Below are 108,162 nucleotides of genomic sequence, written 5' to 3'. Positions count from 1 at the left end.
TAGAAACAAGGGGACCAATGTAGAGCTATGACACGCAGGTGATATAAAAACCCCAAGCTTGGAAAACCCAGCTCACTACTGAGCTGATGCCAAGAGGTGATCAGCCCCTTCTGAGTTCTCCTTTAACGAGAATAACCAGCACTTGAGTACTTGCCGTGTACCGGGCACTGTCTCATGGAACCCGTGTGATAATCTTGTAAGTGTGTACTTTTCCCTCGTTGTAAATGAGGAGACTGAGGCTCTGGAGGCAAAGGAATTCTCCAGGGGGATCAAGTCCAGGCAGCCACTAAAAACATTCCATTAGCTTAAAGCAGTGGTTCTAAACACTTCCGTGTGCATCAGGATCCCCTGGAGAACGTGAAAATGGATTGCTGGGCCTCCACCCCTCCCCCCTGCCCACAGTTTCTGAGTTGGTAGGTCTGAGATGGAGCCTGATAATTTGCATTTTAGCAAATTCCCAGCTGCTGCTGCTCATGAGACCGCACTTTTGAGAATCACGGCCTTAGAACCTTTCCTGTAAATTGGGAAACGCATGTTTTCGTTCCCTCTTATTGGGCGTGCCCACATTACACAGAAGTGTAATTTGAGACCTATTACTCATTCACTCAAGCACATAAATCCTTTATCCATATTCAGATATTTGTCAAAGCCAAGGGGACCCAGACGCCAACCCGCTGTCTCTGCCTGGGCAGGTCTGAGGCCGTCCAGGCAGGTGTCTCCTCCGGGGGTGAGGCTTGGAAGAGGCCCAGACCAGCCTTGGCCCCCAGTGCATTTGCTGGGGACAGTGCACGTGTCATCCCTTCAGGGCTGAGTCTGGGCTGGTGGGTCACACCGGAGTCCCGGTGGAAGCTTTTGCACAAATCCTGCCTGGCCCACTTCCTTCCAGCTTGTCTCCCAGGTCCTCGATGCCACCTGCCCCCGAGGCCCTGACCAGGCCTCTCCTGCCACCTCTCCCTTGGTGCCTCTTTTCAGGTCCCTCCCGCAGGGCTCAGGTGCCTTGTTCCCCTTCCTCTGTCTTCTCCCTTCAGCACACGCTCCCTGGGGGCCAGCTGTGGGCCTGTCCCCGGAGCAGACACTGCCCACCCTCCTTGCTGCCTAGGAAACAAACCCTGACGCATTGCTGGGGTGAGTGACCTGCTGGGGGCAGCCTAGGTGGACCCGAGGTTCATGGACTCCTGATCGCAGTCTTGCCCCAGAACATGCCCACTGTCTGTTCCCTCAAAGTACCATTTCTTCACAGTCCCAACACGCACAGGCTGCGCCCTCCCCTCCCCTCCCCTCCCCCAAGTGGACCAGGACTCCACATCAGCATCGCCCATAACTGCCCACTGCTGGACCAGCCCTGCCATGTCCTCACTCCACATCCTCCGTTACTGCCTGGGGAGGCTGTCCTCTTCTTAACCCAGATCGGGTCCACTCGCCCGTGCTCAGCATGGTCAAGCCACTGACACAGGATGACGGAAAGTGCAGCATTTATTGTAGAACCCCAAGCAAAGAGAACTGGCAGCTCTTGCTCTAAAGACCCAGGGCTTTCAAGGAAGGGTTTTAAAGACAGGGTGGGGGAAAGGGTTAAGGAGTGTGTGATAGGCTTGTGCACAATTCTCTGATTGGCTGGAGGTGAGGTAACAGTGTGGTGGTTCAAGAATCTCAGTCATCAGCCTTCTGGTTCCAACCTGTCTGGGGTCTATGTGCTGGTGGTCAGCATGCAGTTAACTTCTTCCACCCGGTAGGGGTTTCAGTATCTGCAAAACAGCTCAAGGATATGGCTCAGGATGTTATCTATAGCCCTTGAGGAACTAAAGGTCTTTTGGCTTTGTTCTATGGCTAAGCTATTATTATTTTGTTCTGTTTGACTGTTTCCCTTTGTTTTTGCATTTTCTCACTTCTCTGATTAAATCTGCTCTTTGGACCTCGGGGAAGCCCTAGGAGGCTAAAGCTTTTCATCACACAAGAGGTGGGGGACACGGGGGTGGGTCTGTCCCCGGGGGCCCACTCTGGCTCTTTCTTCGGAGCTTTCATCCCTTTCTCACTCCTGCCCCAGCAAACTGCACTGTCCATAATGGCGACCCCGCCTGGGGCTCTCCAGTCACACCCATGGCCAGACTGTCATCTCCTGCAACTGCTCTGCCTCTGGTTTCCCCTCACATTTCAGCCCCCAGCAACCTCAAGCCATGCAAGCTTTGCAGGGTTACAGATGCCTCCTATTGGAATGGGTTAAAAGGGGTGAGAAGAAGCTTGGGAGTGATCCCAGGGGTTTTCCCCTCACTGTTACTAGAGTTGGGCTTTGTAAACCAGCGTCAAAGAGCAAGTTCAAAAGCAATAAGTGAGTAGTTTTGTTATAAGGATGACAGGCGGGGGCTGGGGAGGACCGTGCTGACGTGGGACTTGGGTCGGTCTTCCCAGTACCAGTGTGGGACACGTGTCTCATGCTGCATCGCAAACAACTCAGACACAAGGAGAAGCACTTCGAGAAACTGTAGCTCTATCATGATGAAGACTTTGGTATCCCAGGTGCACATATAGTGTGAATAACATTGTTACTTGAAATGTGAGATGGGGAAAAAAGCAATATTTTGTACTGATGTATTCTTGTATATAATGTTATTTTAAATATGCATGTGTAACTAAATAAATTAGATATTATAACTAGACATCTGACTATTTTGTCAACATTCCAAAAACTTTAAACTCAGATTGATACCTTACTTTTTTTTTTTTTTTTTTTTTTTGCGGTATGCGGGCCTCTCACTGTTGTGGCCTCTCCCGTTGCGGAGCACAGGCTCCGGACGCGCAGGCTCAGCGGCCATGGCTCACGGGCCCAGCCGCTCCGCGGCATGTGGGATCTTCACGGGCCAGGGCACGAACCCGTGTCCCCTGCATCGACAGGCGGACTCTCAACCACTGCACCACCAGGGAAGCCCGATACCTTACTTTTATTTTTTTTCAATTTTTTCTTTAGGAAGATTGGGGCTTGCCTTAAATATAGAATCATATCATTCATTACCTCCCTGTGGTCTGCTGAATAAAATCCAAATTCCTTATTTAGCACTGAACGCCCTGCCTGACCCAGCCTCCAAGACCTTGGAACCCTAGACCCTTAACTCCGCCTCCCCACACTCTTCCCCCGTGGGGTTCTGCAGACTTCTCCCCTACACTCTGCCTCAGGAAGCCCTTCCCCTTCGAAGACTCACTCCTCCCCCTCCTCCCAGACCCTCCCTGATGTCCGGTCCCCCTGAGTCCCCCAGGCACATCCTCACACAGCATCCAACTCGGCCTTATCGTGGCTGAGTCCTGGCCCTGTCTGCCCCACCCGATGTGTGCGAGCTTTTCCCAGGGAAGGGTCCCAACCAGGGAGCGTGGCCCAGGAGATGCTGGGGAAGAAAAGAGAAAGTTCGCTTTAAATGAGCCAGGCCCAGCTCATGGTCTTCCTGGGCTCATCTGCCCAGAATCGCAACCAAGGCCTCCCATGCCTTAGGGGCTGAAGGGGTCCCTACCTGCTGGTGGCAAGAGGCTGATGTTGAGGTAGATATCTCAACCCAGGTCCAGCAGCTCACAGGTTGCCCAAGTGTCCTGAGACCCTTTCAGAAGGTCTGCAAGGTCAAAACTATTTTCGTGATAACACTAAGACGTGAATTGTCTTTTTCACTATGTGAATATTTGCACTGATGATGCAAAAGCGATGGTGACCCCTTAGCAGGAATCTGGACCCACTGTGCCAGTGGTCACTGTACTCTTCCCCACCAGGCACTTGCCATTTAAAAAAAAGAGAGCCAGTTTCCCATAAGAGTGTCTTGATGAAGCAGTAACAGTTATTAATTTTATTAAATCTCGACCCTCAAGTGCCTGTTTTTAATGTTACATGGGACAACATGGGAAGGACACAGGAAGCCCTTCTGCACAGCAAGAGGTAATGGTTGTCTCCCGGAGAAGCTCTGGCCACCCGCCATGGACCCCCATGAGGGCACACCCGACAAGCCGGTTATTCAGGCTTGGGTTTTGCGAAGACATTTTCGTGAAAATGAAGGAAGCGAGCCTATCACTTTCAGAAGAAAACACTGCCGGTATTTATTATATTATTGCCCGGGATGCAATTTGAGTTTTCAAGGAAAAACTAAAATTGTGGAAAACTGATATTCACCACGGCGGCCTTGATAGCTTCCCTTCCTGAAAGATGTTTCTGATGAGATCTAATATATGTGTGGTTTTTAAAAATATTGTATGATGAAATGTGTCGTATTTGGAAAAGCAGCGTAACCCAATGAACCAATATTTTCCAAATGACCGATGCATGATGCACAAAACAACAAGTAGGTGAAAGATTGGTTCAATGTGTGAGACCCACCCATAGGGTATGAAGGGTTCCGAGATGAGAAAACTTGAGAACTGCCCCGCTGGTCCAACCTCAGGCCGGTGGAAGAAGCCACACCCAGGAGGCCAGACCTTATTTGCACTGTACTTGTTTGCATGAAAGTAGGTTTGATTCCACATGGTGCTCTATCCTTGCTGTGGGGTCTTCGGCCTTTCCCTCACCTCTCTGGGCCTCTGTGCCTTCTGTAGAAACGGAGATAATGATTCTTCAGAAACAGGTGGTGGCAGAGAGGGTTCGCTGGCACGGGAAACATTTGGTAGTGCAATCGGAAGGTCTGGATGATGTACGATGAAGAGGCTGGAGAGCTAGTTTTCTTTGGTTTAATTACAAAGACAGACCCGCCCTAATTATCTCCCAACTAAGGCTGCCCTCAGGGTGCAAATCAGCGGCTTTGTGTGCAGGCCCTGGGCTTGTGTGCGGGCTCCTCCTTAGAGGCGAGAGGCTTTGTTTATAGTCGTGCTGTAATCACCAGGTGTGGGGAGAACTGCTGATCCGAGGTCTTCGCCCAGCACAGGAGGAAGTGAGCATTCTGTCCTGAGCGCAGGGCACCAGGCCACCTCCTCCGCCTCTGGGAGCCCCCGTCTGAGGTCAGCGGCACAGCTGGCGGGCCAGCCTCTCAGGAAGGAAGCTCGAGGAGGCTGGGGGCCTCCCTCAAAGGAAGCAAGAAGCAGAGCCACAGGCAACAAGGACCAAGACTGTGCACGGGGTCTGGGAGCAGAAAAGCAGTGGTCAGCGGAACCAGATGGAAAGCCTGAGACACAGGCGAGGTCAGCCCAGCATGGGGGGTGTCGGCAGGAAGTGGGTGGGGGAGCAAGCGGCCCGCTGTCATCCCCCAGGGGACTCACCACACCTGATCTCATGAGGCCGGGGGGCCAGGGTGTCAGATTCAGGGACAGTTCACGTTAATCAAGCTCCCACAGGCTGTGACACACAAATACAGGTCAGAAGCCCTCTTACTGATTTCTGAGGAAAAGTTCAACTGTCAAAAAGTAAACCAAGGACTTCCCTGGTGGCGCAGTGGTTAAGAATCCGCCTGCCAATGCAGGGGACATGGGTTCAGGCCCTGGTCTGGGAAGATCCCACATGCCGCGGAGCAACCAAGCCAGTGTCCCACAACTCCTGAGCCCGCGAGCCACAGCTACTGAGCCCGCGTGCCACAACTACTGAAGCCCGCACGCCTAGAGCCTGTGCTCCGCAGCAAGAGAGGCCACTGCAATGAGAAGCCCGCGCACCACAATGAAGAATAGCCCCTGCTCGCCGCAACTAGAGAAAGACCGCGCACAGCAACGAAGACGCAATGCAGCCAAAATTTAATTAATTAATTTTAAAAAAAAGTAAGCCAAAAAGAGCATTTGACACAATCCAACATGCCTTCACGATAAAAACTCTCAGCAAAATAAGCTACGAGGACATACTGTACAGCACACGGAATATAGCCAATATTTTATAATAACTATAAATGGAGGATAACCTTTAAAAATTGTGAATCACCATATCATGCACCTGTAACTTATATAATATTGTACATCAACTAGACTTCAATTAAAAAAAAAAAACGCTCAGCAAAGTAGGAAGAGAGGGAAACTTCTCTCAACTCTGATGTTTTTCCAACCCCACAGAATATACAAGACCAGGGGTGGGGTGAGCCTCGTGTAAACTCTGGGCTCTGGGTGGTGATGAGGTGTCCACACAGCTTCATCAGTGGTAACAGATGTACCCTGTGGTGGGGTGTTGATGGTAGGGGAAGCTGTGCGTGTGTAGGGGCAGGGGTATGTGGGGAATCTCTGCTTTCTGCCCAATTCTTTAACTGAGAGTTGACGTTTAGCATTGTGTAAGTTCAAGGGGCATGACACGGTGATTTGATGCATTTATATTGCAACATGATTGCCACCGTAGCGTTGGCTAGTTGGCTAACACCGCGGTTGCATCATACAATCATCGTTTCTTCTAGGGGTGGGAACAACTTTCTGCTCAGTTTTGCTGCAATGATGTTGTTCTTTCCTTAAAAACCTTACAAAGGCTTCTCATCTGACCCAGGGACCTGTGGGACCCTACAGCCTCCGGCCAGTTTTCCCTGTGACATCATCTCCAATCACTGTCCCCGGTCCACTCAGCCGCAGCCATGCTGGGCAACAGGCACACCCCTCCCTCAGGGCTTTTGTACCTGGAATTCCTCCACTCTGCATGGATCACAGCCTCACTTCCTTCAGGTCTTGGGTCCAATGTCACCTCAGTGAAGTCATTCCGGGTCACCTTTTCTTAGATTGGGCCCCTCCCCCCATACTTCCTCCCTCCCTCCAAGATTTAGTTCTCTCCTTGGTCCCTGTCACTAGCTAACCTCCTAGCTATTTTATTTATCCTATTTATGGTCTATTTCCCCCACTAGAGAATAAGCTCCTCAAGGGTAGGCACTTTTTCCATGTCGTCTTCTCACAAACACTTGTTGGATGAATGAAGAAGTGACGTGTACAGTGGATGAGAATGCTTGTATCAGGAGATCCTGCAAAGCCACCAGAGAGCCAAAGACCCAGCGGTACTGAGTGAGCTGGACCAAAGCCAGGGTTACTCTCTGACCTTGGGTAACAGCGTTGGAGGCCCTCACCCATCGAGGCAACTGAAAATCCTAACCCTCTGTCTCCTTGACTCCGCTTTTTTACTCTTCCTAGGTTCCAAGCCCCTCTTTGGTTGGCATAGGCTTTCTTTTCTTCCTTCCTTCCTTCTTTCCTTCCTTCCTTTCTCTTTCTTTCTTTCTTTCTTTCTTTCTCTTTCTCTCTCTTTCCATCCCTCCCTCCCTCCCTCCTTTCCTTGCTTTTCTTCTCTTTCTTTCTTTCCTTCTTTCCTTCTTTCTCTCTCTCTCTCCCCCCACCTCTCTCTCTCTCTCCCTTCCTCCCTCCCTCCCTTCCCTCTTTCTTTCTTTCTTTCTTTCTTCCTTCCTTTCTTTCTCTTTCTTTCCTTCCTTCCTTCTTTCCTTCCTTCTTTCCTTCTTTCTTCCTTTCTTTCTTTCTTTCTCTCTCCCCCCACCTCTCTCTCTCTCTCTCCCCCCACCTCTCTCTCTCTCTCTCCCTTCCTTCCTCCCTCCCTCCCTAACTATATAACATGTGCTAAGAAGAATGCACACTTTAGAATATAAAACATGTCCACGCGTAGTAGTTAGCTGCAAAAAGCCATCCGGCTTCTCTTAGCTTGTAGAAAGGGTGCTCCAGATTTCAGTGTAAATGAGCAACACTCAACTCTTCTGTGCAGCAGGGGTCTTGTCTTCACCATCCAGCTCTTCCACCCCAGCTTCTATCATGAGGTCTGCGATGTTTTTCTCCGGGTCATCAATGTGACTGCTCATGTCCTCAATTCTTCCAATGGTCTGGTTGGACGCGGTCTGCCATCTACCTTGCGTCTGTTGCAGGAGTGTCTGCACCACTGAGGTGAGATCCTGCACAGTCTTGGGGTCAGTCTCGGCCACCTCCCTGGTTCCTGGCTTGGTGGTGCTGTCTCAGACCGTCACCTCCACTTCCGTTTGTCCCCACAGACTGGCATAGGCCTTCTTAAGAGATGTTCGACTTTACTGCCTCACTGACCTGGAGTCACATTTTTTCTCTACATCTTGCATGATCTCTGCCGTGAGCCACTGTGCTGACTTTGAACTCCAACTCTCAGGGCCAGTCCTCCAGTAAAACGTCTACTACGCCTGCGTCCATCACAGAAGTCCCTGGGCCCAACGCAGCAGACGGGAATAAAAGGAATGCCAGAGACATCGCAGAACAGAGATGCTTCACTTAATCCATTATCCTGGGAAAATGAAAGAGCAATTTTTAAAAGTAGAGTTTTATTTTTATACCTTAGGAAAAGCTAAATTTCAGATGGATTTAAAAAATTAAATGCAAAAAAAAAAAAAAAAAGAACTTCCCAACTAGCACAGGAAACCCAGAAGATGGGGGAGGGGGGGAAAGAAATACATGTTTGCAAATTAAAAACGTGAAATGAGGGATAGTGTAAAAAAGCAAAGGGTAAATTACGGATTTGGAAAAACACTAGTCTCAAGGCAAATGACAAAAGTGTGTGTATTATATAATTCCATAAAGAACTCTGATACGTTCCATTAAAAGAGACAAATCACAAAAGAGCAAATCCAAATGGCCTACAGATACATGAAAAAAATGTGCGTACTCCTTAGTTTCCAGGGGAAAAAATACTAAAGAAGAATAAAACATCATTTTATTGCCCACAGACTGGGAAAATTAAAGAGGTAGAAATGGAACTGTGGCAGCACTTTAGGAAAGCAATCTGGAAAAATTCATTACATTTAAAAATCCATATACTTAGACCAAGCAATCCCACTCCTGGGAATCTATTCCAAGAAATAAAAGCACCAATACATAAAGGATTAATGTCATATAGCAGTGTTCATAGTGGCCAACACACGCACACACACACACACACACACACACACACACCAGGGAGCAGTGAATGTCCAACAACAGAGAATGAGTGAATATATTCTGGTGCATCCACACCATGAAATGTTACGTAACCCATTAAAAAGGGTTAACCAGCTTTGCTCCAGTTAACTTAAAGGAATTCCACCAGTCAATACCTGAGAATAGCAAAATTCAGGAAAGTGTGTCATATGATCCCACGTTTGTCAAACTGACATACAGGAAGGATGTTTTCCACATACATGTTTATAAGTAACGGTCTATATATATTTGTATATGACAGTCATTGCATGGGGAAAATCTGTAATAGGTTGCTGACATGGGTCTCATGGGAGGAGAGGAAGGGAGAGGTGAATGCAAATAAAAGGGAAACAAACAAGAAAGAGGGGAGGAAAGCGGGGGCCCCAATAGCATAGCACCATTTATACTTTTCTGAAATCTACATACATGAACACACAACTAAACTTCAACATAGTTTAAAATAGACACACTATCAGTATCCCTCTCACTCTCTAAAATTGTAAACAGATCGAGCAAGAGACCATGAGTATCTCTGCCAAGACTGGATGTCCCTTGTATTTTCAAATTTGTCTACACTAATATGCTGTAGCTTTTGTTACAAGTAAAGGTAACATTAGAGGGGGGCTTCCCTGGTGGCGCAGTGGTTAAGAATCCACCTGCCAACACAAGGGACACAGGTTTGAGCCCTGGTCTGGGAAGATCCCACATGCCATGGAGCAATGAAGCCTGTGCACCACAACTACTGAGCCCTCATGCCACAACTATTGAAGCCCACGTGCCTAGAGCCTGTGCTCCACAACAAAGAGAATCACCTGCTCGCTGCAACTAGAGAAAGCCCACGCGCAGCAACAAAGACCCAAAGCAGCCAAAAATAAATAAATAAATGTATTTTTTTTTTAAAAAAAGGAAGTTTAAAGATAATATTAGAAACAAGAAAATCAGGGGAGGTTCCCTAATACCCACCAACTCCCTGTCGTGGCCTGTGTAGCTGTACCAAGTCCAGCCTCCTCTCCCGTCTGGCCTCAGCCCCTCTCCCTGCTTTACCTCCTGCATGCTCCCCGACAGCTCCCAAACCTCTCTCCCGTCCAGGTGCTAAACAAACGCTTGTTGAATGAAGACCTGCTGTGTGCCCCCTTCACTCTCACGGCTCCACCTCCGTCATCCCCTGCCCACTCCCTGCACCAGCTGCCCCGGCTTAGTCACCGTAGCTGGACCTGCACGCGGGGAACTCTTCCTTCCTCACGTGCACCCGACTCACTTTCCTGATTCACCTGAAACACCGCAGCCTCACCTGACTCCAGATTCGAGGAGCTGCTTCTCGTGCCATCTAGTTCTGCTCTCAACAGATCGCCCGGCTTGTGGGAAGCCCCGGCCGGCAAAGGACAGGTAAATCGAGAGACAAGATGTATTCATTCAACAAATTGAGACTTTACTGTGTGTCAGGCCCTTTTCTAGGCCTGGAGGCTAGAGCAATAAATCTTTACATCCGGACTCCCGGGTAAGATGGCGGAAGAGTAAGACGCGGAGATCACCTTCCTCCCCACGGATACACCAGAAATACAGCTACACGTGGAACAACTCCTACAGAACACCTACTGAACGCTGGCAGAAGACCCCAGACCTCCCAAAAGGCAAGAAACTCCCCACATACCTGGGTAGGGCAAAGCGGAGAGATTCCCGCACAGAGGATCGGAGCCGAGCGGCACTCACCAGCCCGAGAGGCTTGTCTGCTCGCCTGCTGGGGCGGGCGGCGCTGGAAGCTGAGGCTCGGGCTTCGGTCAGAGCGCAGGGAGAGGACTGGGGCTGGCGGCGGGAACTCAGCCTGAAGGGGGCTAATGTGCCACAGCTAGCCGGGAGGGAGTCCGGGAAAACTCTGGAGCTGCCGAAGAGGCAAGAGACTTTTTCTTCCCTCTTGGTTTCCTGGTGCGCGAGGAGAGGGGATTAAGAGCACTGCTTAAAGGGGCTCCACAGACGGGCGCGAGTCACGACTGAAAGCGCGGAGCCCAGTGACGGGCGTGGGACGCTGGGGCTGCTGCTGCCGCCGCCAAGAAGCCTGTGTGCGAGCGCAGGTCACTGTCCACACCGCCCTTCCGGGAGCCTGTGCAGCCCGCCACTGCCGGGGTCCCGGGATCCAGGGGCGGCTTCCCTGGGAGAACGCACGGCGCGCCTCGGGCTGGTGCAACGTCACGCCGACCTCTGCCGCTGCAGGCTCGCCCCGCACTCCGTGCCCCTCCCTGCCGCCCGGCCTGAGTGAGCCAGAGTCCCCGAAGAGGCTGCTTCTTTAACCCTGTCCTGTCTGAGCGAAGAACAGACGCCCTCCGGCGACCTACACGCAGAGGCGGGGCCAAATCCAAAGCTGAGACCCAGGAGCTGTGAGAACAAAGAAGAGAAAGGGAAACCTCTCCCAGCAGCCTCAGAAGCAGCGGATTAAAGCTCCATAATCAACTTGATGTACCCTGCATCTGTGGAATACATGAATAGACAACAAATCATCCCAAATTGAGGAGCCAGGAGTCAGTGCTGTGCCTCTGAGGTGGGAGAGCCAACCTCAGGACACTGGTCCACAAGAGACCTCCCAACTCCACATAATATCAAACGGCGAAAATCTTCCAGAGATCTCCATCTCAACACCAGCACCCAGCTTCACTCAACGACCAGCAAGCTACAGTGCTGGACACCCTATGCCAAACAACTAGCAAGACAGGAACACAACGCCACCCATTAGCAGAGAGGTGGCCTAAAATCATAAAAAGTCCGCAGACACCCCAAAACACACCACCAGACGTGGACCTGCCCACCAGAAAGACAAGATCCAGCCTCATCCACCAGAACACAGGCACTAGTCCCCTCCACCAGGAAGCCTACACAACCCACTAAACCAACCTTAGCCACTGGGGACAGACACCAAAAACAACGGGAACCACGAACCTGCAGCCTGCAAAAAGGAGACCCCAAACACAGTAACATAAGCAAAATGAGAAGACAGAAAAACACACCGCAGGAGAAGCAGCAAGATAAAAACCCACCAGACCTAACAAATGAAGAGGTAATAGGCAGTCTACCTGAAAAAGAATTCAGAATAATGATGGTAAAAATGATCCAAGATTCTATTTCCCAGATCCAAAATCTTGGAAATAGAATAGACAAAATGCAAGAAACAGTTAACAAGGACCTAGAAGAACTAAAGATGAATCAAGCATCGATTAAAAACACAATAAATGAAATAAAAAATACTCTAGACGGGATCAATAGCAGAATAACTGAGGCAGAAGAACGGATAAGTGAGGTGGAAGATAAAATAGTGGCAATAACTGCTGCAGAGCAAAATAAAGAAAAAAGAATGAAAAGAACAGAGGACAGTCTCAGAGACCTCTGGGACAACATTAAACACACCAACATTCGAATTATAGGGGTTCCAGAAGAAGAAGAGAAAAAGAAAGGGACTGAGAAAATATTTGAAGAGATTATAGTTGAAAACTTCCCTAATATGGGAAAGGAAATAGTTAATCAAGTCCAGGAGGCACAGAGAGTCCCATACAGAATAAATCCAAGGAGAAATACACCAAGACACATATTAATCAAACTGTCAAAAATTAAACACAAAGAAATCATATTAAAAGCAGCAAGGCAAAAACAACAAGTAACACACAAGGGAATCCCCATCAGGATAACAGCTGATCTCTCAGCAGAAACTCTACAAGCCAGAAGGGAGTGGCAGGACATAATTAAAGTGATGAAGGAGAAAAACCTGCAACCAAGACTACTCTACCCAGCAAGGATCTCATTCAGATTTGATGGAGAAATTAAAACGTTTACAGACAAGCAAAAGCTGAGAGAGTTCAGCACCACCAAACCAGCTTTACAACAAATGCTAAAGGAACTTCTCTAGGCAAGAAACACAACAGAAGGAAAAGACCTACAATAACGAACCCAAAACAATTAAGAAAATGGGAATAGGAACATACATATCGATAATTACCTTAAATGTAAATGGACTAAATGCTCCCACCAAAAGACACAGATTGGCTGAATGGATACAAAAACAAGACCCATATATATGCTGTCTACAAGAGACCCACTTCAGACCTAGAGACACATACAGACTGAAAGTAAGGGGATGGAAAAAGATATTCCATGCAAATGGAAACCAAAAGAAAGCTGGAGTAGCAATTCTCATATCAGACAAAATAGGCTTTAAAATAAAGACTACTAGAAGAGACAAAGAAGGACACTACATAATGATCAAGGGGTCGATCCAAGAAGAAGATATAACAATTGTAAATATTTATGCACCCAACATAGGAGCACCTCAATACATAAGGCAAATACTAACAGCCATAAAAGGAGAAATCGACAGTAACACAATCATAGTAGGGGACTTTAACACCCCACTTTCACCAATGGACAGATCATCCAAAATGAAAATAAATAAGGAAACACAAGCTTTAAATGATACATTAAACAAGATGGACTTAATTGATATTTATAGGACATTCCATCCTAAAACAACAGAATACACATTTTTCTCAAGTGCTCATGGAACGTTCTCCAGGATAGATCATATCTTAGGTCACAAATCAAGCCTTGGTAAATTTAAGAAAATTGAAATTGTATCAAGTATCTTTTCCGACCACAATGCTATGAGACTAGATATCAATTACAGGAAAAGAGCTGTAAAAAATACAAACACATGGAGGCTAAACAATACACTACTTAATAACGAAGTGATCGCTGAAGAAATCAAAGAGGAAATTAAAAAATACCTAGAAACAAATGACAATGGAGACACGACGACCCAAAACCTATGGGATGCAGCAAAAGCAGTTCTAAGAGGGAAGTTTATAGCAATACAATCCCACCTTAAGAAACAGGAAACATCTCGAATAAACAACCTAACCTTGCACCTAAAGCAATTAGAGAAAGAAGAACAAAAACATCCCAAAGTTAGCAGAAGGAAAGAAATCATAAAAATCAGATCAGGGCTTCCCTGGTGGCGCAGTGGTTGAGAGTCCGCCTGCCGATGCAGGGGACGTGGGTTCATGCCCCGGTCCGGGAAGATCCCACATGCCGCGGAGCGGCTGGGTCCGTGAGCCATGGCCGCTGAGCCTGCGCGTCCGGAGCCTGTGCTCCACAACGGGAGAGGCCACAACAGTGAGAGGCCCGCGTACTGCAAAAAAAAAAAAAAAGAAAAAAAAGAAAAAATCAGATCAGAAATAAATGAAAAAGAAATGAAGGAAATGATAGCAAAGATCAATAAAACTAAAAGCTGGTTCTTTGAGAAGATAAACAAAATTGATAAACCATTAGCCAGACTCATCAAGAAAAAAAGGGAGAAGACTCAAACCAATAGAATTAGAAATGAAAAAGGAGAAGTAACAACTGACACTGCAGAAATACAAAAGATCATGAGAGATTACTATAAGCAACTCTATGCCAATAAAATGGACAACCTGGAAGAAATGGACAAATTCTTAGAAATGCACAACCTGCCAAGACTGAATCAGGAAGAAATAGAAAATATGAACAGACCAATCACAAGCACTGAAATTGAAACTGTGATAAAAAATCTTCCAACAAACAAAAGCCCAGGACCAGATGGCTTCACAGGCGAATTCTATCAAGCATTTAGAGAAGAGCTAACACCTATCCTTCTCAAACTCTTCCAAAATATAGCAGAGGGAGGAACACTCCCAAACTCATTCTACGAGGCCACCATCACCTTGATGCCAAAACCAGACAAGGATGTCACAAAGAAAGAAAACTACAGGCCAATATCACTGATGAACATAGATGCAAAAATCCTCAACAAAATACTAGCAAACAGAATCCAACAGCACATTAAAAGGATCATACACCATGATCAAGTGGGGTTTATTCCAGGAATGCAAGGATTCTTCAATATACGCAAATCAATCAACGTGATACACCATATTAACAAATTGAAGGAGAAAAACCATATGATCATCTCAATAGATGCAGAGAAAGCTTTCGACAAAATTCAACACCCATTTATGATAAAAACCCTGCAGAAAGTAGGCATAGAGGGAACTTTCCTCAACATAATAAAGGCCATATATGACAAACCCACGGCCAGCATCGTCCTCAATGGTGAAAAACTGAAACCATTTCCACTAAGATCAGGAACAAGACAAGGTTGCCCACTCTCACCACTCTTATTCAACATAGTTTTGGAAGTTTTAGCCGCAGCAATCAGAGAAGAAAAGGAAATAAAAGGAATCCAAATCGGAAAAGAAGAAGTAAAGCTGTCGCTGTTTGCAGATGACATGATACTATACATAGAGAATCCTAAAGATGCTACCAGAAAACTACTAGAGCTAATCAATGAATTTGGTAAAGTTGCAGGATACAAAATTAATGCACAGAAATCTCTGGCATTCCTATATACTAATGATGAAAAATCTGAAAGAGAAATCAAGGAAACACTCCCATTTACCATAGCAACAAAAAGAATAAAATATCTAGGAATAAACCTACCTAAGGAGACAAAAGACCTGTATGCAGAAAATTATAAGACACTGATGAAAGAAATTAAAGATGATACAAATAGATGGAGAGATGTACCATGTTCTTGGATTGGAAGAATCAACATTGTGAAAATGACTCTACTACCCAAAGCAATCTACAGATTCAATGCAATCCCTATCAAACTACCACTGGCATTTTTCACAGAACTAGAGCAAAAAATTGCACAATTTGTATGGAAACACAAAAGACCCCGAATAGCCAAAGCAATCTTGAGAACGAAAAATGGAGCTGGAGGAATCAGGCTCCCTGACTTCAGACTATACTACAAAGCTACAGTAATCAAGACAGTATGGTACTGGCACAAAAACAGAAAGATAGATCAATGGAACAGGATAGAAAGCCCAGAGATAAACCCACGGACATATGGTCACCTTATCTTTGATAAAGGAGGCAGGAATGTACAGTGGAGAAAGGACAGTCTCTTCAATAAGTGGTGCTGGGAAAACTGGACAGGGACATGTAAAAGTATGAGATTAGATCACTCCCTAACACCATACACAAAAATAAGCTCAAAATGGATTAAAGACCTAAATGTAAGGCCAGACACTATCAAACTCTTAGAGGAAAACGTAGGCAGAACACTCTATGACATAAATCACAGCAAGATCTTTTTTGACCCACCTCCTAGAGAAATGGAAATAAAGACAAAAATAAACACATGGGACCTAATGAAACTTAAAAGCTTTTTCACAGCAAAGGAAACCATGAACAAGACCAAAAGACAACCCTCAGAATGGGAGAAAATATTTGCCAATGAAGCAACTGACAAAGGATTAATCTCCAAAATTTATAAGCAGCTCATGCAGCTCAATAACAAAAAAACAAACAGCCCAATCCAAAAATGGGCAGAAGACCGAAATAGACATTTCTCCACAGAAGATATACAGACTGCCAACAAACACATGAAAGGATGCTCAACATCTTTACTCATTAGAGAAATGCAAATCAAAACTACAATGAGATATCATCTCACACCAGTCAGAATGGCCATCATCAAAAAATCTAGAAACAGGGCCTCCCTGGTGGCGCAGTGGTTGAGAGTCCGCCTGCCGATGCAGGGGATACGGGTTCGTGCCCCGGTCTGGGAGGATCCCATATGCCGCGGAGCGGCTGGGCCCGTGAGCCATGGCTGCTGAGCCTGCGCATCCGGAGCCTGTGCTCCGCAACGGGAGAGGCCACAACAGTGAGAGGCCCGCATACCACAAAAAAAAAAAAAAAAAAAATCTAGAAACAATAAATGCTGGAGAGGGTGTGGAAAAAAGGGAACACTCTTGCACTGCTGGTGGGAATGTGAATTGGTACAGCCACTATGGAGAACGGTATGGAGGTTCCTTAAAAAAGTACAAATAGAACTACCATATGACCCAGCAATCCCACTACTAGGCATATACCCTGAGAAAACCATAATTCAAAAAGAGACATGTACCAAAATGTTCATAGCAGCCCTATTTACAATAGCCCAGAGATGGAAACAACCTAAGTGTCCATCATCGGATGAATGGGTAAAGAAGATGTGGCACATATATATAATGGAATATTACTCAGCCATAAAAAGAAATGAAATTGAGCTATTTGTAATGAGGTGGATGGACCTAGAGTCTGTCATACAGAGTGAAGTAAGTCAGAAAGAGAAAGACAAATACTGTATGCTGACACATATATACGGAATTTAAGAAAAAAAAATGTCATGAAGAACATAGGGGTAAGACAGGAATAAAGACACAGACCTACTAGAGAATGGACTTGAGGATATGGGGAGGGGGAAGGGTAAGCTGTGACAAAGTGAAAGAGTGGCATGGACATATATACACTACCAAACGTAAGGTAGATAGCTAGTGGGAAGCAGCCGCATAGCACAGGGAGATCAGCTCGGTGCTTTGTGACCGCCTGGAGGGGTGGGATAGGGAGGGTGGGAGGGAGACGCAAAAGGGAGGGGATATGGGAACATATGTATATGTATAACTGATTAAATTTGTTATAAAGCAAAATAAAAAAAAAATCTTTACATCCCAGTGGGGAACACAAATGGGGAACACGGGCTAGAAGGAGGTGAGGGGCCACACGGACGGAAGAGGGCTCCCGGCTGAGGGAACAGCAGAGGCATCCCTCTTTGATGGGAGACATGGGAGACATCCAGGAGGGACTGGAGAACACCAGAGAGCCTTCCTGGAGGGGGCGTCTGAGCTGGGCCTTTGAGAGGGAACAGAGTCATGCCAGGCAGGATTAGGACAGCAGTGTGAAGGGGCGGGTGGGCCTGGGAAATGACTGGTCCATGGCACATCTGGAGCTGGTTTGTGGCGGGTAATGATGAGAAATAGGGACCTCCCTGGGCGTCCAGTGTTTAAGACTCCGCAATCCCAATGCAGAGGGCATGGGTTTGATCCCTGGTCAGGGAACTAAGATCCCGCATGCCCCACGGCGCAGCCAATAAAATAAAACAGAATAGAATAAAATACAATATAAAATAAACAAAGCAGGAATGCGTCAGGATCCAGGTCTCCTGACTCAGGGTCTGGGGCTGCCACAGCCTCTGAGGGAACCCAGAGAACAAAACCACTACCCACGTCCCCAAATTAACTTCCACCGATTTTCAAATCACCATCTGTCCAACCAATTGCCAGGAAGCTGTGGTCCCTGAGGGCTGCTCCTCGTGGCTTCAGAGGTGAGGCAACTGGTCCTCCTCCAGTGACACCAGCCCCAGAGGATGTCCCTGCGCTGTAGAATGCAGCTCATGACCTGCCAGGAGGAGGTTAAGACCGTCCTATTACACTCACCAAATGGATAAAAAGACTGACACCACCAAGTACTGGTGAGAATGCAAAGCAACAAACTCATACTCAGCTGGTGAGTGCAAGTTGTCCAGCCACCCTGGAGTCCACTTCATTACTGTCAGTGCTGAGATGTGCCCTGCGGCCCAGCGACTCCACTGCTGGGTGTGAACCAGATAGAAACGTACGCACACGGTCACCAAAGTCCACATACACCGGGCATGGCCTGGGTGCTTATCAAGAGCAGAACGGAGAGGTAACTCGAGGTTTCTTCACATTGTGGGACCTTGAGTAGCAGCCAGAAGGAGCGGATGACTGCAGATAACAAACTGAATGATTCTCATGCCCGTAATGCCAAGGAAGGAAGCCAGACACAAACCAGACAGAACTCAACCCACAACTGAGGTAGTATTACTCTCTTGGGGTCAGTGACTAGATGGGGCATGAGAGGGTCTCTAAGTGAATCCAGCTCACCCCAGCTGGTCAAGCCATGACCCGGGAGAGGCACCAGACATTCATTCCAGTCGGGCTGTGCCGGATCCTCCAGCCCCACCTGAGCCTTTCCTGAGGCGCCCCACCAGAACTCCTGACCCACAGAAGCCTCAACAACTGAGAAACACAAGCAAACAAAAAAAGAGCCTTGTTTGAAGTCACTATGTTTTTCAAGACAGCAATTGATTATTGAAACAGTTTTCATCCTTGATGGGCTGCTGAGGATAGGGACCAAATCTTTCTTGTATTCAAAGTGATGTTAAGAACATTTAATAATATTTAATACAAACAATGGTGTATGTTAATATACAAATAAATAATTTTAATCATTCTTTTTTATTCTCTAAGTAAACTAAACAACATATAACATTAAAGCCTCTTACCAACGCATGTAAGATGCAGCATGCATTACTTATTTAATTACTTTGATAATTCCTGAATAATTTAATATTTTGAAATTGTTGGGTGATTATTTCTCTGATGTGGCTGTCACTAGTTAGATGAGGGCTCGGTTGAAACATGATTTAACAGTAGGGAACTACGGCAAACTCTTCTTGAGACTTCTCCATGAAATTTGAAGTCGTAAGGTGTTTCAGCATTCTTAATTTCAGAATAATTTCAGTATTCTTAATAAGTAGTGAATGTCTCTTGATATTAACTATGCTGTTCTTGGCTCTGAATCTTTCTTAATCCTTGTAATAATCTCAGAGATTTTAAAATATAGTCAACATCTTTATCATCAAGTATATATAAAATAAGTCATTAGTGTGTCTAATTAGTTGGCACAATTTTGTTAGTTTTTGTTCATCTTCAATCCACGAGGCTAAAACATCATGTGGATGAGTTTCCATTTAATAAATGGAAAGATTTAAAAGTTTACTCTAATTTTCACTTTTGTCATTAGATAATAAGTTCATTATCATAGAATTAAACAATCTAAAATTCTCTCTTGGAATTGATACTTTGTTTTATTTCTGATAGTATGGCATATCTATTTCTCTGTCTTCCACTCACTTTTCAGAGTTTCCCTTACTTAGTTTTTTTTTTTAATTTATTTATTTATTTATTTTATTTATTTTTGGCTACGTTGGGTCTTTGTTCCTGCGTGCGGGCTTTCTCTAGCTGCGGCAAGTGGGGGCTACTCTTTGTTGCGGTGCACGGGCTTCTCATTGCGGTGGCTTCTCTTGTTGTGAAGCACGGGCTCTAGGCACGCGGGCTTCAGTAGTTGTGTCTTGCGGGCTCTAGAGCGCAGGCTCAGTAGCTGTGGTGCATGGGCTTAGTTGCTCCGCAGCATGAGGGATCTTCCTGGACCAGGGCTCGAACCCGTGTTCCCCGCATTGGCAGGCGGATTCTTAACCACTGCACCACCAGGGAAGCCCCCCTTACTTAGTTTTATGTGTTCAGTCACTTTTTATCATTGGCTCAATTAATCCAGCAGTTCTCAAACTTTTGTCTCAAGAGACGAGCCCCCTGACATGTTTAGTGTATTAAAAATTAAAACTAAGAAGTTAAAAATATGTTTATTCTTAGTTTATTTAAAAAACACAATAATAAGCCCATTATAAATGAACACAAATAACATATTATTATGAAAAATAACTATTTTCAAAAACAAATTTAGTGAGAAAATGATTCTGCATCATCAGTGCCAACATTGACACAATAAAAAAGGCAATTCATATCTCTGTTTTTATGAAGAGTTGTGAACTCACCGGAACCTCTGAAAGTGTCTCAGAAGATTTCAGGATACCACACTTTGAGGACCAGTGAAATGATCTACAAGCTTCAACAATATCTTGTAAAGATATTGCCTTTTCTATTATAACACATAATAGATAATGTATAATATCATTTATTAAATCCAAACTCTTAAAAATTTTCATTTATTTATTATTTATCTAGCCACTCCCATTTTACAATTTTTATTAAACTCTATAGAGCAGGATTGATAGAATTTTTAAACTGCTTTGTCATCCTAGGATAACAGGCTGCCTATCAAGTTTTAAGTCTTTATCCAAGTTCCATTATTTCAATCCCAGCTTTCAGATATTTTATTTCATTCTCCCTACTGTTTATTTGACATGTGGTAGTAAATATAAAATCTATGAAGGAAAGACTTAAAGCAAGTTAACTGATTTGCAAATTTGTTGCATCTTCCAGAGATGCAACAAATTTGCAAATTTGTTTCTATATTTGGCTATTTGGCTGAAATGCTAGACTTTCTCCGTAGCATAACACTGGGCACCGTCTGTACAAAATCCATTAAAATTTTCACATAAATATTTATGATTGAAACCATTTTTCTTGAGCACTGACCATCAAATTTAATGTATGATTTTAGATGTTGTTCTACTAGCTCCACATAACCCGCAAGGCCCACTAAACGATCTTCCAAGTATTCAGTTTTGCAGTTTAAGTACAGTACAGTCAGCCCTCTATATCAGCGAATGCGCAGTTGGTTGAATCCGAGAACGCGGAATCCGTGGATGCGGAATCCGTGGATACGGAGTGCCCGCTGAACTACCCATTTTATGTAATGACTTGAGCATCTGTGGATGGGTCCTGGAACCAATCTGCCATGGATACGGAGGGACGACTGCGTTACTTGTTTGTGAGGCCTACAGCCAGATGGGGAAAATTTGCGAGCACTCTGGGAACTAGTGACTGCATGGGGCTGGAAGCCTGGGGGGCCTTGCAGATCGGGGTGGAGAATGCCTTGGGGGCCTGCAGAGCCAGGGGAAGGCCACGTGGTGGGGGTGTGCAGCGGAGGAGTGCTTCTTCCGCAGTGAGCACCTCGGCGAATAAAAGGCTCACTGTTTGGACCTTTACCCACCAACGTTGTGGACCCAGCAACTGACTTGGAGCTAGATGAGACAGAAAACTCCCTCGGGAACTCACGACCAAGGAGTGTGGTGTGGTTGTGGAGGATAGTGAGCCAGCATCTGCAGACCAGTCCCACCACCTCCAGAGGGTGCTGGGGCTGCTCAGAGGAAAGTGGGCTCCTCATCTCCCAAAGGAAGTGCAGGGTCAGAGCCTCAGCGCGTAGGCCCGCCAGAGAGACTGACCAGGATGAGGGTGATGTGGACCCCAGCGGAGATGGAGTCACAGCTACAGGTGGGGTCTGACCCCAGGCTGAACCCTCGGGTCCCCACTCCCAGACTATTAAGGAAGAGGAGATAATGGAGGATGGCCGGTTCACTGTCCAGAGAGAAAAATGATGGGGATGGAAATGGTTGGGGCCCTTGTTTGCTGGTTGTCTGAGACTCCTTCGTAGGAGTTTTCTGGAGGATTGTGGGCCTCTGGACTGGTTACCCACCCCCCCCCAACCCTTTCCCCATCCCCTGTCCAGCCTCTCTTCCAGGGGAGGAAGGGCCTGGTCTTGGCGTGGTGGGACCCCACTCACATCACCCCCTTGGGCCTTAAGTTACTGAGTGATGCGGCCTGGTTTCCCAGCGCAGCCCTCTTGGGTGCAGTCAGTGTGATGGGCGAGGCATGGGGTGTGGGCGGGGCCGGAGGGGGAGCTAATCCTGGCTGACAACAGTGGGCAGGTGGATTGTGAGGGGAGGGGACCAGCAGAGGACCAGTTCTCAGTGCCAGGGAACCAAACTCGGGCTGGGTTGGGAATGGTGAGAGGAGCATGCAAACAGAAGGGAGACGCAGTAGGTCCCCTACTTCGAAGGGGCTCTGTTCTGAGAGCACGTCTGTAAATCCAATTTGTTCGTAAGTCCAACAAAGTTAGCCTAGGTACCTGACTAACACAATCGGCTCTGTGGTGCTGTATGTAATGGGTTTATAATACTTTTCACACCAGTATATTATGTCTGCTGAAATAAATATAGGTACTAGGGATCCAAAGAAATCATAAAGACCACACATAATATTGATCTCAGTTTTAACAAATGTGGTCACAGTGAAGTAATTGGATTAAAAAGATGATATCTGATTTTATCTATCAATCCAATATCTATAATATCTAAAGTACATTCCTATTCAAAATTCTTCAGAGTGAAAATGGTTCTGATGAACCCAGAGGCAGGACAGGAATAAAGACGCAGACGTAGAGAATGAACTTGAGGACACGGGGAGGGGGAAGGGTAAGCTGGGACGAAGTGAGAGAATGGCATGGACATATATACACTACCAAATGTAAAACAGATAGCTAGTGGGAAGCAGCCGCATAGTACAGGGAGATCAGCTCGGTGCTTTGTGACCACCTAGAGGGGTGGGATAGGAAGGGTGGGAGGGAGACGCAAGAGGGAGGGGAGATGGGGATATATGTATACTTAGAGCTGATTCACTTTGTTATACAGCAGAAACTAACAGAACATTGTAAAGCAAATATACTCCAGTAAAGATGTTAAAAAAATTATTCAGAGTGAAATTATTTTATGGGCTTTAAATATAATTTTTAAAGAAATATTTTATTCTAAGCTCTGCACTAGTACCAAAGAAATGATCACTTCTATTTTTTTACTAGTACTGTACTCTATACAGTAATGCACAGTAAAGTACACAAAAGCACAACCACTTGTAGAGGATGCATGCACGTGAAAATGTACACCAGACGTGAACTAACTTAATGTGATTGGACACACGAACACACGTTCGCATCTTTGAAAGTTGCAACTTTGAAAGTTCGTATGTAGGGGACTTACTGTAGTTGAAGACGCGAACCAAAGTAGCAGTGGAGCCCGCCCACCTTCCAGCCCTGCTCTCATAAACACACACACACACAGGGCAGCTCTCACCCTGCCCAGAACTCAGAACCTCCCAGGAACACATGCTTCCCGCAGCTTGGCCTCCAGCCCCGGGTTCCCTCAGGAAGTCTCAAACCTTGGCTACGTGGTGAGCTTGCGGGACCTGGGTTTGTTTTCTGTCTCCTCCAACCTCTCTCCAAATCTTCATCCCATCCAAGTTCAGGGATGAGGCTTAAAACCTTAATAAATTGTATCTTATTATTTAATCTGTGGCTGGACCTGTGAGCAGCCCTGGAATCAGCCTTCTGGGAGTTCAGCCGGGGGCCCGTTCCTGGGCCCATGCCAGCAGCCTGGGACGTGTGGGCAGACAGACAGACAGACGAACAGAGCACAGCGGTGCTCTGAACATTTCCAAGATAAACTGTATTTCTCTTTAAAAACAAAAAAACAAAGCAAAGCAAAAATACTTGTCCGTGAAACAATAGACTTGTCGTTGATAATGATAGAAACTTTACAGCCTGACTCATAAGTTTTCCAAAGTTGTAGTCTGTGGTCGCCTAGGAGATGTGCCACCCAGACGCCCCTGGGAGGAAGGACGTGCTGTCCAGCTGAGGAAGGACTGTCAGTCCCCAGTTGTCTGCTCCTCCAGGACCTCAGCCCGAGAGCAGCCTGGCCACCCGGGGTCACGCCCTCCAGGGCAGCCCTAGCAGGTGACGGGTGAGCTGGGCTTTTTTGCCTCAACTCCAGAGCTTTCTGCTGGGGTGGCCCAGGCATGGCCAAGCCTGCATCAGGGTTCTCCCTATGCCAGTCACTGATGTCCTTCCTGTCCCTGTCCCTCCTGTCACTGGTGTCAATCCCTAATGAGCATCTCCATTCCAACTCCAGGTCAACATCTGTTTCTGCAGAACCCAGCTGGGATGGCTGTTTTCTCATTTCAGTAGGTAAGTGATTTACAAGAGGGAGCAAAAACCTAGGCTGTGGGCTTCTCTGGTGGCGCAGTGGTTGAGAGTCCGCCTGCCAATGCAGGGGACACAGGTTTGAGCCCTGGTCTGGGAATATCCCATATGCCACGGAGCAACTGAGTCCGCGCGCCACAACTACTGAGCCTGTGCTCTAGAGCCCGCGAGCCACAACTACTGAAGCCCACGCACCTAGAGCCCGTGCTCCGCAACAAGAGAAGCCACCGCAATGAGAAGCCCGCGCACCGCAACGAAGAGTAGCCCCCACTCGCCGCAACTAGAGAAAGCCCACGCGCAGCAATGAAGACCCAATGCAGCCAAAAATAAATAAATTTATTAAAAAAAAAAGAAAATTCCTGGCTGAAGTCTATTTTTCATATCATTCCAGAAGATTTGTGTTTATGATTCAGAAGATTTGTGGTTATATTTTCTAAAAGCTTTAAGAAATATATCCAAACTTTGTTGTCTCTTCACTTTATGTGCTTATTTCCATATTTTACTATAAAATCGTACACGTATAAACATCAAAGCTCTGCACACTAACAGTCCCGAGAATTTCAAAGCATCAGCAGTATGATCAAAGTAGAGACAATAGAACCAAAATAGAAGCAAACAGCAATGATGCGATTTGAAGAGAATAATTAACTGGTGATTCTCCTGATCTCAGAATGCCTGCCTGCCTGGGAGATGGGGCCGTGAACACTTGTCACATTTACTTGTCACAGAAGGTCCTTTTACCATCATAGCATCCCGTGGCATTTGGCTGATCAACTAAGTTTATGTTAGAATTTTTATTAGTAAGTGATTTCACCTCTCACTGTGGTTACTATTACACAATTTACTAACTGAAACATTTCGATAGTTTGTCAACAGGCATGTTTACACACACACACACACACACACACACATACACACACAGTTACTAGAACAAAGAACAATGAAAGTGAATCAGATTGGCAACTTTGCACGCTTTCAGAAGTAAAGTAAAAATCCCCCTTGCTTGCATTCCTGATTAAAGCCTAAATTTGACCCCCAGTCACCCTTCCTGAGTTACCCACCCACCCCTGCTTCTCCACCCTCCCTGCAGCACCCACAGCCTTGGACAACTCGACCTGTCCCCATCAACTCCAGTCCCTGGCTTGAGATGATTGCTCAGTGCACCTCTCCTAAGCGGGGCTGATCAGAATCCCTTCCTGAAGAATTTGGGGTTGAGACTGCTGGCTGCTGGCTCTCTGCCCATCTGCCCTGTCCACGGAGCCCTGAGGGGAAGGAACAAAGAAGCAGACTCCTCCTCCAGTCCCAGGCTCTGCTGGGAACCCGAGAGCCACACTTGTATCTTTATCTACATTCCTCTTTTATTTTTTTGCTTTATCACATTTGACGTTGGTTATGTGCTTATTGACATAGTCCTAACTAAACACTAACTAAACATCTCCTTAGCAAAGCTCTCCCACCCCACATGCCCCCCCCCCACTTCTCCTCAGTAGTGAGCCCTGAGGTCAGAAATCCTTCTGTGCATGCTGCATGCTTTATTTTTTAAAGCAATTGTGTGTTCCTGGGGCCCCTGTTTAGCCTGTGTGTACGGGATGGGATGCAGGTCTGAATTAAGGGCTTCTAGTGGCTTCTTTAAAACATCTCCATAAGGTCCTACTGTGGGGGTGTAATTTTAATGATATTAAATATAAACAGCTCAAAATTGTATATTGATTATTAGCTTCAATTAACTTCAATTCCTAGTGGATGCAACCTTGTGAACAGGGCTGAGTTAGGAATGATATCTCATGCACCAGCTCAGCTGACAGAGGATACACCTGTCCTCACCTGGATGGTGAGGTGACCAGCAGGAAGGTTGAAGCACTGCTCCCGGAGGGTGCTGAGGCCCCACGAGGCACCTCAGTGACAGATCCTGAAACCAGCAGCTTCGGCACCTCAGGACAGCCTGGACAGCTCACCCTCTGCTCCCTGGGATGTTGGCTGTTGTCAGGTACCGCATGGGAAAAGCCTGCCAGCCTTGGTCCAGGTGTGTTAGCCCTCCCCATTGCTTCCCTGCTGTCCAAAAATTTTATACCCATTGATTCTTCACAGAAAGTTTATAGGAAGTGAATTCTCCAGGCGACAGTTAGATAAACAACTCTTACACAGGTGTAACGGTCCATCCCTAGAACTGCAGAGCTTGCATTCTGTTCACCTAAGCACCACCTGGGGACTGGACAGAGGAGGGAAGGGGGAGACCCCAGCACTGGGCCGGGGTCGGGGAAGGGTTGCCTATGGCCAGCTTTGATCTCACTTTACTTACCCAACACACACTGAAATAGCGCTTTGTAGAACCAGGCAATCTTCCAAGCTCTTTCCACATTTCAGTCCTTCAATCCTCTCAACAACCCAATGAAGGTATATGTTGATGTTATATCTTCATTTTACAGATGAGGAAACCTAGGCAGGGGAGGTGAAGTGGCTGGTCCAGGGTCCTACAGCCCATAAGATATTTATCCCAGAGAACTACTTTTCAGTGAATTTTGGCACATTGAATCCTATATCCTATTTAAATACTCATGTTTAAAGAGAAAGGAAGATAATCTTTCAAAGAGGTAAGGAATCATCTCTACATGAATTTTTGTGTGTATGTGCAAACTTGCTTCATTTGCTCTTAATTTTTGAAGGCTGCAGACTTTCACAGGGTCTAACACGCACCTGGGCCAGATTTTGAAGTAGGGAGGGAATTAGGTAGGTGTGCACAGTGGGAGTATAAACCCAAGACCCCATATTTTAAGGGTTTCAGGAAGGGGCCAGTTCCTCTCCGGAGATTTCCTCCACTGACTGCCTCAGGTTTGGAGGTTCTCAGGGTCCCTGTCTGGCCTTCAGAGGTCATTGTGCAGGGATGGGCCTGGGGTGGGAAATGTAGCTCTGGAGGTGAGGGATAACCTGAGAGCAAATACGTTAAACAAGTGAACATACAGTGCATGATAGGACCTGAGATTTCTCACATTCTCAAGCACGTGGTTTATAAAATGATTTCGTAAGACACCTCTGAGGGAAAGGTGACAAATAAGTTCCTTGTCGCTTGAACGTTAATAATCGGGTGGAAAAGAAAACTCCCTTATGTGATTTAAGGTAAGTCTTAGGTCACACCGGCAGGACACCGGAGGCGAGAATCAAGCGTTCTCACTAGAGCCTTGAAAGAATGCAAAACTGAGTCTGCGAGCATTGGCAATTCTCGGGGAGGACGATCCTGAGCTGTCATCAGCTTCTCACAGAAGCCAAGAGACCCCAAGAAGTGCAGGATCCCTGCCCTACACGACGTCGTGAGGGACCCTGAGCAGTAAACGCAGTAGGGCTGGGAATTGGCAGCGTGACCCCTGGCTTTGGAGGGCGCGGGAAAGGCCGGGCTCTGGGAGATGCTCCTTTGCCCTCACCGCAGGCCTGGGGTCCACTCTGCACAGGGATGACCCTGTCCCTCCCGCAGCAGGTGTTGGCGACCCGCTTCCCCGAAGCCCGCCTCCTAGCGGGTCCAGCCCGCGGCGCGCAGGCTCGCGCGCTCCCTCCCGCCTCCATCAGCAGCTGGGCACTCATTTTCCCGGCGGAGGGAGCGCGCCTGCCGCGCCGAGCGCTGCGTCAAAGAAGATGCGCTGACGTCGCGTAGGGCCGGCAGTCGGTGCGGAGCGGCCGACGCGCGCGTGTGGGCCCGCTGCGGGGCAGGGCGGTAGGGTATTGGGCCAGGCTGGAGAAGGGCGGCGGCCGGCGCTGAGCAGTGCCCGCGGGGAGACCGAGGCGCCGACGGGCGGGGATGAGGGGCGCCGGAGCCCGCACCTCTCCCGGGCGGGCGCGCGGCCCCGGGGGCGCCCAGTGACGGAGGCGGCGGCGCCCCTGCCCGGCAGCGCCGAGCCCGCTTCGCCAGGGAGCCCGCTTCGCCAGGGAGCCCGCGGCCGGCGGCGGCCGGCATGAGGAGCGGCCGGGGCCGGGCCAGGCCTCGCTGACCCCGGCCCTGCGCGGCGCCTCCCCGTTTCCGCTCGGCCTCTCGGCATGAGTGCCGGCTCGGGCCCGGGGCCTCGGCTGCCCCAGCTCGGCGGCCGGCGGGCACGCTCGGGGCCGGTGGGCCCGCGGTGCTGATAGCCGCCCGCCCGCCCGCGCCGACCCCGGGGCGCGGCCATGGAGGTGGTGGGCGACTTCGAATACAGCAAGCGGGACCTCGTGGGACACGGGGCCTTCGCCGTGGTCTTCCGGGGGCGGCACCGCCAGGTGAGCCCCGCCGGCCGGGCTGGGCGGGCGGCGGCGCCTGAGGCGCGGCCGCGGCGGGTGCGAGGGGGCGGCGGCGGGGCCGGGCCGGCAGCGCACGGACCCTCCCCGGTGGCCGATAATTGCAGACCCAGCGGAAAACCGGCCGGCGGTCTGGGAGCCCGGGGCTTCCCCGACTCGGTGTCGCCTTTCCCCGCGCGGGGCCGCGACGGCCCCACCGGCCTCAGTCCCAGGGGCTTGGCGGGGCGCGGGGAGACCTAAATCGACCCGAAAGCGGGCTTAGCTTTTTTTTTTTTTTTTTTTTTAAGCTTTTGCTGTTTCGCAAACAGGCCCCCAGCAGGTTTTAGGATCTAAAGAATTTGGAAAGGCACCTCGGGAGTGGAAATAATCCTAGAAGGCTTGGGGCAAGGGGCAGGTCCAAAGGGATGGCCTGGTTGCTTAGCCGATAAAGTAATAAATACTACTGACTTTATCATGAGAGTAACTTAAAACTCAAGGGAAAAAAAAATAGCGAAAACACGTTTAATCCTACCTAGCTGTCAAATCCTGTTTTCAGTTAACTATACCACCTCCCAGGTTATCCTCCATAACTTTTAAATAGTTGTAACTAAACTGGGTCCTTTTTTCACTTAATGCTTGTTACTACGTGGTCTTCATATTTATTTATTTTTACTGGCTATCTTGTAGGACATTAGCTTGCTACACCTTTAATTTATAAAATCATTTTCCTGTTAGAGATTCGGGTTCTTTTCTGTTTTTCTTCTCAGTGCTGTTACATGAATTTGCTAAAAACATCTTTATGTTTAGATTTTTTTTTTTTTTTTTTTTTTTTTTTTTTTTTTTTTTTTTTGCTGTTGCATTGTTTCTGTGGAATAATTTGCAGGAGTAACAGTGTTTTTTCTTTCCAGAAAACTGATTGGGAGGTAGCTATTAAAAGTATTAATAAAAAGAACTTGTCAAAATCACAAATACTGCTTGGGAAGGAAATTAAAATCTTAAAGGTATGTTTCTTTATGTGATATTTCGTACTAGGTTAAAACTTAAATGGACACGTGATGACATCCTTTGCAATTTTGGTAGTTGGCCCCAAGTTTGAGAATATTCACCTGTTGCTCTCATTTTTTGCGTGCTCAGTTTTTTGAAACATTGAGTACTGGGAAGCTATTTTTAAGAATAGATGTTTGTGGCTCTTGGCCAGTGCTTAGAGGGATTAGATGAAAACTGCTTTTAGCTTCTCATCATTTCTTTCCCTTAGTTATTGCCTTATTGTTTGAGAAGAGGCAGGTCCCTCTTACACATTATTTATCTCTTCTGCTGATTCCTTTCATGTTATAGTTAATTTTTTTTTTTTTGGAGAAATGAGGGCAGTTGGAATCTTTCTTCCTTATAAATTGAACAAAGTTACTTTCCTTGGAAGTCGTCTTTTTATTTTTATCTATCTATCTATTTATTTATTTATTTAAAGTGGTCTTTTTAGATCACTCACAAGCACTGTTATCCAAGTGGGATGCTTTGAGGGAGAAAAAGAGTCCGTGGTCAAATAAGTGTGGAAAATCCTGTTTACTAAATACTTCTTGGAGAGTGACAAAGCACTTGACTCATTAAAGAAAGTCAAAAAAAATTATGCAATGAAGAGACCAATTTAGGTGTGTTTAACCCAGTGTTTCCCAAAGTAATATAAACGTGGAACCTTCATCTAACATTCATCAGAACTACTATTCTCTGGACAGCTCTTTGGTAAGAATTATAGCTTGTTGAATTACACTTCGTTTTCTTTTAGGCAAATCGTGCTTTTTAAAAGCACTTTGGAATTTTATGCCTTTCTTGTTAGAAATTGTATATTAAATCTGAAAGACTAGCAGAAAGTATGTGGTCATACTAACTCTTACCTTTATTTTGTAAATGAGAGTACTCATCTTGTTAAGAGTCTAAAAAATTAGGACAGTAAAAAAATATTTAGGCCCCAAGTAAAGTTTGATCAGGCACATTTGTTTTTATTCTTCAGTAGACTGAATTGTTCTAATCTAGTAACAGAAGTATGGTATACTACAAGTAGTATAAATGGATGTATATGTGTGTGTATACTTTAATGTTATTTGTGTATTGAAATATTATAATTACTAGAATAAATAGAAATATTTTGAATTCTCGATTTTCTTAACAGGAACTTCAGCATGAAAACATTGTAGCACTCTATGATGTTCAGGTACCTTATTCTGGATTTTTAAAGAAATATTTGTATGTTAATAAAGAACTTAAATTTTTTTTCTATTTCATACAAATGTAAGTGAAATCTTGACAGAAATAGAAAATTGCCTTATTCTTGTTGAAAAGATATATAGCTTGAGCTGTGTGTTTATTAAGAATTTGTTTACAATAGTATAGGGCAGAAGGATAAAATAAATAACGGGCTGCATGAGTAAACTTACTGACAGATGATAATATACTATAGGAGTAGTGTTGTCTTAGGTCAAGTCCAGATCTAGCATCTCTGTGATAAATGTAGAAAGGACTATTTTGAGCTATTAAAAAAATCAGGTAGAGCTTTTTTCTTATTGCAAAAGCAACATTTGCTAATGGTGGAGATATTAGACAGTACGTGGAATAAAAACAAAGAAACTATGCATGTTCATCTAGATTTGTCTGGGATTATCGCCATGGCATACAGTAGAGTTGCATTGTATGTGGAGGTGGGAAGGCTGGGTTCTGAAGTTACTTTCTTTTTTTTTTTCCTTTTAATAAGTTTATTTATTTTATTTATTTTTATTTGTGGCTGTGTTGTGTCTCCGTTGCTGTGCTCGTGTTTTCTCTAGTTGCAGCGAGCAGGGGCTACTCTCCATCGTGGTGCGCGGGCTTCTCATTGCAGTGGCTTCTCTTGTTGTGGAGCACGGGCTCTAGGTGCACGGGCTTCAGTAGTTGTGGCTCACAGGCTCAGTAGTTGTGGCTCGCGGGCTCAGTTGCTCCGCGGCATGTGGGATCTTCCCTGACCAGGGCTCAAACCCGTGTCCCCCTGCACTGGCAGGCGGATTCCTAACCACTGCTCCACCAGGGAAGTCCTCAGAAGTTACCTTCTAAGGCAGCATTTCTATATAGTCAAAATTACCCTTGGAAATCCTTTTTTTTTTTTTTTTTTTAACGTTTTGCTTATTTTAAGTGAGGTTTTTTTTTTTTTAATTCTTATTTATTTATTTATTTATTTATTTATGGCTGCGTTGGGTCTTCGTTGCTGCACATGGGCTTTCTCTAGTTGCGGCGAGCGGGGGCTACTCTTTGTTGCAGTACGCAGGCTTCTCATTGCGGTGGCTGCTCTTGTTGCGGAGCACGGGCTCTAGGCGCACAGGCTTCAGAGGTTATGGCACACGGGCTCAGTAGTTGTGGCTCGCGGGTTCTAGAGCGCAGGCTCAGTAGTTGGGGCACACGGGCTTAGTTGCTCCGCGGTGTGTGGGATCTTCCCAGACCAGGGCTGGAACCCGTGTCCCCTGCATTGGCAGGCGGATTCTTAACCACTGTGCCACCAGGGAAGCCCTGGAAATCCTTTTAAAAAGGCCAACTTTGGAGAAAATTCCTGTTTTTTGGGTGGAGCACCAGAGCACGTAGTTGCCTTATATTTAGGGACCATATTGTGTTTTATAAATCCCTGAATACTGGAATCACACTTGGCCAGTGGTATTCACCCGCTGAGAGCCCCAGGGGTCTGATACTGTTGAGGGGCTACGGTGGCCAGGCGTTTGTAAGTGCAAGGAACAAAGGAGCAAAGCTGTGAGTAGAAGGAAATCCTTGCTCTTACTGTGCTTAATTTTAGTGGACTGCTCTCTGTATGTCCTTTTAAAAATATATATAGTCGTTTTTCATGTCATATCATACCACAGAGTATTTATTTAACTAAACCCATATTATAAGATGTTAAGGTTTTTCCCATTGTAAAAAAAAATGCTACGAGGAGAATACATACCTTCTGAAGATACCCAATTATTTCTTGTAAGTTGAATTTCTAGAATTGGAATTACTAGGACAAATAGCATGAACAGTTTTAAAGTTTTTGATGGCAGTGTGTGATTGTTCTCCAAAAATATTGCAGTTTAAACTCCACGCACAGAATATGTGCGTGCTGTGGGTATATTTTATTACCTATTTAAATAGGTGTAATTTATTCCTTCATTTGAGAAATTTCAAAGCAGCCTAGAAAGAAAGGGGAAAAAAGTTTAAAGTAAAACTGATCTGATGTCACAGTCCCTATTGAAATGTCAGTTCTCCTCAGAGCTGTTTGTGTAGTTGTCTTAGTCTCTGTAGCTAGAGGGCACCAAGTGGTACAAGTCAGCGCCTCGTACAAAAACTTAAATAATATTAACTCTTAATTTCCCATCTTCTGAGAAGTGCAGAAAACCCTGTCAATTTCAGAGTAGGTCTTGCTTTCAGGGTAGAGAGTGTAGTTGGATTTTTTCTATCAGAACGAGAAATATTTAAAGTACTGGTTTTGGCTGCAGAATGAGATGGCAGGCATCAGGGAGAACATATACTCAGAAACCAGAACTATGGAACAGTTGGGAATGTCAAGGTGACTGCATGAGAATGTTTGCTGTTTTGTGCATTGTGTACTCCTGGAACTAATTTGTAAAAGCAAACTTAAGAACTGTTAGTCAAATGAATCTAGTCTTGAGCATTTGGCTGTCAAGTAAACAGAGTTTGGATTTGCTTCCTGGATTCCGACTGTTCATCAAGGGGTACAGGGTGTTTGCACCATTCTCACTGGCCATCTCTTGTGGCAGTCCACCTCAAGTTTGTGTGCACTTTGATGAACTGAGAACTTTTGACATTGTTTGTAGTGATCAGGTTTCAGTTTGGATGACACTTAAAAAGAAACACGTTTTCCCTAATTACAAAAGTAATATATGCCCACAGTTAAAATATTCCAACATTGTCAACACAAATAAATTGGAAAAGACATGGCACTTCCCAGAGATAACCACTGTTTGTTATATTTATTTTAGAGTTTTCTAAATAGATATATGAATCTATAATCAAGTGGGAGGAGACCGGGCTCTAGTGGGGTTGGGGAGAACAGGTCAGCTTCCCATGCAGATGCGGCCTCTGGGAGGAGCGGACAGTAGGGACCTGGAAGAAGGGATGTGGTGGGAGTGCAGGCGGGAGGGAGGAGTAGTGCTGAGTGATGCAGGAGAGGGTGGAGGGGCCACGTGGGGCGGATCTCTAGTCTGAGGACAGTGCAGAGCCATTTGGAGGGTGATATCATGTCTGTTTTTCAGAAGATACATATCTTTGAGCATTCTGGGCATGAGATAAATATTGTCAGTTGGGAATACTTCCCTGCATGAATGTCAGTGATCTGGATAAACATCCACCTCTTGGTAATTTTTAGTATAGTGAGAAAAAGATGCATTTCATAGATGGTGCTGGCAAACTGAGACATCTGAGACAAAATAAAGATGGATGTCTATTTTCATCATTTTCCAAAATAACTTTTAGACAAATTAAAGGCTTAAATATGTAATCTAAGAGCTAGAAAGGTATTTTAAATCAAGATAAACTCAGAAGCCATACAAGTGGTAGGGACATACAAAATTTTTAAAAAATTATTTCGTAGCAAATAATATTGTGAACAAATTGACAGCCATAAAAAGGAACAAACTTGATACTTGCCATAACATATGAATCTCAAACATTATGTTGAGAAAAAGAAGCCAGCTATATACAGCTACTGTGTGATTCTGTTTTTGTGAGTTTCAAGAGGAGACGGCACTCAGCTAGGGTGATAGAAATTGGGGAAAGCAGATCAGAGGTTGCTACTTGGTATCAGGGATGGACAGAAAAGGGGTATGTGGGAACTTTCTGGGCTGATGGAAATGTTCTGTATTTTGACTGGAAGGGTAGTTACATGGGTGTATACATGTGTCACAAGTCTTTGACTGTACACTTAAATCTTTACCACAATAAAATGCAAAAACATGCAGTTGACGAATGGCAGTTTGAGAAAATATGTACAACCCGAAAGGTGATGGGGCTGACACCTAAAACGCATAAACCTTCTCACAAATTAAGGAAAAGACAACCCAAAGAGGAAGTGAGCAAAGGATACAAATTGTTGGTTCTCATGAGAAGAATAAAAATGGCTAAGAAATGGATGATATTCATGAACAAGTAGGGAAATGTAAATTAAGGTAACAGATGTCACTTCTCAGCCTTCCGGTGGGCAAAATTAAAAAGTGCAGTAATTCTTACTGGTGGACTGGGGGGAGGTGTAAGCTGTTCTCCTGTATCACTGGCACAAATGTGAACCGCTAGAATGTCTTGGGGATGCTGTCTGGCGACACCTTGCCCCCATGCCCTGAAGAATAGTACCAACACTGTGGTCAGAGCCCTACCCCCGTAGTGCAGGTAGGGCGTGTCCCTCCTCTGTGCGGACCCAATTCCTGTGAGTGAAAGCCCAACCCCGTTGCCCCTGGCTCTGGCTCCCCTGCTCTGTGCTTCCCTGCTTGTGTTCCGTCCGCTCGGGCTTCCTTGTGGTTCCTGGAGCACTGTGTCCCCTACAGGGAGACTGTGTGCACAGGACGGTCTTCGTGTCTGTAGCCTGCACAGGCATGCCCCAGCCTCCTTTAGGTCCTTCTTCAAGCGCTGTGCTTTCAGGGATGCTTTCTTTAGCCACCTAAATAAAACTGCAGTCCCTCCCCAGCACGGTCTCCCTTCCTCCCAAGCACCTATCACCTCTAACGTGCTCTGCATACGTATTTCTTCCGATTGTGGTCTTGCTCCTGACCCTCCCTTCTTAGAATTGAAGACTGGGGAGAACGGGGCATTTAACTCTGTTGGCTTTCTGCTGTATCCTCAGGACCTGGAATAGTGTCTTGTATATAATAGGTAGTTAAGAAATCTTTCAATGAGGAGAAATATCTGTCATCGTTAGAAATACACACCCTTTTATGAAGCAACCCAGATTCCTGGGCATCTATCCCAGAGCCATAAAAGCTTGAGAATTAGGATGTATGTCCAAGAACCAATATAGCTTTGCTTATAATGGCCCAAACTAGAAACAAGTGATGTTCCTTAGCAAGGGAATAGCTTAATAAATGGTGATATAGTCACACTATGACATATAACACACTTATGAAAAAGAGTTGTCTGTATGTAGCTGACCTGGAGGGATGTCTTTGGTGTATTATTGAGTGCGGAAAGCAAGGTTCAGACATCTGTATCTGATATCCTATTTTTTCAAAGTAAAGTATGTGTATGTTTAACTTATGATCGTATGAGTAGGAGAAAGATATGGAAGGATACATACCAGATGTAAACATTGGCTACTTGGAGAGGTGAAGATAATTAAGCAAAAAGGTAGAAATGAATTATATTAAAATTTTAAAAACCTAGCATGTACATGCTTCCTTTGGGTGTGAATATGTGTACAAGTATTATAGATGCCTGAAAGCAAGATCACTAAGATATTAATAGCGCTTCTTTCAGATGGTGAGATTAAGGTGATTTTTTAACTTTCTTCCTTCAGATTTTATGTATCTTAAGTTTTTGCAATAAGCACATACTTTTTTTTATAATCAACCAAAAAAGCAATTTTCTTCTTTTGGGGAAAGGGGAAAACCTACTTTTGCTTTCTTTCTTTCTGTAATCCTTGGGCAATCTTCTGATTATGAATTAGCATTCCAGGTATTTTTATGCCAGTTAGGGAGTATATATATAGAGAGAGTATTAGACCTAATCATTATGGTTAGAGAAAGACATATTCTCCATTATAAATTAATAGGCATACGAGTTTCTTAAAGCGTGTAAAACACTGGCTACTCTGTGGAGAGTGGGCACGGGTGGATATGGGGCCACCATGCTGCAGGTGTTTGGGTGGGTGAAGGCACCGTGGAAACGGGGAGGCCTGGACAGATTGATGGAATGTCTAGGAGGCCGGGTTGATAGGACTTGGGTACTGTAGGAGGTGAAGAAGAGGGAATCAGAGTTGGCAGCTCTTTGTCGTTAGTGTTGAAGTGGTTTTCCCAGCCCTCTGGTCTGCTCCCTGTCCCTTCCTTGGGCTCCATTAATTTGCTAGAGTGGCTCACAAAACTCAGAGAAAACTTACCAGATTACTGGTTTGTTACAAAAGGATGTAACACAGGAACAGCCAGATGGAAGAGATGCTTAGGGCAAGGTATCCACCCTGAGTGGGCCACTCTCACCAGATTTCATCATGTTCACCATCCTGGAAGCTCTTGGAAGCCTGTCTTTTTGGGATTTTACGGAGGCTTCATTATAGAAGAGGAATTTCTGGATCATAAGCTATGCATAGGCCTAGCTTATACTGCCAGCGTATTGGCTTACACTCCCACCACATTTTGTCAGTTCGTCACACCACATCCTTGCCAGCAGCACTCAGCAGTGTTAGCCATTCAGGTGATGAGGTGTCTTATTATGATTGTGATTAGCATTTTCCTGATGATTCCTGATTTGAGTACCTTTTGTAAGTTTATTAGTCATTTAAATATCTTTTTTTTTTTTTTTTTTTTTTTTTTTTTTTGCGGTACGCGGGCCTCTCACTGCTGTGGCCTCTTCCATTGCGGAGCACAGGCTCCGGACACGCAGGCTCAGCGGCCATGGCTCACGGGCCCAGCCGCTCCGCGGCATGTGGGATCCTCCCGGACCAGGGCACGAACCCGTGTCCCCTGCATCAGCAGGCGGACTCCCAACCACTGCGCCACCAGGGAAGCCCTAAATATCTTTTTGAAATTCCTATAGAAGCTTGTTTTTCTATTGGGTTGTCTTTTTGTTGTTAATTTGTTAGAGTTCTTTATATATTGTGGATATGAGTCGTTTGACAGATATGGGTGTTGTGAATGACTTACCCACTCTGACTTGCCTTTTTGCTATCTTAATCGTTTGTTTTGGTGAGTAGAAATTCTTAATTTTAATGTAGTCCAGTGTATTGTTTCTTCCTTTTGTATTTAGTGCTTTTCTTTTTTTATTTAGTGCTTTTGTGTCATATTTAAGAAAACTTTGCCTACCCTAGGATCATGAGGATGTTCTTTGTTTTTCCCCCAGAGTCTTTATTGTTTTATCTGGCACATTAAGCTCTATAATCTACCTGGAAATGATTTTGTATGTGGCGTGAGGTAGGGGTCACAATTCATTTATTTTTACAAAGGGGAGCCAGTTGATCTGTTGCTGAACCGACATCCTTCCCTTCTGTACTGTCATCTCTGCATTGCGAGCTCACATGTGGGGGCCTGTTTCTAGACTCTTTTCTGTCCCCTTAGCCTTTACCTCACTGTCTTTTTCAGTATAGTTTTTTTTTTTTTTTTTTCAGTACGCGGGCCTCTCACCACTGCGGCCTCTCCCGTTGCGGAGCACAGGCTCCGGACGCGCAGGCCCAGTGGCCATGGCTCACGGGCCCAGCCGCTCCGCGGCACGTGGGATCCTCCCGGACCGGGGCACAAACCCGTGTCCCCTGCATCGGCAGGCGGACCCTCAACCACTGTGCCACCAGGGAAGCCCTTCAGTATAGGTTTATGATATCTAGTATCATACTTGATATCTAGTAGTATAAATCCTCCAACTTTTATTTTTCTTTTTCTGCATGATATTTTGTTATTCTTGTCCTTTTGCATTTCCACATACATTTTGGAATCAACTTGTCAATTTCCACACATGCACAAAACCTTCGATTTTGATTGGGACTGTACTGAAACTTAAGGAGAATTTCTTTGTGGAAAGGTTTTAAATTATAATTCAGTTCTTTAACAGATACATACCTTTTCAAATTTTCTACTTCTTGTCAGTTTTAGTAAGTTGCATTTTTTTCTCAAATTGTTTTTCAGTGTATTCATTTCATGCAAATTTTGGCATACTGGCATTGAGTTGTTCATAATGATATCCTTTTTTTCCCTTTCTTTTTAGAGAATAGGGTTTTTTTTTTATCAAGTTAATAAGGACTTTGAGTAGGGAAATGATAAAATGAAATTCATTATGTTTAGTTTTGTTGGTGGAAGTTCTGGGGAGTAGTTGAGGATGTGGATGTCTTTTTTTTTTTTTTTTTTTTTTTTTTTTGCGGTACGCGGGCCTCTCACCGTTGTGGCCTCTCCCGTTGCGGAGCACAGGCTCCGGACGCGCAGGCTCAGCAGCCATGGCTCACGGGCCCAGCCGCTCCGCGGCATGTGGGATCTTCCCGGATTGGGGCACGAACCCGTGTCCCCTGCATCGGCAGGCGGACTCTCAACCACTGCGCCACCAGGGAAGCCCTGGATGTCTTAATATTAGAAGGGAGGATAAATACATATTCAGCTTTGGAAAACCCGTGGTGTGGTCTGGCTCACAGGTCTGTTGGCCTCACTTCTCAGCCCTTCTGACCCTACAAGCATTTCTTAGTTCTTCCCTGGGCTCCAGTACCGTTTCAGCTTTGATTTGTCTATAAATGTCTTGCTTGGTTCCTTTGCTGACTCTTCCTGCCTCTTGCAGCTCCTCCTGCTGCAGTTACGCTGGTGCTTTATGTAAAGGACGGGCCTTTACGCAAGGGGGGTGTTGGAGAGAATGATTGAATCTGTGGAGATTTTCATTGCTTCAAAGGTGGGCAAAAGAAGGTCTGCCCGAGAAGTCAAAGATGTTAAAGTATTTCTGTCTTATTTATTATTTATTGAATGAGTGAGTGAATGCTTGGGGAAACTAAGTGGTTATGTGTACCCCCCAAATTGTGAAAACCAAGACGGGAATGTGTCTTTGTCATATTGAAGAAACATAAAAGTTCTTTGTGTCTCCTTAGCTTCCCTTTAGGAGTTCCTCGCTCTCTTTCCTCTGCAGTAGCTAGGGTATGGCGCTCTTACATGATTAAACAACACTGGTTTGAGATTAGATTTTTGTATTTTATACTTGAGAAGAAGAAAATTTTGTTGAAAGTTATGTTTAATGATTTCTCATGTTTTAAAATGTCTTCCCTTTGCCAGCAATTCCCAAGTAATGTGATTGCCTTCAAATATACAGGAAAACCAGAAAAACAAAGAACTAAGCATCCTGGATCATGTATTCCAGAACTCAGATTGTGCATTTAGTGTTGCTAGGGAGGATTTATCAAGTCATTGCTCCAAATCGTAAACTTTTCAAAGTGGAAGTGCTTCCTTGAGGACCAGAGAATCCTTCCTTTTTTCCACAAGTGGTAAATTTACCATAACCATAACCAAAAGATGAATCTTTCTTCCAAAAGATGAATCTTTCTTTAGTTCTTTCCATGAATAGAATTGAACTTTCTGATGACTACATTAGTGTCATTGAAGCTGAGGTGCTATGTCATTGTTTTGGGGATTTTAAATTTCACTTACGAATGGATTTTGTGATTTCATTTTACTTGTTTAAAATGGACACATGTACTACTTTTATTAACTGTCATTATTTTTAAAATTTGTGCTTAATTTTTTCTCTAATCTAAACCATATTTAATATGTTTACTTTCAGGAATTACCCAACTCTGTCTTTCTGGTGATGGAGGTAGGTAGTATACAGGTTTCTGTTTAATTTATTTCACATTTCTTTTGATTAATATGTACTTTAAAATTGATGGTAGGTTATTTGAAAATTTGGATTAATAAAGTTGATTCAGTGATTTAGATTCTATTTTGTAAGGAATATAAAATTTTAAAATGTTGATTCTATAATTCATATAATTTGTGTGAGACTAGATTTATATTATATACAAATGTATTTTTAATTAAAGTTAACTGATAATGAATTGAATTAAGCTTGAAGCAGTGTCTTATTTTAATTACTTTTTCTTTTATATTATCAGTATTGCAATGGTGGAGACCTGGCAGATTATTTGCAAGGTAATTTTTTTACTTTGTCAGTGTTCAGTGTAGTAATGTAGTCTGTTTAGTCTTCATTTACTTCTGAAATATGCTACCCCTGTTTTCTGTACTTGTATAGAAACATTCAATAAATATTTGTGTATGTGTAATTGTGGTCACTTTGCTGACTGACTGTCGTTTATTGTGGTTTTGCTCCTAAACTTTGCTTGTGTATAAGTACTTGTTTATGTGTGCCTCTCTCGGACAGTTTGAGAGGTAGGGCCTCTCCCCAAGAGAGAAAAACCAACAGAATTTCTCTTCAAAAGACGCTAGTGGTCTGCTGTCAGTGAACCTTTAGTCCATTTCATTTACTTCACAGAAACAAAACAAAACAAAGCAAACCATAATGGAAGAATGTATCCAAGAATGTGTTTATTAATGTGAATGTTGCTCGTAAATTTTTTAAAATGTTATAAGGGATTAAGTGTAACCTTGAAATTATTTTGTGGCCCAGAGGTAAGATTTTAGTACTAGATGTTGCTAGTACCTAAAGTGTATTCATGTAGGACAGTAAGTGCTCAAATCAAATTGTGTCCCTCAAAAGTGCTTTTTAAAACGACGTTAGATGAGGCCACCACCTACTTTCTGTCCCCTTAAAGATACACGGGGAGTAGGCAAAAAGACAGGGAGAGGTTCGTCACTCAGCCTAGAAACAGGCCATGGCAGTTGATGGTAAAAACACTAAGATGTCAGTAAATACACCACAAAGGGTATGGATAGTTTACAGAAGAGAAATAACATATTTTAAATGTTCAAGTAAACGAGGAGTGCAATTAAAAATGAGATTTTAAAAATCTTTAAAATATAAAATATCGCTGAGATTTGGAAAGCCATGTAGAAATAATGTAAAGAACACAAGGATTACTCCTTCTAAATACAGCTGAAGCTCCTGTAGGCCCTTCTGTGATCCTACTCTGGTCCCTCCCGCTTAGAGACAGCCATTATCCTGAACTCAGGAGTTTAGTCCATGTGTGTTTTTGTCTTTGTATTTCCCTGAGATTCTTTTTTAAGAAATTCTCGGTTTGATGAAAAGATTTTTCAAAATGTCATTTCCTAGTGGATACAGTGCAGAGACAGGCACTTTCTTCACTGCTGGGGGAGAGAAGTTGGAGCTAGAAGACACCTTGCCTTTACCTTCTGGTCCGCCTCTGAATCTTGAACTCCTTGACTGCTTAGTGATCCTGATGAAAGCACCTTTCCCTGGGGTCAGGTTGAGGGGCACCTCAGCCATTTAGAGCCCTCACTGGAATATCAGTTTCCTTCTTTCACAGAAGTCCTGTTGGACTGACATAGGTGCTGATGCTGCTGTAGCAGATTTGTTAGCTTCGACAGCACTTTTGTCTGTGATGTTGAACTCTGCATTGGATATTCCAGAGCAATAGTGTTAGAACAGGAGACCCAAGAGTTAAGAGCTTACCAGAATGCTGCATGCAGTCAGGCAGGCAGGCTGGTTTCAGTAGTTCTGTTGTTCATATAACTTAATCACTATGCGATTTTGGTCATTATTTAACCTCTCCCTGGTCTCTAGCTGCCAATTGAAGAGACATGTAAACTAAATTTAGTCCTTAAGGAATTGTCTAGAGCTGCACTCTTCAGTATGGTACCATGGACCACATGGGACTGTTGAGCTCTTGAAATGCGGCTAGTCTGAATTGAGATGTGCTGTGATATAAAACACACGTTGGATTTTGAACACTTCATAGGAAAAAAGAATGATTATATCTTAAGTTTTTTATATTATAGGTTGAAATGATAATATTTTGGAAGTATTAGATTAAATATATGTTATTCCACCAGTTTCTTTTCATGTTTGAAAATGTGGCTACTAGAAAATTTGAAGGTACGTATGTGACTCACATTATATTTCTGTTGGAGAGCACTGGTCTGGAAGATCTGGCGGTCAGAGGTCTGGATGGTCTAATGCCACTAAATCACAAGACAGCTATTTAGTCCTTTTATTTGCTTTGATAAATAAAGTCCCTTTTCTATCAAATTGATAGAAAACAAATTCTATCAATTGTAAGTTTTAAATAAGACAAATTGTAGAGTAGTTGGTAAGTTGTACTTTAAATTAATTCTAGCAGATATCTTCAGTGTGGCAGCCACAGCTGAGCCTGCCCTGCTAGGGCAAACTGCTCAAGAGTTCATTCATCTGAGAGTTTTCATGATAGCTGTGCCTTTAAAATGTTAAGCTTTTAACGTGAGAATTTCAATTTATGGGATTGTGTTGAGAGTAGGCATCCTGTGTTCATAGAAATATGTGAATTTTTACTGTAGTTTGTGCCCAGAAGCAGCCTAAACTAGGTCATAAATTTTTCCCCACAGGAACAGTGTTGGAATTTGGACTCTGAATCAGATAAACTCTAAGTCTATTCAATAGTATGTCATGGGGCAGTGATACTAGTTCTAAGCAGCCTTAGTCATTTAAAGTAGCAAAATTTTTCTAAGCCCTAGAATGAAATGGAAGAAACTGTACCATCCTTTTTTTTTTTTTTTTTTTTTTTTTTTGCGGTACGCGGGCCTCTCACTGTTGCGGCCTCTCCCGTTGCGGAGCACAGGCTCCAGACACGCAGGCTCAACGGCCATGGCTCATGGGCCCAGCTGCTCCGCGGCATGTGGGATCTTCCCCGACCAGGGCACGAACCCGTGTCCCCTGCATTGGCAGACGGACTCTCAACCACTGCACCACCAGGGAAGCCCTGTACCATCCATTTTTAAATTTTTATTTATTTATTTATAATACATTTAATTAATTAATTAATTTATTTTTGGCTGTGTTGGGTCTTCGTTGCTGTGCGTGGGCTTTCTCTGGTTGCAGCGAGCGGGGGCTACTCTTTGTTGTGGTGCACGGGCTTCTCATTGTGGTGGCTTCTCTTTTTGGGAACACGGGCTCTAGGCACGTGGGCTTCAGTAGTTGTGGCTCACGGGCTCTACCGGGCAGGCTCAGTAGTTGTGGCTCACGGGCTTAGTTGTTCCACGGCATGTGAAATCTTCCCAGATCAGGGCTCGAACCTGTATCCCCTGCATTGGCGGACGGATTCTTAACCACTGCACCACCAGGGAAGCCCTACCGTCCATTTTAATAGTTTCAGTGTAATGTAAGTAAGACATTACAAAAATAAAGCTCTAGTTGTTGATTTGATGCTCCCACTAATGGGCAGTCATTTATGTGTTGCCACCTGCAGGAAAGTAGATCTCGAAGAATATACTCCAGAGGTAAACAGTGTTCATTCATCTCCAGGATGGAATTAGGGAAGATTTCACTTTTTATATGTTTTAGCGTATTTGGATTTTTATTTTTTAATAGCATCAGGAAAAGAACTCCAAAGAATTTAAAAAAGGGAATAGGTTAAGAACTGCCCTCACAGGAAAGAAGTATTAGCTAATTTTTTTTTTAAATACATTTATTTATTTATTTTTGGCTGTGTTGAGTCTTTTCTTTGCTGCTGCACGCGGGCTTTCTCTAGTTGCGGCGAGCAGGGGCTACTCTTCGTTGCGGTGCACGGGCTTCTCATTGCTGTGGCTTCTCTTGTTGGGAGCATGGGCTCTAGGTGTGCGGGCTCAGCAGTTGTGGCTCACGGGCTCTAGAGCACAGGTACAGTAGTAGTGGCGCACGGGCTTAGTTGCTCCATGGCATGTGGGATCTTTCCGGACCAGGGCTGGAACCCGTGTGTCCTGCATTGGCAGGCGGATTCTTAACCACTGCACCACCAGGGAAGCCCAATTTGATAATTTTTAAACCATGGGGATTTAGTTTATTTGAAGATGTTAAGGACATAAACTGTCAATGTGTCATTAAAATGATTTTTAAAGTAATATTTCACTTGTTCTGAGTGTTAATGTTATTTCTTCCTTAATCTTAAGTGCATATGGAAAGGTTATAAAGGACATATTCTAGAGTTGTATGGGCAGAAGTATGTTCACAAAGGCTTTAAAATGGGGCCATGGATATTAAATCCCTAATGTAGATTCAAGAAATGACTTCTATACCCACTGTCATGAAGTATATATTTGTGTACTGCCCACATTTGAGTACTTATGTGCCAGGCCTTTTTCTAAAGTTTCTATTATTAAATATGCTGTCTTGCTTGATTGTTACAACAGCCCCGTGTGGTTAGTCTGTTTTCAGCTTTTTATAGATGAGGATGGGCACAGAGGGGTCATCTTCCAGGGTCACGCAGTAAGTGGAGGAGCTGGGATTTGAACAAAGGCAGCCTGACTCCAAACCAAGCTCTGTTCCGTTACATGCTCCAGCATGCACATAGAAACACTGCTGTTTGCTGAACAGTGACTACCCTCAGACCATTCCTACCAACTCTTTATCGTACTGAAGACGTGGCTTCTTACGGGTGTCGTTAGTTAGGAGAGATGCTGCGGTGAGGTGGTGTGTTGGCAGCAGGGAGATGAGAGGAGACAGGTGTAGGGCCACCAACCCCGGCAGGCCCACATGGAGGGGATGCCCAAGTCTCGCCAGCCAAGCAGTTCACCTGTTTTTAATTTGTGCTCAGGTAATGGTTGGAATTAAATATGGACATTTATCCCAGGTATTTGATATGAAGGGGACTGACTTTTGGCTTGTGGAGGAGACTCACATTTGTTGGCACCTCTTGTTATGTTCATCCTTCCCAGTAAAAATGGGAGAGGAAAGCCAAAAAGGAGCACCAGTGAAAATGGAAGATGCAAGTGTAAATCAGGTCTCTTTACAACAGATTGATTAAAAATTTTGAGATATCCACTCTCTCTTCACAGACTTAAATTGTTAAAGTAAAAACAATGAGAAAATGCGAATCCCAGTTCCGTACTCCCTCAGTGTTCTCCTCAGGATATGCAGATGATACTTGAATGTTGATGGAGCGCCTTTTCTCTCAGCTAAAGGCACTCTCAGTGAAGACACCATCAGAGTCTTTCTGCATCAGATCGCAGCCGCCATGCGCATCCTGCACAGCAAGGGGATCATCCACAGGGATCTCAAGCCCCAGAACATCCTGCTGTCCTATGCCAATCGTAGGAAGTCCACTGTCAGTGGTATTCGCATCAAAATAGGTACCTGGCTATGTATTGTCTCATGCGAAGAACATTTTTGGGACTTGGTATTTTTAGATAATTTTAGTTCAGCTTTGTTAGAATGATGGATTTTGTTCAGACACTTGTAAAATTTTTACTGAGTTCAGTGAGGTACATTTGGATATGGGAACCCTTTACATTATTGGCAGCAGGTGCTAGACGGGGCCAAAGACCCCACGCTAGGAACTCTGAGTGTGACTCCCAGCAGGAAACCCTGCTTCTCCTTATCACAGGGAAGCTAATGTATCACGGTTGCTGGCAGCAAATTAATAACCCTGATTCTTTACAGCTCGTTGGATTTTAACATAAGGGATCTGAGAGATCATTTAGTTCAGGCTTCTTACTTGGAAGTTGTTTTAGCACTCTCAGGATTATTTGAAGTAGTTTATAATGCTAGATTTTTTTTAAAGCTTTTCTCTTCACTGGTGGAAAAATAATCATTTAGCAGTATTTTAAGAAATCTCTGATATTTTATGGGTTACATCTGGTATCTGGAGGACAAAAACAGCTCCAGTTCTATACCTGTTATTGATATTGGATGAGAGCTGTATTAATGAATCGTGTATTATAATTAGCATTTTCTCTTGCAAAGTGTGGCACTTCCTTCTTGGTTACAAAACTGGCAGAGCAGTGACTTGTGCAGTTGGTGATGACTGCTGTTTCTTAACTTGTTGAAAGTGAGGTAGCTCTTTTTTCTTTGGTGGACAGTCTTATTCAATAAGCTTTAATTTCTCACAGTTCTTTTTTACCCTCTTGTATCTTTAAAGAATCATATGATCTGCATTAACTGAGCAAAGGTATCATTTGATTTTCTCCTTTTTATTTTGTGAAATAGCGGATTTTGGTTTTGCTCGTTACCTACATAGTAACATGATGGCTGCAACGCTGTGTGGGTCTCCAATGTACATGGTGAGTGAGTGTTTGCATGCTTGTGTGTTTACAGCACAGCAGCATAAGCATTGGAATTTAAGTATAATGCTTGTTTCCACGTAAGATGTGATTTTATATATAGTCTGAGTTTTTATTATATATATATAATATATATTTTATTATATATATATAATTATTATATTACAGATGTTAATTCTCTTACTGATAATGATATAATGCAGACGTCTTTCGCTTTAGTATAGCGGACTGTGAAAGTCTGTCATCTTTGCCCATTGGCATTTATTTTTTAACATGATTAGTTATTTATTATGGTAGAAATCTCCTGTTAGGTTAAATTGAAAACAAAAGTTGATGAAATATGGTCATGCTATACATAATGTATAATTTTAGGAATACTTAAAAAGAAACCTTTTGGGGCACCTCTTCAGCTGTAGGGTGTAGTCATCTTTTTCATGTTGTTTCTTTAGACAGGATCCCTATATTGTAGAAGTGTTTTCCATCAGTGTTACACTTAACAGCTGAAAAAAATCTTAGTTTTCCTCTTTATCCTCTCCTGTGGTTACTGTCAGGTCTAATAGGGTGAAGCTGTGAAACTTCTGAACTAATGTGAGGTGTTAAGCCTGGAAATACCTTAATTCTGGAACTTCAGAATCCTGTGAAGTAAATAAATGTACCTATTTCAGTTTTAATTTAAAATGGTTTTATGTTCAATTAGGGTTTCTTCTAATGTAAAATCACTTTGAGTTAAGGGAACTAAGTAATCAAAGTTCAAAAAAATTTTTTGTATTAGACTTACTTTTTCTTGATCATAATCTTACTGCTTATATAGTAAATGTTATAATTTAATATAATTAAATACTATTTTGCACTTCTTGAGTGTGAAACTAGTTGAGCCTTGAACTAATAGCCTTGAGGATAGACAGAGTGCTTGGGCTGATTATTAAAGGGAGGTGGCTCAAGAAGAAATTTATTAGGGCCAATAAATAAAAATGTTATGCCTGGAAAATAAAATTTCACTATCTTTTAAGTGTATTTGACATTCCTATTTAATGCTATGCTTGCCTTGATAGATGGTATTTTTAAAAAGCAACATCTAATGAGAGGGTGGGAAAATAGCTGTGACAAAGCAGCAGAGAAAAAACATTTTTTTTTTTTTGGCTGCTCTGAGCAACATGTGAGATCTTAGTTCCCCGACCAGGGATCGAACTCACGCCCCCTGCATTGGAAGTGTGGAGTGTTAACCACTGGACTGCCAGGGAAGTCCCAAGATAGTTTTCATTATTGTATTTTGCGTAACAGATTTTCCATTATTTTAAAAGTTTTCAAATGACGGGAATAATATAGCAAACACTTGTGTACCTACCATCCGTATTTAACAAAGTTAACATTTTGTCATGTTTGCCTTGATCTTTTTTTAGAAAGAAAGAAAGTATTTCAGAAACAGTTCGTGTGCCCTCTGTAGCCCTCCTTTTTCCATTTCCCACTCTCCTACTCTCCTACCCCAGAAGTAACCTCTATCCTGTAATTGGGGTATATTTTTCTTTATTATTATTTTAATACTGTTTCTGTAGTTTATGTGTCCATAATATTATATAGAAATGTTTATTTCTGCAACTTGCTTCTTTTCGTGCACCGTTGTTTCTGAGATTTACCAGTAAGCCTCAGTGTAAGAATGTGGTTCTGTATTCGTTGCAGTATCATTTGATTAGGGCAATATCACAGAGTGTTGTTTTTATTTTTGTAGTTTTGTTAGGAGTGTGACCTTTTCCAGCTAATTAATCCATACATATTAATTATGTAAATGACCTAATGCATGTCTCTTGAATTGTTCTATCCCCAGGCTCCTGAGGTTATTATGTCTCAACATTATGATGCCAAGGCCGACCTGTGGAGCATAGGGACAGTGATATATCAGTGCCTCGTTGGAAAACCACCTTTTCAGGTACCTTGACTTTTTTTGGATGTGCTCAGTTTGGGGATCTTCTCATTTTGCAGTTGCCTTTGACTTATAAAATGGGGAATACAGTTGACCCTTGAACGATGTAGGGGTTAGGGGTGCTGACCCCTCGCCGTGGAAAATGTGCTGTAACTTTACAGTCGGCCCCTTGTACTTGCCGTTCTGCATCTGTGGGTTCAACCAACTGCAGATCGTGTAGTACTGTAGTAGGTATCGAAAAAAAGTCCCCGCACAGTTCAAACCCATGGTGTTCAAGGGTCACCTGTACTTTGAAAGCAGTGTTTCTGGTTCCTCTGTGACTTATTTTGATTTTGTTAACAGGCAAAACTGCTGTAGTGAGCCAGAACATCTTTCGCTTTTTCCTTTTTTATCTGCCTTCCCTAGTAGTTGGATTGGGCCCGGGGCCGGTTAGGTTCTCCAGGCTCATAAAAGCTGGTGCAGCTTAGCGTAACAACCTGGTGGGAAATAGGTGTGAACAGTGATGTCAGCGCTTCCTGCCTAGCCTGGTTTTGGGGTCCTGGAATCCACGTGAGGGCTAGGGCAGGTCTGGGAAGATCACTGGAAACTGTCTCCAGCTCTCTATTCCTGTCACTGCTGGGTGAGAGGTAATTATTTAGGCTTTATGGAAGTTACTTTGAGTAGGTCTTCCTCTCCCTTAACATCCTGTCAAAAAGAGGCCTCCTAGGATATAATCACAATGATTCCTCTTGAGTTCATACTGCCCAGTTACAAAGAGGAGTTTTGAATCTGAAAACTGGAACAGAGTGAAATTATTTGCCCAAAATGGTTTTTAAAAGTCGGTGACACAGCCAGATAGAACACTTAATTTCCCAACCTAGTTTGGACGTAGAGGCAACTTCACTAATTCAGCAGCACTTATTATGAGGGTGCTGCTCGTTACTATGGTAGAAGAGTAGCAGTCATCTGAGTTCTCTTCCTTGAATCCCTCGAAGGTAAAATACACCCTGATCTTAACACAGTAAAAATACACCTGTTGGGTAGGCCATGTAACCTCCAGAGTAGTGATTCTTTTCTAAGATTCAGGCCTCACTGAGAATCTGACCTCAGAAAAGGTACATTATTATGCCCAGATGTGCAGAATTCACGTACAATTTCAGAAGTTTTTTAAGTTCCTAGTGCCCATCTATGGCTCCTTCAGCATTCCATGGCTTTCAAGTTCAGAGTCTGTTCTATAGCAGAATGTGAGCTTCGATCATATGATTTGGAATTTTTGCCCTTAGTTGTTTAGGAAATTAAACCTTTTTCTCCCCCCCACCCTTTTTTTTAAACAGGCTAATAGTCCTCAAGACCTAAGGATGCTTTATGAGAAAAATAGAAACTTAATACCTAGGTATGTGTTTTGATTGCACTGGGTTTTACCATTTGTCAGTGCAGTGTTATCTCTTTGAATTCTATGTGTTTTACGTTTTTCCGTTATTGAATCTTTTTTCAATTAACAGTAAGGAGAGCTTTCATTTTAACAGGAAATTAGAAAATTACTAGTGTATCATAGGTGCCTGTGTGCTGTATCATTTTCTTTCTTTTTAAAAATGTTAAGTTTATTTAAAAGAAAAACCTACAGAAGTTATATGTGTTCTTTGAGGGGAGGGAGATGCAAACAGAATAGATGGGCATAAAGTAGAAAATAGCTAGGCTTTCCCCTAGAAAATAGCTAGCTCTAAAATAGCTAGAGAGTCCCCTAGTTAGATGTAATGTATTTTGTTTAATCAGATATCTGTTTTCATTTTTTTGGATACTACAAGCAGGCTTTAGTGAGGAGAAATTGTGTATGTGTGCGCATGCATGTGTACACACATCTGTGCATTTCTTTAGGATGGACTCCTAGAAATGGAATTGTTGGGCTTAGAGACACTCTCTCCAGCTCGGCTGGCCCTGTTTGCACTGCTGAACAAGCGGTGCGCTCCTTTCCTGCATTCTACCAGCAGGGGTTGTTACCGGTCTCAATGCCTCCCAAGCAGGGCCAATTAGCTCTTCATTTAACTTGCATTATTCTCTTTACTAGTGAGGTCGGCTCGCTATTTGTTTAACATCCTTTTGTAGTTTTTATTCTGTGAATTACATATTCCTATTACTCACTTTTTTTTTTATTGCCTTGTCCTTTCTTATTGGATTTCAGGAAGCTGTGTTATTTCTCACTTGTATTTATTTAAGCTCTGCCCTTTTGCAGATGGAATTGGAGGTGGCTGTCCGTCTAACAGAGAACTCTGTAGCAACTGTTAGTGCTAGGTCGACATTGTGTTAAAACTCAAGATGGTCTGTGCTTGTGAAGTGCTATGTTCTCGCAGATATTCCAACAACAGCAAAAAGAAGCACGATGCAAGAATCTTCCCAAATTGATGCTGCTTTTCAAAGGCAGTTGCTTAGTGTTTGTTTGTTTGTTTTTTCCTTTAAGGAGTGAGGGTCTGCCATGGTCCTCTTGGTATAAAATGTAGTATTTGTGAAACTGCATATACATTTTCATTTACCGTAATGAAGGCGAAAGTCGTGTAGTTAATATATAAACTCACCACTTAGGTGGTTTTTTTTCCTTTCTCCCTAGCATTCCCAGAGAAACATCACCTTATTTGGCTAATCTCCTTTTGGGTTTGCTTCAGAGAAACCAAAAAGATAGAATGGACTTTGGTAAGTAATATTTTCAAATTTTGTATGCATGCTAGTTTCTAATTTTAGTTTTGTGTATTCCAAAAAGTTTTTTTTAATTTATTTTTTATTGAAGTATGGTTGATTTACAATGTTGTGTTAGTTTCTGGTGTACAGCAAAGTGATTCACTTACACGTATGTATACATTCTTTTCATATTCTTTTCCATTATGGTTTATCACAGGATGTTGAATATAGTTCCCTGTGCTGTACAGTAGGGCCTTGTTGTTCACCCATCCTATATATACTAGTTTGCATCTGCTAATCCCAAACTCCCACTCCATCCCTACATCCCTACCCACCTTGGCAACCACATGAAAAGGTTTTTTTAAAAGATACTATAAAAAAATAAAATAAAAGATACTATAGATGCTTCAGAAGAAAATGAAAATCAGTTTTACTTTTCTTTCTATCTCTTTGTCTTTTTTCTTTCACGTATTTTGTAAATGTATGGAAGGTATATAAATAGTTAATATAATCGATAATTTAGAAACTATTATCCTATTTGTCGTTTCACTATTGGCCGATATTTCTCATGGTTACAGAGCAATCTCAGTTTAATTTCTCCCTCTGAAAGATACAAATATTTACCAAACTACATGACTAAAGTTTAATTCCAGTTTTTACCACACTTTAAGAAAAGATATGTTTAGACTATTTCATCTTTCCCCCATACAGAAACTATTAGAGCTACTGTCTACTGAGAACATTTACTGGGACAGTGAACTGAGTGCTTCTGAGTGTGAGGTAGTTTAGACTAAACCTAACTTCAGCTCATTCCTGATTTTGTATTACCTGGAGAACCTCTGTGCTGGGCTGTGCCATTCTCCTTGTCTGCTCTGTGCTATTTAGTAACATACAATTTGGAGACTTAATGATAAATGAGATGGTCTTCGTGAGGTTTTAAAGAAATAACGAAATAAATCATACATACAGGAAAAGAGTAAATTAATGAACTGCCATGTACTCACCTACTTATTTATCTTTATCTAATTAGCAGGCTTACTGTGTAGGTTTTGTCCTTGGTGAACAGCTGAAGAAACTAAAAATCAAATTAATAGCTTTTTAAAAAATGTGAAACCAGCTGTAGGAATATTTCTTCTCAGATAGAAGAGTAGAGTTTATTATACAAATCAGCCGTCTAAGATTTCCCGTTAGGACAGTTAAGAGCCATAGTTCACAGAGTGATTAGCAAGGGCCTGGTCACAGTTCTCCGTGCCCTTGTCTGTTTGAGGACAGCACACACTAGAGGACACATCTACTTTAGTCGCCTCAGGGATGCTGTGCTGGTAATAGACACTCTGAGAATTCACACCATTATTTTAAAATTTTCATTCATTAAGAATTACTTATTTTGATGGGTTTTATGGATGATTTATAAAATGTGCTTTTACATTTAAAGGAAATGGAGTCTATGTAAAGAAGTTAATAATAATAATGTATGATCTCAAGGATATTATGTTGACTACACTGACGAGGTTAACCTATCTGCAAAAATCAACATCAGTTTAATGGTTGCATTCTCATTTTCATTATAGAAGCATTTTTTAGCCATCCTTTTCTTGAGCAAGTTCCAGTAAAAAAATGTGAGTACCTACTTTTTACATTTCTACTTAAAGAGTGAATGCAAGCTTAAGGAAAAATTAGTATTTGGTATTACAAAATTAATTTTTTATGTGCTTCTCAAGATTTCATTGAGCTTTTCTTAAGTATTTGTAGTTGTGTTTATTTAATTACCATTCTGTTTTTCCTTCCAAGTCCAAATTGAAAGAGTTTAGTAATTACTGTATTTTTGGTTTCACCCATGGGAGCTGTAATAAGTAGGTGAATATAAATTTTTGGCCAACACAAAGCTGTAGTAGTTGCGACAGGTTTGCTAGTGGACAGCTCATGTAATCGCACTCCATTCGTCGGTGTTTCTCCCCTAGCCTCCCCGGTCCCGGTGCCCATGTACGCCGGCTCCGCCTCTGAAGGTCCCTGTAGCAGCTCTCCATCCTGTCGCTTCGCCTCTCCACCTGTAAGTCCTGGTTGTATTAAAGGTAACGTTAGAGCCTGTGTTATTTCATCTGCTCACAGAGCCTGCAGATATGTCGTGGGTATTCTCTTTATGTGTGGAGTTTCCTAGCGCACCTGAGGCCTGGGCAAAGAGCGCTGTTGTTGAGGCCCTCGGTCTGGACTCTGCCTTATATGGCTGTGCACACTTCAGCAAGACGTGTCCCCTCTGACTGGTGGACACAGTACTCTCACCCTTTCGTGACCAGTGAGGTGGGGAAAGATGTCACTGTGACACGTAGATAGGTAATTCGCATTTGTTTCATGAATGTCATAAACATCGGTCTGGACAGTTATCGTACATAGAACTTGCAGTGGTGGACGAGTGCCCTCTGAGTGGACTTCACTACCTTAGGCCCCGTAGTCATGGTGACTGGCCCTGTGAGCCGGCTCCACTGCAGCCTCTTCCCTCCCCAGGGCTGCCCGAGCCGTGCACCCCACGGCCATCTTCCCTGCAGTCTCAGTGCTTCTTCCTGATCCTGAGAACTTACAGCCACTTCTGGTCATTCCTTCCTTCTGCTCTGCTCTCCCAGGTCTTGCCTTTCCGACTTCTGTGCTTTTCTGGACTTTCCCCCACGTCTCTCTTGCTGCCTGAGAGGGCTGTGACCTTGAGACTTTTCACAAGCCAAGGTCCAGGGGCCGTTGTGTCAGCCACTGCAGGTATTTTCCAGACTGGCCTGGCAGACGTGCATTTCTTGAATTCTGCTGGCAGAGGGGTCGGGGAATCACAGAGGGAGCTGGTTGGGTGATTAGCAGCTTGAGGCTTAGGAGTCTGGGGCTTGGAGCTTCCATATCCCTAACTTGCCATGTTACCTACGACAGGTGACTCAATGTCTCTGAGCCTGTTTCTCATAAGTAAAGTGGGTATAATTTACCCACTTCATGGTGTTTTTTAAGGATAAATGAGCAAAAGCACCTGTTCCAGTGCCTGGCACACAGTAGTACTCAGGAAGTGGCAAGTGCTGTTATTCTTATTTTCCAGGGAAACCCAGAACTCCACAGTGAAAGCAGATGCTGCAGCAGCCTGTTGCAAACGGATGAGTCCTAAAGCTGGCAAAAAACCTTTCTGCACAGCCCTGCAGACTCAAACCAAATAGAAAAAGCAGATGGACTAATAAGACTTACATTACATTCCCATGAATTTAAAAAAAACTAAGAGGGGAAAAAAGTGTTGTATATTTCCAGTTTCAGTCTGGAATATAGGAAAACACTGGATTTGGAGCGACTGGGGAGAAATGCAGAGGAACTGCAGGGAAAGACCGAAGGCTCTGTTTGGAGCCGGGCAGGACCAGCCTCAGTGCTGGCCCTGCTGCTTGCTCACTATATCCTACGGGGCAGGTCAGTTCCCAGGCTGAGCTGAGCTTCCTTGTCTGTAACGTAGGTTACAGAGGCCTGGTTAACCTCTGGTTGAAGGGGAGTGGGTGGTAGTATGTAGTGAGTACTTGATAACTGTAGCTACCATGATGGAGCACGTATGTGATACAAGGTGACACGCGGTGTGAAAAGCAGAGATAGTGCTGGAGAAGGACAGCAGGGGAGAACCTGAGTGTGGGGAAGCCTGGGGGATGGTAGGACCCCAAGGGAGGAGAAAGAGAGGGGCCGCCAGGAGGGACGCAGCTGGGAAATGCTTTGACTGGACAGAGTGTGCTGGGCTTTTGTTGGATGGGGATGCTTTGAAAGGGAGCGCAAGACAGCAGCGTGTCTTGGGCTTCTGGGAAGAGCGGAACAGGTGCTCTCAGGAGGAGGGGCGAGGGGCGGGGGAGGGGAGACATGCTTAGATGCTCAGAACTTTGGTGGAAAAACCTTTTTTAGAAGGCCTTTATGAGAAGCTAATGCTTGAAGTGAAAATAACAAGGAAATCTGGAAATCAGAGGAGAGCAGGAATAATATAATGTAATGTAATGTAATGTAATGTAATGTAATGTAGTTTCCAGTTAGTGAGATTAGAAAATGGGATGGTTTGATAGGTCTTGCTTTCGACATAGTCTGCAAAAGTGAGAGGACCTCCTATAGGCACTGCCTTCCTTCCTAGGGCTGCAGCAGACTCTTGTACTGAGGGTGGATGCATGCAGGCATGCCCACGTAACATTCTCTTTTTTACATTCTCACACAAATATCCAGCTGCTACTTCATTCCAGAGAAATCTTTGAAAGGTGAAAAACAAAAACTCTGTAACAAAAAACTCAAATCACTCTTTTAGTTATGATACTAGCTATAGGCTAAATGCTATTTAGATAATATCTCTTGAATATCGCTTTAATCACATTTATTAAATGCCTACTTTATGTGAAGTTTCAGTTGATACCAGTGGAAGATATGACCAGATCCCTTCATTGAGGAGCTTTTAGTTTAATTGTGTGGAGAAGAGGCAGGTAAAGCATCGCTATAGAAGCATATGTATACACGCCTTTACTGCCTGTGGGAGTGTGGATGAGGGGCATGAAATCAGACTAAGAAGCCAGCAAAGATGCTCAGGAGAGGCACTGAGCTGAGTTTTTTGTTTTTGTTTGTTTATTTATTTATTTTCAGCTGCATTGGGTCTTCGTTGCTGCATGCAGGCTTTCTCTAGTTGTGGCGAGCGGGGGTTACTCTTCGTTGTGTTGCGCGGGCTTCTCATTGCGGTGGCTTCTCTTGTTGTGGAGCACGGGCTCTAGGCAGGCGGCCTTCAGTAGTTGTGGCACACGGGCTCAGTAGTTGTGGCTCGCAGGCTCTAGAGTGCAGGCTCAGTAGTTGTGGTGCACGGGCTTAGTTACTCCGTGGCATGTGGGATCTTCCCGGACCAGGGCTTGAACCCGTATCCCCTGCACTGGCAGGCAGATTCTCAACCACTGCGCCACCAGGGAAGCCCTTGAGCTGAGTTTTGAAGGAAGAGTAAGCACGGTGAATTTGTAGAAGAGTGGTGTTGTAAGCAGAGGAATCCCTGTGGAATGGTGACCCGCTGAAGGAATCTGTAGCCGTCCTTGGCCATAACGTTTATTAGAATTAAGTGAAATGTAAGTTCAGCTCCTTAGTCTCCCCGGCCACATTTCAACTGCTCATAGCCACATGTAGCTGGTGGCCACCACGCTGGATAGAACAGAACTCTCCCATCGTTGCAGGAAGCTCTGTTGGACAGGCTTCTCTGACAGTTCAGTCTGTAGGGTGCAGAGAGCATTGGTGATGTGCTGAGGGGAAAGCAGAGCCAGAAGGGTAGGGAGAGGCTGTGTCTTGGCAGAATTTGGGCACTGAGCAGAGGAGGCCAGACTTTGTGTGGTGAGCCATTTGAGAGATCTTAAGCGGAGGCGTCATCTGATCCACTGTGTTTTAGCAAATAAGTTCCTCTGTAAGCAGGTGGAGGATTGGATCGGACAAGGAGAGCAGCCTCTCTACTAGATCAAAGAGAACAACCTGTGACCATTGCAGATTTTTTGGTTTGGTTTTGGTTTTGCTTTATTTTTATTGAGAATGAGGGCTTGAAGTAAGTCAGCAGTAGGAAAGGGGAAGACGAGGGGCCAGGAAGCGCAAGGTGAAGAGTTTGTGGCGCTTGGAGATTGCTTGAACTTGGGACCTAAGGAAGAGGATGATCTTGATGGGAACCAAGTGGGTGGACTTAGATGGAGCCACTCAGCGAGGGAGCACAGATGCGATGCGCTGGTGGTGTGCAGGCGTGGGGGCAGCCTGGGAGAGGCAGGGCTGCAGTCGTCACTCTGGCAGTGGTAGCTGAGGCAGGATGGTGAGAGTGACCCCAGGTGAGGCTACGAAGAGCGCCGAGTGGAGGCCCAGGGTGGCCCTGGGGAATCCCGCAAGCCACTCCTCCCTGTCAAGGGGCAAAGGAGACTAAGAAGTAGCGGGGAAAGCAAAAGAGTAGGGTCACTGAATGGAGGCGGTGGGTCAGGAGAAGAGCAGCCCACAGTGTCGGAGTTGCAGAGTCAGGTAACTTAAGGCATAGAGGAGCCTCCGGAGAATGCGGCCAAAGGGGTCCCCAGTAAGCTTAATAAAGGTGGTTTTGGTGGAGGGTTGAAAGCAGGAAGTGGATTATGGTGGATTAGGCGACACACAGGGGGTGAGGAATTGGGGTCAGTGAAGACTGAAGCTTCAAGAAACATTGTTAAGTGAAGAAGGGAGAGAAGATGGTAATTGAGAGGGCTGCATTGATTTGAGATGTGGAAAAATTAAACATGCTTGTGTGCAGAGGGGAAAAAAGCCAGAATAAAGGGAGAGGGTGAAAGTGTCAGGGGCATAGGGGAGTGATCTGGGTCCTTGAGGAGGTGGGGAGAATTAGTGGAGAGGTTAGCTTTGAATGCAAGAAGCATCTCTTCCACCCAAGTGGTTGTGGATGAAGGTGATTTTATAAATAATAGCAAAGGAAGAAATTGAGAGAGTTCCTGCCTGGAAAGAAATGGCACTGGAAAGAAATCGTGGAGTTAGATACTTGGAATCCAGCCCAGCTTAACTGCTCCTCAGTTGGCAGATTTCCTAATCTTCTGAGTTTTGTTTATTTACATATGAAATGGATTTCAGAACAGGGCTGAAGTTAGATAATACATGGAAAGCCCTTAACAGTGCCTAGCCCATGGTAGGTGCTCCGTAGTGTTAGTCCCTCGATCTTCCTCTCTCTTTATAACCTTGAAGCATAAGTGCTCTTCAGAAAGTGATAAGGAGAATTTATATCATGTGTATGTCAAACACGCACACACACACACACACACAAGTGATAAGGAGATTTGAGACTGATTTCATTGCTCAGTGACATTCAGAGGAGCACTAGCAGTTTAAGACTGGGGTTTAAAGAGCATTATGTAGTATTTTTCTTTTTCTTAAATAGAAACAAAGGTTAAACATGGTAATGGGGACCTAACACAATAAATTATGAAGTTCATTGTTTTAGGAAACTATTGTATGTTGAAGACATTCAGTTAGAGTTGTCACTAGTGTCCTTGAAGTGGGCAAGTGTCAAGAGGTCTATAGCTACTTACACCCACGTATCTTTAAATATCTCTATATGCTTTTCTTCCCTTCCTGTCCTGTCTCCCACAAATCAACTCCTTCCCCTGACAAAAAAGAACACAAAAGGAACACACGCACGCCTGTAAGGTTTTCTAAATGTCTCCTCTGCAAGTGTAAATAATCTCTGTGCTTACGTGCCCTTATCCTTACTGTGAACATGGGTCTCTTGCTTTCCCTTTTATAATGTTTTCTTCATTGGAGATTTAAAACTTTGTGTGTGCAGGATGTCATTAACTTAAAGTCCCTGGACGTTTTGTTTTAGTCATTAAGTAAACGGGTATTGAGTATCTGTTTTGCTAGGCCATGTGCTGAAACGGGGATGTGGAGATGATAAAAACTCACCTCGACCATTTCAGGAGAGGCAGCGTGTACATGTGATAACTGGTATAATGGGTTTTTTGTTGTTGTTGTTGTTGTTTTGGTATGATGTATTTTTAAGTATCATTTTTGGAAAACATTGTAGAAGTCGTTATGCAAAGACACTTTAAACTGTGCTTTTCTAAGGGAAAGATTTTCCAAAGAGAGGTTTTTTTAAACCTTAAATGGAATTGAACTCTATGCCACTTTCATGAAAAAAATATTCCTTAGTCTGATGGCTATTCTGACTTGCATTTTATTGTGAGGGCACTTTTAATTTTATGTTGTTAATTTTAGTCCCTTCCAGATGTGCAGCATTTTCAGGAGGAAAGCTTACCCTCCCCACCGCTGGGCCCCCCCAGCTCCCTGCAGGTGCCCAGAGGGTCCGCCAGTGCTAGTAGCAAGAGCTCTTCTTGTGACACGGATGACTTTGTTTTGGTTCCACACAACACCTCGTCAGACCACTCATGTGAGAATCTTTTCTGCTTGTACACGTTATATTTCTGAATTTACTAGACTAGCATTTTTTAACCTTTATATCACGCTGTCTTGTGTAGGACACCTTTTCAAATGGACATTTTATTTAGTTGATGGAATTCCCAAAACTATCTACCTACCTTCCTGTAATCTGCTCAGTCATCTTCTATAAGACAGTAACCTTGGATTCTGAAGGTAGATGAAAACTTTGTAGGAAATGATCTCAAATTCTGTTTGTACCCAAACAGAAAGGAATAGAGAAGCCAACATAATGAGAGAAATTAAATTTAAGGAAAGGAATTAAAGGAAGACCTCTTGTGGAAAAAACCTGAGAGTCAAAGGGTCTTAAAAACAGTCTGGATGGTGCTTCAGGAGCTACTGGCCTGAGTTCAGGAATGAGCCTCATAAATTTACAGGAAGAGTTTTTATAAGGGAGGCAGAATCCAAGCTGACTAAATACAGTCAGGGTTCTGTGGAACAGTGAAGGGCATCAGAAAACCTACAAAAAGAGAAGTTAGACAAAACCATGAAAAAGGACGGAAACATGGTTTGGAAATGTGATTACTTTCAACAAGTGAATAGTACCCAGTTGACTGTGTGCAGATGTAGAAAGTTGGAGACGTTTGTATCAAGAGGTCTCTAGTTGTTTGTCAAATACGTATTTAGTAGCTGCTTACGTTCACCCCTGTGCTGGCTGTTGTGAAGGCTGTGGCCCTAGACCAAACATGCTTTGGGGCAGGGGAAACACACACGGCACATAAGGCAAGCGGCGGGCCCTGATCCGTGTGATGAGAGATGGGAGCTGACTTTAAAAATCATCCTGTGTGGTGGTTTTATTTCACTACAAAGGTAATTAAAACTTTTTAAATTGTGAAATATTTCAAAACAAAATAATGCAGCAGATACTCAAATCATCCACCACGCTAGTTTTATTTATGTCAGCATTTTGCCATATATGTTTGATGTCTTTTTAAAGGTATAAAATGCCGTAGGTACAGCCAGAGTACCTTGCATCATTCTTCTCTTGCCAGAGATATATTCTTCCCCTTGATTTGTAATTCTAATATGCCCCTGTATCCATAAAGAACATATAGTATTTTTATGATTTTAGTTTCAAGTAAATGTTATATAGAATATTGTTTTCTGTAGTTTGCTTTTTTATTCATATTTTTGCTGTGTATCTAGATCTATATCTAGGTGTGTATGTAGTTCATTTTAATATATAATATTTATAGTACAACTAAACCATAGTTTATCCATTTCCCTACTGATTATGACTTGGAACATTTCTATCTTTTTACTGTTCAAAATGTGTTATAACAGATGTCCTTGTGCCAGAATTTCTTCCAGGTGGATGCTCTAGATATGTACAACTTCAGCTCTATAAAATATTGGTATAAGCAAGTTGTAGCCACTAACACCTCTGCCATGCTGCCCCAACGTTATCATGGTGCCTTCTAAAGATTTTCATGGTTTTTTTTCATATTTAACTTTACCTGGAATTAATTTGTGTAGATGGAATAAGGGCTCTATCAATTACCCTAGCATTATTTATTGAATATTCTGTCCTTTCTACACTGATATGCAGTTCCAGACTTGTCATATCAGGCTTATGTAAAGGATTTGTTTCAGTGTGTGTGCGTAGATGGGGTGGAAGGTGATGGTGGGGAGCATCCTAGAATTCTGTGGAGTCACCCGGGCTATTCTTGGCCCCCTTTCCCCCCGCCATATAGTTTAATTTCAACTTGAAAATCCTACAAAAAACCATTTGGGGATTTTGATCAGCATTGTATTGATTCTCTAAGACCTATTCAGGGACCTAGAGAATTGTCTACTCAAGAATGTTTGTGTGTTTGTTCCTCCACTTACTTAGATTTCTTCAGTGTGTTTTGATGCATGTTTATACTTTTCTACATAAAGGACATTCACACCTTTTGTTTTATTCAAGTTACCTTTGTTTTTTTTTTGTATTTGTATAAATGTTGTCTTAAAAACATTTATTTTTTCCAAAACTGCTCCTGTCGAGGTCTTTTTATGCTGCCAAATCCCAGGGGTCATTTCTCAGTCCTCATCTTTTTGATGTATCCACAGCATTTGTTATGGTTGACCACACCCTGCCATGTAATTAGTAAAAATTTTTTATTGTGAAGTATATCATATGTATAAGATAGTTTTTAAAAAGATTTAAATTTTCCTTTTTGGCCACGGCACGCGGCTTGCGGGATCTCATTTCCCCACCCAGGGACTGAACCTGGGCCACGGTAGTGAAAGCTTGGAACCCTAACCGCTAGTCCATCAGGGAGCTCGCTAAGATTTAATTCTTTAGGGCAGTTTTAGGTTATACAACAAAATTGAGAGAAAGGTACAGAGATTTCCCATATACCCTTATGTACCCCTCATTGCATAGCTTCCCCCATTGTCATCATCAGTCACCAGAGTGGTACATTTGTCACCAACGATGAACCGACATTGACACATAATAATCACCTAACGTCCACAGTTTACTTTAGAGTTCACTCTTGGTGGTGTACATTCTGTGGTTTGGACAAATGTATAATGACATGTTTCCACCATTGTTATTATACAGAGCATTTTCACTGCCTTAAAAATCCTCTGTGGTCTACCTACTTATTTCTCCCCACCTAACCCCTGGAAGCCACTGATTTTTTTTTTTTTTTTTTTGAAGGGGACTGCAGCTCCTGCATTGTGGGTGGGACTCGTGGCTCATCTGTACAGCTCCCCCTCCCCCTTTCCTACTTTTTTTAAAATTGAAGTATAGTTAATTTACAATGTTGTGTTATTTTCAAGTGTACAGCAAAGTGATTCAGTTATACATATATGTATATATGTATTCTCTTTCAGATTATTTTCCATTATAGGTTATTACAAGATATTGAATAGAGTTATCTGTGCTATACAGTATAGGTTCTTGTTGGTTATCTGTTTTATATACAGTAGTGTGTATATGTTAATCCCAAACTCCTAATTTATCCCTCCTTATCCCCTTTGCTAACCATAAGTTTGTTTTCTATGTCTGTGAGTCTGTTTCTGTTTTGTACATAAGTTCATTTGTATCATTTTTTTAGATTCCACATATAAGTGATATATGGTATTTGTTTTTCTCTGTCTGACTTACTTCACTTAGTGTAATAATCTCTAGATCCAGCCATGAAGCTGTAAATGTCATTTTTCATTCTTTTTTATCAGTGATTTCCATTGTGTATATGTACAATGTCTTCTTTACCCATTCATCTGTTGATGGACCTTTAGGTTGTTTCCATGTCTTGGCCATTGTGAATAGTGCTGCTATGAACATACGGGTGCATGTTATCTTTTTGAATTAGAGTTTTCTCCAGATATATCCCCAGGAGTAGGATTGCTGGATCATATGGTAGCTCTATTTTTAGTTTTTTGAGGAACCTCCATACTGTTCTCCATAGTGGCTGCACCAATTTACATTCCCACCAACAGTGTAGGAGGGTTTCCTTTTCTCCACACCCTCTCCAGCATTTATTATTTGTAGACTTTTTGATGGTAGCCATTCAGACTGGTGTGAGGTGGTGTACCTCACTGCGGTTTTGATTTGCGTTTCTTTAATAATAAGCAATGTTGAGCATCTTTTCATGTGCCTGTTGGCCATCTGTGTATCTTCTTTGAAATTTCTGTCTTTTAATTGTGCATTTACACCACTGATGTTAAAAGTGATTATTGCTGTACCTGGATTAGTATCTACCATATTCATTACTGTTTTCTGTTGTCCTTGATCTTTGTTCTTGTATTTGTCTTCCACTCTTTTTCTACCTTTTGTGGTTTTAATTGAGCATTTATTTTGGTTCTATTTTCTTTCCTTTCTTAGCATATCAATTATACCTCTTTTTAATTTTTTTTAGTGGTTGCCTTAGATTTGCAATATACATGTGTAACTAATCCAAGTCCACCTTCAAATATGCTGTACCATTCATAAATAATGTGGGTTTCTTATAGTATCAATAACAAAATAATCCTAATTCCTTCCTCCCATCCCTTGTATCATTGCTGTCATTAATTTCACTTATATATAAGCTACATAGGTGTGTATGTATATATACACATAAGATATGTAGGGAAGCATACATAACCGAGTACATTGTTGCTGTTGTTATTTTGAACAGATTGTTACCTGTAAACAGCTCATGGAGCTCAATATCAAAAAAAAACAAACAATCCAATTAAAATACAGGCAGAAGACCTAAACAGACATTTCACCAAAGAAGACATACAGGTGGCCAAGAGGCACGTGAAAAGATGCTCAACATCACTAATTATTAGAGAAACGCAAATCAAAACTGCAATGAGGTATCACCTCACACCAGTCAGAATGGCCATCATCAAAAAATCTATAAACAATAAATGCTGGAGAGGGTGTGGAGAAAAGGGAACCCTTTTGCACTGCTGGTGGGAATGTAAATTGATACAGATACACTATGGAGAACAGTATGGAGGTTCCTTAAAAAACTAAAAATAGAACTACCATATGACCCAGCAACCCCACTACTGGGCATGTACCCTGAGAAGACCATAATTCAAGAGGACACATGTACCCCAATGTTCATTGTAGCACTATTTACAATAACCAGGACATGGAAACAACCTAAATGTCCAATGATAGGTGAATGGATAAAGAAGATGTGGTACGTATATACAGTGGAATATTACTCAGCCATAAAAAGGAATGAAATTGGGTCATTTGTAGAGATGTGGATGGACCTAGAGTCTGTCATCCAGAGTGAACTAAGCCAGAAAGAGAAAAACGAATACTGTATATTAACGCATATATGTGGAATCTAGAAAAATGGTACATATGTGCCTAGTTCCAGGGCAGGAATAGAGGTGTAGACATAGAGGATGGACATGTGGACACGGTGGGGAAGGGGAAGCTAGGACGAATTGGGAGCTTAGGTTTGACATAAATACACTATCATGTGTAAAATAGATAGCTAGTGGGAACCTGCTGTATAGCACAGGGAGATCAGCTCAGTGCTCTGTGACGACCTAGACGGGTGGGGTGCGGGGGGGTGGGAGGGAGGTCCAAGAGGGAGGGGATATATAGCTGATTCATTTCATTGTACAGCAGAAACTTAACAACATTGTAAAGCAATTTTACTCCAATTAAAAAATAATAATAAAAATAAAAGTTTTTATTTTACCTTCACTTATTCCTTCTTCAGTGTTCTTCCTTTCTTTATGTAGATTGTTTTCTGATCCATATTATTTTCCTTCTCTCTAAAGAACTTCTTGCAAGGCAGATCTACTGGCAACAAATCCCCTCAATTTTTATTTGTCTGAGAGTCTTTATTTCTCCTTCATTTTGGAGGATAATTTTGCAGTGTAAAGAATTCTAAGTTGGTGGTTTATTTCTCTCAACACCTTAAATATTTCCCTCCACTCTCTTTCTGCTTGCATGGTTTCTGATGAGAAGTCTATGTAATTCTTAATCTTTGTTCCTCTGTAGGTATGGTGTTCCTTTCCTCTGGCTTCTTTCAGGATATTTTCTTTATGTTTGATTTTCTATAATTTGAAAATGACATGCTGACGTGTAGTTGTTTGGGGCATTTACCCTGCTGGGTGTTTTCTGAGCTTCCTGGATCTGTAGCTTGGTGTCTGACATTAATTTACAGAAATTCTCAGTCATTGTTTCAAATATTTCCTTCTGTTGCTCCTCTTTCTTCTCCTTCTGGAATCACCATTATGCATATGTTACACCTTTTATAGTTGTCCCACGGACTGTGGATATTCTGTTTTTTGGGTTTTTTTTTTTTTAAGTCTTTGTTCTCTTTGTTTTTGGGTTTTCAAGGATTCTCTTGAAATAATACTGTTGCTTAGAGATTCTGCCCTCAAACATGTCCAGTCTACTAATAAGCACACCAAAGACATTCTTCATTAATGTTACAGTGTTTATCTCCAGCATTTCTTTTGGGATCTTCCTTAGGATTTCCCTCTCTGCTTACCTTGCCCATCTGTTCTTGCATGCTGTCTGCTTTCCCCATTAGAGCCCTGAGCATATTAATCATACTTGTTTTAAATTCCCTGTCTGATAATTCCAACATCCTCACCATGTCTGGTTCTGATGCTTTCTATGTCTCTTCAAAGTGTGTTTTTTTTTGGGGGCTTCCCTGGTGGCACAGTGGTTGAGAGTCCGCCTGCCATTGCAGGGGACACGGGTTCGTGCCCTGGTCCGGGAAGATCCCACGTGCCGCGGAGTGGCTGGGCCCGTGAGCCATGGCCGTTGAGCCTGTGCGTCCGGAACCTGTGGTCTGCAACGGGAGGGGCCACAACAGTGAGAGGCCCACGTACCCCCTCAAAAAAAAAAAAAGTTTTGTTTTTTTTTTTGCCTTTTGATATGCCTTGTAATTCTTTCTTTTTTTAAAGAAATAAGATTCTTTTTTTAAAAATAAATTTATTTATTTTTTTTATTTTTATTTTTGGCTGCATTGGGTCTTCGTTGCTTCATGCAAGCTTTTCTCTGGTTGCGGTGAGCGGGGGCTACTCTTCATTGCAGTGCGCGGGCTCCTCATTGTGGTGGCTTCTCTTGTTGCAGAGCACGGGCTCTAGGTGTGGGGGCTTCAGTAGTTGCAGCACTTGGGCTCAGTAGTTGTGGCTCGCAATCTCTAGAGTGCAGGCTCAGTAGTTGTGGCACACAGGCTTAGTTGCTCCGTGGCGTGTGAGATCTTCCCGGACCAGGGCTCGAACCTGTGTGCCCTACATTGGCAGGTGGGTTCTTAACCACTGTGCCACCAGGGAAATCTGGGGATGCTTTCAAGTGACTTTAAACTCAGTAATTTAATTGGGGGGGGTGTGGGAAACACCCAACTCCAGGCCCCTGTAGTCCTCCTGTTCCACAAAAAATCCTCAATAAAGAACTTAAAAAAAAAGAGAGAAAGCATTCATTCCCCTCTGGTGGTTATGCTATCAAGTTGATATATGATTAGGTTCCATTGCTTCATTTTATTTTTGATTTCTAGGGCTTGTTCTTTTCTTTTGACTTAATTTTGTTTCATAATGATGTATGATTCCAAACTCAAAGCTACAAAATGAAGAGTTGAACTCTTAGTGAACTCCAGCTTCCAACCCTGTCCCCTCTGCCCCGTTTCCTCCATAGGAAACTATTGTCTTTAAAATCGACTCCTTCCTTGCCCCTCTCTTTATCCCCTTACCCTGATTCATTTTCCTTTTTTTTTTTTTTAATACATTTATTTATTTATTTTTGGCTGTGTTGGGTCTTTGTTTCTGTGCGAGGGCTCTCTCTAGTTGCGGCGAGCGGGGGCCACTCTTCATTGCGGTGCGTGGGCCTCTCACTATTGCGGCCTCTCGTTGTGGAACACAGGCTCCAGATGCGCAGGCTCAGTAGTTGTGGCTCACCGGCCCAGTTGCTCCGCGGCATGTGGGATCTTCCCAGACCAGGGCTCGAACCCATGTCCCCTGCATTGGCAGGCGGATTCTCAACCACTGCGCCACCAGGGAAGCCCCCATTTTCCTTTTATACATCTTATCACTGCCTGGTATTATTACCTTCTTTCACTACTAGAATGTAAGCTTCATGAGAGTAGTGACCAAAGTAAATGTATTTCTCAGTTCCATGTATGGCCATTCAAAAGGATATTTGTGATTATTTTTTTCCTTTTTGAGTATTTTGAGGTTACCATAGTTTATTTTATTTTTAAAAATTTATATTATTTGGTCAACACTGCTATTTCACATCAACACATATGAATTATACCTTTGCAGCCATGTAAAGGTCACACAGGGCAGTATGATCTAGTGGGTATAGAGGCGACAGGCCCCTGTGTTCTGAGCTGCACTCTATTCCCTTAGATGGATGATGTCTGAGCATGAAGATGGCCTGTGGCATCTGTGTCCAAGAGGCCCCAGTTTCATGACATCTTGTTCAGCTACCCGTGCAAGACACAGGAGAGTGTCATGCAGGAGTGTGGGTGCTCCAGCGTTAGAGTGAATTAGACTTCGGATACAGGCAGCTGTACTAGAATGTGACACACTTGTTCCTAAAAGTCACCACACCCTGCAGAGTAGTTCAGTAAAAACCACAGAGTTTATGGGCAATTTGGGATTAGGAGCACAACACTCAAAACCTTTGTCCTTGGCACATGAAAAGGAACATGATAAAAACAGCACAGATTTTGCACATGTTAAAAGGTGAAGAAATATGTATACACTGCAATAAGTATGACACTTACCCTGAAAAGACCTGATGTTGCCAGCCTGTGAATTCAGCTGGGTGCAGTGTTCCATGCTCACCTGTTGTTACTCATGGGCAAAATCACAACGTAAGCAAATGGTAAATTCATACTGTGATCAGATTGTTTCCTAATAGTCATGTTGGAACAATATACATTTTTTAAACAGGTGGTATAGCAGAACTGACTGTATTTTTCTCTTTTTCCTTTAGATGATATGCCGATGGGCACTGCTGGCAGACATGCTTCTAATGAGTTCTTGGTGTGTGGAGGGTATGTTTGCATATATTTCACTAAACATTTTTTCATATTTTTTGTGTGTGTGAGTAAAGTTATAGAACTCTGTGTTCCTGATGTAAAATTTATTTTGTTTCACAATCTATTCTTTAAAAACTTTTTAAATTGTGTTAAAAAACATAAAATCTGCCATCTTAACCATTTTTCAGTTTGAGTTGAATAATAGCATTAAGTATATCCACAATGTTGTGGAACAGGTCTCCATATACTTATTATTTTTTTAATATACATTTATTTATTTATGTATTTATTTTTGGCTTTGTTGGCTCTTTATTGCTGCGCACCAGCTTTCTGTAGTTGTGTCAAGCGGGGGCTTCTCATTGTGGTGGCTTCTTTTGTTCCAGAGCACAGGCTCTAGGTGCACAGGCTTCAGTAGTTGTGGCACACGGGCTCAGTAGTTGTGGCTCACGGGCTCTAGAGCACAGGCTCAGTAGTTGTGGCACACGAGCTTAGTTGCTCTGCGGCATGTGGGGTCTTCCCAGACCAGGGCTTGAACCCATGTCCCCTGCATTTGCAGGTGCATTCTTAACCACTGTGCCACCAGGGAAGTCCCTCCATATACTTTTATATGGTTATATATTATATTGTTATATTTAGATCTTTAATCTATTTTTAGTTGATTTTTGTATACGGCATAAGATAAGGGTCCAGTTTCATTTTTTGCCTGTGGATGTCTAGTTTTCCCAGCACCATTTGCTGAAGAGACTGTCCTTTCTCCATTGAGTTGGTGCTGGCACCCTTGTCATAGATCATTTGTCCATGTATGCAAATGTTTGTTTCTGGGCTCTCTGTTCTGCTCTACTGGTCTATAGATCTGTCTTTATGCCAGTGCCACACTGTTTTGATTACTGTAGCTTTGTAATATGTTTTTTAAAATTTATTTATTTTTGGTTGTGTTGGGTCCTCCTTGCTGTGCGTGGGCTTCCTCTAGTTGTGGCGAGCAGGGGCTACTCTTCGTTGTGGTGCGTGGGCTTCTCATTGTGGTAGCCTCTCTTGTTGTGGAGCACGGGCTCTAGAGCACAGGCTCAGTAGTTGTGGTGCACGGGCTTAGTTGCTCCACAGCATGTGGGATCTTCCCGGACCAGGGCTTGAACCTGTGTCCCCTGCATTGGCAGGCAGTTTCTTAACAACTGCGCCACCAGAGAAGTTCTGACATATGTTTTTAAATAAAAAAGTATGAGACCTCCAGGAATTCCCTGGTGGTCCAATGGTTAGGTCTCAGTGCTTTCACTGCTGTGGGCCTGGGTTCAATCCCTGGTTGGGGAACTAAGATCCCACAAGCCGTGTGGCGCAGCAAAAAAAAAATAAAAAGAAGTATGAGACCTCTAATTTTATTCTTCTTTTCCAAGATTATTTTGACTATTCAGGGTCCTTGCAGATTCCATGTGAATTCTAGGATAGATTTTTTTATTTTTCTATTTATGCAAAAATTGCCATTGGGATTTTTTTTTAACATCTTTATTGGAGTATAATTGCTTTACAATGGTGTGTTAGTTTCTGCTTTATAACAAAGTGAATCAGTTATACATATACATATGTTCTCATATCTCTTCCCTCTTGCGTCTCCCTCCCTCTCACCCTCCCCATCCCACTCCTCTAGGTGGTCACAAACCATCGAGCTGATCTCCCTAATGCTATGCGGCTGCTTCCCACTAGCTGTCTGTTTTACATTTGGTAGTGTATATATGTCCATGCCACTCTCTCACTTTGTCACAGCTTACCCTTCCCCCTCCCCGCCACTGGGATTTTGATAGGGATTGCACTGATCCATATAAAACACTTTGGGTAGTACTGTTGACATCTTAAATACTAAGTCATCCAATCTATGAATATGAGATGTCTTCTTTAATTTCTTTTAGCAGTGTTTTGTAGTTTTCAGCATAGAAGTCTTTCGTCTCCTTGGTTAGACTTACTCCTCAGTATTTTATTCTTTTTGATACTATTGTTGGTGAGATTGTTTTCTTAATTTCCTTTTGGGATTTTTCATTTTTAGTAAATGGAAATACAGCTGATTTGTGGGTTTTGATTTTGCATCCTGCACCTTTGCTGAGTTTGCTAGCTCTAATGTGTTTTGGGGTTTTTTTGCTTGTGAAATCTTTAAAGTTTTCTGCATTTAAGGTCATGTTATCTGTGAACAGAGATAATTTTACTTCTTCCTTTCCAGTTTGAAAGACTTTAATTTCTTTTTCTTGCCTAATTGCTCTGGCTGGGAATTCTACGTTGAATAGAAGTGTTGAGAGTGGCCATTCTTGTCTCATTACTGATCGTAGAAGAAAGGCTTTCTGTCTTTCACCATTGAGTATGCTGTTAGCTGTGGGCTTTTCATATATGACCTTTATTATACTGAGGTAATTTCCTTCTGTTCCTATTTAATTTAGTGGTTTTATCATGAAAGGGTGTTGGATTTTGACAAATGCTCTTTCTGCATCAATTGCAATGATCATGTGGTTTTTGTCCTTGTTCTGTTAATGGTGGTATACTGTAAATCCCATTTGGTCATGGTGTTTGATCCTTTTAAGGTGCTGTTGAATTTGGTTTGCTAGTATTTTGTTGAGGATTTTCACATCAAATTTCATCAGGGATATTCTGTAGTTTTCTTGTAGTGTCTGTGTCTGGCTTTGGTACTAGAGTAATGCTGAACTCATGGAATGACTTTGGGAGTGTTCCCTCCTCTTCAAATTTTTGGAAGAGTTTGGGTGTTTGTGTTAAGTCTTTAACTGTTCGATAGAATTCACCAGTGAAGCTCTCTGGTCCTAGACTTTTCTTTGTTGGGAGGTTTTCAGTTACTGATTCAGTCTCATTACTAGTAATGGGTCTGTTCACATTTTCTTTCTTCATGATCCAGTCTTGGTAGTTTGTGTATTTGTAGGATTTTTTTCTGTATCTTCTAGGTTATCAGTTTGTTGGTAAGCAATTGTTCATAGTATTCTCTTAAAATCCTTTTTATTTCTGTGGCATTAGTTATGTCCCTTCTTTCCTTTCTGATTTTGAGTCTTTTCTCTTTTATCCTTAGTTAATCTTGCTAAGTGTTTGCCAATTTCATTGATTTTTATTAAAAAAAATAAACCAACTCTTAGTTTCCTTGATTTTTTTTCTATTGTTTTTCCATTTTCTCAGTTTTCTTTACCTCTCCTCTAATCTTTATTATTTCCTTCCCTCAAGTGGAAGACAACCAGAATCTTAGAAAAAGAGTTCTGAATAAATCAAGATGCACAATCTGTATATGTTCTGCCATCTACCTGTTATTTCCTTCCTTCTGCTAGCTTTGAGTTTAGTTGTCTTCTTTTTCTAGTTCCTTGAGGGACAGAGTTAGATTGTTGACTTGAGACCTTTTCAAATGTGAGATACAAACTTCATCTTAGCACTACTTTCACTGTATCCCATAAGTTTTGGTACATTGTGTTTTCATTTTTCTTTTTCTCAGGTTATTTGCTGATTTTTTCCAAGATTTCTTCTTTGACCCATAGGTTGTTTAAGAGTTGTGTTGCTTAGTTTCCATGTATTTGTGGATTTTCTAGTTTTCCTTCTGCTGTTGATTTCTAGTTTCTATCCTTTGTGATTGATTGGAAAAGATACTTTGTATGATTTAAATTTGTTAAGATTTGTTTTGTGGCCTACCATGTGGTATGTCCTGGAGAATGTTTCCAGTGCATCAGAGAAAAATGTGTTCTGTCAGTGGGGGGAGTGTTCTGCAACGTCTGTTAGGTCCTGTTGTCTGTGGTGCTGTTCGGGTGGTTGTTTCTTTATTGGTTTTACATCTGGTGGTTCTATCCATGATTGAGGGTGTGGGTTCAGCCTGCGATTATTTTTGTAGAATTGTCTTTTCTCCCTTCAAGCCTGTTATGTATGTGCCTCATATATGTGGTAGTGCTGATGTTTGGTGCATGAATATATATAATTGTTATGTCTTCCTGGTTAATTGACCCTTTTATCATTATATAATGTCCTTTTTTCGTTTCTTATAACAGCATCTGACTGAAAGTCTATTTTGTCTGATGTTAGTGTAGCCATCCCTGTTCTCCTTTGGGTACCATTTGCATGGAATATCTCTTTCCATCCTTTCACTTCCAGCCTAATAGGGAAAGATTTATTACTGCAATTTCGTTACTTTTCTGTATGTCTTGTGGCTCTTTTGTCCCTCATTTCCTCTCTTACTACCTTTGTATTTTGTTGTTTTTTTCAGTACTGATATGCTTTGATTCTCTTCTCATTTCCTATTGTGTATATTCTGTAGGTATATTCTTTGAGGTTACCATTGAGATTATATAAAATAATTTAAAGTTATAACAGTCTATTTGAAACTGATAACAACTTCAATCACATATAAAAACTCTACTCGTATAGAGTATACTGCCCCCCACCTTTATGTTACTGATGTCCCAAATTACATCTTTATTTAGTGTTTACCCATTAATATCTAGATGTATAATTTGGGGGTACTTTTGTCTCTTAGATTCTTTTTTTTTTTTTTTTTTTTTTTTTTTTGCGGTACACGGGCCTCTCACTGCTGTGGCCTCTCCCGTTGTGGAGCACAGGCTCCGGATGCGCAGGCCCAGAGGCCATGGCTCACGGGCCCAGCCGCTCCGCGGCATGTGGGATCTTCCCAGACTGGGGCACGAACCCGTGTCCCCTGCATCGGCAGGCGGACTCTCAACCACTGCGCCACCAGGGAAGCCCAGATTCTTTTTTTTTAATATTTATTTGCTTATTCATTCATTCATGCATGCATGCTGCGCTGGGTCTTAGTTGAGACATGGGGGATCTAGTTCCCTGACTAGGGATCCAGCCCAGGCCCCCTGCACTGGGAGCGCAGAGTCTTAACCACTGGACCACCCAGGAAGTCCCTAGATTTTCTTTTCATTTAAATATGAAATAATGGTTCCAAAAGTTCTAAAGTGACACTTTAGAAGATAATCATATTGTTTGTTTAGGTAACTAAATATATAATCTCTTTATCTCTGTAAGGTTGTAATTGGGCAAAAATGGAAGAGTTTGTGGCTTTTTTAGAATTACAGAAGGGCAAAAGAAGGAAATAACTCATCTTTCTTAAGGCCCAGTACTGTCCCTGATGTTTTAATGTTGTAAATTGAATTGAAAGTCATCTAAGGACATGCTGTTTCTGAATTTATGAAAAGCAAGGAAAGAAACCAGCTACACTACAAAATGTGGACCTCAGATGGGTTATGTGTGGGGAGAGTCACACAGTGTATTTTCAGTCTTCATCAAAGTCCAAGTTCCTTGGGAACGCTTACTGCACTCATAACTTTTGTAAACATTCCAGTCATCTCTACTCTTGAACTTCCTGTTCTTTTACCCAGCATATTTTCCTAGAAGTATTTTTCCTCTTGCATGAGGAGTGAATAGCAGAATGTGAGCAGATGAAGCTGCATTTTGTGACCTGTGGCTCTTCCTGTTGTTGCAGAGGGGCGTTTGTCCCCTTCTTCTTACCAGTCTTCCTCCTCAATGTGCATGTGCAGGCCAGTAGACTTCTGTAAAGGACAAGTGTGTTTTTTTTGGCTTTATGTATATTTTCAAGATGATCATTTCTTATTCACATTCAGAAGTGATCATTTGGCTTCTTATAGAATTTCCTCTAAATACCACCAATGCGTCAGATGAAAGGAAAGCGGTCTCACTTGTATTTCTTTCCTTTTTCAATGAATGATGTCTGCAGGCAGTGTCAGCCCACTGTGTCCCCTCACAGCGCAGCTACCCCCATTCCCGTCCCTACTCAGATAAGGAACTACCAGCGCATAGAGCAGAACCTCACTTCCACTGCCAGCTCTGGCACAAATCTGCATGGCTCTCCAAGGTAAGCTAGCAGTTGCTTCCTTTCCCAATTCTTCTTCCTTTCTTTTAAAATTGTTGTTGTTGTGATTGAAAGATCTGTTAATTTCCATGGTCGATTTAGACTCTTACGTATGTGTATAATGGAGATGTACAAAATTGAATAATAATAATTTTTTTTTGTAATGGATCTATTTAAATGATATTTAAGCTTGGCTGGGTAATTAATATAGTATGAGATATATATATATATTTGTTCACAAGTATAATTATTTTTAAAAATTGAGGAAGAAGAACTTGTTAAAAATGAAATCTCACCAGTTTTAGCAGACTATGTACATATTATTTATTTCTCCCACATCCTAAAACCCCACTCAAGTAGAAAAGGAATGACAAAGGTATAAGTCCGCAAAGACAAGTAAAACGGGAATAAGTATTGAGTGGGTGACTGCTTCCGACACGTTTCTGGAAGTGAGAAAGAGAACAACGGAGGGGTGCCTGCTGTCGCCACCGGGCAGGGTAAGTGTGTGAGCAGGCGGGGCTCAGGCAAAACAGGGCAGCCGGAGTCTTAGCTCAGGTGGGGTGGCCAGACGGAGGCGGACGGCTGAGAGCAGGAAAGCTGCATCTGGAGGAAAGCGCATGAGTGCAAAGAGAGGAAAACTTACGTGAAGAACTAGTACCTTAGAGCTAGGTTAGAGACTGCATCTGTAAGTAAGAACGACATGCTACTGAAAACAAGCGAAGTAAAAAAGACCTCTTGGACATTACAAAATAGAATAACTGAACTAAACAAAAATAAATGTTGGAAGACAGAGTTGAGGAAATATTTGAAATAGATAATCAAGAAGATGGAAAGTGTGAATTAATAATACTCAAGGATTAATTGGTTTAGGCATTCTAGAAAGAAAACTATAATAGCGAGGAAGAAAATTTCCAGGAAATAATTAAAGTTTTTTCCAAAATTGGAGGAGACAAGATTTTAGATTAAAAGTACCCACCAAAGGAATAGCTCAGTGAATGGAAAAGGATCCTCACCGTCTTGTATGATGTAAATTAAGAAAACTTCTAGGAAGGGTATTTGGCAATATCTGTGAAAATCAGGCATATATCCTTTGACCCATCAGTCAGCTTCTGGTAACTTATTCTAAGATATATATTCCTTGCCTGTGTATAAAATTGTATATATACAAAGTGGTTAGTTGTTATAATAGCAAAGGGTGAGCAATAAGCCCAGTGCCCACCAGTAAGGGACAGATTTATTCTGATCCATCTGTGACAGTGGAACACCTTCCAGAGAGAGTCAGGAAGCTCTCTGTGTGGTGAGGTAGGGCGGTTTCCAAGGTACATTGTAAAATGAAAACAGCAAAGTGAATAACAGCGCACTAGCAGTGGTTCTCAAAGTGTGGTCTGCGGCTCCATTTCAGCGGGTCCATGAGGTGGAGACTGTTTCCATGGTAATTCCAGGATACTGTTTGCTTTCTTCACTGCGCTGACACGTGCACTGTTGGTGTGAACGCAGTGATGGGAAAGCTGCTGGTGCCTCAGGACACGTCACGGGAGTGGCTCCTGTTCTCCTGTTAGCCCTGGTCTCTTTACCTCCACGCACCTGTAGTACCAAGGAGTGTCTTTAGTGAAACAGTGAAAGGTATTATCTCTCTTTGAAAATCTCGACCTTGAGTGGAAAGTAGGCATTAAAGCACCTTTGCTGCACATCGGAGTAGCGGTCCTAAGGAAAAGCCCTTCCTTGTATGGTTGTTTTCATTGTGAGCTGAATTTTATCCACTTTTTCATGGAACACCTGGTGCTGGAGAGGACAGCTGTGGCTGTGGTGTTGACAGCCATTTTGTCAAAAGTGAACTAAGTTGGTGGTGATATTTTTATATGAATGTGACTTTTTGATACTATATAATGTGTCAGCGTTTGGAATATCTGCATAACTCTGTCAACCAGTATTTTCCAAATGACCAAATTTTTTTTTCAAATGACCAAATTTTTTTAAAAGCATACATAGATATAAGATCCATTCCAAGTACAAGGTACTTTTGCCAGAGAATGGAGTTTAATGGAACAGAGTACAGATTTTACTGATGTGGTTTCAGATTCTATATTGCAGCTTATCTTAGAAGTGACCACTTGCTGAGTTTTGGGGTAGCATCAAAGAGGAGGAGTGTCCCAGTGTCTGAAAGGCTACCAAAGTGCCCCTCCTGTTTCCAGTTACAAATTTATAAGGCAGTATTTTCTTCATGTACTTCTCCCAAAATAACACGTATAACAGACTGAATGTAGAAACAGTTATGAATACCCAACTGCCATCTCTTGAGCCAGACATTAGAGATTTACAAAATGTAAAATAATGTCATGCTTCTCAATAATTTGTTTTGGAAAATATTTTTCATAATCTTGTTGTCGTAAGTTTATTATTTTTAATGAATTAATAATTACAAAAATTTCTGTTTTAACTTCTAGTACCATAAAAATCATAGATATAATAAGTTGCATAAATAAAAACTCTAGTATCTTCAGTAACTTTAAGAATATAAAGGGGAACTAAGACAAAAAAGTTGAAAATGATTGGTATGGAATCTATTACCTTTGTTAAAACAAGATGAAAATAAGATTATATATTCAGTTTGCTTGTATTTGAATTAAGGAACTCTGGAAGGATACATTAGAAACTAAAAATAATGGTAACCTTTTGAGCAGGATTGAGGAAGTGTTGGGAATTAGGTAGACGGATACAAGGATGGGAGGGAGACCTCACTCTGTATAATTTTATACGTTTTATGTTTGTTGCATATGACTATGTTCCATATGTTTAAAAAATCTACTCCACGGCATATTGTTAGGAAGTTTTAGGAAAAAAAGACAGAAATAAAGTCCTAGAACCTGCCGGTGAGGGAGTATTATTATTTCTCCCTTTAGATCTGCGGTGGTACGAAGGTCTAACACCAGCCCCATGGGCTTCCCCCGGCTGGGATCTTGCTCGCCGGCGCCGGCAGACGCAGTACAGGCGGTCGGACGAAGACTCTCCACAGGGTCTTCCAGGCCTTACTCACCTTCCCCTTCGGGTAAGGAGAATTTATAGCAGTTGTTTCCAACCTTTTTTTATTATGACCAATGCGACATGACACTCTCTTTAGGAACGCTGGTCACGATGGCAGTGAGTCCCAGCTGGCTGGGAGCCATATCCCGCCCCTCCAGCCCTGATTCCCTCTTGAGAATCTCTGTATAAAGCCATTAAGACCGCTGTAGGAAACAGGATAAATCTTGCGAATAAAAAGCATCTCCACTGGGTTTGGGCTCTAAACACAAACTCAGAAACCCTAGGTGAAAGTACATAAAATGCCTGCCCTACTTGGCACTAGCAGTTAGGAGGATTAAAAGGCAGTAGAGTACGTGACAGCGCTGGGTTACGTCCACCAGAGGCCTTCCCGCTGCGGGGGCGACCGGGTGGCAGCTCCACTGCGGATCCTCCCACCTCTCCTGGACACCGCGGGCAGCAACACGGGGAGCTCGAAAATAGCCGCCCAAGGCACGCAGGGAGGCCACAGAACAGCCAATCCCAACCCAACAGGAAGACCTCGAACCACATTTTCAGGGGCTTAACTAAGAGAAAACGCTCCAGCTTAATACACGCGAGAGAGGCCAGGGCAACGGAGATCCAGAGTCCGTGAGCAGCGGCCTCCTAGCGCCGACATGGGGGAGAACGGGAGCGGGGAGGGCCAGCGCGCACGCGCACACACGCACGCTCACGCTTGCGCGCATCCAAAGGGGGAGGCCGCACCCTCCATCTCTGCCCCGAGTAGGACTGGGAGGGAGGGGCGCGCCTCGGAAGCAGGCGGAGCGAGCAGGACCGAAGCCTCGCCCAGGAGCCTCGGTTCACAAAGCGAAAATCACAGTGATAATGTTTCTTAGAAGTTTATGTCACCACTTCCCCTGTGGCAGTGGTTTGGACACTACTTTTAGTTGAAAAATCTTCTTCAAGCAAAGTCTTGGCGCGTCTCCCCCCCTCAGAGGCCCCCGGGCTCCCCGGAGTTTAAGGACAAAGCCCCAACCCTTGCTCTCAGGGAGGCGGCCCTCCCTCGGGGTCGAGTCTCTGCCCACTGCTCCGGCCGCTGCTGGAGGCACATGCCTCTCGTCTATTTGAGCTCCCGGAAGCCTTCCCCGCCTCCCACTCTTGTTAATTTGGGTTCGCAGCGGTAGATGCAAAGAAGGGGGCTGCAGAAATGTGCACGGAGCGCCTGGGCAGCCGCTGTGAGGGAGAGTGGGGAGGAAGCAGGGGCCGCAGGGCGCCCCTTCTGACCACCCTGTAGGTCTGACCCCCGGGGGAGAGGGCTGGAAGGAGGGGTGGGCCGGCGTCTCGACAGCCAGTGAGTTCTGAGGAGCGTCCCCAGGCACAAGCCACTCAGATTCCTCGTGACCCACACAGTCAGGCTGGGCCAGCCCAGGGGCAACCTCGGCGGGAGGGGAATGCTGCGGGTGGACGGGCAGCAGCTGGGCCCCCGGCAGCTCCATGCCTGAGACCCACGTCAAAGGTTTGCCTGGCTTTTACCCAGTCTCTGCCCTCCGGGCAGGTCCTACGGTGCTTTGATCTCAGCGTGCCCCGCACGCTGTCGCTTAGTGCTTAGTACGTGTGAGCTGAACTACATCTTCGCTAGGTAAATTGTGTCAACTGTAATGTACCATCTGTGCATGTGTCGCCTTTTCCATGCTGTATTAGTTGTGAGCCATTTCTCCCTGCTTTACCCTTCCCTGCTTCACAGTTGGCACCATTCCTGAGCAGTTTAGTCAGTGCTGCTGTGGGCATCTTCAGGGCCAGGAATCCAGGAGCAGGAACTGGTCAGGTAGGAGATGGACTCGCAATGTTAATAGTTTAAATCCCATCGTAAGTGAATTTGAGATATGTTTTTCCAGTCTTAACAAACCAACAGAAATTACGTGAAGTATTTTCTCTGCTCTCCTGTCTTTTATGCTAATGTGGTCTAGTGTATCATTGCCAGTTGGTTATCGCCTACGTATAGGATTCTTTTATGAGACTAAGTCCTAGGAATTACACAACTTGGCTAAACTCTGGTTGTTGTCCCACAGATAATGAAAATCAATGTAGAAAATGAAATTTCGTTACTTTGATTAATACTGGTTTTGATAAGAGCTACCAGTTAGCATCAGATAAAAAAGAACTATGGATGTTTATTTGCTTTATTATATAAAATATACATGACTGAAAAGATCTGCACAAATCACACTTTGATAAGTCAAATTTTATTGTATGTGCATTTGAGGAGTTGGGCAGTTAAAGGAATGCTGTGTTACTTAGAAAAGCACTCTTGGGACGTCTCTGGTGGCGCAGTGGTTAAGAATCTGCCTGCCAATGCAGGGGATACGGGTTTGATCCCTGGTCCGGAGAAGATCCCACATGCCGCGGAGCAACTAAGCCCGTGTGCCGCAACTACTGAAGCCTGCACAACTAGAGCCCATGCTCCGCAACAAGAGAAGCCTGCGCACTGCAACTAAGAGTAGCCCCCCATCTCCGCAGCTAGAGAAAGCTTGCACGCAGCAGCAAAGACCCAATGCAGCTACAAAAAAAAAAAAAAAAGTTCATTAGAGGTTTTTTAAAGAAAAAAAGCACTCTTTTCTAGGTTTAGTGTTCATATTTTGTGTTTCTTTAAAAATAAAGCTTGATTAACTTTCTCCGGATCATAACATTTTGTCACTGTTTATTTGTGTAGGTGTACGTATATACACACATGTATGGCAGAGCCCACTTCTGAAAAATGAAATAAATAGTAGATTTAGGATGAGATTAAGCCAGGAGTGGTCAGCAGCGAGAGCTCCTGTTTATTGCTGTCTGTTTTGGGAAAGATGGTGGTTATCAGCCACTAAGAAGGTTTGTGTGTCTTTAACGTTATTGGTGGTTTGCAAGAAGCTCCAAGGAATTTGTAACCGGAGCCCCAGGCTTAGTGAATGTTAAGTCAGCAACAGCAGGGTTTATGGGGGGGGAATTCCCTTGTTGTAGCCAGCTGTTCATCGTATCAAGACCCCATTACCCAGTGTCCCCTTAAGAGGCAAGAATATCTGTGGACAAGTGTTTTCTTTGTAGAGAAGATGGATACTTTAGGTTTTAAATGTATTTCGTGAAACTGACAAAAACATGCCTATGCTTGTTATTTTTAGACAAAATAAAATCCAGGAAAAGTATATTATCTTTCTAATTTTCTTTCCAACGGTCTTTTTTGAATAAAGAGCTATTCTAGGTTAGCTTGAAAAGTTTCTTTTAGTTGCTATGTGAGAAAAGAGAATAATTACATTGATAATACACGCATACGTATCGATACAAAGAGTGGAAATCATCTCATTCCATGTAGATTTTTGTTGTTTTCGTTGGCTTTATGCGCTCTTTAGCTCTCTGTGGTGCTGACTAGAGGTTACATTAATTGAGTTGTGTGCCCACTGTTGGTAAAACAGCCAACAGACCCGTCGTCACTAACCCCTGTCTCCTGGGAAGGCCAACGGCAGCGTGCTTGTCACTGTTTGTAAAGGATGCCAAAAAATGTCTCTTGCCAGGTAAACAACTTTTAGAATATCTCACGGGAAACAAGACATTCATTGGAACTCTCCTTGAAGAGGTGTCTTCTTAACTCGCCGGTTTCTGCCCTGCACTTCTTCTTCCCTTGGGGTTAACGCTGTCTCTGTGTCCTCGGCAGGCTCTCCCGTGCCGCAGCCTCCGTCGCCACAGCCACTCTTGTTGGGTGCTAGACTGCAGAGCGCCTCCACCCTCACCGACATCTACCAGAGCAAGCAGAAGCTCAGAAAGCAGCACTCGGACCCCTTGTGCCCGTCCCATGCCGGGGCTGGCTGCAGCTGCTCCCCCCAGCCCAGTCGGCCCGGCAGCCTTGGGACCTCTCCCACCAAGCACGCGGGGTCCTCCCCGCGGAGTTCCGACTGGTTCTTCAAAACTCCATTACCAACAATCATTGGCTCCCCTACTAAGGTGTGTTTATTAAGCCCTTTTGTAGATGTTGTGACTTTGCTAAATTAACATTTGTTAACTGGGGCATTTTGTTCTGGGTGGTCAGCTGAGGTCCAGCAGCGGACCACAGGAGAAATTGAAATAGAGAAGTTGGTTACTCACCGGTCCTGAAAGAAGCACCCAGATGCCACACGGGGAAGTCAAGTCAAAGTGCAGAGAGAGACAGGACCTGGGCACATGCCTTTATTAGGGTCTGTGGGTGGAGTGCTCTGGGGTTCCCGGGCTAAGGCTGGATGGGTCAATCCAAACCAAAAGAGCAGGATTCTGATAAGTTCCACGGGGCTCTTGTCTAAGGGGCACACAGCGGGAAGGCCCTGGGAGACGGGGGGAGATCACCAGGCCTGTCAAGGAAGTCGTATCCGGAACGTACATTTATTTGTGATTCTGTGGGCTGCTGTCTAGGGCGTGTGCTTGTACAAGGGGCTGGTGTCAATTTAAGGTCCCTGCAGGCCGCATAGCCAAGCACAGTGGATGTGGAAGCGGCAATACCGTGGAGTAGCTTAACTCTCAGTAGTAGGTCATGAACTAGTATCATAAATACTTTATAGACAGCATTCAGGAAGAGGATAGCTGCAATTTAATCAGCACCTGCCGTGTAGCAGGCAAAGCGTAAGTCCTTTACTTGCTGAATGCTTTATATACACGTTCCCACTTAATCCTAAAAGAAGGAAACAGGCCTAGCGTAAATGAACTGTCAAGGTCACAGAGACTGGAAGCAGAAGAGCGGGATTTGAATCCAAGACGGACAGAGTCTGGAGTCTCCACTCCGGCTGTTGTGCCATGAGCCTGACGGTTCTGAACATTCCTGCGTCGTAGCAACCAGTTGACATGTGTTCCCTCAGACCACGGCTCCTTTCAAAATCCCGAAAACGCAAGCGTCTTCCAACCTGCTAGCCTTGGCCACTCGCCGCGGACCTTCTGAGGGGCAGTCGAAAGATGGGAGTGACCCTCGGGGATGCTCTCACTGTCTCTCAGTGCAAGGAGGGGAAAGCCAGAAGTCCGAGCAGCAGGTCAGGGCAGCGTTTGGCAGGTAAGAGCCGCCATTTCCTTCCAGCCCTAAACATGGAAACTGTGACAGTGCGTCCATTCCTGTCATAAAACAACCAGACCCGAGTAGGAGCTGGTTTATGCCAGTGGTTCATGACACTGTGCACGTGTAAGGAACTGCATACACTTAGAATCTCTGAAAACCATAGCTGTTGCCTATACCTGTGGGAGTCCAGAGCTCTTCCTGAGTTTCCTGAGTAGTCTGTTTCTGCCTTTTTGTTTATTTTGGGTATTGAAGTTTACCTCTACCTTGAATTGTTCGGTCTCTATTTTTTGTCTCCTTGTTCTCCGACTTTCCTTTAACCCTTTTATGGCTTGGCTTAAATCACCCTTATTACTGATATGTCTGGATTTTTTAAAAGTCTACATTTACATTATTATCATTCTTTTTAGATCTGTCAGTACTGGGAAGTTATCAGATCAACCAGTAAAAACACCTTTAGGTGGACATCAGGGCAGCACGGACAGTTTAAATACAGAACGACCAATGGATATAGGTAAGAGAAGTCCGGTTTCTTTTTAGGCAGGTAATCTGTTTGTTAACTTTCCTATTGCTGCTGTAACAAATTACCACAAGCTTGGTAGCTTAAAAACAACACAGATGTATTATTTTATAGTTCCGGAGGGCAGAAGTCCACAATGGGTCTCACTAGGCTAAAATCGAGGTGTAGGCAGGGCTGGTTCCTTCTGCAGGCTCTCGGGCAGAGTGCACTTCCTGGCCTTCTGCAGCTTCTGGGGGCTGCCCTCATCCCTTGGCTTGTGGCCCCTTCGACCGTGAAAGCCAGGAATGGCCAGTCTAGACTCAGACCTTCTGCCCCCTTAGTCTACACTTAAAGGACCCTTGTGATTCCATTGGACCCGCTGGATTATCTGGATAACCTCTTTAAGTTCAGCTGATTAGCAGCCCTGGTTCCATCTGCAGCTTTAGTTCCCCTTTGCCATGTAGCATAGCCTATTTACAAGTTTCAGGGGTCAGGACGTGGGCATCTTTGGCTTGGGCGTGGGGGTAATTACTCTGCCCATCTACTTCTGTTGACTGTTCACAAACCTGTTGACCAGATTTCTTCATCCGGTCCCTGTCATCTAATTTCTTAGGAGCCTGTCAAGACAGGGACAGTTCAGTGTCTTGATGTTCAGCAGCCCATGAGTTAGAAGTTAGATGCTGACCAAGACTGCTTTTTATCAGTAGGATAACACTGGCCAAAGTCGCCTTACACATACGTACTCCTGAGCATTTCTTATACAGCAAGCCCAACCTATAAAGAACCACAGGTCGTGGAGATCCCTGGCTCTTTCATAGTTGTTCCAGGGAACTTTATGTCCATGGACCCACATCTGGATTACTTTAGACTGCTTATCAAAAAATAAAAACAAAGGGCTGGCTCCAGACCCTAACCCAGACTTGTTTAATCAAGTTTTCTGGGAAAGGAGTTTAGGAATCTGTGTCTTTAACAAGCTCCCCACATGATTATTATGTCCACTTAAATTTGAGTCAGTATTGGAGCCTCTTTGTTCTTGTTTTCTCTGTAATTCTTTTACCGTCTCTCCCATGAGCCTCCAAAGGAGGAAATATCTAGACCAGCAAACACCCGAGTATGGTTTCTGTGCTGTAGGGCTTGATACTTCACTCCACCGTCATCTTGCTGGCATGGTTTCTGAAGAGACGTCTGGTTTAATTCTTAACCCTCGTTCCTCTTATAAATGAGGTGCTTTTTTTCTTTGGCCTCTTCAGGATTTTTTCTTTGATTCTCTGCTGTTTGAAGATGAAATGCACAGGTGTAGATTTTTTGGCATTCTAACTGCTTGGTGTTCTTTAAGCTTCCTGGACTTGGAAGGTTTGGTTCTGCATTTATTTTGGAAATTTCTTGGTTATTACTACTTCACATATTTTTTCTGTTTCTTTCTCTTTCTCCTTTTGATATTCCTGTTGCACATATATTATATCTTTGTAGTTGTCCCACAGTTCTTGGATATTCTGGGATTTTTGTTGTTGTTGTTGTTTTAATTCTTCTTTCTCTTTGCTTTTCAGTTTTGGAAGTTCCTATTTACATATCTTCAAGCTAACTGATTTTCTTCTCAACCATGTCCTGTCTGTTGATGAGCTCATCAAATACATTCTTCATTCCTGTGTCAGTGATTCTGACTTACAGCATTTCCTTTGAGTCTTTCTTAGAGTTGCCATCTCTCTGCTTTGTTACTCATTTGCTCTTACATGTTGTTTATTTTTTCCATTAGCGTTCTTAGCATTAATCAAAGTTATTATAATTTCTGGTGTGATAAGTCCAATATGTGTGCTATATCTGAGTCTGGTTCAGTGCTTGCTGTGTCTCTTCAAGCTGTTTTTACCTTTTAGCTTGCCTTTTAATTTTTGTTGAAAGCCAGAAATGATATTACTGGACATGGAATTGAGTTAAATAGTGTGAGGTTTTTTTTGTTGTTTATCTGGCTAAGAGTTAGGCTGTGTTTAGTGTTTGCTGTAGCCATAGGTATCAGGGTAAACTTTTCTCTGGTGTCTTTGTTTTTGTCTCCCCTGCTGTCTTTGAGTTTCCCTAGATACCCCTTCTTAAATGCCTAACTCTATATTTTCTTCTAAGAAAATATAAGCTATAAAACAGCTTAGGGGGAGCTTCTCTGGTGGCGCAGTGGTTGAGAGCCCGCCTGCCGATGCAGGGGACATGGGTTTGAGCCCTGGTTTGGGAAGATCCAACCTGCTGCAGAGCACCTAAGCCTGTGCACCACAACTACTGAGCCTGCACTCTAGAGCCCACGAGCCACAACTACTGAAGCCCGTGCACCTAAAGCCTGTGCTGCGCAACAAAGAGAAGCCACCGCAGTGAGAAGCCTGTACACCAGCCCCCACTTGCCACAACTAGAGAAAGCCCGTGTGCAGCAACGAAGACACAGCGCAGCCAAAAATAAATAAATAAATTTATAAAAAAAACAAAAACCAAAAACAGCTTAGCTCTTAGTTTCTCCACATTCTCACCAACGTTTGTTATTTGTGGTCTTTTCGATGATGACCATTCTGACAGGTGTGAGGTGATATCTCATTGGGGTTTTTATTTGCATTTGCCTGATGATTAGCGATGTTGAGCATCTTTTCATGTGCCTGTTGGCCATATATATTTTTTGGAAAAATAACTATTCAGGTCTTCTGCCCATTTTTTTAATTAGGTTGTTTCCCCACATTTTTATTCCCGGTTCTTGGTTTCCACCTTTTCACATTATCCTCAGGTGTGATGGCAATTCACATAGAAGTAACGGAATTGTAGGCCTTGGTGAAAAGAAGATTCACAGCTGTGAAGAGATTACCATAAAATATTTTTAATGGAGATCTATATTGAATTTTCTGTTTTTAAGAGTAATAAATGCTTATTATAAAAAAGAAAACAAAACTAATATAAAAGTAAAGGTGTCCCTATAAACCCACCCTCTGATATGTGACACATTTGGTGAACTTTTTATTGCAGCCCCTGCAGGAGCCTGTGGTGTTGCACGGGCTCCTTCTATGGGAACAGCAGCGAGTCCCAGGGCTGTGCTGTTCACGGTAGGGTCTCCTCCACACAGGGCCGCGACCCCCGCTTGTACCCACGTAGTCCTTCGGACAAGAACCACCTCAGGTGAGGATTGTCTTTAGTTCCGCCTTGGGCTCGTGTTTGGTGTGCAGATTCTGATAATGGCTTAATGGTGTGACATAGTTTCTTTACCAATGACGTGGAGATAACGATTTACTTTACCTTAAAGGGTTATGAAGAGTAGATGAGGGGACTTCCCTGGCAGTCCCGTGGTTAAGACTCTGCGCTTGCATGGCAGGGGGCATGGGTTCGATACCTGGTCGGGGAACTAAGATCCCGCATGCCACGCTGTGTGGCCAAAAAATTTTAAAAAAGAGTAAATGAGACAATACTTGTGGGGGGGAAAAAAACTTTGCAAAATAAAAGGTACTATGTTATATATTTGTAATAATATATATATAATTTTATAACATTATTACATAAATGTGACTTCTCTACAGTGAAGCAGCTATGCATATTGGTGCTTCTTAGCTTATATTGAAGGCTTATTTTAGTACATCCAGTAAATTTTTTGAAAATGATAGATTGTTGTTTATTTTTGGTTTTGTGGGTTTTTTTAGAAACCTAGGTTTCACCTTTTTTTTGGTACTTTGACTCCCAATCTTTGCACTTAATCCTATATCCTACTTTTAGATAGGCTGATAGACTGGTTTTATCAGCCATAGTCTATAAATAGGTAATTGGTACCAAAAATTAAGAAAGTATTTAGGTTGGACTTGAGTTATCATTTGACATCATATATTATACCTTGTGTCCCTTAAGTTCTCTTATGCTAAATCAGTTACTGATCAAGATACCAGTAGATTAATAAGCAAAGGATATGAATAGATAATGAGAGTGGAAAAAGAGCTAATAATCTTGATTTTAGGATTATTAAGAGTATTAAATAATAAGAAAATACCACTTTGAGAAACTAACTTTTTATACCTGTTAACTAAGCCAACATTTAAAAAATGTAATGCCCAGTGTTGAGGCTTAGTGGGATCTCAGCACTCACTCATGGCTGCTTTAGAAAATAGCATGGCAAGTCTTACAGAGAGCTATAAAAATATTTATAGTAATATTTGATCTGTGGTAATCCCATTCTGTTTATAAGGCCACTTACAACAAAGTGGTCTTATAAAGTATTTATCACAAATAACTCAAAAGAAGGAAGGATTTCATTACAATGTTATTGGTGGCATTAAAAAAATCAGAAATAGTATAAGTGCCTCCACATGAGCATTGGGGTATAATTTTAGTGAAGCGCACGCATCCGCTGAGTTTTATCACCGTGAGGACTGTGGAGCAGCAGGGAGAAATGTGCATGCTAGAAATTTGTTTTAAACAGAATTTAAAAGTAGCTGTGCTGATTCTGTAAGGAATGAAGGTGAGCCTGGGAAGATAAAACCTGTTCATGTGCTCAGGGAGGGGTCAGGGGCCTTCCTTTTAACGCTTCCTTGCCCGTCTCTGCAGGGGGCTCCAGTGGCTCCGGAGGCTCCCTGGGCTCCGCTGGGGGCCGTCTGTCTGGGGGCTCCCCCCCAGGGCCGTGCTCGGGGTCTCCCCTCCCGGGAGCAGAGGCAGCTCCCAGCCTGAGACACGCGCCTTGTGGTGCTTCACCCCCAAGCCTGGAGGGGCTCGTCGCCTTTGAAGCCCCTGAACTGCCCGAGGAGACGCTGATGGAGGTGGGAAGAGACCCTGTGACGTGTCATTTACGGGGACCCCGAGGAGAGTGTTGGTGACGGGAGGACAAAATCCCCCTAACCTTTCCTATTTGGAACACTGCTCATATATTTTCAGAATAATGTTGACAGTGACACTCATTCATAACCAGCTTTGGTTGACGGGAAGTGACGCATACAGATTTTGTATTCTTAATTTCTTTATCTGAAGTTTATTTACTACTTACAGGACTTTTAAAACATAATCTTTTTCCTAAAACCGTAGCTTTTTATTCTCAAATCTTGCTTTTCTTCATAAGATAAAAATGATACACTTAAACTTAGGTTTAAAAAAATAAATTAAGATGCCAAATCAGTCAGTAACGCTGAGGAATAAAGCTGCCCGGCAGACTGGACAGTCACGTGTGTACACCAGTACCTTCCCTCCGTGGAGCCAGGTCTCCAGGGAAAAACACCTCAGAATGTGAAGTGTGCTGAGCACAAATGCAGAATAGAGGTGAATTTTATGATTCCAGAGCCTCTGCTAGCTAATTCCTCAGTGTTGACTCTAGGACAGTGTTCCATAGACTGCACCTCCTCCAGGTCAACTAAAGAACAAATTCTCTTTCCATATTTCTATTGTGTGTGAAGGAAAATTAAGTATTTCACATAAAAGTTTTAAAGTACTGCATGCAAAATTTTAATGGTGATTCTGTAGTAAGTTTAAGTTGTAATTTTGAAAATATGTATAAGATTGGAAAAGCAATCTTCAGAGTTTTTTCAGTCTCCATCAAATTAGGCATAAATTATGTTCCAATATGTATTGGAACATATAGTCTGATATGCTGTCATAGAACAGAGAGACTTTCAAAAGTTGATTGGTTTATTCTTCTGTCTCTAGTACACTGATTCTCATCTCTTTTTAACCATAAAAGGAGAGTGAGAAACTTAGTCTTATTTGAGATTTCAAAATACATTTATAGCTAAAAACAAATCTCAAAGCATTAATTTTAGAGTACCCATTTTTAATGCGCTGCATTATGTCTATCTATACTCCACTCTTTAACTGAAAAGATCACAAAATTTAGAACCTTGGTATTAGGAATCACTGTTAACTGAAGAGCCACCAGAAATTAAAATAAAGTGTCTCTGAAATTGTAAGTCACTAGAAGAATTCATTAAACTATCAAGAAGTGTGGTTTACTGCACAGAATATCCTTACATTCTTATATCTTGGTGTCTATTTTGTCATGTTTCTGTCTCATGTATATTGATTTAATTGTTCTGTGTTTCATTTTTTCCTGGTGCAAGTACAATGACCTCATATCTTTGAGGCTGAATTTTGTGGGTGCTCTCATACATCCATACACACAAACACATGACACACTCTTGTTTGGTTTCATTTGTGTTTATTTTTCTCACAGTTTTCTGGAATTTAAAACTTTCATTCTCCTTTGATCATTCTGACATTCATAAGTATAGAAAACATTAGCAGTGGCCACAGTTTATGTGCAGAAATGAGTGTGCGCCTCTCCTTAACCTGCACGTTTCTAAGATGATTGGCTTTGCCGCAGCAAGAGCACACAGACACCTTCCGCCACCTGAACGCAATGCTGTTGTTCACGGAGTGTGTGCTGGACCTGACGGCCGTGCGCGGGGGAGACCCGGGGCTCTGTGCGTCCGCGGTCTCCTTGTACCAGATCCAGGAGAGCGCGGTGGTGGACCAGATCAGCCAGCTGAGCAAAGACTGGGGGTAGGTGCCCCCTTGCTGTCCATCTCCAGAGGCTTCCTGCCCTCTGTAAACTGGTGTCCAAGCTGGGGGCCGTGTCATCCACTGAAGGTCGTGGGCGTCTCTGAGTTATCTCATTGCGCTCGATTTCACTATGTGAGCCAAGACTTGGAGGTTCTGCAGCCTTGGTGTTTCCTGTAAATCATGCTGTTAAGATATTTGATGATAAAGAGATTGTATTTTTATCTGAGTGCACCCATTGTATTCAAAGTACACACGTCTTTCTCCGTGCCGGCCCTTCTCCTTTCAGGAAGTGTTCGTGCACTAAAAGTGTCAAGGGGCATGATGTTCCCTTGGAGAGACTGTGGTGATGGGGCCCTGGCCTGTCGGTTCACAGACTGACGCTCTGCTTGCTGTCTCTGGGTGCAGGCGGGTGGAGCAGCTGGTGTTATACATGAAGGCCGCACAGTTGCTGGCAGCCTCTCTGCATCTCGCCAAAGAGCAGATCAAGTCCGGGAAGCTGAGCCCGTCCACGGGTGTGAAACAAGGTACAAGCGGAGTGTGACGGGGCTGCTCTTCCCCTTACACTGGGAAGGGAAGTTTTTGGTGAGGGGTCACCGTGGTATTAAGCATTCTTAAATGGGCAAAGATGCTGGCTTTTCTGTTTTGGGGTTTTGCCATTTAACCGATACAGAGAGCAGTCAGAATTACTTTGTTCTCAGTCTTCTCTTCACTGAGAGAGAGAACATGTGGAAGAATGATTTCCAGTCACTTTTTTCAGTGATGATTTAGTGTTGCTTTCCATAGATCAGCAGGAAAGTTGCATGTCACCATGACTCTGTTTCTGGAGGAAAATTAAAATTCTCATTTCAATTTTTTTCCAGTTGTCAAAAATATGAATGAACGATATAAATTCTGCATCAGCATGTGCAAGAAACTTACAGAAAAGCTGAATCGCTTCTTCTCTGACAAACAGAGATTTATTGATGAAATCAACAGCGTAACAGCAGAGAAACTCATCTATAATTGTGCTGTAGAAATGGTAACCCTTTTTAAGGTGTAATATTGCATAGTGATACTACTTGTCTTTAAGAGCACCTTTTGTTTTTTTTCTTGGCTGCGTTGGGTCTTCGTTGCTGCGTGTGGGCTTTCTCTAGTTGCAGCGAGCGGGGGGCTACTCTTCCTTGCGGTGCGCGGGCTTCTCATTGCTGTGGCTTCTCTTTGTTGTGGAGCACAGGCTCTAGAGCCTAGGCTCAGTAGTTGTGGCGCAGGGACTTAGGTGCTCCGCGGCATGTGGGATCTTCCTGGACCAGGGCTCGAACCCGTGTCCCCTGCATTGGTAGGCAGATTCTTAACCACTGCACCACCAGGGAAGTTCCCTAAGAGCATCTTTTGAAGTGCACACCTACTTGACATCATCCTTTTACAAAGAGTTTATGCCCCACCGCTCCCAAGTCCCAGGTATTGTGGTACCTCTTCCTGAAGGAGTGATTACACTTAATTAACATGCAACAAACATAAGTTATGTTGGTTACCTAGCACATTTGGTAAAAGTTTACCATACCTCTTAAAAATCGCTAACATTAGGCATGATCTAATATTTTTATAGTTTGTATCTAAAAGCTTTCACTGGATCTCTTTCTTCATTTTCTACTATTTAAGAAATTTGGCTTGATAAAACATTAGAAAAAATACTGCTCTTATTACCCAATCTGCAGAAATTCACGTGCTCAGATTCCACAACTGACCTTACTTAAGTGTAGACACACAAAGTATAATCTACTTTTCCAACTCTCTGGTTATATTAGTGGAAATAATTTGTTTTCTGTATCTTGGGGGAAAAATTGCTTTGAAGGAAACATGAAATTAGGGACTGTCAAAGAAGTAATTAAGTGGGGAAAAATTTAATTACTGACCAACCTTATAGTTTTTACCATATTAACATAGTTGAGCTTCCTTTTCCCTCTCAAATTTGTGTACTTTGAATTGTACTGTTATATTACCCCCTTGGTCTTACTTTGAAAGCCATCAAAATAAAAAGGCGTATGAAAATAGTTTTGGAATATAAACTGTTGATGTGAATAATATACATTATATTGCCCTAAACTGTTGACATGAATAATATGCATTGTATCGTTTTGTACCGAATTAAGACTTCATAGGACAGATTTTCTTTGAGAAATTTGTGCCAGGAAAGACGTCCTCTCGTACGGAGTTAGGATGCTTCTGTCTCTTCTGATAATAGAGCCACGTGCCTCCAACAAGTCTCTCCTTGTGCCCTGGCTGCTGAGCAAGCTTGGAGACACTCAACTTATATTTAGTTATTTCTCTCCTTCCTTTCCAGGGCTTGGATTTTCTGTATCCATTTTATTTATTGTATTGTATGTGGCTTTACTCTTTGAAAGAGACAGAGCATACTGACAAGTAAATTAGGATACTGGATTACTGACAGTCTGGGCAATGAATGATTAAAGAGAAAATCAGGATGCTGTTGGGGAAACAAATGCTCATAACCCCGTGAATGACACCATGCCTGTCTTTCTGGGGAGCCCTACCCACCTGTCCCCCTGCCCAGCTCGCTCCTGCTTCCTTATGGCTCTGCCTCAGCATCACTTCCTGGAGGCGCTCCCTAACGTCACTCCTTCCTCCATAGTCGGGTTAGATGCCTCTCGCGTGTGCTCCGTGCCATCCAGGGCTTCCTCCTGTGATGCCAGGTACCCCTTGGAGCTCACAGCCCACGCCTCCCTCTGGACTGTGAGCTCACCTTCATCGTACGCTCTGGGCTGACACTCAGCAGGTGCCCAGTAAATACCTCTGAGTGAATGAATCCCACACACCAGAAGATTCTGTAACTAAAAGGAAAAGCTGATAAGTGACTTTTAACATCATTTAATTATTTCATTGTAACAAGATCTACTTTAGTGAAATACCAGGTTACCAGTGTGGAAGTGTATGTTTAAAATAAACTTTTTAGGGCTTCCCTGGTGGCGCAGTGGTTGAGAGTCCACCTGCCGACGCAGGGGACACGGGTTCGTGCCCCGGTCCGGGAAGATCCCACATGCCGCGGAGCGGCTGGGCCCATGAGCCATGGCCACTGAGCCTGCGCGTCTGGAGCCTGTGCTCCGCAACAGGAGAGGCCACAACAGTGAGAGGCCCGCATACCGCAAAAAAAAAAAATAATAATAATAATAATAATAAAATAAACTTTTTAGTGAAGTCATAGAAGAGCCAGTTTAGAAGTATAAATATCATGAGTTATGAATCTCTGAGTTCAAGAAGGTTATGTTTGAATTCAGAGTAACTCTTTTGTCAAGAAGCTCCTTTATGTCACTCACCCAGTAGATTATATCATTTTGTCAAAACGTATTAATTTTAGACAGATTCCATTTAAAGCTGCATTGCCTGAATGGATTCGTATTTTCATGGAAAAGCTGAGAATCCTCTTGTTTTTGCTGACTGCTTCCAGGTTCAGGCTGCAGCCCTGGATGAGATGTTCCAGCAGACTGAAGATACTGTTCATCGCTATCATAAGGCGGCCCTTCTTCTGGAAGGCTTAACTAAGATTCTCCAGGACCCGGCAGATATTGAAAATGTACACAGATGTGAGTTGACGTAGAAAGTAGTGTGCGTGTTGGTTGCACTTTCATTGTCTCCTCCTGGTGCGGTAGACAGAGCATGGAGTTTGGAACCGTGCAGCCTGGGGGTTGCATCTTGTCTGCCCAACCTTGGGCAAGTCACTCACCCTCTCTGGGGTCTCCGTCTCTTCTTCTACAAGATGAGGAACAATGCCTGCCTTGCCAAGCTGTTGTGAGGATTAGAGAGGTTGCTTGTACAGAGCTGTTGGCTTTTGTCATGAGTCTTTAGATTTCTACACTGCATGACTGTATTGGTGGGTGTGTTTGTGTATGCAGAAAACTTTGCTTTTATCATTAAACAATAAGAAAGGCAACTGTTTTAATCCTCTTTGGCTTAGTGACCGAAGAGCCCTGTGAAAACCCTGTGTACCGCAGATTTGGTGTACAGAACGGAGTGGAGACTGGTAGGGTACCAGGATGGTGTTTCCACTTGTCAGATATAAGACCAGTGATGTTTTTTTGAGGAGGAGGAGGTGTGGTCATGCCACATTTTGAAGAGCCACAAGGGGCTGGCAGTTCTAAAATCATTTGCAATTGTGAGCGAACTAGCTGTTAAAACCTAAATGTTCTTCATTTGACGTGCTGATCTAGCTTTTACCACTGTGCAGCATTGAGCTAGGCAATTACCAGCAGAAAGAAGAAGAAGTACTCAGACCTGTTAACTCTGGGGCAGAGATAGAACAGAGGTGAGGGTGTAGGTGGAGAGTGAGAGACTTTTTTCATTCGTTCTTCTTTCCTTGGTTTTGAAAATATAAATGATTTTTATTATGAATTTATTTTACTTCTAGATAAATCTCGTATTGAAAGGAGATTGTCGGCACTCTGCTACAGCACCTCCACCTTGTGAGCAGCAGCCCGCCTGCCCCCAGGACTAGTGGCGGGTGTGAGGAGATGTGTTTGGGAACAGCTTGGATCCTGGCGCCCCACCCCCAGGAAACTGTAGGTTCCTACACGGTGACTACCAAAGAGCAAGCAGTGATTTCAAAAAGGAAAAACAAGCCCAGGACTACCTGCCTTATCAGAGAAGTCACCCCTTCCCTTTTTCTTTGTAGAAGCAGAATCAAGAGTATTCCACTTGGCTTTCAGTTTGAACTTGGTAAATAAACGTACCTTAGAACTAGAGTTGTCAGTACAGTTATTCTTAAGGATGATTAGGAATGAGACGATGAGTGGCTCTTCACGCCAGTCGCCAGAGCAAGGTGTGGGCTTCCACGTGTTCACTGAGGCGAAAAGTAAAAAGCCACGTCTCATCCAGGCAGTTTGATACTCGGGGTAAGTTTAACTGAGTCTGAGCACGCGTCCATAAACAGCTCAGGAAGAAATAGCTTAAGAAGGAGTGAAAGGCGTCTCTTGGAAGAAATTGTGAAATCATCAATTTGATCTAATATGGACACATATTAGTAATCTTCCAAAATCTTTCATATTGCACTAATTTATTAAAACAACCTGTGTATTGGATTTTGCAATTTAGAACTAACTGAGGCACAATGGACTTGTTTAAAATATTTTACTTGATTATATACACGTACCCTTCCCAGAATTCACAGGTAATTTCTTGTGGACTTTTAAGTGGTAAAAAACTTGTGTGAACCTTTGCATTTTCTTAACCTATTCATCTACACCTACAGGTTTTCTCAGTGATATTTTTAAGTTGCTGGTTGTCTGCTTTTGTTTGCATTTTTTACTGTGCATGCAGAATGTGCATTCATACCTATGACCTCTAGGTTTACTAAAGGCTAGGTTTATTGGGGCAGTATTAGAACAAGTGTCAATCCAGAGATACTCTCAAGAATTGTAATAGGGCCAAAACAAAGTTGGTGACTTACAGGCTTATTAGTGATGTGGAATTTTACATGAAGTTAGTGAATAATGAGGCTTGTTTTCTCTTAAGAAAATGGACAGCTCTTTTCCAGCCTGTGTGCACTTTCATGTTAGTCCTGACAGTTCACCAGATAGCTAGTCATGGAGAATGTGGGCACTTAACCTCCCTCTAGAAACGGTGCCTACGCTGTAGATAATTTTGTTTCTCTTACTTACCTGCTTGAATACTTGAATAAACCATTCTCCAGTTTTAATCCTTTTAGATAATATAATCTGAACTCTGACAAATTGCACAGAAGCTCTTTGGCATTAATTTAGTGTACTGATAAAAACAAAAACATGGTTTTTCTTTACTTTGACAAAGTAATGTAATTTTTACTTTATTTATCTGTATGAAATTCCAGCAATTAATTTGAACATTTATTTATATGATGTTTATATTTTTAGGTCTTTAATACAGTGTTTCTACCTCTTATTTGTAACTGCATGCATTATTCATGAAACTAGGTAAAACCCACTGAATTGTTGTGTAATAGCCTTTTTATTATTGCCTGTACAGATGTATATTAAGGTAAATAAAACTGACCAAGTGTTTCTAGGGTAAGGCTGGGTCCCTGTGATGTGGCTTGTCAGGCCAGGTCCTTCCTCAGTGAGTTTGGAGGCTTGGTGGTTAACACCCGTTGCCCTGCCCCAGGGTTTCAGATGCTCGGTGACGGTCCTGCAGGCTGCCTGGAGCATGGGCTGTGTGGCGGGTTCCTGCCCTCCCTGCAGGGGTGGTAAGCACTGTCACTGGTGATACTCCATTTTGTATGATTATTTCGAGTGTAAAGGGCAGTTTCTTGTATGTTCTCTCAGTTACCGCCCGTGTCATCTCACTGATCCTCCGAGGGGGTGGGTACATTCCGGCCCCTCCTCCCCTCTCCCGTTTGTTTTTTAAACACAGGATGAAACAGGTTCACAGCGAGGAAGTGCTTGGTCTGCAGTCAGTACCTAGGGAAGTGGCCAGGCTGTGCTTTGTGACCTCCAAGTGCATTCTTCTTCTTCTTGTACGACAAAGGTCAGGTGATAGGAGGTATGTGTGAGACCGTGAAGTCTGAACAGCAGAGAAGAACAAACTGTAAACTCGTGATTAATGGTTCTGATTATATTTCCATTATCAAGGCCAATTGTTTTAAGAGATTTTGCCTTGATTATAGCAATAATAAACAAATGCTTTATGTTTCCACGTGTATCTTTTGATTTTGTATCATCTATTTCATAAAAAAGAAAGAAACCTGCCCACACATTTACGGTTGACACCGGTGCTCAGGCAGGCCTGGAAGCTTGCGGGTGCACAAATGCACACGGGGCTAATCTGTGAGTGTGCCAAGTGGCTGTTGCTGCTGTGAGGATTTGCCTTAATGGCTCCTGCGCTGGGCCCGTGGGATGCTTCCCACACGCCTGTCTCCTCAAGGTGGGGGAGTCCTTCTGCCCCTCCTGGGGTCCAGGAGAGGAGCCCGGAGAGGGGGTTACTGTTGGGGCCCGGTCGCCTCAGTCCCCACAGGTAATAACAGGGGAGTCGAGCTGGGCACCGTGGGTGTGAAGTCACTGACTTGGCTCTAAAAAGCCCTTGAGGTGACGGAGGAAGACTTGTCGCTTGCACCGTGTGCCTCCTGTAGCTTCTGTGGGCAGTCCTCACTCCTGCGGAGCAGAGCGCGGTTCTATTGTTGCAGGGAGACTGGCTGCCGCCCAGAGAGCTTGGTGTCTTCCGTCCGTTGACGGGCGCAGCCTAGGAGCATCCGTATCCACCTCTGCACACTGGGAGACAACTGACACTGGGTCCTGGGCCCTGGGTCTTCAGCCATGGAAGTCCTGAGCCCTGCCTGAGTCTCCGCCTTGTCTATCACAGCCCTGGCCAGAATGCTGTCTTTGGGAGAGGGGTCAAGGTGGCATCGTCCTCACCGGAATCAGAGGAAGTCACATCAGAAGCGACCCACCTGGGAAAGCACCGCACGGCGGGAAATGACAGTCGGTCCCTAAAGTCTCGGCTTTTGTGGACGAGGTGGAGCCGAACAGGTGAAGGGTCACAGGGGTCAGTGCCCAGACTGTCGTGGAGGAGGGAGCCGAGGCTGGGAGCCTGCCGACAGCACGGGCCCGCGCAGAGCAGGGTGCCTGGCAGAGCCTCCGGGTCCCCTTGCACAGAGGGCCTCGCTCGGCCCGTTGTGAACGTGCCGTCCTTTCTGAACAGCCTCCTGGCGTGGATCTGAGCGCAGGCTGCTGTGGCGGTGGCCGAGCCCTGGGGCTTCCCCTCGCCCTCCTGCTCCCAGGCTGTCCCGTCTCTGAGGGTTTGCTCGCTGTAGGCTGTTCTCCGCTTCCTTGGGTGCAGCTGTCTTGGTCTCAGACTCCTGTGCAGAGCGGTGCGTCCTTGGGCACTCTCCATCCCTAACCTCTCCACACCTGTCCGCGTCTGGCTCGGAGCTGGTCAGTGGTGGTGAGAACGGAACGAGTTACTGGGCGTGAGGTTGCTTGAACAGCCCCAGCCGTGGGCGGTGGGCAGCCGGCAGCTCCGCTCTGTTAGGCTCGGTTTGGGGCGAGGCCCGGTTTCAGGCTCTATCTGAACACCTTCTGAGAGGACCAGCCCCGCCGCCACGGCCGAGCCCTGGGCACCTGCTTGCAGACGTCCTTTCCCTGCGGATTGATCTGACCCTTGTAGTTCAAGGTTTGTGGCAATCTAATATTTATTACTTCATTTGATCTTCGTACCAACCCTCATTGGCCTTATTTCACAGATGGAAAAGGCAGACCTGGCAAGTAATTTCCAAAGAGAAGAAAGCCAGGGCTGGGGTTTGGCCAGCTAGGCTGCTGGGCGGGGCCTGGGCCCACGAGCTGCTCATCCCACACACGTGCCTGGAGCCCCAGCCCTGCTCACCCCTTGGCCTTCCAGCTCCTCCTTTCTGCTGATGCACTTTTATGCTTCTCGGTGCGCAGGTGTCTCCGGCTGGACTCCCCCGGCCAAGCAGCAGGCAGCAAGTTTTGAGAAGCAGGTGAGGTTAGCAGACCTGCCATCCCCTTGGGGGCTGGGGCAGGAGCCCAAGAGCAGAAGCTTTGAAACCATCCTCAGAACCCCCAGGGGAAGGGCTTCAAGGACACACGGACAAATGGGCACTTTGCAGGTTCCCTGCTTGTTTGTTTATTTGTACGAGCTGAGGTAGACCAGCAGGGATTCGGCTGGTCCTGGGTGGGAGGGGCCTCAACCCCAGGTTTGCCAAGGGGACCCCTGCAGGCCCTGGTGTCCTAAGACCAGCTCTTTTGCTGATGGCGGCATGTAGGGGCCCTCTCCCAGGGACGTAATCCAGCGCCCTCCCCTCGGTCCGTCAACAGGAGGTGGCACGTGGAGCCCTGTCTTCATCTTGAAGCACTGAGGCCCACCCAGCTGCCCCTTCTCCCACCTTCTGCCCTTGGGCCCCACCCCTGCTGCAGGGGGAGGTCGGGGAGGGAGATGGTGGGCCGGGCAGGGGCAGGTCACAGGGGCCTTTGCCCAGAGTCCCGTCTGGGCGACAACAGGACTTCTGTCTGGCACACTGAGCTGCGGCCAGAGGCTCTGATGGGGGCCCGATGGGCCTGCCTCTGTTCCAGCTGGAAGGTTTCTGTGAAGATGGTGGGTGAGCGGGCTGTGCGCTAAGAATGAACCACAGGGCTGGCGGCTGATCTGGGGATCCTCGTGAGGGCAGGGTGCCTTCCACGGAGGGGAGGGTCTATGAGGTGATGAGGATGCACGTTGCCGCTGGTCCACCGGGATAACAGGTTCTCCTTCCCTGTCGGGAGTGTCTGTTATGGGGGGTGGTGATGCTGATGTTGTTTCACTCTGAGCTTGTTAATTTTGTAATTCTTTAACAAGGTGATTTCGGTACAGGAAGAACTCTAAAACTCAGGTCATCAGCTAGGAAAGGTATTGGCAGTAAACACAACAGATGAGGGGAGTTAAGGTGGGGGAAATGCTGGGAGAAAATAAGGAAATTCTAGCCCCCATCCCGAGAGCCCTCCCCCTACCCCCCCCCCTTCAGTCTGAAGGCTTCTTGGAGCAGCAGAGTAAAAAGCCCCTGGCACAGACGGGCTGAGGGTCCCAGTCTCTGGGCTCAGAATAGGGGGGCGGGTCTAAGCCCCGGGAGGTGGGTGCAGGGTGGTGAGCGAGGCTGAGGCTGGGGGCCCTTCTCCAGTCACAGGCTGGCTCCTCATCACGTCGGGATTTTGGAGATGCGAATGCTCCTTTCCACTGAGAATGTGCTAAAATAACAACTCAGACAAGTTGGTGCGGAGCACACTTCAACATTTATTCAGTCGCCGTCAGAGGAGCCAGCATGTGACAAAAGTGTGTCAGTTCAGAAAGGATGTGAAACCTGGGGGGATTCTCGGGAAACAGATGCCTGTTACATAAGCAGCTTGTTTACTCCTGAGGATCCCAGCTTCCTTCTACACGGTCACGAACACATCATCTGTTCGTCTGTAGCATCGTGTCAGAGGAAATCGGACAGGACGTCCAGGGCACCACACGGTGCCCACTTTCTCCGTTCAGGACCCTACGGCAGTGCCTTTGGCAGCTGCTCGGCTCTGCTGTCGTGCCACAGAAAGTAGCCGGGGCCGGTACGATGCACCTGAAATTTGAGCTTCTTGTAACTTTCACGTGTCACAAAATAGCCTTTTTTTTTTTTCCAATCCACTTAAAATGTAAGAACCATTCTTGATCTCTAGGCTGTGGACCGGACCTGGCCTGCAGGCTGTCGCGTGTGGCCCCGGCACACAGATGAACCGTGGAAGAGCCAGGCATCGAGGCGCACGCGGCGACGGACACAGGCCACCAGGGATGCATGCTGCTCGCCCTCCTGAGGTCAGTTAGCACGGATGTGGACAGTGTCCCCGGGTCAGCAGCAGCTCCCCAGCGACGGTTCTGCTCTTAGACGTTTCATCAAACAGCTAGTAAACACGGAATGCAAAGTCTGTACAAGTCTTAGTTTTGGAACATTTTAGGAGCACATGTTTTTTCTGCTTCTTTGAGAAACGAGGTACTTCTCACTCTTGCTGTGTGGCCTTGGGCAGGTCCCCTCACCCTCCTGGGCCTCCATTTTCCGTCCATTGAAGATCAGAGTAGTACCTTCTCACACAATTCTTAAGGGGAAAATGCCCTTTGCACAGTGACGGGCACTTGAGGGCCTGAGGAAAACCTAAGCGCAGGGGCTCACAGGGTCCCCAGGTGCCCACTTGACCCTGACCCCCAGAAGCCCAGCTCCCTTCTGATGGAAGCAGGGAGGTGAGTCCTATACCCACTTCCTCCAGGAAAACTGCCCCAAGGAGCCCCCACAGGCCCCTCCTGGGGCTGGTGAGACCAGCCGTTCCCTTGAGAGTGGGTGGGGCATCGGGCCCCAAAGGAGAGACAGAGGGACCCTGGGGGAAAGGCTGCCCTTGGTCTCCCTCTGACTTCTGCCCCCAGGGGCCTTCACGCTCTTGTGTTGAGGACGGCCTTGGAGGGTCTTTCATGGGCGAGAAGAGCCACACTTCCAGCCAACCAGCATAGAGAAGGAAAAATCCCAAGTTTCTCTATGATTGGATTCAGGGTGAACACCTGGAACGCATGCAGGGAAGAGGGGTTTGGTGTGAGGCAGGGTCTAGGGAAGGCGTCTCCTCCTCTGTGAGATGTTTCCTAGGCCAGAAGCTGACGGATAAATTTCAAGGAACTGTAATGTTTGACTTCAATTTTGGTCTTTTCTCCAGCTTTGTTATTCAGAACTGTTAAGCACCTGCTGTGCTGGGGGTACAGCAGAGAGAGAGAGGCTTGGCTGCCCTCACGGGGTGTACACTTCAGACAAGACTGATAAACACACAGGTATGATGAATGCCGCAAAAGGGAGGTGGACGATGTTATTGCTTGTGGGGGGGCTTGTGGCGGGGCTTGTGGGGGGGATGATGGGACCAAAGTCAGGAAAAAATGAGTGGCTGCTGACCAGGTTAATGAAGGAGGGGAGGATGTTCTAAGAGCGGGACTAGCATGTGCAAAGGCCCCATGGCAGGGGGAGCCTGCAACAACAAAGGCACCGAAGACACGGCAGTCATTCTCTGTCCCAGCACCGTTTGCTTTTTGCAGCCCAGTAACCAGTTTCTGAAATTACCCTGTTTCTATTTTTACTTGTTACTCACCTCACTAAAATGTCAGCTCTCTCAAGCCAGGAATCTGTCTTGTTAATAGTGTCCCTAGCTCCTAGGACAGTGCCTGGCAAAGAGCAGGTGCTCAACAGATATTTGTGGAAAATGACAGTGACATTGATGATGGTGGTGGTGGTGATGATGGTGATGGTCATGGTGATGGTGACAATGATGGTGATGGTGGTAGTGAAGGTGGTGGTGGTGATGGTCGTGGTGGTGAAGGTGGTGGTGGTGATGATGCTGGTGGTGACAGTGGTGGTGGTGGTGGTGATGACAGTGGGACGTCTGCATTCCAGGCAGACAGACACTGTGTGCAGTCCTGTGCCATTGCACTTCCAAGAATCTCACGTGTGTGAACTTGTGTGAACCTCGCAGCCACCTCTGAGAGACGGAAGTAGCTTGCTGAATCTCACAGTGGTCAGTGCCTGCGTCAGGATGCATCTCAGGCAGGCTCCCCCGAGCCCACGCCCTGACGCACTGCCGCAAGATGCAGGTATAGCAACGACTCTGCTTGCACGCAGACTGTTCTGCGCGTGTCTGTGCACGTGTGAGCGTGTCCATCCCATGATGGACACAGGCGCTCGGCACCAGCCCTGCCTGACCAAAGGTCGACATGTGGGGACAAAGTGAGCGGCGAGGGAGGCTGGGGGAGGCCCTCTAGCAGCCATAAGAAGGTTCGAAGCAGAGGGGGTGGCCTGATTGAACTGGCGGGTTGGAGAAAAGATGGGAGGCGGCATAAATGGCTGCAGGGACACCCACTGAAACATAGAGGAGGAATTGCCTGTTTCCAAGAGGTAGGGAGCAGCGAAAACCCACAGGACTTAGAGAGGAATAGGATGTAGGTGGATCGGGTGGGGTTCTCCGTTGCTGGACATCGTGTATGAACCGCTCCAAAGACAATGGCTTAACACAGTGAGCACATATTATTTCTCATAATTCTGTGGTCCAGTTGGGTGGCTCTGCTCTGGCTCAGCGTGGCTGGTGCTCAGTGGCCTGAGGTGGCCTCACCTGTGCTTGTGGGTTTGCTTGACGTTCTGCAGTCAACTACCAGCCCAGCCCTATTCAGAGGACAAGCCCCAGGCGCTCACCCCTCAGCACTGTGGAGTCAGATCTGCCAGTGTCCCGTGGACTGAGTCCAGGTTCAAGGTGGGGAAGCACAGCAACGATCTACCACGAAACCCTTTGCTCACCCGGGAAGGGGGGCGGGGGGAGGAACCCCTGTGGCCATTTTTGCAGCCTGCAACGAATGGAAAGGACTCTGGCTGATGTAAGCAGAACGGAATTGGTGAAAAATGACTATCTGTAAAGAATTTTGCGGCGGCCTGGGAACAAAATCAGAAATCAGGGCACAGGACGTGCAGGATGGGTGTCAGTGCACTGCTGTGACCCTGTATCCGTGCTGCTCTGGGGGTTTGATCCTGCAGCAACCCTGCCTGGTGTCAGAGAGGAGAACACGCACGCGCGCGCGCCCACCTCGCTCCTCCTGGGTCATACGCGAGACCCCGTTTGCAAGGCGGGCAGAGCTTGTGCACAGCCGTTGCCTTTGCGTGGAGAGGAGAGGTCCAGGGTAAGGGTCTACGCAGACATGTGGGTGGTGGTGAAGGCTTTGGGGGGTGGGGGTGGGCTGGAACCTAGAAGGGAGACCGGGAAATCAGATGTGCAGAGGTCTGGGGGTGGCCCGAGCGGATGACCTCGGGAGTGGGTGCACAGCGTTGCGTTTCATGCCAGTGGCCACCAGGGGGAGCGCCGAGCAAACCAGGTCATGGAAGACTTGTCCAGTGTTTTTGACCAGCCTCTCTCCAGAGACCCTAGTGCTTGTTCCACGAGCCACAACCAGCGGCCCTGGTGCCTGCCCTGCAGCAGCGCAGCCTCCAGGCTGGCCCCCACGTGGTCCACAGCAGCCTGCATCCGGGGTGGCGTGGTCACCAGCGCAGTGCTCGTCCTCCTTTGGGCTCCCCTCCCCATCTCATGCCCCCTGGGCTTGCACTGCCCGGTGAGGTCCTGCCCGGTGAGGTCCTGCCCAGAGCCTTTATCTCCACCCTGCCTTTTCGGGGCCCGAGGCCAAGACTGTGCTTCAGGCCCCTCCCCACCCCTACACCGCAGATGGAGGGCCGAGGGCTGCTGGCACCGAGGAGCCTAGGGGGACTTTTATGTGTATCTTCTGACCGGCGGGGGCCATCGTGGATGGTGTCTGAGACCTGAGAACCCAGCTGGCCAAGAGTTCTCACCAAGCCAGCGGCTCTCAAACACTTTGCAGTGATTGTAGAGGATGTGAGGGGGGTGTCGAGAGGAGAGATGTGGGCTGGGGTCTTGGACTGGGGTCTTGGCCAGGCTGGTGTAAGGGGACCTTGGCAGAAAACTGAAGACACTGTCAGAGGCTAAGGGCAGGGGGAGGGCACAGCCGTCTGCCTGAGGGGTAGAGTCTCCTACATCCCGGGGGCGGAGGGGTCGGGGGCTCCCCCAAATCCACCCCTCGAGGGAAGGAGAGAGCTCTGGACCCTGCTGTGTCAGAGGAACCCTCCCTCAGACCTGCAGGCAGGGAGGCTTCCCTTCGCCTCGCCTGCCCCGCACTGAGAAGGGCTGACAACGTGCCGGTCTGTCTCCCAGGCCTGGCCCGGTGGAGCCCAGATGCTGGCTGCCCCGGACGGGACACAGCTTCCGTGCCGTGGGACCCACTCCTCTCTCAGCGTCCCAGGAAATGACAGGACCTGCTCCCTGTGGAAGGCCCTTCTCCTTTTTATATTCGTAAGTACTTTGTGTTCATTGCAGAAACCTTTACAAAGGCAGATAAATAAAAAAGAACAAACCTCGCATCATCCCAGAGATTATATTAACATTTTAATTCATCTGCCCACATGATTTCCCTGTGCAAACAAAATCATTTATAAAAATCGAATTGTAGGGACTTTCCTGGCAGTCCAGTGGTTAAGACTCTGTGCTTCCGCTGCTGGGGGCCTGGGTTTGATCCCTGGTCAGGGAACTAAGATCCCACATGCATGCTGCAACTAAGAGTTCGTGTTCTGCGACTTAAGAGTTCGCGTGCCACGACGAAGGAACCCGCATGCCACAACTAAGGAGCCGGTGAGCTGCAACTAAGGAGCCCACATGCCACAACTAAGACCCGGCACAACCAAATAAATAAATTAAAAAAACAAAGTGCTTCCTACACCTACCCAGGGTAATACTTTAAAAAAAAGAATAGAATTATAAAATATACTATTTTAAAACTTGTGTTCCTTATGTATGAATATATTATGAACATCTGCCGTTTTTACAGATCTGAAGTTATTTCTCGAATGGCTGCGCCTTCATTTGTTTAACCGGTCCTGACCTGTCGAGCCTGCGGGCTGCTCCAATCCTGTGCTGTTCACCAGTGATGCCCCAGTGAGGTGGCTAGTACCTAATGGTTCCCTCACTTCCTTGCTTTCATAGATAAATTGCTCTGCTGAAGCTACGCCCGAATCCATTGCCTCTCTCCCCCCCTTTTCAAGCCCATGGCTTCCAGGATTCAATCCTGTTTTCCCTTCTTTGGCTCTCAGTTCCACCCCGCAGGGGAGCCCGTGTCTACGATGGGGCTCTGACACAGCAACACTCCCACGACCACCGGACACTTAGCTTGGTCGTTGCACAGACACCTCGAAAGCTACATTTTTCTTCTTTTGGGCAGAGAAAATACTCTGTGCAGTATGATAATGATAGATACAGCTCATGATACATCTGTCCAAACCCACAGAATATACAAGACCACGGGTGAGCCTCGTGTAAATTCTGGGCTCTGGGTGGTGATGACGTGTCCACGCAGCTTCATCAGTGGTAACAGATGTACCGTCTTGTGGGGTATTGATGGTGGGGAGGCTGTGCATGCGGGGGGGGGGAGGGTGTGCACAGGAGCTCCCTGTGTCTTCCCCCCCCAGTTTTGCTGTGCCTAAAACTGCTCTAAAAAATAGTCTTAACTTTAAACAATGAAATATGTTAGGCATACAAAAATATACGAAAATACTTAACACCTGTGTTCCCTCCACCCAGCTTTAGAAATTACATACCTAGAAAGCCCTTGGTGCATTCTCCCCCACCACCATCTATTCCTCTCCCTGCCCCCAAAGGCAACCACTGTCCTGATTCGGCTTTGTCATCCTCCACCCATGTCTCTCAGCAAGTCCAGCCTTGCTCACTTAAAGCCAGAGCTGGTTCACACCTGGACAAGTGCTGGGGCCACTTCCCCTGACCCACTGCACAGGGCCTCCACCCAGCTCCCTGAGAGCCTCTGCTGTCTCTGTCCCTGCGGGGTGGGGTCTCTGTGAGGGCGAGGGTCGCCTCTGCCCTTTGTCCACCACGGCTCCCGCCCCAGTACCCGGGGCAGGGGGCTCAGTAGAGGGTATCCGTGCATTTGCTACGTTACTGGGTCCATGTGGATGGGATTTTTATTTTTTTCAGTATTTAACTATATTTTCTGATTAAAATAGAAAAAAAAGGGGGCAGAGGGTAAGGGCAACAGAAATTACACTGTGCTGGTACAGAGACTTTAAATTCTAGTCAGAGTTAAGGTCCATTTTAAAGGTCAACTGATGGTTCCAAGGAAATAACATGGAGTCTGGTTGAGACATACATGAGTTGAGTCTCATTAGCCGCAATAATGTAGGAAAACAGCTCTCAGCGAAATTGGAGTCCACACTTGTCAGGCACGGGTAGGGAGAAGTCTGGAGAAATGGGTTCTCTCCATGCCCCCATGACAAAGAAGTCTCCTGGTTTGATGGGAAGAGTAGCTCTGGTTCCCAGATGGTGTCCACAGCTCAGAGCCGAGTTTAGCAGTGGAATTGAGTGGAGAACTTAGGCACGCACACAGCGTAAAATTTACCATCTTCATCATTTTTAAGTGCACAATGTAGTGTCATTAAGTATGTAAGGATTTCTCCCCCCCCTCATTTTTTAAATTTTTATTTATTTATTTATTTTTGGCCACGTTGGGTCTTTGTTGCTGCACGCGGGCTTTCTCTAGTTGCGGCGAGCGGAGGCTACTCGTTGCGGAGCACGGGCTCTAGGTGCGTGGGCTTCAGTAGTTGCAGCACATGGGCTTAGTGGCTCCGCAGCATGTGGGATCTTCCCGGACCAGGGCTCGAACACGTGTCCCCTGCATTGGCAGGCGGATTCTTAACCAGTGCGCCACCAGGGAAGTACACCCCCCCCCTTTTTTTTAACATTTAAAAAAAATTTATTTATTTGGTTGCACTGGTTTGCAGAAGGCGGGCTCCTTAGTTGCAGCTCTCAGGCTCCTTAGTTGCAGCTCGCGGGCTCCTTAGTTGTGACATGAAGAGCCTTAGTTGTGACATGCATGCAGGATCTAGTTCCCTGACCAGGGATCGAACCTCGGGCCCCCTGCATTGGGAGCACTGAGTCTTATCCGATAGACCACCAGGGCAGTCCCCAGGATTTCCTCTCTTTTTCAAGGCTGGATGATGCTCTGCTGTAGTTAGTTGTGCAGATGGTTTTGACCAGGCCGTGTTCCCTGTAGCGGCTCCATGGTCCCAAGAGTGACTGCCAGCCCCTCTCCAGCATCACCAGGATGGACTCAGGGGAGACTGGCATGTGTGCCAGTGTGGGAATGGCCAGCTCTCCAGCCACGCCCCAGGGCCTGAAACGCCCCCTCCCCTTGGGCTCTGTCTGTCCTTCCTTTGTGCGCTCTGGCCCTTCGCCCCGTGGAGACCTCGCTCCAGGTGAGGGAGAGAACTGCTTCCAGCATCTCTCTGCCATGGAGACGGGGAACTAGAAAGTGCAGCAATTGTAAGAGTCAAGGAAGTCGTGCACCTGAGGGGGGCCTGTGGCCTTTTCCTTTCCCCCCCGACACTCCCCCAAAGGTGGAGTCCCCACCTCTCCAAGCCAACCGAGGGGGTCTTCGAGAGCCACCCAGAGAGATCAGGGTGCCTGCAGAAGGGACATCTCCTCACCCAGGGGGCTTGCTGAGCTACCCTCTGTGTCATCCGAGATGATGGAGCTGGAAAAAAGAGCCAGAGACAGACATCCAGGCAGAGGGGGCCCCATTTGCACAAGAGGATGTGTGAGTTTCCTCCAGCTGACATCACTCCAAGGAGGCGTGCCCATGGACCATCTCGCTGATACCAGGGGAGCTGCCAGCCAGGTGAGGGGACCCAAGGAAGGTGCCCTGGAGGGTGGGGCTGGAACTGAGGGTGCAGGGAAATCTCTCCTTTCCCGGGACGTGGTGGGCAGGAGCTGTGGGACCCCTGGGAGTCCCCAGAGGCCGTGGGGAGCGCCAGGTAAGCAGAAGGACGCTGCCCTGGTCCCTTCTCCTCCTGTCAGCCCCCGCACCAGGGGCACGGAGCCTTGGGGGACGGAGCCTTGGGGGACGGGGCGGGATGAGACCTGTCCCCTTCCTGGGCCACAGACTGGAGCTGAGCTGGCGGAGGCTGTGCACTGGGATTGAAGTGCTAACTTAGTCTGGACGGAGCTTTGGGCACGGGAAATTGACCAGGAAGTGATGAAGCCGCTCGGAATGTTTGAAGGGACAGAAAGATTTGAGGAGGCGCAGCTGGAAGCAGGAATTGAAAACACATTAAAAAGCCATTTCAGGGGCTTCCCTGGCGGCAGAGCTTTCAGATGAGCAGGGCAAGGGAGGAACCGTGACCATCAGAGAGGAGAGAGCGACGTGAAGAGTGGACACAAAGGTAATGGGAAGAATGCAATGGAAGGCCCCAGCCCTTCTAGTAAAATAGACTGTCAGAAGGGCATCTAAGACAAACCCTCCCTCTGTCATTTACGAGAAATGCATGTAAAGCCGCAGGCTAAAGAAGGGCTGGAGGGACTTAGGTGCTCAGACCGGTGCAAACAAAAATAAGCCAGGACCACCCAAATTAACATCAGATAAGGTGGCCTTTAAGATCAAAACAGAGGAAGAAGAAAAGCAAAAATTATAAAGGGGATCAAACAGTCATAAACTTGTATGAACAAAGCAAAATGTGGTTAAACACACAAAGCAGAAGTATGAGAATTGTAAGGACAGCTGGATAATATACCCAGGAAAAATCAGTACATTTGATTCAATAGCTGGAGGTTTTTACATCTATGAACAGAAATAATACATCTCATTGGTATGTCCCTGGAATGGCTACAGACATTATCTATTTGACCACAAAGAAGGCCTGAACCAATAGAGAAAAGGAGAGAAGGCCATATTTTTATCATAATCTGAGAAAACTGGCAGTAAATAATAAAGGTGTGACGAATATAATGTTAACTACTTTGATATTACGAAACACACTTACAAAAAACACTTAAAGAGGCCATCAAGAGGGAAATTAAAAATTACTGGAAAGCGGTGAAAGTAAGAATGTTACATTCTCAAAACTCCAGGACACGGCAAAACCATATTCAGTGGAAAATAAAGACAAAGGCCATCAGTATTAAAATAGGAAAACAAAAGTCAAAGGACCTACTTACCCAGTTTAAGTACAAAAAGAAAGTAGGAAGATGGAATTGATGAAGAAGAACAGAAATGAATCAGAAACCTATATTCACGCTTCTCTTGGAAGACAAGTGCGGCCTGGTCTTTGCAAACACTGATGAGCAGAAGAACCCGAGCTCATCCTGACTTGCACTTTCTTTGTGTAAGAAAAATGAGATACAGAAACATACAAGGTTAAGGTTTGGAAAGGAGACATAATGACAGAGTCAGGAGATTAAAGCGTTTTAAGGAAACTGTATTCAACACTGCAGCAAAAATTCGAAAACCTGGAGGAAATGGGGAAGTCCAAGGGTGTGAGCCTTCGAAGGGGGATCAAGGAATCGATGCCACGTGAGGCCTGGCTCTGTCACCAGCTGTGTGACCTTAGGCCAATTACTTAGCCTCTCTGTGCTTCCATTTCCTATCTATAAAATGGACATAATAATAATAGTTCCTACCTCTCCGCAGTTGTGAGGATTAAATTAGCTCATATAGGGGACGTCTGCATTATTGATAGAATAGTCTCTTGATGGGCTCAGAGTAAATAATAAAATAATACAAATCTTACAAGAATGTCCCGAGAATTACATGAACCATGTAGGACCGGTGAGAGAACTCTCCTCATTCAAACTAAAACAGAAGAGTTCTCGCTGGCTATACTAAAACTCGTGTGTAGCAAAAGGTGCCATAAATCCAGTCCACGGACAAGTGACAGATCAAGGAGAGTACTAGTGACTCAGCAGCTCTAACAGCAAGAGCTCTTAAACGTTGACAAGGAAAACACAGAAGAGAAGTGGGGCGAAGGCCTGTGGCCAGCACAGGTGTGACAATGCACCAGCCCGCCCGCCGGGGTCAGGGAACAGCCGAGAAGCGGCAAGAATGCAGGGCACTGGCTGCCTGACTGGACCAGGGCCCGGACAGCCTGCTGGCCTCCAGGGACCGCCTTGCG

The 108,162-nt window shown here is 44.6% G+C and overlaps 1 protein-coding gene across 1 annotated transcript; it reads left to right on the top strand.

Moving 5' to 3' along the window:
- Positions 1-28,425: 28,425 nt before the first annotated feature.
- ULK2 (unc-51 like autophagy activating kinase 2) lies at positions 28,426-92,876 on the top strand. Its single transcript, XM_079726064.1, has 27 exons — positions 28,426-28,518; positions 29,424-29,516; positions 30,680-30,721; positions 39,961-39,993; positions 40,292-40,328; positions 45,219-45,392; positions 46,249-46,322; positions 48,145-48,246; positions 49,554-49,612; positions 50,822-50,904; positions 52,461-52,508; positions 52,851-52,939; positions 58,615-58,786; positions 67,238-67,298; positions 72,997-73,134; positions 76,032-76,177; positions 77,873-77,953; positions 79,814-80,100; positions 80,982-81,169; positions 81,580-81,683; positions 84,657-84,806; positions 86,217-86,425; positions 87,976-88,154; positions 88,560-88,678; positions 89,015-89,172; positions 91,597-91,732; positions 92,554-92,876. The coding sequence occupies exons 1-27, from the start codon at positions 28,429-28,431 to the stop codon at positions 92,610-92,612; spliced, it is 3,111 nt and encodes a 1,036-aa protein (XP_079582190.1). The 5' UTR covers positions 28,426-28,428; the 3' UTR covers positions 92,613-92,876.
- Positions 92,877-108,162: the final 15,286 nt, after the last annotated feature.

Source organism: Hyperoodon ampullatus, assembly GCF_949752795.1.
Source record: "Hyperoodon ampullatus genome assembly, chromosome: 19".
Classification (NCBI taxonomy): Eukaryota; Metazoa; Chordata; class Mammalia; order Artiodactyla; family Ziphiidae; genus Hyperoodon; species Hyperoodon ampullatus.
Note: the sequence above shows the minus strand (reverse complement) of the source record. Positions and strands in the feature narration are given on the sequence as shown.

Bases quoted from the DNA above. Each gene is read 5' to 3' on its own strand.
- ULK2 (XM_079726064.1), top strand. From the start codon at position 28,429: ATGGAGGTGGTGGGCGACTTCGAATACAGCAAGCGGGACCTCGTGGGA. The intron at 46,323-48,144 runs GTGAGTGAGTGT...TTCTATCCCCAG, and splicing joins GTGGGTCTCCAATGTACATG to GCTCCTGAGGTTATTATGTC. The intron at 50,905-52,460 runs GTAAGTAATATT...TTTTCATTATAG, and splicing joins AAAAGATAGAATGGACTTTG to AAGCATTTTTTAGCCATCCT.